The 119,172-nt window shown below is 42.9% G+C and overlaps 3 protein-coding genes and 3 non-coding genes across 11 annotated transcripts in view; all 6 read right to left on the reverse strand.

Annotated features, from left to right (window-relative positions):
* Window positions 1-340, reverse strand: part of nipal4 (NIPA like domain containing 4) — a 6,789-nt gene extending 6,449 nt beyond the window's left edge. Inside the window, exon 1 of the mRNA XM_018751611.2 lies at window positions 83-340. Within this exon, the coding sequence (XP_018607127.1) occupies window positions 83-122 (40 nt within the window). The 5' untranslated portion in view covers window positions 123-340. The remainder of the gene's footprint in view (window positions 1-82) is intronic.
* Window positions 341-3,949: 3,609 nt separating this feature from the next.
* Window positions 3,950-28,720, reverse strand: LOC108934408 (cytoplasmic FMR1-interacting protein 2). Of its 5 annotated transcripts, none has more exons than XM_029251207.1 (30): window positions 28,440-28,720; window positions 26,165-26,315; window positions 24,672-24,761; window positions 23,792-23,869; window positions 23,216-23,317; window positions 22,919-23,100; window positions 22,596-22,692; window positions 22,162-22,290; window positions 21,927-22,031; window positions 21,152-21,240; window positions 20,790-21,027; window positions 19,209-19,334; window positions 18,461-18,627; window positions 17,818-17,965; window positions 17,576-17,729; window positions 17,255-17,411; window positions 17,058-17,154; window positions 16,464-16,540; window positions 16,186-16,294; window positions 15,666-15,785; window positions 15,268-15,467; window positions 15,082-15,169; window positions 14,730-14,873; window positions 14,211-14,301; window positions 13,582-13,712; window positions 10,090-10,162; window positions 9,520-9,614; window positions 7,068-7,306; window positions 6,774-6,921; window positions 3,950-5,955 (listed from the first exon to the last, which is right to left on the reverse strand). In XM_029251207.1, the coding sequence occupies exons 2-30, from the start codon at window positions 26,279-26,281 to the stop codon at window positions 5,788-5,790; spliced, it is 3,759 nt and encodes a 1,252-aa protein (XP_029107040.1). In that variant the 5' UTR covers window positions 26,282-26,315; window positions 28,440-28,720; the 3' UTR covers window positions 3,950-5,787. The 5 variants fall into 5 exon arrangements, with proteins under 5 accessions (XP_029107040.1, XP_029107038.1, XP_029107041.1 ...); XM_029251205.1 differs by having other exon boundaries at window positions 21,152-21,243; XM_029251208.1 differs by lacking the exons at window positions 3,950-5,955; window positions 6,774-6,921 and having other exon boundaries at window positions 6,978-7,306; window positions 10,090-10,163; window positions 13,580-13,712; window positions 21,152-21,243.
* A 3,405-nt stretch (window positions 28,721-32,125) lies between these two features.
* trnav-cac (transfer RNA valine (anticodon CAC)) lies at window positions 32,126-32,198 on the reverse strand. The gene has a single exon. It is a non-coding gene; the product is annotated as a tRNA-Val (tRNA).
* Window positions 32,199-32,807: 609 nt separating this feature from the next.
* trnas-uga (transfer RNA serine (anticodon UGA)) lies at window positions 32,808-32,889 on the reverse strand. Its single transcript has one exon. It is a non-coding gene; the product is annotated as a tRNA-Ser (tRNA).
* Window positions 32,890-33,534: 645 nt separating this feature from the next.
* On the reverse strand, window positions 33,535-33,607 carry trnaa-agc (transfer RNA alanine (anticodon AGC)). Its single transcript has one exon. It is a non-coding gene; the product is annotated as a tRNA-Ala (tRNA).
* A 21,852-nt stretch (window positions 33,608-55,459) lies between these two features.
* On the reverse strand, window positions 55,460-118,611 carry gria1b (glutamate receptor, ionotropic, AMPA 1b). Of its 2 annotated transcripts, none has more exons than XM_029251239.1 (16): window positions 118,355-118,611; window positions 117,953-118,087; window positions 105,463-105,702; window positions 99,755-99,939; window positions 97,740-97,793; window positions 92,152-92,310; window positions 91,437-91,604; window positions 90,862-90,966; window positions 90,041-90,151; window positions 87,531-87,737; window positions 83,184-83,659; window positions 66,987-67,185; window positions 65,635-65,882; window positions 63,044-63,158; window positions 60,063-60,197; window positions 55,460-57,835 (listed from the first exon to the last, which is right to left on the reverse strand). In XM_029251239.1, the coding sequence occupies exons 1-16, from the start codon at window positions 118,437-118,439 to the stop codon at window positions 57,668-57,670; spliced, it is 2,790 nt and encodes a 929-aa protein (XP_029107072.1). In that variant the 5' UTR covers window positions 118,440-118,611; the 3' UTR covers window positions 55,460-57,667. The 2 variants fall into 2 exon arrangements, with proteins under 2 accessions (XP_029107072.1, XP_018607752.1); XM_018752236.2 differs by lacking the exon at window positions 63,044-63,158 and adding an exon at window positions 63,720-63,834.
* Window positions 118,612-119,172: the final 561 nt, after the last annotated feature.

Consider the following 119,172-nt stretch of genomic DNA (forward strand, 5'->3'; position numbering starts at 1 on the left):
GAAAGACCGCGGAAAGACCGCGAACGCCCGCTGAACGATCCGTGGGGCCGGTCCACGTGTGGATGTTAGTTCGATAACTCACCGTTGGTGCAAGAACCATCCGCCAAATGGACATCCTGCATGATCTTCCAACCTTTACTACTGCTGCCTATCCACAGAAACAGGATAAAACGAAAAGAATCCGGGAGGGAATTTAGAACAAAACAAGAAAAAACAACTGACGCGGTGACTTTTCCCTCAAATGCTCTTATTTCCCCGCGAAGGGCAAAAAGAGGGCCGAGGTGTCGGGAAGTGCGCCAGTTACTCGAACGGGCTCCATTCCGCGCTGAAACCCGCTCGACTGGTGCCGACGGAGAAACTGAGCAGGTGAGGCGCCACCTGTTGGCCCCGCCCCCCGAGCGCCGCCATTGGCTGCCTGCGCTCATGGGCGGTCCTGTGCGCTTTGGCTTTAATGAGGAGGGACAACGTGAAACACCAGTTGGTGTGTGACCCCCCTGAGCCTTTCAGTGCTCGGAGTACATGGTGTACAGCGGCGAGCCTTTCTACGTGTTCATTCCTGGATTCTGGAATAACAAACAAAATAATTCAAGGGAAAAAAGAGGGGAACAAAAAACAACTGAAAAATACTACTGAGCACAAGAGAAGAATCATAGGAGGATTCCCCCACCCCTTAGGACAACACAACTTTAAGGATTGGAGCCAGCAGCCTTAAGGTTACAGTTTGTTACGGACCAATAGTCCCCTTCGACTGACAACCTATTTCATTCACAGGCAGGATAAGCGCTCTGACAAGAAAAATAGAAAAAAAACTGTTTAATAGAGAAGTTAATGACAGTTTAAATGTTTTTTTTAATTAAGAATGTATACACAGATTAGGCAAAGCATTAAAACCATCTGTCTAATATTGTGTGGGTCCCCTTCGTGCCGCCAAAATAGCTCTGACCCGTCGAGGCATGGACTCCACAAGACGGGTCACCACAAGAAGGTGTCCTGTGGTATCTGGCACCAAGACAGCAGCAGCAGATCCCTTAAGTCCTGGAAGTTGCGAGGTGGGGCTTCCATGGATCGGACTTGTTTTTCCAGCACGTACCACAGATGTTCAATCGAATTGAGATGTGGGGAATTTGGAGGCCAAGTCAACACCTTGAACTCTTTGTCATGTTCCTCAAACCATTCCTGAACAATTTTTGCAGTGTAGCAGGGCACATTATTCTGCTGCCTCCTGAAATAAATACCACTGCAATAAAGGGGTGTACGTGGTCTGCAACAATCTTAGGTAGGTGGTACGTGTCAAAGTAACATCCACATGAATGCCAGGACCCAAGGTCTCCCAGCACAATGTTGGCCAGAGCATCACACTGCCTCCGCTGGCTTGCCTTCTTCCCATAGTGCATCCTGCTGTCATCTCTTCCCCAGGTAAATGACGCACATGCACCCAGCCGTCCACATGATCTAAAAGAAAACGTGATTCATCAGACCAGGCCACCTTCCTCCGTTGCTCCACGGTCCAGTTCTGATGGTCACGTGTCCATTGTAGGCGCTTTCGGCGGTGGACAGGGGTCAGCATGGGCACTCTGACCGGTCTACGGCTACGCAGCCCCAAATGCAGCAAGCTGCAAAAACGTGTTCTGACACCTTTCTATCATGGCCAGCATTAAGGTTTTCAGCAATTTGCGCTACAGTAGCTCTTCCGTGGGACCAGACTAGACGGGCTAGCCTTCGCTCCCCATGCGCATCAGTGAGCCTTGGGCGCCCATGACCCTGTCGCCGGTTCATCGGTCGTACTTCCTTGGACCACTATTGGTAGGTACTAACCACTGCATAGCGGGAACACCCCACAGGACCTGCCGTTTTGGAGATGCTCGGACCGAGACGTCTAGCCATCGCAATTTGGCCCTCGTCAAAGTCGCTCAGATCCTTACACTTGTCCATTTTTCCTGCTTCCAACACATCAAATTCAAGAACTGACTACTGCCTAATACTGTATATCCCACCCCTTGACAGGTGCCGTTGCAACAAGGTAATCAATGTTATTCACTTCAGCTGTCAGTGGTTTTAATGTTGTGGCTGATCGGTGTAAGTTACCAGTGAGCAGTCTAATTCTACTTGGAAAGTTAAAAAATTGGGCAACTGCACTCATAATGGAAAGGAATGAATGTGCGCCGAGATCATACGAGTTTAGGTAGATCGTATGATGAGACATCGAATGGCTGCCAACCTGTTCATTCTTGCCTGGTTCCACCCTGTTCTCAGAACCCCGGGAAATTTGCCTTGTACTTTTAAAGCTCTTGTGTAAGTGTCACAAAGGAATGCGGAAAAAAAACCTGAAAAACCAGGAGATGAGGGACTAGAGCAGTGACCTGCCAGCAGGTTCACCTTTTACACTTAGCTCCGTTAACTTTAACGGTACAGCTTTATTTACTGGGGAAAAAAAAAAAGGTTTTGCATAAATATAAACAATTCTTTGTGATCTGATTTTACTTTGTTTTGGAGGAACAAAGGTGGTTCTCGCAATAAATCACCCTGCTCTATGTTTTTTCGCAAACGTTGCTTATCTGTGACCACATTTCACTGTCAAAACTATATTCTCACAGACAGGTCACTAGACCCAAAGAGGCATGTACTTTAACTCAGGATCAAAAGTTTTAAAAGTATCAATGTTGGTGCCTGATATTACCGTTTCTGTACATATACCTAGAATAAAACACATTAAATAAGACCACAGGGTTTTACACGCATAAAATGAACACCTGGAACAAAAGCTTTCAACAAAACAGTAAACATCACATTTATTGAGATTTGTGGAGTAATTCCGAAGGACGTCTATATATATTTAGATTTGCGGTGCTCTTGAACAGCCTATTTCTGTACACTGTTTGTTGTAAAATTCACCCCCCCATGCATCCCACTGATGTTATATGCTTGAGCATGGTAGACTTACATTTATTTACTTAGCAGATGTTGAACCTGCACAGCATGTCTTTGGACTGTGAGAGGAAACCAGAGCACCCAGAGAGAACATGCAAACTTCACACTGAGCAGGGATTGAACCCACGTCCTCTCGCACCACCCAGATGCTGTGAGGCAGCAGGGCTACTTGCTGTGCCGCCACACTGCCCATCAGATGTACCCCAAAATATACCGTACTGGGTAGTTACTTTGGATAGTGACTAAGCAACACAGTACGCAACCATGAATAAATAAGACAAACCTGAGGACACAATCTTAACTCTGAAGTCGCAGGAGCAGTTTTTTGGTCTTCATTCCAGCACAGTTTATGTCATGTGTGGTTTTGGTTGAGCGCTCGCAGTCCGGAATATTTATTCGCCAGCTACGCTACTGAGCACAGGTGGATTCCACGTCGACTCTTATTCCGACTCGACCTCGTTTCGCTTTACTGATATTTTTAGAGAATGAAACACACCTGGTCTGATTTACGATAATAAAAAGAGGATGAATACTTCTCATTTTCAGCTTTCTATTTCAGCATTATTTTTAAAAACCTAAACGCCTGATATGAGTTTCAAATTGTAGAGCTACTCCTATACATGAAGACAAATAATGCTGTTTATATTAGACTTTGACCTTAAAATATGAAAATATGAGAATTGATGAGTGGGGGAATTACTTCCTTGAAGGGATCATAAATAACCAAAGAGGCAAACTGTAGCCATAGTTAATTTTATTATTTTATTTTATTTTTTTTTGTACCTGCACACTGCTGTCTGCCTCATGTACGACAATATTTGGGAGATACTTGGACCATTTTAGGCATTTTATTCATCTTAGGCTGTATTGTTCTTTTTTCGGCATCTGTTCCCGCTTCTAAACATTTTCACGGAATCGTATCGTTTCAGGTCATGAATCCATGGATTTTCACATCGCGGCGCTTCAGCCACGTGTCACAACCTTCACGTCACACATCGAAACCACGTTGCCAGGCAGGCATTTCACGGTAACTCTTGATTTCCTTATTTAAATAACATGTTAATCATTTTTGTTGCTATAAATTATTTATTAACCAATACACTTCAGAGAACATCAAAAACAACTTTAGTCAAAAATAAAGAAGAGAAGCATTTTGTGCTCTTACAAAGCTAAACATCTAAAACAAAGCAGAGTGGATACACATTCTATAGACCAGATTTTCACAGCGGCATGCATTTTTAGACTACTTATAAAAAAGCATTTTGTTACTTCAAATAAAGCCTTGAAATAATTTACATGACCTTTTGAAACACTGTTGGAATAGAGATGTTTATGGTATATTATTTTTTACTAGAACCTGCAAGAAATAAATGAATTAATAAAATACACCTGCTGGACAGTAAAAACACATGATGTAAATAATGAATTTCAGTGATAAATTCTTTCCCAGGGCTTTTGGCACTAATTTTTTTTAAAATGATCAGAACATAACTTTTGGAAGAATGCTATATAAAAAAGTGAATTGTGTGTGTTTATGTATTTATATTTTATCTGTCACCATTAACACATTAAATGGTATAATTAATTTGAATGTGATTCAGTCACATTTCTATAGTAAAAACTAGAGATTTCATTTTAAGAAGCACAATTCCCAAATGTTGTAAGCATATGGGTCAGCCAAATTTAAAAGAAATCTACAAGCAAGGAGTAATTAATTGCTGTTGAAAAGGAGATGTGACCAAATGCCCTTTAATTATATTACTAATTGATGTTTAAATATGAATTATAACCCTTTCATTATCTCAATACATTTTGTAAGAGGCCATATCAGTTTATGACAGCTGTCATCATCCGTTAGAAAGCAAACGTAACGTACCAAATTCTCATGAAAGTTTAGATTTATGTTATGATGGTGTTAAAAAGGGCGGCGTTTAACACACGCATGAGGCTGTAATTTGTTGCACTGCGTGTGTAGTTTGATGCACATTACATGTAACTGGTTGAGTAGATAGTGGTTGGGTTCAATAAATATTTATAAATAAAATGGAACCATTACAAGACTGTAAACACCTTGAAAGAGGGGAAACCTGCTTTCTCACATTGTCACACCACTTTGTCGAACATCGAGTGCATTTATACATAATACACAAAACAAAAATACTACATGTAACTAATTTTGCATTGACAAAAGGTTGTTTTTTTTTCTTCTTTTTTTGGATTATCTTCCAGTTCCAGTTTGTACTTAACTGGTCTTTTGATCCACAAATCCGCAAATGAGTATATTTACAGGATGGAAACACTCACTACTCAATGGCACACATTTTACATCAGTACCGTATTAATTCCCAATGCTGTGGTCATGTAAATTTTGAAACAGACAGATGAGGAACTTCCGCGTTTCCTCCCAGCGCCTCCCACCTCCCCCCCGGCACCCAGGGCAGCGCAGATGCTGTAGAGGGGAACCGAGAGCCTCAGCGCACAGAGGACGGCTGTTGTTCTAAGGTACGAACATCCTTTCACACGAATCTGTCAGTCCAAAGGAATCTGGGCACGGCTTCAACGCAGGCTGCCACTTGGAAGCTGCTGAGAATTATTTTTAACGCCTGGATGGTCGAGGGATAATCGTTTGAGACTTGAAGAGGATTGCACAGCAGCGAAACGTTAAACTGGATCCCTGAAAGACCCCGGTTGCACAGCACAAAAAAAAAAAAAAAATTATTCAGAAGCATGAGATCATTCCAATTACACTGGATGCGGTGCATACTTAACCTCACACCCTGTTTTTACTATGCTGGGTTCATGAGCTGCACCTGTGGGAGGGAAGATTGACAGGGCGTTGGGTATCACACGAGGCTTTTCTCAACAGGTCGTGGCCAGGGACTGGTGGATGGGCGGCTGGAAACAGCGAATGTGTTCTACGGTGGAGCTGTCCGTTTCAACCGCCTTCATGTACTTGTTGAGTATGGCGAAAATCTCATTGTTCAGGATTTGATACTTTCTGATCCGGTCTGCCATTTTCTTCAAGGGCTGTGCGGGGGGGTGGAGGGGTGAAAAAAAAAAAATCTCACTTATTACCATATTTAATTAGTTTATTTTTTTCCCCCGCCTGTATGGCATACTTTTTTACATGTTTGCTTACTGCACAATACAGTATGTGAACAGCGGGGGGGGGGGGGGGGGAGTTCAAAAAAAGGTTATAGATTTTGATTGAAATCCTAGTTCTGGAAAACTGTCATGCTCTTTGAATTTGAGCAATTCTTGCTGGTCAAGTTGTTTCTCCACATGTGCATACACTTAAATGGAGCACAAAAACAGGTTTTGAACAAAGAAACTGCATATCAGAGATCCAGTGGCCCTCCCTACACAATATGTCACACATGGACTCACTCTTGTTCTCTGAGATGTACGTCACACTGGAGAAAAGCATCTTCTACGTGTACATGTCCTCATGAACTGAGATAATTACTCTATGAGATGATTCACATTTAGTGATTTACGGGACAGCTGGTGCTGCCTTTGGATCCCAATGTTGCAGGTTCGATTCCCACTTCTGGCTGTAATACCCTTGAGCAAGGTACTTACCCTAAATTGCTCCAGTAAAATTACCCAGCTGTATAAATGAGTAAACAACTTTAACCTTAACACTGTAAGTTACTTTGGAGAAAAGAGTCTGCTATGTGAATAAATTTAATATAAATGTAGTGTTCGTGGGGGGGGTTAAGGGTGAAAAATACTGAGCCCTAAAAAATGTTTGTTGACAAACACAGCATGTCAAGTAAAGCTCTAGAGAGAAAGGTGTTTGGATTCTATCGCAAGAACGATGAGCCAGCAAAGGTCATACTTACCACATTCTTAATGATCTCATCCTTGCCATCCTGTCTTTGCACTTTCAGCAGATGGTAGCAAAAGTCAAAGAGGTCAAAGCGGCGTTGCTGACCGAGCAGAATGACGATGGCGCAGCCGGCCCAGTTCAGCCCGTCTCCGAAGCACTGCCTGCCAGCGCACAGAGGTGGTGCGCACAAACAGCAACGTTACACTATAAACACGCACGCACACGGAGCGGGGGAGTGTGACCGCAATGCTTCACGCGTCCTGCCGTCACAGGTGACGTGCGGTGCGGCGGCACAGCAGGTACTCACTCTGCGGTGAACTCATTGGTGCCCACCGGAATGCAGTAGACAAACTGCATGGCGCTCCACAGCCGGTGGAACTCCATGCACTCGTCCACGTGCATGACGCCGTTGGTGGGCGGCGGCCCGCGCCACACCGGGTCCTGCAGGTAGCTGCGGATGCGCGTCAGGATCACCTCGAACATGGACAGGCCGCAGCAGAGGCGCTCCTTGGTCAGCAGGTCCCCCTCGCGGGCGATGGAGATTTGCTGGAGCGCAGACACGGCGACACGTTCAAGCTCCGCACTCTAGAGCTGCTGTAGCAGCCTTTAGCAGGGTACTTGCGCTCGTTTTGTCCATTAAGCATCGCCAGATACACTAGACCGGGATTTATACCCATAGCCAGTGATATAAGAGGTAGCGTAGGTACACGACTGGTGGCGTAGTGGCTAATGCTGCTGCCTTTGGACCCAAAGGTTGTGGGTTTGAATCCCTCTCCTGCTATAATACCCTTGAGAAAGGTACCTACCCTGAATTACCCTGCGGTTAAAAAATGGGTAAACAATTTAAAAGTACCTTAACATTATAAGTGGCATCAGATAAATGGCAGAAATATTGTAAGTCTCCAGATAAATGTTTGAAGAAATCTATTACTGGAGTAAATATGTGTGTAAAACTGTTTCTAACACAGCCATGACACATTATTGCCCGTTCAGAGCAAAGCTGTCAGAAGAGAACAGAGCTAATTTACCACTGCGGACCATCGCTATGGTAAAGCCAGGTAAAAGGGTAAAAGGGCAAAAGGAAACGGGTAAATGTGGGAAAGAGGCACAAACCAGAAGTGTCCCACAGAAAAACACATCGTCGGTGCTTTTATAGGATGGAACACTAGTAAGACATATTCGTTTGCCCGATTCAACAGCTGAGTGTTTAGATTTAAGGCAGAAAATGTGTAAAGAATAATGATGTTAAATGCATTAGAAAAATTAATTTAATCAAGTTTATATAGTTATCTAGTTTGTTTTATTTGGTAAAAGTAATAATTAACATTATTAGTGCAGCTAAATCAATTGATGTACTTTGCACCAAAATATAGATTTTCGCAACTATGCAACATTTAGTAACCAAAGCATAAGACGGTAGCTTTACAGTAAGGCTACGTTTATGAGCTGAAAATAAACCAGAGGTGTCTCGTTACAGTAGGGCACAGTGGCGCACTGGGTTTGGCGGGTCCTGCTCTCTGTGGGGTCTGGGGTTCGAGTCCTGCGACAGACCGGCGTCCCGTCCCGGGTGCGTCCCCTCCTCGTCCAGCCTTACGCCCCGTGTTGCCAGGTTAGGCTCCGGATCGCCGCGACCCCATTTGGGATGTGCGGTTTCGGCCAGTGTACGTGTCATTACATTTTTGCTGCCACAATGCGCTATTATGAGGGAGAAAGCATTCCTTTCTTCTACTGCCACAAGTGCTGCACCTGCAGTCCATTGAAACTATATCTATATGTATCCTAATGTGTGCGTTTTTTGTATCAGGAACATATCTCTTTACAATATAAATACACAAATGAAGGCTCATCATGTGTCTTTTTTTTTTTTCTTTTTCGCCAACTGTCTGGAATTTATGGCTGAAAAAGCAGAATGTCTATGTTTTCATTAATCGGTCCAATGCAACCCTTAGTGACGATTACACATGGGTTAAACTACAGTAAAGATACCGCATTCAAAATCTGACGACTCTCCAGATGTGTAAATTATGAACTCAAATCTGAATGTGTCTTGACATGCGAAAGAGTCCTGGCTCAGCTGTCGGTTCCAACGTGGACCAAACAATCAAAGTTTCCTCCTCTAATTATTATTATTTTTTTTTTTTCATAGTTGCATCAAAAAAAGTTTATCATAAATGAGGAATACTCACTCTGGCTAGTTGTTAACACGTGTAACTTTCCGTGATATTAAAAATGTCTATTTTTAATAGACCTTATAAAAATCTATTTATTTATAAGGCTGCATAATTAAGCTGCAGGCAGAATAGTGTTTAAAAACCATAACCTTACAGCCATGGAGGGACACGATTGTCTTGTTCTTCAGAAATGTAACATGCAGCCCGGCTAAGCAGAGCAAGAAATAACTGCAGAGCTCTTCCCTGAACATTACCCAGCAATAATTTAACAAGAACATTAGATCCTTAACTGTTATATCTAGTCAAGCCAGTTCTTCCTCTGTGTAAATATATATTCTTTTGCAGTAGCCAAATGTAAGCAGTGGCTCTGTGTACTCTGGTTTCGCTATGTTCGGAGGAACAGGTTTTTCCACTGTACCGCGCGCGGGGGGTGTTCCGGCTGTTTCCGACCCGGAGGACTCAAAGTGTGTTCGTCACACACACTAATTGCAGCGCAGTTTTCTCAGGAGCTGGGCTTACAGCAGGAAAAAGATACTCAGCCCTGAGAAGGAAGCAGGAATAAAGAGCAAAGAAAGAGGTTCGTCTCACCTGCGGCGTCCCTAACCTTTCTATCAGAGGAACCAGGTGAAGTGGGGCATATTTTGCCTCGAGCCTTTTCATCCTTACATCGAGACGTTCCCCCTCTATACAAGAGAAATCAAAATGAACATATGCAGCACTTCATTTTAATACTTACATATAGGTATAGTAGGCAGCTGGTAGCATAGTGGTAAGTGCTCTCGTCTTGGGATCCCCCCAAGGTCGCAGGTTCGAATCCTATTTCTAGCTGTAGTACCCTTGAGTAAGAGACTTACCCAAAATTGCTCCAGTAAAACTACCCAGCTGCATAAATGAGTAAATAATTTTAAGTCGCTTTGGAGAAAAGCATCAGCTAAATGAATGAATGCAATACTCACAGTTATTCAATTAGTAAGTAAAATAATAAAAATTAATACAGAGAAAATATGATTATAAAGAAAACAAATCCTCAGTGGAATTAGCCTTTAAATAAACCCAGCAGTATAAATGAATAAATTATTTCAAGTTGCTTTGGATAAGAGTGTCAGCTAAGTGAATAAATGTACATATATAGCAAATACACCGAAAGGGAACAGCTACCTTTAATGTAAACTCTCGGGAGAATGTTTTGGAAAGGAGCCGCGTGAAGCAAATCACACACTTCTTCCTGCGACTGGGTTAAAGAAAAGTCTTAGACAATATGAACTTATCGCTGTACGCAGCATATCATGGAAAGACAATAGACTATGGAAGAGAAAAATTTTAAAAGAAAAAGAAAAAAACATACACACATTCTATGAAACATTCTTCAAGATGCAGCTGTGAAATGGCAAAACAACGTATGACAAAGGAGAAGGTGAAGAGCAGTGAACTGGTGCACCGACATCAAGTTGGTCCTTGTGTAGAGCCAGAACACACACGTATGACACGGATGCCGTAAGTCCCAACTACGCTGGCCTGTTGCCACAGAGGTCACACCCCAACACTGATCTGTCCTTTATTTCAGCCCGTGTTTGCAGAGCATGCCTAGATACAGTGACACACAACACACAGAGACACACACACACACACACACACACAAAAAACAAACAAAAAAAATCTTCCGTCGACAAAATAAAAGGCACGATTTTCCAACAAGGCACACAAAAGCAGACACGGGAGGGATGCAGAAGCCGAGCCTTAACGCAAGCTAAAGGCAGTCGACACACAATAAAAAAAAAAAAAATTTTTACTTCAAGTTAGAAAGACAGTTTTACTGCATTCAAGCTCTTTATGGATTTATAGAATTCAGTTTTTTTTTTTTTAACATTTATTCATTTTAGGCTTTTATCCAAAGCCAGTTACCATGTTAAACTACTTACAATTATTTACGTAGTTAAAGAGCTGGGTAGTTTTTACTGGAATAAGTAGGTGAGATTCAAACCCGCAACTTCTGGATCCAAAAGTAGCTGCTCTAACCATTATGATACCAGCTGCCTTGGGGTTCATATTTAGCCCTCTTCTGTCAGTCAGACTTCCTTTTTGTGATTATTTCTTTCTTACGAGTATAGGTGGTCCCCGATTTACGATGGGGTTACGTTCAGCGAAACCAATGGTAAGTCGAAAATGCATTCAATACACCTAATACACACCTCTGCTTGACAGACTGGGAGATGCGGATCGATGCTGCTGCCCAGCATCTCGCGAGAGTATCGTACCGCACATCGCTTGCCCGGGAAAGAAAACGGGGTTTTAAAAAAAAAAATAAAAAAATAAAAATTCGAAATACGGTTTGTACTGAATGTCTATTTCCAGCTCACCATTGTAAAGTCGAAAAATTGTGAGTCGAACCATCATAAATAGGGGACCACCTCGATCTTGGTGATTAACAAATTAAACGTAGCCAATTAACGAAAACTGCGACTAGCTACTGTCCTTAATCTACTCGCTAATTGAACGTGCTGTAGAATGCTTTGGTCCCTTTTTTACGAGTCCATCGAATATTTATGAATATTATTAATAAATACAAAATAGATCATACATTGCTATAGTCAGCATACCATGTTATTCACGAATTTTAGATTTTCATATACAACATTTTCAGTTAGAGCGTATTTCCAAAGCCACTGGGTTGTGACTTTTGCAGTCATCTTTTCAATTAGTAATTCCAAACAAGATGCTTGCAAATTTTAATGCTGATTATTATGGATAAAACATTAAAGTCCTCGAATTTCTAAAACATATGGACTAACTTATCTAACGGCAATAAATAATACGTCCCGAATGCAAAGAAATCTGGAAGGCGCTGCGTTACATCACGTTGCAACAAGGTTACGAGCTGTTCCACGTAACAGTGTTTAATGCTTTACGACAAAATGTTTTAGCTACGCAGTTTGACGGCGCATTTGAGATACACCTATAAATGTGTTTATCATATCAATAATGGTAAAATCTTGCTACTGTACTTGGGGATTTCTTTGACACACGTTGTCCAGCGCACATACAGACAGAAAAGGAAACATGCATATGGTCAGCCAGTCCACAAAACACACAGAAGTTACAAAAAGAGAGAAGTAAATGAAGAACCACAGAGAACTACGTATAAATGCAAAAGATAAAAAGAAATGTTTCAGCACAACACAGAATAAGACAAGACAGATATACCGCTGCTTGCCATGGAAGCCAAGGATTAGTTTCATCAAGGAACAGAAAGAAGAAAAAAACCAACACATTCAAAAAGCTGTTCATCATTCTGGTTTTGAAGCTTTTTTTTTTTTTTTTTTTTTTTATTTATTTCATGCCGATATTCAAGGATGGTTCTGAAAAGATACCGATTGGGTTTCAAGTCCAATTATTAAAAAATGGGAAGTTCTGCCTGGTTTCCTGCAGCAGAACTACAAAAATGACAATTTGGTCTCCTTTATGAACACTTTGCTTCCATGGCAGTTAAAAATGCAACGAAAGCAGGTGCTCCAACAAGAACTGAACCCCGTGTGCTCGGATAGTCGTCTTTTTTCTCTTTATCATCATGGAAATGACTAATCTCTTACCACCTGTAGTAGTTGCCAGCATGTAATGAGAAAGAGGTTGTGTTTCAGGAAGAATTCATGTCTTTATTGCCAGCCTATCACACACAGCCACAGATCCAGTGTAGGGCGTGCGCGCACGCACACACACACACACACACACACACACACCCCACCACAACTGGATTAAACTTGCCTTTTCAAGAGAAGCCTTGTGCGTTAAAGATATTTTAAAAACTTGGATCCATTATCTCAGAGCAAAATATTCAACCCTTCTCATTTTCCCCAAATAATTATTCCTTTATTTGCATTAAGATGGAACAGTTTTACCGTCACATTTGCATTGCAAGAAATCTGCATTTATGGTTCAAGCTGTCATAACTTCTGTAGGAGCGATGGAATAATTTGTAAATATTTCAACCTTTCCCTTTATGAATAAGCAGCTAGAATTAATATCAGCTAGAATTATTATTAATTAATAACTGCACCCAATTACCTAGACAAAGTTTAACTTCGTCACGAGAAAGGCTGATTTCATCAGCTTGCATTGAGAACGTAGTTTTCAGTTTGCTTTCGGATGACAGCCGCTGTTGCAGGACAAACCGCTACTCTTTACATTTGACGGCTGATATAATGTTGACCGAGAAATGTCCCGGACTCTGACGGACGCGACAGCCTACCGGACAGCTCCTTATACCGACTTCCGACGGTGTCGCCAAACACCGAAAATGCGCGTAGACGCTCGCGCGACGAAACGGACACGCTGGCTCCGAGTTCAGCACATGACGTCGAGCAGAGGTCCCCTATGTCCCCCAGGTCATAGTCACAGCTGGTCCACGTGCAGGTTTCCGTTCTACCAAAGCACCTACGCATGCAATCGGACGGGTCTACCGAGTCAAACCTACGCAGATCAAGTTGAGAGCGAAGCGGCGGAAGCAGCACACAGAGCCAGGGTTAGTTGCGGACCCACAGACACAACGCGCGGCCCGGACGCGGGAAGGCTGAAGGACGAGACCCTGCACGGGACCGGGGGACTAGGCGCAAGGTCTCGCGGGGGGGTTTCGAGGGTCCCGGCGCTCTTTCTTACCAGGGCTTGCTCAATGAGCAGGCAGAAGAGGATGGCGTTGCCGACCTCCCTCAGGCTCTGAAAGACATCCGTCTTCAACTCGGCGTATTCGATGATGTCCTTCAGCTGGTGGTGGAAGAACTCCAGGATGCCTGTGAAGTCACGTATTCGTACATTCTTCATTTGAAGGATAATTCCACTGGGGATTCGTTGTTTTGTTTATAATCATATGTTAAATTCTCTATTCATTTTTCTTACTCTGTAATAGAATAACTGAGTATTGCATTTATGAATTTAGCTGATGCTTTTCTCGAATGCGACTTGGAATTCGTTACCCATTTATACAGCTGGGGAATTTTACTGGAGCAATTTTTAGAGTAAATACCTTGCTCAAGGGTACTAGAGCCAGGGTGGGATTCAAATCTGCAGCCTTTTGGTCTAAAGGCAGCAGTTGTAACCACTACGCTCCCAGCTGTCCTTACTGCCTTACATGCCATATTGCAGAATAGTACTCATGGCTGTATTCTCCAAAAAAAAGGCACAAAATTAAACAGAAGGGTTCTCTCACCCGGACCGATTTACGCAGCATAGCTCAACCGTCCTGCACAAGATGGGAAGCTCAGCAGAGGACACCGTGACTCACATCTTACCTGGAGATCCGTACTCGTGCCTTGGCAGCCGACAGATCTTCGGCATGACCTCAATCAGGGTCTTCACATACTGCAGAATGGTGCCCTGAAGCTGGAGACGTTACAAGAGGACAAGTTACAGAACGATAACTTGTAACATAAACCGGCCCCCGACGCAGCAATTTTTCAGCGCTGGTTTCGAGGGCAATAAGGAAACCAAAGTAAATCATACTGGAATACAACCACGTGTAATCATTTCAAGAGCTCGGCACCCGCTTTCGTGCGGACTCCACCTTTTGGATACACGTATTTAAGGCATTGAAAGACAACATGTAACAAGAAAAATATCACCTTAAAAATGCTCAAACCTGATGTTCAAAGTATGCAGAGTGGACAACATGATATTTAATGTTCTGTTCACTTTTTGTCTGGATCGGACAAGGCGAAAGACACAGTGGTGTTTGTGCTGAAAGAAGGACAGAAACCAAATTTTTTTTGAAAAAAAAGTCCCCCCCACAAAGATACATAAGCATAACATACCAAGCTTTTAACAATCTTGAGCAGCTCCTCCATTACTACGGCAATACCCTGGTAGCCTAGGAGACGACAAATGGTCTTGAAGTGGGGCGGCCCCACAAAGTTCCGGTAGGAGCTGTAGATGTGGGAGTAGGCGATGTTCAGCGGCTGTGAAAGTAGATGACACATAATTCGCAAACGCGATGCCAAGTTGCCCGAGATAACAAATATATAGGAATCGTGACGGACCGCTGGGAAGAAAAAGACGTGGGGTGAAAGAAAAGGTCAGTTTTCGACTAAAAAAAAAAAAAAAAAGTACAGACATGTTCAAACTGAAAACACGGAAGCGGGAACCTTGTGATGTCACCGTACTCACCTTGGATCCATACAAGTAGTACGGCTGGACGTTGGCTGGTTTGTCCCTCTGGGGCTCCTGGGTGAAGGGAATCGCCGTGCGCACGAATCTGAAAGAGCAGCTTCATCAGTGCTCATCCTACATACCTTAGGGGCATCTCTACACCGAGACCCCGCGCACAGACATACCCCGCGAGAGCCCACTGACCGATTGGTGGATCCGTTGTAGCAGTAGTTTGGCAAAAAGTCAAAGTTCAGCTCCCAAAAAACGTGCAGGGTGATGCGGCCGTAGGGAGCCGAGACGTTGTGGTTGGCCTCCCGGAACATGGCGTCAAAGCTGTCCAGGGTCATGTGCTTTGACAGCAACCGGTGCGTCAGCCGATTCACTTCTATCAGCCATTCCAACTCCTGCAGAAGACGGACGGAGGACGGGAGCGAGAGAGACAGAGAGAGAGGGGATTTAGATGGAAGGATTTCCCAATTTCAAATGAGCTGTGCTCTAACAGTTTGGTAAACATCTCGACCAATCTTTTCTTTTTTTAAGGTTTCTGAGAAACCTGGGACATTATGTCTTTCTCCCATCGCTCTTCTCATAGTGTTCCTCACCACAATGGACGTGAGGTCCTCGCTCTCAAAACGACTAATGGCCTGGTCCAGGGACTTGTACATGGCAGCCGAGATTCTCTGAGTGATGAGGCGGTTCAGGTCAATGGAACGTCCCAGGAGCTGCATGCGAACAGAGGCACGTGGCTGGGTTTCCTCCAGGTGCTCTGGTTTCCCCCCACAGTAGAAAGACATGCTGTCCAGCTGCGTGAACGTATGTGTGTGACAGACAAAGTGTGTTTCACTGCTATATGGATGAGTGACCCATTGTAAGTAGTGTATCTAGTGTAAGTCACTGCGGTGAATAAGGTGTGTGGGCTGATGACACTAAATAGAGTTCATTGGAAGTCGCTCTGGAGAAAAGTGTCCGCTAAATGAATCGATGTAAAAGTTGGGAGTGGCTGGCAGCTGGCGCAGAGTCACACACACTGGTCCAAGCACAGAGTTCGCAAAAGATCAGCTCCCGGTACACGGAGGAAACACTAACGGAGAGGCCACTGGGAAGAAAAGAAAAAGCACGTACCTGGACATGCCTCTGCTTCAGCAGTGTCTCGTAGCGGTTGGAGGGTGGATACGGGATGATCACGCCATCGTTTTTGCACTCGGCCCTAAAACGTTTGTCCAGTAGGACACTGGTGGAGAAAGGCACACTGCTAGTAAGTCCCCAGTCGCCTGTCACAACAAACGTTTTAACGCGAAGAATAATTACCAGTAACGCATTTACAAATTCTATTGGAGCTTAACAGCATTAAAGTCAAAATAGTCTGGAAAGACCCGAATCTAGGAATGATCACCGCTTACCTTCCAGCCATTGCTTTGTAATAAGCAAATATTTGATCTGATAACTTGTAGACAAATTGGTCGAAACAGAGATTAACCTGAAATGAAACCAGCGAACAGCACGAGAGTGAAAGTTCACGTAAGACCGAGGGGGGGCTGAATGCAGCGTGTGTGAGCTTCATTACACGGTGTCAGCAAATTTTTCAAAGTTGTTAGTTATGTCAACTGTTGCATGCTGTGATTAGTTAAAGTTTACTGGTTACAAAAATAGCACTAGTTCTTCTAGAGTGTCACTTTCAGTTTGGTACTTTGCAGCCATTGGAAGATTGTAGAAGGCACCAGAACATTCTAGAAAGTACCAAAACATTGTAGAAAGCATGAGATCATAAAAGTTACCGGAATATTCGGTGCCAAAATTCGACTCATTTCAAGAATGCGGGATATTTTTATAAAAACTGACATATAGTACAAACTAATGCCACAAGCGTGTTTAATCTATCAAAACGGAATGGAAAATTTAATAAAAAAAAAAAAATCATTTATAACACAATGCAACAATCAGAACAAGAACAATTCTCCGCAATAAATAAAAAATGAAAAGGAGAAAGATCTTACCTCTGCCTCAATTTCATCATACAGGAATTGCTTCTTGAACTTCGTTAAAGCGTAGTAGCCGCTGTCGTTATACAGGTCCAGCGGATACAAAACGTACCTGGGACAAAAGTGACAGGCGCTCGTTGCACGAGTTCTGTTGAGAAGAAGCGCGTCCGCATCGGGAACGCGCTCAACGTTCAGAAGGCGCGCGTTCTTACTCCATCATGGAGGGTTCCTTGGTCTCCAGGATGTGGTCGGTGAGGATCCACGGCATGGACATCTCGATGGGGAACTGGATCCGGCGTCCCATGGTGAGCTCCAGGAAAAACTCGCGGAACCACAGCTGGGACAGGTCGCAGCACTGCTGCAGCGTCTCTGCACCAACGCAGACGAGGGCACGTGCGCCCGTGCGATGAATTCTCTCTCACTCGCGCACACAATCTCCGCACCGATCTGGACTAACACGCATATTTCTTAAATATACCCCCGGATGAGAGAGAAGCGCAACCGATCGCAGGGCTCCTTCACGCCCCTCTTACCGCTGAAGTTGAGAAGGTGTGTGAAGAAGAAGGACTGCTTGTGGAAGTCCTCGATGGCCATGACGATGGGGCCGTCCAAGCAGCTGCGCAGCGTCTTCTTGGAGCCGCTCTTGTCGGCGATCAGAGACTCCAGCATGGTGCGCACCATGTACAGCTGATGGGGGTACGAGACCGGGGCGGTTAGGGGCCCAAGAGCCGCACGTTCACCGCGGGACGAACCGCGGGAGTCTCTACGCACTGACCTGCGTGCTGGAGGGTCCCACGGAGCGACGAGGTACTTTTATGTCAAAGCCACCCTTGGGGTCCTTCTCGCCTCGTAGACAGGGGTCGTTGGGTGGCTCCCTGCCCCCTTCCCAATCGCAAATTGTTTTCCGGATGGCCTGAAGAACACTGGGGGTGGGGGTTGACACTCCCAGTCACGCGAAATACAACACGTGGTGATACCAAAACAGCAGCAGTTATGCGATCACTTATTACTGACATCAGCAATCCCGTTTAAGAGATCATTACAGTATCGACACTGTGCGTGTGAACCATTTTAGTTCTTTTTCTTTATTTCTTCTTCTTTATTGAGGGGCAGCTGGTAGTGTAGTAGTTAGAGCCGCTTGCTGCTTTTGGATCCAAAGGTCACAGGTTTGAATCCCAGCTGTAGTACCCTCGAACACGGTACCTATCCTAAATTGCTCCCGTGAAATTACCCAGCTGTATAAACGGGGCAAATAATTGCAAGCATCTTGACATTGTAAATCACTTTGGAGAAAAGTGTCAGCTAAATGAATAAATGTCACTTTTTATGTCGTACCACCCGTACACACGCAAACAAGCTGCGCTTCCTCAGACTTAAAGCAAGCAGGTTCAGCCCAGCGTGCTGCTCGACAGCAGTACCTGATGAGGACGTTCTTCTTCTTGCGCACAGCCTGCCGCAGCGGTTCCCTCAGGGTTACCTGCGCAAAGTCCTGCAGCGCGGCGTAGATGGTGTTCCGGACCGCCTGGTTGAAAACGCTCTCCATGCGGCCCATGAGAACCTGCAGGCCCTTGATCATGGCGATGACCTGTAACGGAGAGCACGTGGGAATCGGGACTGGTTCGTTCAAAATCCTACACTTTACTCTGAATCGTGGTCTCAAAAAGCAAAATACATGCTCATGCAGGAAACAAAGAGGCTCACAGCACTGCGCTCTATGCACATCTTTCAAGGGTATATGGGCACATACATCAGTGGAACACACTCTGTCACTCGCACACTATGGGTGAACCTGAACAGCATGTCTTTGGAGTGTGGGAGGAAACCAGAGCACCCAGAGGAAACCCACGCAGACACGGGGAGAAAATGCAAACTCCACACAGACTGAACGGGGATCGAACCTACGTCCTCTCACACCACCCAGGTGCTGTAAGACAGCAGCGCTACTCGCTGTGCCACCCTTTAAGAGCATTAATAATAATTAGTATTATTATTATTATTATTAATAATACTATAACAAAAACAACAACAAGACTTTGCAGCTTCAGAATCAGATTAAATACACTAGAGCAGCATTCCTCCAGGTTGGACCAAATCTAAAACCAGTATCGAAACACCTCCAGAGAACCCACTAAGGCCAGCTGCCCCACCCAGGGTCCCAGCTCTCACCTCCACCAGGGCAAACTTCTCCTCGCTGGTGTAGTTGTAGCGAGTGGCTCGCTCGTACTCCTCGGCGGTGCCGGGACAGTCCTTGTTACAGAACTTGTCTGTCGGGTGGACCAGCTTCCAAGAGTACTGAGTCGCACAGGGTGACAGAAGGGGAAGACGACGTGAGGGAAGAGGAAGGCATCGCACTGGCCCAATTAAAACTTTTATCATTCACGCCGACTGGTTTATAATATCTGCAGTACAGATCTTTCATACGACCCGTTTTACTAGGGTTGTACACCTTTCCCGGCGGACAGCGTCGGACCGTGAGAACACTGTCAAAACATCCCTCTCCCACTCCCCACTCGCACAGGTGTTCCGTTTCCTCCGCGTTTCCTCTATTTAGGTCACCGAGAACATCCCCAAACACACTCGGCATGTCTCATACATACCGCATGGTGCTAGATAAGAAACGGATGGAGAGCTTCGGGTAACTTTTCCTGCTGGGTCTTAAAGATGCGCCACGGAAACATTTATACGGAATATTTGCAGGAGCGCTTAACTCGAACAGTGCGGCATATTTATATACGGTAACACCCCAACTTACCGCGAATTCAGATATAACGCGGTCGGTCACCGGACCCTTTTTTGCTCTTTCCATCATCCGCCACCAATTCACTGTGGGCATTCTAGATTTCGCTCGCGGCCGGCATCATGCTACGTTCAAGCAAGGAACACTCGATCGCTTTTTTAACAAATGAACTGTAAATGATGCTTGCTCGTACGCCACCGTAGTTAGCAGCGTTTACACATACAGGACAATTACTCTTGAATGTTTCCGTTATGAGGGGGTGCGGTGGCGCAGTGGGTTGGACCGCAGTCCTGCTCTCCGGTGGGTCTGGGGTTCGAGTCCCGTTGGGGGTGCCTTGCGGCGGACTGGCATCCCGTCCTGGGTGTGCCCCCTTCCCCCTCCGGCCTTACACCCTGTGTTACCGGGTAGGCTCCGGCTCCCCGTGACCCCGTATGGGATGAGCGGTTCTGAAAATGTGTGTGTGTTTCCGTTATCGAACTAACTGAGTAGAACGAGAGCGAAACGGATTTTTCTAACTTGCACGAACGTAAACGTGGTTTTCAGCCCAAAGTACTTTTTGTTGTTCCATTAAAAAGTTAATAAAGACTAACTTGTGTTTTAATTTCTACTGTAACAACAACAACCATTAATTTGAGGAATTCTTTAATGCAAAGGTAATATACTTGCCAGAAAGTAAACGTGCAAAAAATGGGTCAAATAGGGTGAAAATAGGGGTGTTTTGGGACGTTCGCTCAACATTAGGTCAGTTTGAACGCCGACTTCGTTGAACCCCGATTCGGCGCGACCCCCTTTTTTTCGCGATGACATTTTATGGACCCTAACGATCACATTATAAAGGGGTTTCGCCGCATTTAGTCTTGTGGCGCGTTCGTGAAAAGATTTTATGCCGCGGCCAAACGGCAGCCACAAGCGCGCCGACCGTCGGCGTTTCGCCGGGCGGCGCCCTCCGGATTTGCTCCTCCCTCCGAGGCGGAGGCGGGCCGCTCGCTCCGGAGCCCTCGGCTACGCACCACCTCCATGACGTGAGTGCTCCACTTGGACAGCAGCTGCAGGCCTCTGAGCGCCAAGTCGAAGAGCTCGCGGTACTCCTCGTCCGACTTCTGGCTGTCCAGGCCGGAGCCGGTGACCACCTCGCTGTTGCTGTAGCGGGCCAACTCCGAGATGAAGCGGATATGGTCGTCCCGGATCTGCACCATCTGCTCGCACAGGTTGTACTGGGGGCTGACGCTGCTCTGAGTGCAGGTCCACCTGGGAGCGGGTGACACGGACAGAGTGAGAAGAGAGACGTTGAGGAACGCCCCTCAAAGTCCTCCTTTTCCACGTATACAAAATGTAAAAGGAATAAAAAATAAAAAAAATCCCATGTATTTACTTGGACTTGTTCTCCTCGTAGTGGGCGCTGGTCTCGATGTAACGCGACAGTTCGATCTGCATGTCCCCAAACAGGGGTACGACCTGCAGCTGCTGGAAGATGCCAGAAAAAGCCGACGAGATTGAAACGGCAAAGACGAAAATACCGGTCGACTGACCGACTTTCGTGAACTTTTGCCTTGTCTTGAACAACAAAATTTTTCAAAAAAATATTAAAAAAAAGTCCCGTATTGGTTAAAAATTTAAATAATCGATAACACAATGTAACACATTTTATTATGTTCATTTCTTTTTGCATTTTCCATTCAGTTTTGTTAGATTAGTACAAACTAATGCCAAAAGAATGTTTATACATCAATTTTTAGAAAAATATTCCACATTCTTGAAATTAGTGAATTCTGGCAAATTTTGCCAGGTTCCAAGCACAAAATATTTCAGTAACTTTTAGGATATGATGTTTCTAAAATGTTTTGGTACTTTCTAGAGTTTTCTGGTGCCTTCAAGAACATTCCAGTGGCTGCAAGATGGATAAAACTGACACTCTTGAAGAACTAGTTTTATTGTAATCGGTAAACTTTAACTCATCATAACCAACATAAAAATAAACATAACTAAGAACTTTGACATATTTTGTTACATTGTACTATATAATTATGCATCATTAAGTACTATATAATATTAACTGTAATATACTATTAATTTAACCAGTATGATCATTAATGTCCCTGAAGACATTAACAAAGTATCATCGTATCCTAATTAAAGGCGAATCTAACCTTGAAGAACTTATCGATCTTGCTGAGGTTTATCCGCTTCTTGGCATCCAGTTTATATATGTTGCTGACATTCCCGTCCATCAGATAGAGGCCGAAGCCCATCACCTGAGACACACACACACACACACACACACACACACACACATATATATCATTGAGGGCTTCTCACATGTCATCCAGCCATCAGCAGCAGATGAGGTGATCACAAGATGAGGTGACTGGTTGGGTCGCTAACCTTCAGCAGCATGTGTTTCTCGCTGGGGGTGAGGTACATCTTATTCTCATAGTAGTCCACGCTGATGTTGATGATGTCCGCCAAAAGCTCCTCGTACCCTGGGATCACCTCCAGCTGCTGATGAAGACACTGGGGGAAGCAAGTAAAAAGGTTTGTTTGACACATGGAAGCGTAGTGGTTAAGGATGGCGATGATGGCCACCGTCCCAAGTCCGGGTCCTACTGCGTCACCAGAGAACCGCTTCTCTAGAAGTGCTCCGTTAAATTGTGACACATATGGATCCTAGATCAATGAGCTCCTTTCCCCACTTCTTGGCACCGGTCTCCAAGACACCGTAGACCCACCCTCAGGAGAAAGCGCTCTTAGCAACCACGAATTTGGTCAAATGCCGGACAGCCGAGCGCTCGCTAATGCGCTGTAAAGAGGTGACGCACCTGCGTGATCCTGTTGTGATTCGCCAGGAACATGGAGAGGTTCTGAGATTCCTGGATCGACTGCGGATCAGCCATCTTCCTCAGAAACTGAGCCGCCCTGCACGCGGAAAACAGTACGGGTCACGTAGGAAGTACAGATGCGGATTAATAATCGTTTTATCAAAGTGGTCCATAACTATCAAAGCAGCTACCAAAGAACCAATTCCATGACTACCAAATTCACAACTTATCTTTATCGTTTGATTGGACAGTATACTGAGGTTTCTCCTAACGCGGACGTTTGCTAAAACGTGTTTGGGATCGCATGTCGCGATGGCGTGTACCTCTTGTACGTGGAGTGGTCGTTCTTAACGCTGCACTTCATGTTCTTCAGCTCGTCCAGGACCGCGAACATATTGATGAACTTGCCGAGGGTGAGCAGATATGCCTCCGAAACGAAGTCCTTCCTGCGCTCAGCGTGGCACAAGCGCTTGACCTCGCTGCAGAAACGCTCAATGGCCTTCCGCTGTCAGGGAGCGTGCGATAAGGGTTCCGCAGCGTACGACAATACAACGGTAGCTCCCGATCACTAAGGTGTGGCTTCCTACCAAGTTCCGACTAAGAAAAGCTGCTGGCGTTACCTGAAAGTACATGAACTTCATGAGCTTGGTGACCTCAGGCTCCAACACCTCCACTGTCTTCTCGTATATCTCCACTCTGTTGGGCTGCTCGTTGCATTTTACCTACAAAGCGCAAGGGAGAGCCATAAATAAGAAGAAAATTAACAATATGTCTCATATTCATATACCTTACAATCATATCCATCTCAAATGTTTCTTTAATGAAGCCTGCTTTTCCTAAAACTATATTTTAATCAATGAAAAGATGTGTCGACCAAACTGTTCACTCATGCTTTACAAGTGTGTGCCTCTAGTTTTCCTTCTCCCAGTTATTACGGTTATGAACATCTAATACAAATGTTACTTCATTTATCTAATATAATGTTGGTTACTTTAAGTGCCAGGAACTACCCCTGAGCAAAGATCTGCTCAGGAAAATGTTCAGCTATTTAACTTTTTTAAAAAATTTCATTTTAATCTCTCGCAGATGAGAGTGTCACAAAATAGTACTTATAACGTGATGGAGGTGTGTGTGTGTGTGTGTGTGTGTGTGTGTGTGAGAGAGAGAGAGAGAAAGAAAAAAAAGAGGATGATTGCCTGAGGGATGGCTCTGGAACAGCTCCTCCAGGTGTACAGCATGACAGCATATTCATGTCCCTCTTCAAGCATCTCATTCTAGGAGGAAGGAGTAATAATCAGGGACTCTGAGATGATTGTAATCTGAGCCTCGGAGGGTGGGGGGGCTGCGCATTGTAATTTGTAGTGTACTTTTTAGAGCTGCTGCCTTTGTATCCAAAGGTTGCCGGTTCGACTCTCAACTGCTGCTACAATACTCTTGATCAAGGTTACTTACCCTAAATTGCTCCAGGAAAAATTACCCAGCTGTATAAATGGGAAATAACTGTAGGGACCTTAACACTAAGTCACTTTGGAGAAAAGCATCAGCTAAATGAATTAATGTAAACGCTGTTTCCCTTTGTACACTGGTACAATCTGTAAAGTTTGTCAGGCTCTGCCAAGTGAGAAAAAATAGAATTTTTTTTTTTTTTTTTAAAACAAGCGAGATTTAATCTATGAAGAAAAGAAGCTGTCTTCCACCTACAATATTAAAAAAAAAAAAAAAAAAAAAAAAAAAAAAAAAAAGAAAAACAAAATTAAATTTTGGATAAGTCAGGATCATCCTACAGTGTTTTCAAACGTCATGGACAAAATTAACTACACGGCCTTAATGCCCAATAAACTAAATTCCTGTGCTTGTGACCCTGCTCTCCGTGCATTAGCATTAACACATGAAAGCGGGAATCTGGAAAAGGACCAGAACCGAAAAAGTGTCGTTCTTTAACGGTCGACATCGACTCGCGCGGTAGCCTGACTTTTAGAGACCGGCGCCGCAAGCCGTTTGCCGCATGTTCTTTACTGCATCAGACGTCCGCCTTAGTCTTCCCCGCTGCCTCAACCGCAGCCTCGGTACACTCACCATGCTGGAGTGGACGGTGGCCTGCTCGATGTAGCGCGCGATGCCCGTAACGAACGCATTCCTGTCCTCGAAGTTGGTGTCAAAGTTGGCCTGCAAAGAGACACCCTCATTTGTGGCACTGCTAAAACAAAATAAATAAAGGACAACATTCTGGACTGCGGTCAGTGTCTGTCAGCGAATCGCTGGAATTATTTTCGATCCCAACGTAATAAAATTAGCTACTGAAGTCAGTCGTAAATAACCGATTTCGCTAAATTCTAAGCTAGTTGGCCTGGTTTTTTTAAGTTTTTCTTTTACAACAATCACTATGATGGACTGGCGTCCCACCCAGCGTGTACGTTGAGTAGCTGAGAGTCATATGTTGAAGGGACAGGCTCTGACTTGGACAAGGGATGAAAGGAAGTGGGAGAGCGGCTTTTAACAACCATAAGTATCACCAGCCTTCCTCACATCCACCGCCACTCAACTTTTATACATATTACAGGAGATGAACTTAGTGAACCACACACACAAACACACACACACTGACTGAAACTACTTGTCCCGAGAGGGGACGCGGCGAGCCAGAACCCAACCCGGCAACGCAGGGCGCACGGCTGGAGAGGGAGGGGATACACCAGCATGGGCTTAGTGAACCTCTTTAGAAAAATTTTTTTTTTTTTCCAATACAAATATGTGAATTATTACAGCATAGGTGTTAAAGATATGCCAGCTTAGACTAGCTGACTGGGTGGTTGCAATCGGGGTACTTGGCAGCGTATTGGTTTGAGCTGCTGCTCTTGGATCAGGAAGTCACACGAGTTTGAATCCCACCTACTGTCATAGTTCAAGTTTATGTTTATTGTCATATGTACAAGTACCACGTACAAGTATCTGTGAAATTCTCCCTGAATGCTTCTCCACGGACTACGGACAAAGACAGACAACAGAAATACTGCACAAACAAAACAATGACAATGACAGTGAGTAGTGCAACAGCAATAGCAATAAATAGTGGTAACCGTAATAACGGTAATGCCAGTTGACAGTCGGAGAACTCAAAACGTGAGAATGAGAATGCTTAAAGTGGAAGTGTAATTTACCAATGTGCTTGGGTGGAGCAGTCCAACTCTACTTACTAAAGGTGGCACACTGGTTAGTGTTGTATACTCTCAGCTGTTCCTGTACCTAGCTGTGTGGGTTCGAATAGACCTGAGCCACTTTGCAGAAGGCAGAGAAGAGAAAAGTGCCAGTGCGGGGTGACTATGTTATATTATAGTGCCCCTGAGCAACGTACTTACCTTAAAATTCCCCAGCAAAAGTTATCCAGCTACACAAACAGGTCGCTTAATATTGTGTGTTGGAGAAAAGTGGCAGCTAAACCAGTGAATATGGCAACGTGGTTATGAACTATAGACCTCTCAAGTTTATGGAAATACTGGGCAAATCAAAGATGGGAACAATTAGTTTGTTTTTAGTTCTGAGCCTTTGTCTTTGTCAGTTCTGGTCAGTACCTGGTACATGATGGAGGAGGGTGGGGGTTCGATGCATGGTTGCTGGTCTGGGAGCGGCAGCTCCTCCAGCAGGTCCACGTTGGACAGGGCATCTTCTAGTGTCACTTGGGTCGTCATGGCAGCGCGACTTCATACACAATACAACTTGCAACTGAAAACACAGAGAGCATGTGTCATTCCATCCAGCCTAACACATTCAAAAGCCAATTAAGCCATCGTTTCTGCTTTTGAGAAACACGCAAAGCACCAATATGCACGTCAAGACAAAACCATCTCCTGAGCCCCGGCGAACGGGTGAAGGTGGCAGCAATGGAACAGCCAGACCAATACTGAGAGGTCTTCAAACCCTGCGATGCACATGGTTTTTGCGAATCCCACCAAGAACAGCGTATAAGACACTGCAGATGACATGCTGTTGTCAATTTTCCTTCGAAAACCTTAAGCGGAGTAAAAATACTCTGTTCTGTATGGCATCTACATCTGTGTGACAGGTGAAAAGACAGAAAAGGCCACTTGACTTCTCAACAGCAGTACTTTACAGTAGATAGCGAAGGACACTTGAGAAAGGGTAAGAACACACTGAAAATAGAGGAAGAGAGAAGAGAACGGACACATTAGGACTGAACGCAGTTAATAAGGGTACCGTAGAGGAGCAATGAAACACCATTCTGTGAGTGAAATGGACACATCCTGACACTTTGTCCTCTTGATGTCCAATGTTAACAGATACTAAGACAGTCAGATAGTGCTTTGATGGAAGACACACACACTGTCTGAAACCGCTTGTCCCAAGCAGGGTTACAGCAACCAGAGTCTAACCCTGAAACACAGGACGCAAGAGTGGAGAGGACACACCCAAGACGGGACGCCAGTCCGTTGCAAAGCACCCCAAGCGGGACTCAAACCCCAGACCTGCCAGAGAGAAGGACCCGGTCAAACCCGCTGCGCCACTGCACCCCCCTCCCGATGTATTTATAAAAATGTTTATGTTCAAGTTGCAAAGAGAAATAAATGAGCCCATCATACTGAAACATGGTAAAAGGTTTGAGGACCCAGGACTGCTGGTTGTTGAGCTTTTTCCCATATTGCTGGGTAACCCTGCAAAAAAAAAAAAAAAAAACTGCTGTTTGCTGTTTCTTATCAAACTAAGGGTTCTTTGGAGAGGAATGGAGAGGAATGGAGAGACGCGCTATCTAGTCACACTTTTTTATGCCTAAGGAGAATTCGTAGATGCAAATGTTAAAAATCCAAATTATGCATTCTTCAGATAATCTCACAAAAAAAAAAACATTACATAACATTTGAAATGATGGAAAATATTCAAATTCCTCCTTTGTTCTTTTTTTTCCTGCAGACTAATATTATTATTAGTTTCTTAAAGCTCGGAGGAGATAAAAAAGGAAAACTGGAACACACTTGACTTCAGTAAGAACATGTAGCCTTCAGACACTCGATATCCAGCATATTATTCGCGTTCTGTATTTTTGGAAACACGTCGGGATTCAAGCAGGACGGGAATAAACGCAAAGAATCGGCGTCGTTTCTAACGAGATACGGAGTTTTGGAAAAACGGTCCGAAACCCAAAGTGCTCGTGTCGCGCGTGCAGTGACGAGGTGAGATTCGGGCAAAATTTGGGGCACGTGATTTCGGCAGTTCCCTCTTTAGGCGTAAATAAGGCTTTCATTCAAATAAAATGAAGATGCGACAAATTAAACAGGGATAGATAGATAGATTTACGGTATGAAATCGGTTAATTAAAATAATTTACAGAGATATGTGCAGTATGAATTATTAGAAAAAAAAACACGTTCTCTTGCAGTAATTTTTAAATCGCCACCGATCACACACACATCAATGCACCACACACACACACACACACACACACACACACACACACACACACCCCACCCCTAACACAACCAAGGAAGGCAGCTCTAGTAATAATGATATCATATCCCGACCAAATATGACAAAATCTGTCTCGCCAAAAATCGTTTCTCGTAAATTGTTATCAAGCAGCACCCGCATTGCAATCCGTCATTTTTTAAAAAAATTATTTATTTATTATTTATCGTAGCTGCCACAGACAAGACTGACTGAACGGAGATGATGATGCGGAGCAGAGCATCACATCAGCAAGACAGCATCCTCCTCCTCCAGCGCAGCGACCGACGACGGACGGAGCCGCACGCGCAGCATCATCATCATCATGTATAGTTATAATATAAATCATTATTTATTCGTGGCAGACGAGCGGCTCTTCTTTCTTAATACCTGCTGGTCCGCCCGGCTCCTAGTCCTACCGCAGCATCACCGACTCACACAGTCTGAGTCTCCGCGCCGCCACCGCCGGGCAGCGCGCCGAGAGAGGATGCTCTTCCTTCGGTCTTCCGCGTCCCGCCGAGCGTCCGAACGAGCGCCGCGCTCACCTACCGCGCAGAACGCAGCCAAAATGGCCACATAATTCCGTGTGAACGACCTCGACAGGCGCTACATGCATAATTTAGGGCTCCGCTGTGTCGCTGAAACGATGCTTCTCCCTCGACCGCAGCGCCCTGGTCTGATACGGAAAAGAACAAAAAAAAAAGAAAAAAAAAAAAAATGGCTGCAAGTGCGTCTCTTAAAGTGACCGCGACCCACAGCGAAGCGAAGCGGCGGTTCGTCCATCGCCGCCGGGACGCTGGAGCTGCTGAGCCACAGGCCTCTTCGGGCTGAGCAGCAGCTTTCGGCGCCTGACTCAACACTTGCCGGGTTTTTGCGCTGCAGAATTTACGCAGGGATGATCCACGATTCCATAGCCTAACGTCCCTATGTACCTTTGTCATTTCACAATAAAGCAGTTGCTCAAATTATGAAGAGTAATTTTGGGCTATAGTTTTATGGCATAACAAACAAAGGCTTTTCCTAAATTATGGATGGAGGAGTTGCTATTGATCCACTGCTCTTGTACACAAATGGATTTTATATCTGCATAATTCTTACCAGTGCTGCAACTCTATTGGCGATAGCATGATTCCATAATGGATACGTTTGCTTGTATAAAGCCTTAAGTTTTTTCTGACCTTCAATAATTTCATGTCACACACCTTTTTGACTGTTAATCCTTTCGCACGCCGTGTTCTAATTGTAATGACAGGCATCCCTTGATTTACCAAAAATCAATCAGTTCCTGGAAATGGTGCAGATATCAAAATTTCACATACCAAAAGCCCTTTTATTGTTGTATTAAATGGGAAAAATAGTCATGTGTTTCCAGCCCATTTGATAACCCCAAACACCACTATAAAACACCTATGCAGTAACTATCAACCCATGATTTGCGTATGAAATACACAAACACATTCACGTTTGTATTTAGCAGATGCTTTTCTTCAAAGCGATGTAAATCTCAGGAAAAAAATACAAAAGTGCATTTCACCTGTTACCTTTGCTGTCCTCCTCCCAGACAGAGGTCTGAAAACCCAGGAAAGTTTTCTGTATCCATTACTGCTCCAGGATAATTCCCACTTTTCTTTTTAATTGATCAGTCCTCCAAAAAACGACGAGCCGCCCAGCAGGGATCTGCTGAGCATCTTGCATTTATTGTGAACAACTATCTAAAACTGGGCACTGTTGCCAAAATGTAGGTACACACCTGAATGGATATTCAGATAAAGTTTTATAGCTACTCGTGTGATGAACATGGGTTCATAGAGTAGAAAGAAACAGTTTCTAACTACACTTAAGAAACACATCTGCAACTATGTCTCTCCTTCTCTGAATGTAATGCACAAACTGTGTTTTCTGACATGTGCATCGCTTTGAAGAAAAGTATCTGCTAAATGAATCCACGTAAAGGTAAAAAAAATTCACCAGCTGAACTTTTCCTGCTAATTGCTCTGCTGTCTCTGCAGTCATTCAATTAAACACACCCAGTATGGCTGACAATTGCATACACTTCCCATAATGCCTCATTCTCTTAAAGCACCAGTCTCACATTCTCAACACCAACCAACAGACAGATCTGAATGCACATACCTCAGCTACAGGACAGCTTGTGTTATCAACATTTGAGCCATGAATTTTCAAAGATACAAACATTTTTCATTTGATCTGTTTTTAATTGCATTTTCTTCTATTTATTTTTAAAAATTCATCGTGGAGGAGGGGGGATGCAGTGGAACAGTGGATTGGACTGGGTCCTGCTCGAGTCCCGCTTGGGGTGCCTTGCACCAGACTGGTGTCCTGTCCTGGGTGTGTCCTCTCCCCCTCTAGCCTCAAGCCCTATGTTGCCAGGTTGGGATCTGGCTCCCCCTGACCCTAAATGGGACAAGTGGTTGAGAGAGAGAGAGAGAGAGAGAGAGAGAGAGAGAGAGAGAGAGAGAGAGAGAGAGAGAGAGAGAGAGAGAGCGGTGGGTTGGACCGCAGTCCTGCTCTCCGGTGGGTCTGGGGTTCAAGTCCCGCTTGGGGTGCCTTGCGGCGGACTGGCGTCCCGTCCTGGGTGTGTCCCCTTCCCCCTCCGGCCTTACGCCCTGTGTTGCTGGGTAGGCTCTGGTTCCCCGTGACCCCGTAAGGGACAAGCGGTTCTGAAAATGTGTGTGTGTGTTGTGGAGCAAATTTCACCAAACCCCTGGCAGCAACATGCACCCAAAGAGAAAAGGAGTGTAAGAGGGAATAAATTCACCTGGTATTTTACAGCAGGTCATCAGGATACTCAGTGACCAGTAACAACATCAGGAACACTGAACATCTTCATGGGCAACAATAGGTATTCGACAACAGTGTGTGGAAAGGATATACAGCCGTACCCTGAGATACACCCATTTGATTTACAAGAATTTGACTTAATGAGTTTCATACCACAATATCTAATAGCCCTACTTCAATTTGCAAGGCATTTATTTCCATGTTTATTACAAGTACTGTATCAAATTTCTGTTTTTTTTTTTTCGCCTTCCGACATCTAAGCAGTGACAGAGCAGAGCCACCATGCAGACATTCCACAATGCATACTGAGATAACCTTGGAATATACACCAGTAAGAACTTATCAGAACATTACCGGTGAACTCATTGAAGTACGTACCACAGCATAGGTGTAGTACAAGGCATCACAAGGGAACCAACTTACAGTTTTCTCCTTCAGCACGGTCACAATATGTCTATATGTGTCGGAAAGCAGTTAGAGGCTGGAATTGTGGCCCCAGGTGCAGGGAAAGTGAAGGATGCCAGCGATGAAATGTGAGATGGGGTGATGTGAAGAACAGGAAGATATAGAAGTTGAAGCTGCAGATGAGGAATACGGGTTTGGATCAGGACTGAAGCTCAGAATACGAGCCCGCTCTCAACACGGGGCCTGGCATGTTGTATCTCCCAAGATTCCACGCCGGCTGCTTGGGCTGCGACTCCTTTTGTTCTGGTTCCAATGAATGGGATCAGGATCAGGTGCAGATGATTGGGTGCATGTATGAGGGGCAGGGCTCATAGACCTGCTGGACGTGCCTCCAGGGGACACCCAAACACGTTTCGTTTGGGAATGTTTGTTAAGCGTGCGGTATCATACAAATCACATAAATCATATCAGGTTATTCGGTGAGTGGTTTAGTGTGAATTCAGCGGGTTTGTTTTTAGTGATTTCTTTCGAGACTTTTACAGAAACTAACTAGAGAATAAATCGATTTAGGGGTCTATTATTATATAGACTCAGTTGAGAAGATGGAATGTTGTTTATTTTCAGACATTGTTGTGAAGCAGAATTGGAATATTATTTCAGGGTAATAAGTCAAGAGTCTTATAGAGATAATAACAGTCCTATGACTAACTTAATTGGTGCCCCGCAGAATCTACGAGAATATTTTTCCCGTACCGGCCCAAAAATGTAAATAAACGTAAAAAAATTTAAGTAGTCCTTGAGTGTCCTAATAACATAAGCTATTTTAATACAGTTTGTGCAAAATTTTCTGTTTGTGAAAAAGGTGCAGTTGTTTCCGCCCGGTTTCGAACCGGGGACCTTTCGCGTGTGAGGCGAACGTGATAACCACTACACTACGGAAACCGTAACCGTACGCATACTGGTTCTGTATATAACAATGGCAACGATATCTATCTATGTAACGTTACAATTTTACATTTTACTGTTTTACTTACTACTTTCGCAGTAAAAATACTTTTTCGCGGTATCCTTCACTGTGTTTTACGACGCGGTTCTGTGAGGCCTGTCCGCAACAACTACGGCTTATGGGTTTCCTCACACCTCCAACACACGACTTAAGAAAAAACCCCTAAACTCTTTTAAGCATAATCATTTTACGACTTGCTATTGAAAAATACCGTGAAACCGACGTGACTACGGTATACGTTCCAGGAAGCGGCCTATGATGCAATGATGATACTATGACTCGCACAATTTAGACAGACGGGGAAACCCGTTGATGAATACATTCACACATGATGATTCTGCTGTCCTTGTGAAACTGCTGCGAATGTTAAAAAATGATCGAATCAATTAAAAGCTAGCGAGTGTGAGATCGCGATACACTGCAATAACACTGAAGAAAGAGCAGAGAGTAAATAAATCCAATTTTCTGCTGCCCCGTTGGGTATCAGAGAAGACTGACTGATAAATACAATGTTTCTCGCGGTGAAGGAGGACAAAAAGTAACTTCGCTGCGAGCAGGGTTCGAACCTGCGCGGGGAGACCCCATTGGATTTCAAGTCCAACGCCTTAACCACTCGGCCATCACAGCGCACATACAAAAGTTCCCCAAGTGCCACATAAAATCGCAATCGTTTAAAAAGTGTCTAAATTTAAATCTAAATCTAAATAAGACTATTTCAATTTAAACTTATCATTTTTTAGCCGATGATTTCCTGTCAATGACACACTTTAAAGGATGAGAACAAAAGCGCTCCACACATACAGTACAGCTTCATACTCATATGATAGTTCGCTTGTTTGACACATCACACGAAAGAAGCGATATAAAAAAATACTAAATAGAAAATATAAATAATATCTTTTCATAAATCGCAAATTGGCTGCTCGACAGTCGCCTGTAAACTTATACATAAATATTACTTATATTCGCTATTTCAATATCGCTTTAAAATCGCCGGAATATTTACTAACTCATCTGAGATTCATTCTTTTTTTTAGTACACGCAGTTTTTTCGAGAGCGAAGTAAAACTAAGAATAAACAAAAGTGCGTTTCATAATTATCGCATACTGAATGCTCGGTCATGTGGAAAACAGGGTCTGCTAAGCGAATACATGTAAACGTAGTGATATTAAGGAAAATCCTCAAGCCTTTGTTGGACACTTCGAGGATTCAGCAGCCCTGAGGGATAAAGGGCTGGGGCACCGGAACGACACTGCTGAACTCAAAACATTTGGAGGATGCGGGCATCGATCCCGCTACCTCTCGCATGCTAAGCGAGCGCTCTACCATTTGAGCTAATCCCCCGAACTTATGGGAAGGTGCGTGGCGCCCCACAAAAATATACGACAGTAAAGTACGTTTTCAAAATAATTGCGTTTAGATATTAATATTTCGGTAATTTGATCAGTTCAAGATAGATAGATAGATTTAACTCATTGCGCAAGCTCAGCTCATTGTTATCATGTGACTACAGTTATGCTTTTACTCGTAATAATTATTAAAATTGACTAAACCTTATCATTGTACAAACAATTGTTGACTTACAAATTTTCGAAGATACAGACTTTTTATATCGCCCTTTTTTAAAGAAATTCGTGGGGGATGGCGCCAACTGGACGTGTGTTTCCCACCCGAACCGACAGGTGGCAGTAAAGTGCACAGAATAGGACAACAGCGGGGAACGTCGCGCTTCTCATGGTTTAAATTACACGGTTTTTACCACTTGTCTGAAGATCAGCTTTTTCTAGTGCCAGTAAAAATAGGTTTACTGTAATTATTACAGTGGAGAGGCAATAACGAGCAAACCCAGGTACCTCTGTTAATAAGGTAATTTTTTAAAAAAATAATTTTATTGGTTGTCAGTTTGGAGTTGTGAAGGAAACCCCATCATTTAGAGTCCGCACAATTCCTGCTGTATTCTTACCCGGAGCAGCTTGGTTACTAAACTAGGGGGAAAAAAAAAAAAAAAACTACAAAATAATTTTAAAAGTTACTAAACTGCTCTGCACTCTCAGGTATGCAGAACTTCCACTAGATGGAACTGTGTCCCTATTTTGGTCTCCTATATGATCCCTCTACTGTCAACTTGATGAAATATTTAAAAAAAAAAAAAAAAAATCCACATGGCTCCAGGTAACTGAAATGTTTCTTTTGCTCTACTTAACCACTAAATTTATAACACCTCACATATGAGTCACACAATTGGTTTTTCCATAAAGCCTGAAGCTTTATTACATGTGCAGTATACATTATATGTCAGAGCTGGTGCATTCGATGAACAGTTATTACATTTCCCAACAGATAAAATTTAATAATTTTCCATTAAAGGAAAAAAAAGCACAGTGTCATCAAACACACTAACTAACTAGGCAATGGTGCAGAAATATCCAGCGATGGAACATGAAGACACAGCTCTCTTCCAAGTAATGAGAATATGAGATTCTTGAAATCAGGTCAGAGGTGTGTGAAATGATGGCAGTGTGACCCTTTCTCAAATACCTCCCTGTCTGTTTTGGAACAGTGAAATGGAGTCATTTACCTTCCTTTCACCAGGCTTGTATATAAAGGTAAGCTGGCTTACAGCAGCTACAACAACAGCTTGAAGTTAAAAAAAAAAAAAATCACAGCGGTAGATATAATTTTTCATAATGAATACAGGGTGTATGGATAGTAGTTTTGTCGCTGCTGGATTTCTGAACGACTGGGTCAAGTGCACTTCTCATCATGTGTCGTTCTAGAACTGTTCAACAAAACCCAGGTGTTTTAAAAGGAACAAAAAAACCGCAATTCTGTGGTTCCGATCATCACAATGAACTCCTTGGCAATAAATAATAAGCTGCATAAAATCTGGGAAACTGAGCCTATAGGGGACACAATACTAGTAAAAAAAGTTTCTTTTGTTACCTGTCTTGTTTATTTGTTTGTTTCTTAGTAAGAGTACATTTCTCTTTGTTTACTGAAGTGTCAAGAAACATTAGTGAAGAGGACACAGGGCCCATACTGTTCATTATTTTTGTTTCCTGCCATTTTCAATTTTCTCCAAAAACATTTAAAATACATTTTCTATTTGGCTGTTTTATTGTTCGTGACGGAATTCGGTTCATAGATACATTAGGCCGAGCTCTTTGAAGTTTTCTGTAAAGTTCATACATTGTGGAGTCATATGATCGATGACTATCGGACTGTTTTATTCCTCTGGCTGTTTCTCAAAAAACACCGCACAAGTCCTGAGCACTGTGTGTGCTACTGTCCATCTCCTGTCACATGCCATGATGGGTCATTTCAGTATGATTATCTATTAAAAAAAAAATCTGAATATTCGCGTTGCTTCGTAAATGATCCTTTTTAACTTGTCTCTATTTAAACACTTTTCCATTTAAAAACAGAATAATTTCAATAGTGTTTATAGAGGTGTACCAGGGTGAAAGTGGATGTCGGCGTAAGAGAGGCAAAGGGAGGTTATTTGTGTGCATCTGCAATGTTTTCTCTGCCTTTCTAATTTTGTAGAACCTTTCAAAGAAGCTGCAGAAAGCTTTAGGAACAGAAAACGGGTGTGTAAAATGGAGGTTTTCTCTCCGAATTCATGGCTGAGAGGTCAAACGTGTGCTGCTTTGCTCCTGGATTTTTCCAGCCCTGTTACAGGGATGAAACAACGGCTCCTGACATTTGCTGTGTATCGCTGTGCCAGAGGTAGGAGGAGAGCAGGCTGCCCAACGGGGACCGCGAAGAGGTGGCTGCGGTGGCAGCTGGCTGACCGCGAGCACGGAGCTGGACGGGGGACATGGCATAGATGAGCCTCGTACCTGGAGCTAAACGAGAATAAATACCCTTTCCTCATGGGGAATCTTATGGCTCACTAGTCTGAAGTCCCATCCCATCCTATCCCGTCTCATCTCATCTCCTACACAGGTTGTGTTATCTACACCCTGACACACACAGCGCTATATATTAATTCCCCTCCCTCCGGGTACCGGTTCATGTTCACCACATCCGACAGGGACTAATGGAAGCAGCTCTTGTGGACGCTGTCTAATCCTGTTTCGTGTTCTTGCATTTCTCATTTGATTTTATCATCGTGTTTCTTTAGCCCTAAACACACGTTGTAGCACAGAATGAGTGATAACCTTCGCTAACAACCGGTAGTATTACATGAGCTAAGGTACAATATCAGCTATCTGTCTGAGAACACATGATTAGCTGATACCTTTCTCCAAAGCAACATACAATTATTTATCCATTTATACAATTGGGTAACTTACCAGAGCAATTTAGGATAAGTATACTGCTTAAAGGGTACTGCAGCTGGGATTCACACCTGCAACCTTTAGGTCTAAAGGCAGCAGCTCTAAACACTACCAGCCATCCTCTGGAAAGGCTGGTTTTATGACCGGAGATACCTCCCCAACATTGCACATGGTTCCGACACTGAATTTATTAGCGATATTTTGCATCCATCCGTCTGATATCAATAATTTCTTCTTCAGTGGTCCAGAACCTGTCCTGCAAGCCTAGGGTATGAGACAGGGTAAACGCTGGACAGGATGTGAGCCCACACACACACACATTGGCTAAAGCCTCTTGCCCCAAGCAGGGTTGCGGCAAGTCAGAGCCCAACCCGGCAACGCAGGGCGAACGGCTGGAGGGACACACCCAGGGCGGGATGCCAGTCCATTGCAAGGCACCCCAAGTGGAACTCGAACCCCAGACCCACCAGAGAGCGGGACCCAGCCCAGCCCCCAGCTGCTGTGGGACGTGTGGCGATGTGGAAACGGGGCGTAGGCCGCAGCACAGCCTTCTGTTTAGTGAAGGGACCAGTGAAGTTTGGTGTGACAATTTAGGTTTAACATCTCCGGTCATGAGTGCAAGATCAGAATTTATATTTATTTATTTATTTATTTAATGCAATTATTTTTTATTTTATTTATGTATTTTATACATTTATTTATTTCTTTAATAGATTCTAACCAGAAAAATACTGCCTTTAGAAGCGTCCAAAATCGACTCTGAGTTTATTCCCTAAATTGTTTAGAATAACTAATTCTTTTCTCAAAGTCTACAATAATAAAAAAAGGAAAAAAAAATAGTTGAATTTACAATGAAATTGATATTGCAGCACAAATTTGTGGTTCCGCACAAGGAACTCAAATTAATGCAACAGTTCCTCTACCGGCAGAGACCATTTGACCAAATCCAATATTCTGGGCAGATCACTTGTGTTAATATATTCTTTCCATTTAATTTAAAAGTACTGACAAAGTGTGTCTTCTGCAGTATCTGTAGATAGCTGAGATTCTTTTAATGTCATGGCATTTATGAGGCATAGCGGGATGGTCCAGGAATTAGTTTTTACTTCCAAAATGCACTCTGTTTTTACGATACGGTTACTATTATATATCCATCCATCCGATTTCAATCACCGCTTGTCCTGAGCAGGGTCACGGTGAACCGGAGCCTATCCCGGAAGCACTGGGCGCAAGGCTTGGAGTGAGAGGGGTAAACCCTAGATGGGACACCAATCCATTGCAGTGAGCTGTATATATGTTTTTTAAATAATTTAATATAATTTATAATGTCTCTTTTGATTCCAGTAGTTCACTGGTGCTACTCTTTAATCCTAAAATTACTTTCTTTATTTTTCTCCACCATGAGGCCACAGGAAAATAGTAGGGAGTTTTTTTTTTTCGTTACAAGCCTTCTTGGATAAGCTGCTTCTAATAAGCACCGGTATTAAAGGCAGACTATCAGAATTCATTTTCTTTTTGACCCCTCATTCAAAGTGAGAAAAGATTTTTAATTATTTATTTATTTATTTTTTTAAAGCAAAAAGCTACAGTCAACTATTGTGGAAAATCGATAAAACATAATAAGTCACAGAAATGGAGGACAGTTAAAAACGATGCAGTTCAGTGCAGTCAGTTGTTCTAAAACCCAAGAGGAAATCGGAAAGAATAACTGAGAGATCGGTATTTTGAAGCACCAGAAAAAAAGGAGCAGCAGGTCTGTTTTGGACAAGTGATGAACTGTCCTTACAGGCACTCATGGCTTGTCATTGCACTCTAATCTTGTGAAGTTACACAATGAAAACGAAATATATTCTGCATAATTTATATTGCGTACATATTGAATATGAAGATTGTGCTTGTTTGCTGTCAGTCTGTCCTGGTGTTGTAACTGTCTCGTTAGTGTCAAAATCGTGCATAAAATGCACACACACGTGCATTCTGTAACTAAAAAATAATAATTAATTTATTGGTGTTACTACTTAGTGCCTGATTCCTTCACATTTCACACCTTAATGAATTGGGAATCTGTGTAAAAACTGTGGCAAAAATTTGCCGCTGGTACATTTTTCTTATAGTTAATATAATATAAATAAAATGCTGTCTTCAGCTTGGACTCTTTGGGTCTCTTGTCACTCTACATTTCTAATTCCCAAATGCAAATTAATTACTATAACTTGCTATAACAGTCGGGAATATTATACATTTAAGGTTTTCATCCGTCCAAGTGTGTTTACATCTTGAAACAAAACGGGTTCCTAATTTTCTGTATCACATGGTGTTGCAGGGTTTTTCATGGCTGGAATGAATATCCATATGAAAATTTCTGCCATCTGTAGATTTTCAGATGGATTTGCTTGATGAAATAGTCAAAGGTCAACATTTGTTGAACTATGCATCAGGCGCCAGTTAACTGTTCATGCATCTAACTGTCCGTTCAACTTGCTGCCTTGATCCCGCCGTTGTTTGCTCCCTGGAAATGGTTTTATTCTAGGAAGCCAATCTACCGCAATTCTTTGTAGCTCTTTGCTTACAAAATCAAACAAAAGATGATAAAATGTGCATTTAAAATGTTCTCTGTAAGTCTTACAAAAAAGGACAAACAAGCTATTGAATTTAAGCAGACTACCAGATTCAAGGTTTAGAGACAAATGATGGTTTTGAAAGGTTGCCATGGCAACGCTGCCACAAATTTGACAAAGGGGATTCTTGTGACTGTCTTGAGCAGTAGTCTACGGTAAAAGTGCTCCAAACTCAGTAGGAGAGAACACGGTTTCAGATCTTCTAGAAACTGGTGCAAATGTTTGTCTTTCTGTATGTTTTCAGGAGCATAAGCGTCTCCCTCTGGGCGCTGCTGTAATGTTCACCATAAAGGAGCAGTGTGTCATTGTTATATACAGTAGAGTGATATATAGGGAGAGCTGGTAGTTTAGCGGTTAGACCTGCTGCCTTTGGCTCCGAAGGTCACAGGTTAGATCCTCCTGTCTAGCTGTTGCACCCTTGAGCAAGGTACTTACCCTAAATTGCTCTAGTAAAAAATATTCAGCTGTATAAATGGATGAATAATTGTAAGCTTGTAATTGTAACAATTTTAATCTCAACATTCTACCCGGCTTTGGAGAAAAGCATCAACTAAATGAATGCATTTATTTATTTAGCAGACACTTTTCTCCAAAGCGACTTCCAGTAAACTCTATGTAGTGTTATCAGCCCACACACCTTATTCACCGCGGTGACTTACACTGCTAGATACACTACTTACAATGGGTCACTCATCCAGACATCAGTGGAACACACTCTCTCTCTCTGTCACTCACACACTATGGGTGAACCTGAACAGTATGTCTTTGGACTGTGGGAGGAAACCAGAGCACCCAGAGGGAACCCGCACAGATACGGGAAAAACATGCAAACTCCACACAGACTCGGCAGGAATCGAACCCATGTCTTCTACACCAGCGAGGTGCTGTGAGACAGCAGTGCTACTCGCTGTGCCACCCATAAAATAAACATATAAGGATAATAAGAAGAATAAATAAAACATATCTATTGCTCAGCAGATGCTTTTGAACCAAAGGAATGCACACTGCACAGTTTTTACCCATTTGCTCCACTGGACGGTGAAGTGGTTCAATACCATGACAAAGGGTAGTGGTCTATATGAACTAGTCACAAGGTCCAAAACTTTTTTTTGAAGTGATTATCAAGAACAGAAACAATTGAACAATCCCTCAGCTTGTTTATGTATCAGAGAAAAAAATGAAAGGGCAACAATAATAATGTTATGCTCACCAAATATTAAATAAAAAAAGAAAATGTGCAGTAAAAGTTTCATAAAGCAGCGCTATGATGCCCTGTATGCACACATACAAAGGAAATATGGAGACAAGACGAAAGGAGGCCAAGCCCAACTCTTACTGAAAGCAAACATAAGAAACCAGTTTCATTAAGAAAACAGTATTTAGGTTTTTTTTTGAGCGTTTGACAAATATTCCTGATGGGAATCATGTATTTCAGCCTGTGGAATCTGTGAGATCTAGGAGGATCAGTGTGCTAATACTGCTGGCGTCTTGAAAAAAATCACATATTGCACTCTGATGTGAGCTTCGAGTAGCGCAGAGGCAAAGGTGTTAAAAGCAACACGGAATAATATCATCGCGAAGCTCACTTGCTGTTAAAACGTCTTCTGTGAATTTCCCAATTTTAATTCACCTTGTATTCCGGGCGTTCTCCGAAGCCATCGGGCCTTTGCTAGAAATTCCCTGAGATCTGCGCCTTTATCGGACTCCACAGAGCCGTGGGAAGCGGTGTTGGTGTTCAAAATGAAATATCCAGTTTTTTTTTTTTTTTTTTTTATTAATATATGTGAATACAAGTCTGCAGTTCCTGTTCAGGAACAGCGCTGTGTTTTTCCCAGCACGTATTGGAAACTGTGTGTGAACATCTTCTTTGTCCATAACTGCTCCTGGTCCATAATCTTAAAACCATAAAACCCTCAAAAATGTTCTGCAAGGGAGAGATGAATAGATATTCGAACAGTAATTCAAATGGTTTTCTTGATCTTTTCTTATATTCTTCTTAAATATTTAAATGTTTGACCGATCAGTTTAATACTGCAGTGCGTTTGAAATCCTAATATGACCTTGCGCAGCCATGTCACACTGGTGCCAGCCAGTGATGTCTCTGCGTACTGCCTATCACATATAACAATAGAATAGCAGAAATAAAGCTGGGATGTGAGAAGGAAGATATGTTTTTGCTTTCTGTCACCTGGATCCCTCTATAAAAATAAAGCCACACGTTGTCTGAAACCGCTTGTCTCAAGCGGGGGTCACAGCGAGCCGGAGCCTAACCCGGCAACACAGGGCACGGGGCTGGAGGGGAGACACCCAGGACAGGACACCAGTCCATTGCAAGGCACCCCAAGCGGGACTCAAACCCCAAACCCTCTGGTGAGCAGGACCCAGTCAAACCTGCGGCGCCACCATGTCCCCCAAAAACAAAATTATAGATCAAATTCTGAGATGAACAAATAAACGCAAAATTTATATACATATTGTGTGCATATCTATGTGGAAACTGCATGTGTTTGTGAATTTATACATCAGTAGTATTATTATATATAACATCATTAATATATTTATATAGAAAGTTCCCATAAGAGGGAGGGTACTACTGATGTGCTGTCACAGGACTGACATTCTCACTGTCTGAAATGTGCAAATTAAAGAGGGAATACGAATTAAGCAGCTCCTGATTTTCATTAAATAATTTGACTAATGTAAAATGAAAATGTCTTTTTATTACAAGAACACAATGGCATAGCGCTAATGACGCCATTAATTGAGGAGTGAAATGAGCACGCAAACGATCGCAGTCCAAAAAGGCCAGTAAGACGAAAAAAAGAAAAATCCAGCCACTGAGAAGTTTCATTCAAGGCCTGAAGTGGCATAATATAAAATATATTAAATGACACTGGACAGGTTGGCTGGTTGTATCCGTGATGTCAGTAACAATGATCAGATACATAAAGAACTATATTGAACAGGACAGATGTATAAAGGTATGTGCACATATAGGGCTAACAAGCTTTGCCCTATAAAATTATCCCGCTAAATACTTTGCTCTATTCTTCCAACAAGCCGACACCATAAAAAAAAACAATAAATGCAAATGCCTTTGTGGGAAGTCGATACGCCTGAAGAACCTGTGACCCGAGTCACTGGTGCGCTCTGATTTCTCACCAAAATAACTCATTACAAAAAATAAGAATAAATAAGCACAAATAGTATTTAGTATATTATATCATCAATAGTACTTACTTTATTATGTTATACTCGATATTAATACTACGAACTTGCTACAATACAATTATCCTTAAATTTCATGGTATACTACACTACTAGAAGGCATATTTCTATTATAGTACAATTTCATAACACTTAAATGCTAGAATTCTTCTTTAATTAGTTCTTCTCTCGTGTTTGTGTTCTCTGTAAATATGTTATTTATTAATTATTTCGTTATTTACTTCTGTAATTCTTTCTAAGTTGTTTGTCTGCTTGTTTGTTTCTCTGATTGTTTGTCTGTAAATACTGGACATTATACCATAATACCAATAATTAATAAGCAATAAAAATGAATTAATGAATTAATCATTCTGAACAGAATATTGTATTATATTCATTATATTTGAATTATAAAACTGATAATTCGAATCTTAATGAATTAATCAGAGATTCAGTTTAAAACAATTAACTATCCCCCCCACCCCCAGGAATTTGTCTGTGCTGGACTCCTGGCAACGCTGAGGCACAGATATTTGTCTATGTGCATTTCATAGGTATATTTTCAAAGTATTTGAGACATATATAAGTAGATTTTCTTGCATTATCTCATTGCACATTTTAAAATGGTAGCAATAAAATGAGAAAACAAAACAAGACCATAAGTTTTGTAGTTGTATATGTTGCCAAGATTCAACCACTTGCTCTGAAAATGCTCTTATAGGCTGTGGAAAAGGATGTATACATATATTTCTGAAACACATCACTCATATTCCTTTTACCGTGGTAGAAATGTGCGATCATTTTTCACACTTGAACTCAGAGGAAGATGTGTGTTTTATCCATATGCAAGTGAGATCGCAGGGCACATTTTAGCATGGAAAACCAGGACATATGTATGATAATGCAGCTGATCAAGTACTTAACTTGAATTCTTTCTGCATGTTCCAGAGCTTTTGCCAGCTCTAGTGCCTGCTTTCCCCACGAGAAGTACAGTACTTAGGATGACTTTTCGGGGACGGGTGTGAAAACGTAGCGATGCCATTCACGGCCACGCAAAAAGCCTCCTTATAATTTGAGAGCAACAGGCTGCATGAATAATCGAGGGGAAACGTCAAGGCCTGTTCGAATTCTCTGTAAAAGTCCGACGGTCGCGTTGCCTCTGTTTTTTTCCCTCGGTCGAGATTCCGTGTGGAGTCTGGATGCCCAGAAGGTCGCCAGGAATTTCCAAGAGGCAGGGAGCAGTTGGCGCGGCCCGTTCTGAGTCACATGCCCACCAACTCGCTTTATATTTCGCACCGTGAATCATGCGGCGTAATGGATGCTTGTGAAGAGCAAATGAGTGGGGGGGTGGGGGGTGCCCTGCGGCCTTCCTCTTTACAATGCCGGCTGTCGCTACGCGTTGTCGCTGACAACACAGAGCAGATGTAAAAGATGGCGAGGTCCTCATTACGACTCATTAGTAATCGGCTCATCGACGCTACCTGCGCCGACGGAAAATGTGCAACGAAGGGCGACGGGCAAAGATGTCTCCGGTTAAAATGGTTTCGCAAAACAGCAGCGCTCAATAAATGGGAACAGGCTTCACTGGTGGCTGCTCATGGTAGCTGGGTTCAGAACGCGGTACGAACACTGCAGCTGCAAGCGTTCAGCCAGGGAATGACTTGTGCTGTAGGCAGACTAGTGAATGAAGAAATATAACGGTAGGGTTAGGGACCTTGGGGGCACCTGCTGGTGTAGTGGTTAGCATGGTTGCCTTGAATAAGGTACTTACCCCAAATTGCTCCAGTAAAATGACCCCGCTGTATAAATGGGTCAATAATTCTAAGTCACTTTGGAGAAATTTGATCATATTATATGAAGAAGAGCTGCAGTTTTCACAACCCTTTCCCTCTGTTTCCAAGGCAGCACTACTCTGCTCTAAATAGTCAAAGTTGACTTTACTGTCATTCCCACACATTTAGAACATACATAGCGGTAAAATAGTGCTTCTCCTCCACCACGGTGTGAACAGACAGGACAATATTTATTTTTACTGCTACAATAATTTACAAGAACTTTCTACCATACTAGAAATGGTCTCTACCATAGCACAAATGATGACGTACGCAATGATTACCCCATCGCATTATTGGTGTTTTAAGCTTATGACAGAGTAGGGTGGGAGTGAACACTGTAACGCCCTTTCATGAAACACAGTGAGCCCCCCCACTCCCACATTTCGACCAAGTGAATAAAAGACCCATACATCATATAGACCCATACATGTATACTTGCTAGTTTGAATCTTCAAACCTACTGCTATGGTACCCTTAAGTAAGGTACTTACCCCAAATTGCTGTGGTAAAATGCCTCTACTGTATAAATGGGTAAATAATTGTTGGTAGGTTAACATGGTAAGTTCCTTTAGAGAAAAGTGTCAGATAACTGTGGATATGTGGGTATAAGGTAGAGGGCTGCTGTGATTGTGCTGTCCAACTGCTTGTGGATCTCTCTCTTTATTTTAGTTTAGTGGTGCTGACTCTCATCCTTAAGTGCTGTAGTTTGGCAGCTTTTAGGGGCTTTTTCTTAAGCAGTGGATTATTTACACCTCAAACACCACAGTGGGTGACTTTTTGTCCAAATAATCATTTGAGAAACGCAATAAAGCTTTGAGGTAAAGCAAAAAACCAGCACCCTAGCTTTGCTCCAAACCCAATTTAATTTCCCATCAAAAAGAAGCATCTTGTTTCTCTACTGTGCAAAAGGAGCAGACAAATTAAACTTTTTGTTTGCAGTTGTTCTTCCTAGGGAGGTTATTTTTTGTGAGTCTGAACAGTGTGGTGGTGTCTTAGTTAAAAAGGTGAAAATTCAGTTTTTTCTCATTGCTCCAGCCCAGTAATGCATTTGAAACTATAATAATAATAATAATAATAATAATAATAATAATAATAATAAAAATAAGAAACTTGATGTGGTTCAAATATTAAAGACAACACTGCCATGTTTTGTATTTTTTCTCAAGAAACCCTGAATTCTGCTCTGGGAAACATTGTTTGCACTTGCGTTCTCCCTTGGAACATAGGACACAATAAGAGGCGACGTCACAAATATGTGTGGCACTTACATTTATTTATCTGACAGACACTTAGACACCGAGCTGACACTTTTCTCCAAAGTGACTAACATTGTTTAGCTATTTACAGTAATTTAGATATTTAAACAGATTGATAATTAGAATGGAGCAAATCAGGGTAAGTACTTTGTTTGAGGGTACTACAGCTGGAGGTGGGATCTTAACCTGCACCCTTTGGACCCAAAGACAGCCGCTCTAACCAGTACGTTACCGGCATTCGAAAAATCTCAGTAGCCACACACACAAATTCACACACTAAGGGCAATTCAGTCACAAATTCACCTGAACTGCATATATTTGGACTGTGGGAGGAAACCAGAGCGCCCAGAGGAAACCCACACAGACACAGGCAGAACATGTGAACGCCACACAGACTGAGCAGGGATTGAGATCGATTGTTGATGGAGAGCTACTTGCTGCACCACCGTGCCACCTAGCCGTTCATGTAATTTATTTTAATATTCCAATTACACGAACAAACAAGAAAGCGCAGTTAAATTTAAAAGGCAGGCATCCTGAGAAAGAAATCATGTAGGGAGCAGAATGATTTCCTTCGCATAGAATTACTGATGAATTAGTGTAAAAAATTCTAATTCCCTAATTTCACAACCTACTTTTGTTTAAAAGCTCTCATTAGTATTTTAATAGTGCTGCAGTGTTATGTCAAAGCAGCTATTGGCTTTATTGGCCATTAAAGGCTTGAAAGGCGACGAAATGCTTTGAAATAGAGAAGCGTTAAATATTAAAGAATTTTAAATTCAACTTAATTAGCTGAAATGCCCCACCTGGAGTTTAGACTTACAGAGATATTTTTTCTAAAAAAAAAACAAAGCCTTGGAAATGTTTTCACCAATAGATGAGTGAAGATGAAGGAGATGCTGGAGCTGCTGTTTGACCTTAAGCCACTTTATCCTGGGCCATAATAAAAAGACATGATTGTGGTGCTCTGCTACTCTATGTCTTGCATGTTATTTACCAAATTTAGCAGCTGCTAAAGTTACACCCCCCCCCCCCCCCCCGCACAATGTTAATCTTGTACTACCCCCCCCCGTCACATCCATAGAATAATCCTCTAGTATTTCATTGCAAACCCAACTTCTAATGTTCTTCCCTCTGCGGCAGGAATCCTACTGCATTAATGTCAGGCTCTATTTTTAACGCTGCACATCCTGCAAGTTTTTGATAAGAAACCAGTTTTGTGATTTCAGCCCCAGTGAGTGACAACATACTGTCAAAGATTTCAGTTGACAGTATTTTGGTTCAGTTGCTTTTCGGGGAAGAAAAAAAAAAATTACTCGTACTTCCATTTATTCGTTTAGCTGATGCTTTTCTCCGATGTGATTTAGAGTGTTGGACTCATTTGCCTATTTACAAAGCTGAGCCCGAAACCTCTGAGTCTCAAGGAAGAGAATCGGATCGTTACACTTCCTGCGACCTTGCTTGCATGTGTTCCAAAAACGGACTAATTGGGTTTGCGCCCCAAAGACCTGACAAACAATCACTGCGGGACATTTAAAAGATCCAATATGGCATCATGTTACGCATCGTTGAGCTTTGTGTATTTCTCCCCTGACGATGGACGGGAACAGAGCAAAAATAAATTATAACAGATACAGCAAAACATGGGAATTCCAGAGTAACTGGGCTTCACCTTGGAAGGTATTTTGGAATTTGTTGGTATTAGTAAAAGACATTCTTCACCAGCCCAGAATTATGGATGCATTTCAAGGGGATCGTTTCATGCGTGTTAGTGAGGAAAAAAGACGTCGCCATGGAAGACCACCAGCAGACATGCTTTGCCAGAACACACAACGCGGGCAAGTGTCCAGTCAGCAAGAGGCTGCGTTACTGGGCCAAAAACAGCGTTTGTCTGTTCCCTGAAATACCTTCGGCTGCCAATTAACTGAACTCAGAAGCCCAAATACCAGTGCTGTAACGTCTCATTTAACAGCTCCTAGCAAAGTGCATTTATTGTTGCTGCATCGACTGGAAAGTGTAGGATGAGGTTGTATACCCTCAATTTCCCACATCCGATTAACAAAAAAAAAAAAAAAATGCCGCGGCGACAACGCAAGCTCCAGTGACAGCAAAAGAACTTGAACGGCGCACTTAATCTGCAGCGTATATTTACGGTCGAACGCTAAAACCCATCTTTGGATCGTCTGGGTTACACTTTCAGTGCTTCATGAAGAGGGGATTACGCTTCTGTGCTGTCAGATGTTGCGGCAGTGACAGTGCTATCAAACTTTAATAGACTGAGGGGAAGAGTTCAGCTGAAACTGTTATTCAAGGCTATTAAATATTTGCAGGAATTAAGGAGTATTGTACAAGGTAAACTCTACACACAATTCAGTGGCAGCTAAAAGCATGAATGTTCAGTGGTTAAAGGTGTTCAGTATCATTTGTAAAAAAAAGTATGATACAGTTTAATTATTATTATTATTATTATTATTATTATTATTATTATTATGGGGGGTGCGGTGGCGCAGTGGCTTGGACCAGGTCCTGCTCTCCAGTGGGTCTGGGGTTCGAGTCCCACTTGGGGTGCCTTGCGACAGACTGGTGTCCTGTCCTGGGTGTGTCCCCTCCCCTTCCAGCCTTACGCCCTGTGTTGCCAGGTTAGGCTCTGGCTCCCCGCGACCCTGAATGGGACAAGCGGTTCAGAAAATGTGTGTGTGTGAATTATTATTATCCTTTTTCAGGACACACAGCCTGGTGAGGGTTGTGGTGGCAAAAGGCCAAGCAGAAGAGACCATATACTCTCTTTGCCCAGCATCGGTTTCCATCTCCCCCTGGAGGATCACCAAACACGTCCATACCAGACAGGATATATAATGTCTCAAAAACTCTGCGAAAAGCGATACAAACAGCAAACTCCCACGGAAGCTCAAAATAATAATGTTAGTTCCCTGCCCGGATTGTGGTTTCGGGGTCCCACCCGCGGAGCCAGGCCTGGAGGTTCTGTTTTCTGGTTTTGGGATGGGATGGGGTTCAATATTTCTCAAGAATCACATACATCATTATGTAAATAGCGCTTTATGTGAATGTGTTAAGCGTTAATTCAGTTTAAACCTCAGCCTTGTCAGGTTGCTTGCCTGTTTTTTTTTTTTTTATTTATTTATGTATTTATTTGTTTTATTCAGTTCCACAAGCCTATGAAGTTGATTTTTGAATTAAAATAGAAGCAGCAAGAACACTGTGGACCTAACAATCAACGGTGACAGAACACAAGCCTGTTTTGTGCGGTTCTTTGACAGCTAAATCGCAGAAGACAGATACATGGGAAAATTATTAGTATGGAAAAAGACAATGCCCACAGCATCCAATAAATATGACATGCCTTGGCTTTTGGTTAATAGTGTTCTGGGTAATCATATTGTCATCCATGACAAGCACCTTGTCTCTGTCTCCGTCTGGCTTAGTCACATGGAGAAATATTAAAAAAGCAATATATGCTTTTGCATTTACGTGACCAGGACCCACGTCCATAGTGCTGAAAATAATTGTAATTATTTTTGATATGTGCAATTACCTTGACATTTTCAATACATACCTGTAACAATGAAGTGTGTTGTGGAAGCCGCTGCTCCCAATGCCATGTAACTGGGTAAATGAGATAATATTCAGGGGAAGAAATGGCTTGTCGCTTGTCTTCTGACTTTAACAGCATGAAACATAGTGTGTAACATTTCTCCAGTTTGTGCTGTAAAGTCCTGCAGATGCTGAAGATGTTATCTCATTGCTTAGTTACTGCTCTTCTTTGTACTGGTGGCACAGCGAGTAGCGCTGCTGTCTCACAGCGTCTGGGTGGTGTGAGAGGACATGGGTTTGATCCCCGCTCAGTCGGTGTGGAGTTTGCACATGTCTGCGTGGGTTTCCTCTGGGTGCTCTGGTTTCCTCCCACAGTCCAAAGACATGCTGTTCAGTTTCACCCATAGTGTGTGAGTGACAGAGAGAGTGTGTGTGTGTTCCACTGATGTATGGATGAGTGACCCAGTGTAAGTAGTGTATCTAGCAGTGTAAGTCACCGCAGTGAATAAGGTGTGTGGGCTCATAACACTACATAGAGTTGATTAGAAGTTGCTTTGGACAAAAGTGTCTGCTAAATAAATAAATGTACTGGATAGTGGTTTATGCAGTTGGGGATTTCACTAAAGTAGTTCATGTTGGATACTGAACCTTGCTCAAAGGTACTAGAGCAGGGTCCCACCTGGAATACTTAAGCGGCTCTTCAGCCTGCCTGCTCTTCCCTGACTGCTGTCAGTGTCACTGTTTACATCATCACTGAAGTACAGTACTACCAAACGGTGTATGTTAAACTCCCAATCCCAGTCGCACAGTGTCGCAACTTCAGGTGTCACACACCTCCCAGTGTCTCTCCTAGCACGTTCCACTTTTCTGCCCATCTGTCAGTGGTACACTGTGTGTGTGTGTGTGTGTGTGTGTGTGTGTGTGTGTGTGTGTGTGTGTGTGTGTGTGTGTGTGTGTGCAGGAATAGAGAGTCTGCTGCTTGACTGGAGCACAGAAAGATCCTTTCAGCATTCTGACATGTTCCATCAGTGTCACAAGAGAGAACGTCTGCTGGTGCCTGAGACGTCACCGATTCAAGAACATCTGTTGTGTCAATCTACAGAGCAGCGCTGCGTGAGTCGCATCAAAATCTGCAGACAAAATATGCAAACCCTTAATATTCATACTGTACTTCTTGATTTAATTGTGGAGGGACATATATTGTAGGTGTAGCATTAGTGTGACATGGTGTTCAAAGACCTCACTGTAAAATGCAGTATAAAAATTCCAATAAAGTAATTGGAAATTTATCGGTCTGTGTATCACAATAAATGGGCAATGAGCCCGTTAGAAAGTGTTTATCGCTTGAGAGCCCTTGAAACTGGTCTCTCAACGAATGAAAATGGCAAAAGAATTAACTGCATGTCGTAAGAAAGTAAAAATCACTGCAAGTGCCACTGCATGCACCGCCATGGGTTGGGATGGGACAAAGAAGAACACGCAGAGTGTTCATCTCAAATGCTTACTTGAACACCTGCACACAGAAAAATAACGCTCTCAGACCAAGGACCCTAGTTTCTCCAGGACCTGCACTTCTAGCAAACCTTCCCAGCCTGCTTAGCATCTCCAGGATCATCCCGAACAGACTGGCAAACACGGTACCCCATCATTTCCCCCAGAAGTGCCCCCAGTGGTTGCACACTTATATTCCAAATTTTCCCATAATGCAACTATTTACAATAAACGCATTCCCCGCTCAGATACCAGTAACGGGGATCGTTACAGTATTTTTTGACTGAACAAATTAAAATTTTACAGAGAGAACAGTATGAAAGTACCTTGAGCAGGGCTGTGTTTCCTCTTGTATGAGCTACGGTGTTAAAGACACCGGTTTCCTAGCTTCCCTGGATGCACCACGAAATGTTTTTGTCACCTGGTCACGTTTCGCTGCGAAACACAGTGAAGTGACTTTAGTTTGTGAACATTCATGTGATGCATTAAAGATTTTATGTCAGTAGTATATATGAATGTATATATATATATATATATACACCGATCAGCCTTGGGTCCTGGCATTCATGTGGATCTTACTTTGACGCGTCCCACCTACCTGCAGATTGCTCTGCAGACCGCTGTGAATGAAATTCTTCCCCTTCCCGTTTCACCCGTAGGAGATCCTGAAAGAAAGGCACTCAGACACACAACAACATCAGCTGATGGGAGGGCCCCGGAAATCAGGTGTCTCCCCGATCAGTCTTTATTGCCTGCTTTTATTTGCCAAGCTCATACATAATTCATTACAGGACATTACGGCAGGTGTGTTCAATGTTTTCCCACCTTTTTGCCCAGTAACTTTCCGCTCCTTTGTCCTTAAAACTCCTCCCTCAAAAGCTGCACCATCCAACCCCCATCATTCAGCTGACCTTAAACTGACCTCACTCCAGGCAAGGCAGGACCACCAGCCTTTCATGACAGGCTCTTGGTGTCCGCATCCTGCCTTTATCAGATAACCTCTGACCTGGTGCCTGGTACAGCCTGCTCCACACAATGGGTCTTCCACAACAGTTACAGAACACATGCATAGAATCACTCACTCACATTCACACACTTTCAGAACTGCTGGTCCCATACAGAGTCTGGGGGAACCAGAGCCTAACCCGGCAACTCAGGGCATAAGGCCGGAAGGGGAGGGGACACACCCAGGACAGGACACCAGTCCATCACAAGGCACCCCAAGTGGGACTCGAACCCCAGACCCACCGGACAGCAGGACTGTGGGCCAACCCACTGCGCCACTGCGCCACCGCACCCCCCGTTCGCATAGAATCAGTTGTACATTTAATGCATAGCATCATTTCTGCTCAGTTTTCTTATTTTCTCTCACACCGTATACACCCCTTCATGGCCACGATATTCCCTGATCAGCAGGATAATGCATCCTGCCACACTGCAAAAATTCTTCAAAAGCTCAAGGTGTTGACTTGGCCTCTAAATTCCCCAGATCTCATTCCGATCGAGCGTCTGTGGGAAGTGCTGGAAAAACAAGCCCTGCCTCACAACTTCTAGGACTTTAAAGGATCTAGAAATGGTAGAGAAGATTGGTAGTGTTCGTAGGTCAGGTTGTTGATTCAGATGTTCAGGTGTTCGCCAAGCTTGGCATTCAGTTTGCAAATGAAATTTGGCAAACACCTGAAGATCTCCGCGGAGTGGCTGGGCGCACCCTTAGGGATAGGGTGAGGAGCTAAGTCACCCAGGAGGAGCTCGGAGTAGAGCCGCTGCTCCTCCGCATCGAGAGGAGCCAGTTGAGGTGGCTCGGGCATCTGTTCCGGATGCCTCCTGGACGCCTCCCTGGGGAGGTGTTTCGGGCATGTCCCACTGGGAGGAGGCCTTAGGGCAGACCCAGGACACGTTGGAAAGACTATGTCTCCCGGCTGGCCTGGGAACGCCTTGGGGTTCCCCCAGAGGAGCTGGAGGAGGTGTGCGGGGAGAGGGAAGTCTGGGGGGCTCTGCTTGGACTACTGCCCCCGTGACCCCGTCCCGGATAAGCGGAGGAAGATGGATGGATGGATCGACCTTAAGATCTGACTTAAAGGATCTGCTCCTAAACGTCTTGGTGCCAGATACCACAGGACAGGAGGTCTTATGGAGGCATGCCTCGGCGGGTCGGAGCTGGTTTGGCAGCACGAGGGGGACCTACACAATATTAGGCAGGTGGTTTTAATGTTGTGGCTGATCGGTGTATAGATACATAAAGCTGGTACATATCAAGTTCTGTAGAAATATTTTCCCTTCGGTGATCATGTGGCAGGACAGTGTGCATGACAATGATTTTGTTTTCAGGGATAAACTAATGATTTTGCTTGGTTTGGTGTTTCTCTTCAGAGGGACTTACATTGTTCAGATATCCCAGTGAATCTATGGTTATTTGTGGGCACGAAATTCCTTTAGTGTAATTGAATTAGTGACATCAGTCTGTTGACTGTGACGCCCCATTTAGCACTGGGTGCTGCATTCGCATCGTAACGGCGTTACTGCGGTGTTGTGCTATGAAAGAAGATGCCAAACAGCACACATCAGCAGGGGCACTTGGAAGGGTAATGGTTAGAGCAGCTGTCTTTGGACCCCCCAAGGTTGCAGGTTTGAATCTCACCTCTAGCTGGAGTAGAGGGTGGCACGGTAGCATGGTGGCACAGTGGCACAGTGAGTAGCGCTGCTGTCTCACAGTGCCTGGGTGGTGCAGGAGAATGTAGGTTTGATCCCTGCTCAGTCTGTGTGGAGTTTGCATGTTCTCCCTGTGTCTGTATGGGTTTCCTCCCACAGTCCAAAGACATGCTGTTTAGTTTCCCTCATAGTGTGTGTGTGTGTGTGTGTGTGTGTGTGTGTGTGTGTGTGTGTGTGTGTGTGTGTGTGTGTGTGTGTTCTACTGATGTATGGATGAGCGACCCATTGCAAGTAGTGTATCTAGCAGTGTAAGTCACCACGGTGAATAAGGTATGTGAGCTGATAACACTACATAGAGTTCATTGGAAGGTGCTTGGACAAAAGTGTCTGCTCAGTGAATAAACATAAATGAACTCTGGAACAAGGTACTCACCTCAAATTGCTCAAGTAAAATTGCCCAGCTGTATAAATGGGTAAATAGTTGTTAATACCTTAACAGTGTATTTTGGAGAAAAGCATTGGATAAATGACTAAGGGAACATTTACAGTTATTGAGAGTAAATGTCATTCAGGACTTTGGACCAGTGGGCTACAATGATACATAACATTATAAATATTACATGATATATGATATTATATGATTATTCCGTCTCACCTGTCATTTTTGTGCACGATTACCTAGTCAGCACTGCTGTGGTGTCATGCTGTCCAGGGTGTACCCAGATATCCTATGGTTCCAGGACTGCATCCGGACCAGTGGTACACTGCGGTGGACAAGTGAGCAAGTATGGGGAAAGTTGTGTTAGTTGTGTTTGACTTGCTCAAGCGTTCCCATCTATCTCCTCTACCCGTTTCTCTGCACTGGCTTCCTATAGCTGCCCGGATCAAATTTAAGACCCTGCTTATGGTCTACAAATGTATCAGTGGAACTGCTCCCAGATATCTACAAGACTTGATCATCCGCTACACTCCAACCAGACTGTTATGTTCTTCCACATCTCCCCACTTGGTGGTCCCACGTATGAAAGGTAAAGCACGGAGGTTCTCGGTTCTGGCTCCGTTGTGGTGGAACGACCTTCTCCTCTCACTCAGAACTGCTGAATCTCTGCCCTACATTTAAAAAGGGTCTTAAAACTCACCTCTTCCAGACTTACTTTGCCCATCATCTCTTCAGTTCATGTAAGGTGTAAATGTCCATGCTCTATAACTTTAAGATGATGCTGGATAAACCTTTACAACTACTCCTGGGACGTAATGGAAATGTTTATAATAAAAAAAATAGTAGGAAGGTGATCAGGAATTGTCAATATTTGGAAGAAGTTTTATGCAGCTACTCGTGTGATGAACGTTGGTTCATATGGTGGAAAGGAACAAACTGACTTAAGAGTCACACGTCTGCATCTAAATGTCTCTTCCTGCTAATGTAATGAACACATTGTATTTTCTATGAGATGTACGTTGTTCTGGAGAAAAGCATCTGAGAAATTAATAAATGTAAATGTAAGGTGTCTACAGCAAATCATTGAACTGATATATTTTTTATCTACAGAGTTCTCATGTGAGGTGTTCATATTAGCTTGCAGAACATTACTGCTCATGGCTTGTTTTCATCGTCACATTCCATTACTTACCTTCTTCTCTCAGACACTCCGACTTTTAACTCCTGAATGGAAGTGCAGTTGTTTTTCTATTGAACAACAATGCACTGTCGTCACATCTGAGAGGTTAAGAGTTCTCAGTAAAGGTCAGGGACAGATGGAGAACCCGTGGGGACAAGAAGTGTGACATTTAAAATGATCAATACCGCACTATGAGGCAGGAGCTCCCGCTGTTTTTCTGCAGCAAAGTGGAAGAAAGAGCTTTAGAATTCTAATACCACGGAGGTCATCCAATCATGTGTTCCCAAAAAAGACACACAACAATAAAGCATTTTAAAAACATTTCAAAGCTGGAAAAATCACATAATTCCTAAATGTGAGCCATTAGCCAACGTGGAAGACGTCTATGCCCCCAGCAGGAGGAAATGAACTTTTGGGAAGAGTCATCAATCTACAGAATGTTCCAGATCTTTGCTGGTGTGTAACTGATTCAGCAATCAGGAGGCATCCCTTAAGCAGCTAGCATTTGTTTTCAATGTCTATGTATCATACAGCAGCATACAGTGAAATGAAAACACGCAAATGCCCCTTAAATTTGCTTAGAAAAATTTATTTATGAACACTTTTATTAATAATTTTCCCACTGTTAATAACTGAAGTCACATATTAATATTATGGTCTAAAAACAACAATATTGTGGAGCTGAACATATAATTAAACACATAAGATTAGCTTTTCATTGTAGTAATGAAACAAAGTATCAGACTTAAAAATATCTAACTTTTTAAATGGACCATACCCAGTAAATTTCCCTGCAAATGTCACAAAATCAACAAGACTGAATAAAACTCAAACCAAACTGATAAAAAGACTCATGTCTACTAATTGAACACCATTTTTAATAAACCCCCATGTGTAAATGTTGCTCGCACAATACAAATGCTCAATACCTTATTACCTGTTAGGGTAAAAAAATGTTCTTCAAAAAAGTAGAATATACTGTCTTATTTGCAAGGGCCATTTATGTTTTTGTGCTGTGCCATACGAGGAAGAAAACAGAGGAAAAACGCCCTTGGTGAACCGACAAATTCATTGTGATGGAGAAAGGATCTCTGCACAGTGCACTGTAGGACTCGATTTCTTAGCTAATAATACCAATCTGCGCTTTTATTACTATAAAGCAGAGTGGAGAAAGAGCCGAGGTCTCGTTGGACCTTGAGGGTTCGGCACCACGGAACAGTAACGTAGTAACTTTCATGTTCATATGCACACCTTGGGAGAAACAGCGTTTGCAGGAAAGTAAAATAAAGCTCGCACCAGAAAGGTCCTCCGGGTCGATGCCATCAATTAATAACTGATGTAGCCCTATTTTCATTATTATTGAAATATGTATATTTGCAAACCCTTCGGTTCTACTCCTATGTTGCTATTATGCTGTTTATTACTATATGTCATTGACACAGTGTTACATGTGTGGAAAATGTCCACAAAAAGCAAACTTGATCTGAACTGCTCCTCATGATTTTAAAAAAAAAATTCTAATCTTTATCTTTTTGACTGCGGGCTATCTTTTTTTAAAAACACAGTCTATTGTTAATTTATTTTGCCATAAAGTACACAGAAAGAACATTTGGTTTTTAAACATGCAGAAGAAATTGGATGAAATGCATAAACGCACCGGACATCCATGAGTACAACGATCTCCCGTGTTGACATGCAATAAACACAGGTTCATATGTACACCTTACACACCTTTGTTGTAACTGGTCAATTTCCTGCTGAGAACATTCACAAATTTTCATCGTTTGTCTCCTATTAATGTAACATTGCTGTAAACTTATATATGACCCTCTCCTGTGACCGGTCAGCTTGTTTTACACGCAAGAACCCACGAGGTTTTGGACTTCTGTAAAAATGTATAAAAGTGCTCTTGACTCCACATCATTTCAGTTAAGATTTCAGCTTGGAAATGGTTGGGAAGACCCATTAAGTAAAGTAGCCAGAAATAACTTCTTGAATAAAATAGTTTGCGGCGTTTCTTTTACAAATAGCCTATAGTCAAATAGCCCCGTCATTCCTGGACTATGGGTGACCACCAAGTGAAATTATTAAATAAAACACCTATAAATATCTGACACTTGATTTATGCAATAATTTAAAATAGTGCAAATATCAGTGTGGACTGAGGTAGTATAATATTTCCAGTTAATTTTCTCTTTTTCTTAGATGGTTGGTGTATATAAGCTTGTGACAATTAAAATTCATTAACCGGAATCCGTTCAAACCGCTTTTTTTTATGGAATATACATAATTTTGAAAGAAAACACAATTTCTCGGACAACGCAAGTTGCCTGGGCTCTGCCGCTCTGCCGGATGCAGTTCCGCTACAGTGCATAGTGCCAATCCACAAGAACATTTCCCCTATTATTTTAATGGAAAAAAGACGTTATCCCTCATTTAAAGAATATGTTGCTTAAACTGGCAGTGTGTGACACGGGGGGGGTGTTCATTCCTCAACTTTTTGATTGTAAAAAAAAAAATACACGTGTCGCTGACATCACTGTTGGCAATTGATATTAATCAACATATTGCACATGGTAACAGAAGTAAGCAGGACTATAGAAATGGCACAGCACAGGAGTTATTTCGGGGACAGTTTTTCCTATTTTGTCACAAACAAGAACAACTCTTTGCAAAGTCCCAATGGCTTCTTTATTGCAGTGGATGAAAACAACTTCTGAAAAGGAAAGAAAGGAAAAAAAAAACAAAAAAAAAAAAAATCCTTCCCACAGTTCGCAGCAAATTGTCTGCCCATAGTGACAAGTCCACTTGACAGCATGTCTGTGGCAGGTGATGGGATTGTGGCGCGCTCCACCAGCTGTCCATCCGGTTTGGTTCCATCCAGCGCAGCGCAGTCACATGCCCGAGACGCCAAGGCCCATACCAGCCGCGTGGCTCATGCACGGCAGAGTCTGTGCCTCTTTGGGAAAGTCGTGCGTCACTATCCGCCCATTCTCACCCCCGCTCTCGTTCCTGTTCATTCTGCTCAGGGTGGAGCTCAGCATGGCGTCACTGATGATTTGCTGAACAGGGATGGGGGACGTGAGGTCACAGTTAGTCAACGAGATAGAGCCTTTTGGTATGTCTCAACATACGAGTCGCATAAAGAAATCAAAACTTTGAATTATTAAGTGCACAAAATATGTATCTACATTACGTTACAATATTTCATTTAGCAGACGCTTCAAATCAACTTCCAATGAACTCTATGTAGTGTTACGAGCCCACACACCTTATTCAACACGGTGACTTACACTGGCTAGATACACTACTTACAATGGGTCATTCATCCATACATCACATACAGACACCCCTCTACTTACGTAAATCCGGCTTCATGTAAAAAATTCCCAGCGTACTCATTATTTACGAATAGCACTTCTGTTTTACGCAAAACATTTGAAATACGTTATGCACATATCGGTGTAACCAGAGAAGGCAGGAAGCTGCATCTTCCCAGTTCCCGCCAGTTTTGAGCCGTGAACACATCTCCTCTCGCTAGTGTAGTGCTTTCTTCGCATATTTTTTTTTTTTTTTACCTATTTCATTATTCACAGAGCCTGGTGGCAAACGTCCACTTGAAGGAAAACGAGAAGCGTCTCGCAAGCGTACAGCAATCAATTTGGAGATGAAATTGAAAATAATAAGGAAGTATGAAGGTGGACAAAGATTATGGTCTATAGACGGGAACCAGGTTTGGCCGTATCGACTGTGAATACGATAGTGACGGATGCCGAACGTATAAAGGAGCAGTGAAAGGAACAGCTAGCATGAAAACAACAATAATAATGAAGAAACGTCAAGGTGCAAGAACTGAGATGGAAAAATTATTAATGTTATATTGAAGGTGGAGGAGGATGGGGAATCTGACTTACGTAACTTTTGACTTACGTAAGGGGTTGAAGAACGGTCTATTTGCATAAGTCGAGGGGTGTCTTTACCTGCCAAAGAATTACGTCATCATTTATATAAGCAATCCTGGTTCCAGAAGAAATGGATATACTGGTCTCATGGTGGTGCCAGTGAACCCTGGGTGACCTTCATAACCATGCTGTGTATCCAGATTTACCGAATTTACCAAATAGCAACGTGACAAAAACAATGCAGCAATTTAACAGTTACGATACGGTCTACTGTATGCACCACCTTTTCCCCCAACATGAAACGCCGTACGCTTAAAACTAGCTAAAATGATCAGTAGTGCTTCTGAATGTACAGATTATTTAATTCCAACAAACTTCAACAGATTTGGAAGATTGTGTTCCGCAGATGGTGCAGACTAATTAGTTCAATCATAACAAGTAACGGACAGCGATGTCGTACTGATGAGCGGGGTAAATAGCTACTAAATGCAATCAGAGATGGAGCAAAACACATTTTTCCCGGACAATTGTGTAAATGTCACATTTCCATGAAAATGAAACATCCAGACATCAGAACACCGAAGACGTGCGTAGAGATCTTGACTTAAAGGCGCTTCATGGTATAATGAAAAAAGAAAATATATTTGTCTTGTTTTCAGTCAGAGCAAAGCTTTTGCTGATGGTCGCGACAAATATGCCATAAAAAAGCAGAATTAATACAAAATTAATTCTCCTACTTATAGCAAAGTCACTAAGTAACGTGTCTCATTTTCTCTCCGAGTATATTATAACCATATAAGCGGATAATATAACCATACAAAACCTGTTCCACGTAACGCCTAGTTAATATTTATTTGTGTTTCGTTTATAGCGCATTTTGTTTCAGTTGTTTCATTTATTTCATTTGTTTCATTGGGAGACATGGAAATCATGCAGCTGAGGTTGTCAGTTTTGAAGTGTAACACACCCACTTGACAAACATATGAACATGGAGACCGATGTAATAATTTTTTGTGGCAGATTACATTTACATTTATTCAAGCAGCAGACACTTTTCTCCAAAACAACGTTCAAAGAACACTGTCAGCCCACACCTTATTCACCCAAGGCAACTTACACTGCTAGATACTCCAGTTATATTGAGTCATTTATCCATATGCCAGTGAAACACACTTTCTGTCGATCACTCACACCCACACACACACACAATGGGTGATTTTAGAGTCACCAACCACATGAACAGCATGTCTTTGGAGTGTGGGAGGAAACCAGAGCACCCACACAGACACAGGGAGAACATGCAAACTCCATTTAAAGATTAATGGAACAGACTGAGAAAGAACCTCGAAGACACTTATTACAGGTAGAGGGAAGAGCGAAAGGTCACCTTCATTCGCCTCGACTCCGTCCTGGACTTGTAGCAGAACTCCACGAGTGCTACGAGCATGGCTAGCCCCAGCCCTCCAATCAGGATGTAGAACACTCCAGCCACATTACTGAGGCTCAGAGCACTTGTCTTGTCCTACAGGCACAAAGAAATGGGGTCAGGAAAGAAAATAAAATCCTCACATAAATGTTGTCAGACAGCAATCTATAACTATAAGCTATAACACTTCTATTGTTGAGAAAGATAATTAAACGTATTTCTCAAATTGCTCGCATGCAATAAAATACCATCCAAAGGTAAAAAGGTGCTTAAAAAGGCTAGAGTGAAATAATAGCCTATACGGTAACATAATGTAAAATTTAACAGATGATCATTTTTAATTACTCTATTATAAATGAATTCACACTACACATTTCGCCTTATACACCTTATGTGTCCGTATAGCACAATTATTTAGTCATAATTCTGAACTTCAATAATTTACAATGCTAAAATTGCTTTAGTACCAAAAAAATATAAATACAGTCTTCCCCCGCATAACAAGAACTCGTATTATGAAAACTCACACTTAGGAGCGAATATAATTGGTAGCCTAATATTCTTATAATGCGCTATCAGCTCTAACTTACAAGGAACGCCTTGCGAGAGCTGAAATTTAAGTTCGAAATTTGAGCCTTGGTGATGCTGAGTGCCACACAAAGCCTTTTCTCAAGCACACGGTGTGGCTTTTCCCATGTCTCTCAGTTGCAAGGATCTCTCAGAAATATTATGACTTATTTTTATTATAGTATAAAACTACCATCTTTCATAATAATGAGCTCTAAACCTCAAAAGTTCTAAAGTGAAAAAGGACAAAGAAAGCCTTACCTATCAGTTTAAGACTTGATAAAATTTTACTGAAAGACAGTAATAATAGAGCGGCCTTGTTTGTGTGGTTTGATTTTCATTTGTTGTAAATGATGCTGTATGAATAACTCAACACAGATGCACTGCGAACAATAATAATAAAAATATAATTTTATTTTGTATAGTGCATTTGAAAGCTGTTTCTCAAAGCACTTTGTAATAAAGACATATGGGATACAACTCTAAAGCAAATCATTTTATGATAAATTATGCATTTTAGGATTATGCATTGAAAAATTAAACAGGAAAAAAACAAAATAAAGAGAAAATAATAGCAAGATAAACGCTGAGAGAAAAAAGATAGAATAAAGGGAGCATGCAAATATAAGCAAATTTTAACATGTGAATCTTTAGTCCGTATAAATATGTCCAGAGCAATTCCACAATTCTGGACTTAGTTCTGAATTAGATTTTTTTCTATTAAATTTATTAATTTGTTAATTCGGATTAAATTTCTGCTTAAAAGATAAGGTTGGAATTTTACATTCTTGCGGAATAAATGGAATAACTTCTGTAGCTCGGAAACACTGTTTGTTTTTCTTAACTGAATGGATAATTAAGATGTTTTACAAGCCTTCACTTTACAAGCGGATCTTCGGGAACAAATTGTGCTCATTATGCAAGGGAAGCCTGTACTGACAGAAACATGCAGTCATGCACATGTGACAAGCTCAGGATCAATAAGTTAAAGGCTCTCTAGCTGACTATCACCTATGGATCAAAGCTCTCCAAGTCATAAACCACCAATCCACTAAAGCAATTTATGATCCAAAACATCAACATTAATAACTGTATGGTTACATATGAGAATCTCAATTTTTCAATCTCAAGAATTTGGGGTTGTGGGTTTAGGACATTCAGATTTATAACGGTTGACACCATGCAGGAACAAACATGAAATATCTTCTCGTTATTAACGGTTGTTTGGGGACCTTGATTAGGAATCAAGCAGAATGTCCCAATTCATTTTCAACAGGGGAGAACAAGGTTCGAGGGCACTTATTTACAGTATGCATGGCATCACAGAAGAGGGGGTTGTGAACACGAGTGACATGCATTTGGGTCTGGTGACTACCATTAGTTTCAACTTAAGATTTCATCCAAAAGCATGCACACTGCATATTCCAACAGAGGGGGGATCCATTCGGGGCAGAATTACATTTTAAATGGCTCTCAGATCATTGCATTTCTCTCCATGCTCACATTTACCCATTAGCTGCTGGACTGTGCGAAATTGCTGCAGCCACTTCAAGCAATAACCGTGAGCGCTGCATTATGGATTGACCTTTTCAAAGAGACTCAGGATTACCGAAACAGGTCTCACTTCTGATTTGAAGAAAAGTATTATGTATTATTTCTTGAAAAACAGAGCACTGTATTTGTTGATATACTCACTGATATACTGGAATATCCTACCAGGCAGAATGGAAAACGCATTTCTTTTCATTAAGTTTTACATAGGAATTTTCACGGTGCGTTGGGCAAACTGCATGAGTGAGGCCTGTTTCGGACTCCAAAGTTTCAATCTAATTCTCATTCATTCATTCATTCATTCATTCATTCATTTTGAGTCCTTTCTGCGGCTGTTCTTCTGAAGGTTGCCGCACAAAATTTCATTGTATTGCATACAATGACAAAAAAGTATCTTATCTTATCTTATTTCATCTTATCTTAACTTATCCCAAGAGATGTCCTACTGGGTTTTGTTTTAGGTGCTACATATCACTAAGATGTAGCTGTTTCTGCAGTGGAGGAAGAGTTAAAATATATCCGGTGGGTTGCAAATTACGTTGGCCATCGGTCACAGCCTTCAGTCGGCTGCGGGATAAACACGGTAAATCTCAGGTCGGTACTTTCAGGAGTATCCTCAAGCCACAGCTGCTCAAACCATAATGCCGTACCCAGCTTGGATTAAAGAAAGAAAGAAAGAAAGAAAAAAAAAACAGTGCTAATTCGGGTAAATGACAGCTTGAAGATGAAATGGAAGAAAAGTGGCCAGGGGGGTAAGGGAAGGAGAACCCTCTAAGGGCACAATGACTTTTTTGATATTAGGAAAGACCAACTTATGGACTGACCTTTCTTGCGGAGTCCTTGTTTCCACACTCCCCCTTATCGTACCACCATTTGTTTTTCAGTTTGTCTAAGACGGCTTGTTCATTGAGTTTCAACACCGCTAGGTTTACTGGGATTCTTCAACCAGGGAAATAACATAAATAACATTATCCATGTTATTTTATGTTATTCAGGACACAGCAAATAGACACCCATGAAGGTATTCAGGTTTTCTTACATGAAAATAAATGTAATAATAACATCATACTTCTGTGTCAAAGTGATATGCATTAATACTCCATCTAGCTTTGTTTCCTTTCTCCCTACTGCAAGATGTGTATTACTATATCACTTTGGGTAACCGGCACACTGCAAACACACGGTTATGCAAAAAATGCGACCAATTCGGTCCTTTTTTAGTCCCCATATCAAAGCCATTAGAAATGGCTGTTACAGACTTCACAGAAAGCAGATCTTTGGACACGAACAGAATTTCGAAACCGGAAGATTGCAGGCAGTCCAACATCCATTTATTTATGACAGGAACCACAACATAATAATCTCAAAGTGCCTGCAGATGTAATTTAGGTGCTCTTTTAAGATGTGGGGATTGCGGCCGATGTGTTTGCGTAAGTGCAGCTGCCGATTACCCCCCGACGTCGTCGTGGTTACCGCTGGATTGCTCATACTCGGGCTGACCTTGGAGTCACCTCCCCCGCTGCCGCACTCTCCCTTGTCGTACCACCATTTGTTTTTCAATTTGTCCAAGAGGCCCTGCTCGTTCAGTTTTAACACTGCCAGGTTTACTGGATTTCTTGAAATAATAAAATAATACTGGTCAGAAATAAGCGAGAACTTAATGGCGAAATACAAGCTTAATATGAAAACAGGGTAAATTTTTTTTAAGTATTAATCTTTTGTACAACAGTGGTTACAAATCAAAGGTGACAGAAAAAAAATTACATTATTATTATGTTGATAGAAAATAATGGTCAGTAACATGCTTTAAGCTATCAAGGCATGTGACAACAATTCTCAACATGAAAGTGCAAATATTGGGAACGCATTGGATTTGGGAGTATGATTTAAATGCTTCTAGTTCCGTTGTCGCCACGTGAAGAAAGTTCACTGGGTAAAAAGCAGGGACCTCCATAGGCAGTCATTATGACTTTTTGATCAATTCCCAAGGAGACAGGGAGTATGATATTAAACAACATGGTGATGACCATATACACAGACACTTGAAATTATTCTTATTGCATGTCAAGTGATGTAGCAGATTTTTGCGTGCTGTCAGGGGGATAACAGCACTAAATAAGGAGAAAAAATTTCCGATTGCCGTTGCCTACGCTCTCTTTACAAGAGAGGAATTGAGCAGTAGTGCAAGCAATACTGGAAATGGTAACGTCTCTCTCTAGGATTTCCTATCAATTCTGAGAGAAAGGAATGCTCACATACTGTTGGCTGAATGAGTGTGTGTATTGTCAACATCGCAGGAACATTCAGTAAGTGTGGAGACTGACAGAGAAGAACCAGCCATATTTAATGACTGTAGGAAGTACAGTTTGCAGCGTATTTTGGCTCAGTTTGCTGGCTACGTATCAGCAGGTAACAGTCATTAGATGTATTCTCCAGCGCTGCGGAGTTGGAGTCGGGAGCAATTATTGGGTTAGTGGAGTCGGTAAAAATGTGCCGTAAATGTCGGCGTATGAGACGATCCGGCATACAAGTCGACCCCCAAAAATTAGAGGTGTCATATAGGTTTAGGCCTAGATTCGCCGGATAAGTCGACCCCCAAAATAACGTGTAACTTTCGGACAGTGCTGTGGAGTCAGAAGCAATTATTGGGTTACTGGAGCCAAAATCGAAGGTTTGTGCACCGACTGCACAGCCCTGTTATTCTCAATGAGCTGAAGGTACCAACGTCAGCTTGATCTTACTGACACGCTGAATCTTCCCTGGCAATACCCCGTTTTACTGAATGCCCCTCATTCTGAATATTGTCAAACAACCAAGGTGTCATTGTCAGTATTATCACCGGAAACACAGAAATTAGAAATTACAACAGCGCAAAAACATCAGTCATCCCAGCCCCAAGGTGCACAAATCCAACCCACATACAAATTAATTTTGCATTAAAGTTTTGTTTGTCGTCGCTGCCTTTCAGGTCTAATGACTGATGCAGAGGCAGCGATGTAATACTAAGTTGAATATAAAACCTGTCTTGGGCGGCATGTTCAGCTTCAACAGCTGGTTAGTGAGTTGCATCAAAAAAGTAGCTCATTTGAAGCCGTCACCCATATTAAAAGGTAATTACTCATCTTGGCGAGTAATTTTTAAACACATTTTCAATGGTATATGAATATCCAAGTTAAATAAAAACACAGATTTATTAGTCTGATATACTGATAATGATTTAATGCTTAAAAGGAAATTATTAAAAATAGACCAATGAGGCCATTGGTATAACCCAAAAAATGACCCCCTTTCATTTGTAGTGAAATCATTACAATGTTTTAAATGAAAACAGTAAATGTTTCTACGCGCTAGGAAAAAAAAAAATCAGTTCATAAATAGAACAAAGGAGTTGGATGGTAAACAAAGCAATATATACCTTAAAGGTGAACCCTTAGGAGTGGCCACACCATATCCTTTAGAGTCCAGGTTGCCGCCCACCTTCATGGTGTCACACGGCTTCCGCTGCTCGATGTACTCATTCATGGTGGACTCCAGCAGGTAGGCGTACTTCCCTTTGGACTTTCTCACCCTGAGCACACCCTCCTCGGTCGTCTTCACAAACACGGAGGACTCCGCAGACTTCATATAGGACCACATCTTCTCAAACACAGCAATCTTTGACCTCTGAGAGGGAAGTTACAGGGAGTGACGAGTTTGTCGAATGTTTCATCTTGATGAGTTTAACCTTTTCTGCGTTCAAAGACATCTCTGTAACAGGTGTGTCTCACACACACACATAGATGCTGCATAAGCAACGCATGCCTGAATTTACCACGTACATGTGAGGATTTGCTATCTTACGTGCCTGGCAACCTGTCTTGGTTACAACTAACAAACACCATTACTGTGACTGATGCCGTAAGCTGAGCTTGACCGTAAACAACTCCTTTGCGGAGGCACCATTCCACATCCAGAGTGAGATGGGCGATCGCGCAAGAGGTAATGTTTACAGCTGATACAGAACGCTGCAGCCCGAGTTGTGTTTGACTTGCCGAAGTGTTCGCATGTATCTCCTCTACTCGTGTCTCTGCATTAACTTCCTATAGCTGCCCGGATCAAATTTAAGACCCTGGTTAGGGCCTACAAATGCATCAATGGAACTGCTCCCAGATATTTATAAGACTTGATCAACCGCTACACCCCAATCAGACTGCTACGCTCTTCCACATCTCCCCGCTTGGTGGTCTCATGTACGAAAGGTAAAGCACGGAGGTTCTCGGTTCTGGCTCCGTTTCGGTGGAACAGCCTCCCCCTCTCTCTCAGAACTGCTGAATCTTTGTCCACATTTTAAAAGGGTCTTAAAACTCATCTCTTCTGGACTCACTTTGCCCATCATCTCTTAAGCTCATGTAAGGTATAAATGTTCTTGATGATGGTTGGATCAATCCTTTACACAGCTGCTCCTGTAACGTAAATGTTTATGTCTATCTCAAAAAAAAAAAAAAAACTACTAGAAAGGTGATTGGGAATCGTCGATATTCTGGTAAAGTTTTATGCAGCTACTTGCGTGATGAACGTTGGTGCATATGGTATATGGTAAAGGAAACTAACTACTTAAAAATCACACATCTGCAGCTCTGTCTTTTCTCCTAGTGTAATGGACAAATTGTATTTTCTACGAGAGGTACGTCGCTTCGGAGAAAAGCGTCTGCTAAATGAATAAATGTAAATGTAACTGTACTACGCTCACAGCGAATACAGACATTCAAAGTCTCTCAACAGACTCACCCTAAAGAACTCTTTGGTGGAACCACCGTCCAGGGTGCCGTAGGCGATCTCTGTCTGCTTGGCCAGGTCCTCGGCACTCTCAATGGGAGACACCATCCTCTCCACTGTGAGGAAGGCGGCAAGGTTGGCCGTGTAGGAGGAGATGATGATGAGGGTGAAGAACCACCAGACACCCCCCACTATGCGGCCAGAGAGAGATCTACACATATACCAAAGGAGGTCAGATGAGGTCAAGGTTAGCTCAAAACAATTTTTTTTACCAAACAGAATCTTCTACCAAAAGATGGTTCATACTGTGAAAGCACTTGGAATATTTTTAAATGATGTTTTTTATCATTTGAAACTATTTGGTGCAAAATTTGCTGTAAATTCTCAAGCGCAAACAAAACATCATTATACTGTATGTTTTATAATGTTTGTTGTAAACTTGTGGATCTTGTATCACAAAGAAGCTTTTTCCGCTGAAAATATTCACACACGTCTCACATTCCTATGGAATGAAAACGTATATTCTTAACAAGAACACAAAATTGAAAGTAAAAACAAAATGTAAATGCAGTATTTCTACTTTCTGGATCATGCAGTTATTCTGAATAAATTCTCTTTGAAATGCATTAAATGTGTAATAGTTTTCTGAAGGGACTACCACAGCAATGAATTATATGCAGTTTTTAAAAGTAACCACTGGTTTTCTAATGAACGTATGAATATTAAGTAGCTTGCTTTTAATACCGAGGAGAGCAGTTAGCAGTTACTGTTCCAAAGCTTTGAAAAACAAATGCCTGATATGTACTATAATCCTCCGAAGACCTTCTCACTTCTCCCTCAAGAGTGTGTTAAAGAACAGCAACAAAGAGAGCCACCGCTTCACATTCCATCCTGTCCAAGGCAACAAGTGTGAGTTCACGAAACGGAGACAACGCAAAGAGGGATCCACGATTCCGTGTTTGGGTTCGTTCAATCGGCCTGACAGAACAAACAAAAAAAGGTCAAACAAACGTGAAGACCGAAAGGTGAGACGAACAAATGCAGTGGCACCGACAAAGTGACGGATCCCTTCGAAACGATAATCGACCAGCATTATTACATGTGATAGCAGAAATAACAGCTGCACAAAGAACAATGAAAAATAATAAACAATGGTCTATAACGCAAATCCATGGCATTCTTATGAATGACATACACAGTCCATAAAATGTACAGCATGTAGCATTTTGTCACTTTCAGTACTGAATCAATGGGGCTCAAATGCTGAACAGAAAAAAGCAACAAGTAATGCTGATGGAAGACAGCGTGAAAGGCATCATCATAAAGCAAGTAAAAGGGAGTAAAAATAATGTTTCCCCTCATTGCTTGGCAGTCAAGCGAAATCCACGGCCAGCTGGATCCTTTCCTCAAGATGGGGTAAGAGCATGTTGAAATAGACTTGTTTGAAGCTGTTCCATGGCCAACCCAACCAGAATTAAGGCTTAAAGCTGTTATGAGCTGAGCCGAAATTAACTTTAGTTATGGCAAACAATGTTGCCTTGAAACTAGTGTGTAAAGGATTTTCTCTTCAAACACCCAAATTATTGGAACTCATTGCATGACACCTTATCCAGATTTGGTGGAAATATTCAGTAGAAGTGTGTTTAGGAAGAAGCCCAAAATGTTTACACACAATATTCACTTTTCATTTACAGCATAGCTTTCTTCTAAAAAAAAAAATCATGGAATCCATCAAAAATGCAACAAAGCAGTAAACGCAACATTTTATGATACTTGCCCTATTCCCTACACTGTTCACCAGTCCCTCAGAGCCAAATCCTGAATTCTGAATGATCAAAATGAATAGATCACAGGGCTCTTCACACACTGAAACTCTATAGTATCTGGCATATTTCAGTCTGGCCCATCAGAACATAACGGCACGTCCGCAGTACTTTTCGCTGTCTGGTCAATAACGTTCCCTACCACCACAATGTCACTCCAGTACATATGTCCTTCTGCTGGTACCCAGTTTTACCCTCCAGTTATTTTCTGCTGGTGCTCTAGACTCAGGATACTGATGCGTCAATCGTTACTCAACGCTCCACTTGTGCCGGACACTTCCCCTTAGTCACGACCATCTCGCTATTCCTCCGCTGATGTCACACATCTCAGCCACAACTTCTCTCCTCATCTCTAGAAAAAAAAAAAAACTCTGCCACCGGTAAAACACATTCGTCACATTCTTTCTACTGTATATTCTGTATTCTCAGGTTACATTCCATGCTGCGTAACAATATTCACCTGTATAAACACTCAGTATTAACAATTTAAATTGCAACAAACAAAACTATGTCAAGTTACTGCTTTTTAGCAGCAAATGAAAACAATTATTTTCAGAAAATAATTATCAGGTCGGATCATATTTTAAATTTAGAAGAATTCATATGATATTTCCCTAAACTAAATTACCAGTGCTTCACCGCAGCAGACAGACCTCTAAACTCCAGCTTTTGGCATTCTTCCCTATTACTGTGAAATAATATAATATGGTGTTGTGGAAATGTTTTTGGTCTTTGATGAGAACTTATAATAGTTTATATAATGGTGAAATGAGCATAGTTAAAATTTTGTTGCAGGTACTGCGGGGTCAGCTTATGCTTTATGCAGTAAAACGTAAATAAATAAAAAAATGCTGGTTTATAGCTTTGATTTGAAATGCTACTGTATCCTGCAGGTCTTAACATGGAAATTAATTAGTCAGAGAGAAAAAGACCCCCAGCGCTGAAGAACATGTGGGGGAGACAACTGCACTGACCTGGAATACAGCTAAGAGTTGCAGCCCTGTCTTCAGTTAAAACCTACTGCAGCTCCAGTTTATTCACATTTCACATTTGTGATCATAGAAATATACAGAATATATAAAAATACACGTGCCCTGTTATCATCATAGGAGGATCAGGTGAGTGTCTAACAATATATTCAAAATAATTCCATAATAATGCTGTGAAAGTACAGTAGTGATTTATATAGTATGTTTTAACATGGTTGGAAATAACTGTAATAATTTTTTATTGCTTTAAAGATTGTAAGGTATACATATCTGACAAGCCAAATGAAAGCTGTCACCGGCTGGAAATTAATCGTTTCATGTGCAGTAGCTGCGCTGCAGACTTGTCAGAATGCATGAAAATATTGAAAGTGCAGGGATGAGCTACAATTTGTTTGTCCCATTTTGCATAATGATTTGCTGCATCCATCTCGCGGTTAAAGTCCTTTCAGTACAATTTTGGCAACGTGGAGGATGAATGATTTAGAGCATTTTCGTTGGTAACACAGCCCTTCGCCGTCTCATCTGCGGAGAAAACGGCATCTATACTCCTTACACTTAAGCACTTGATATACTTCATAATAATTTATGAATGACTCCACATTTTTCAACTGCACTGCAGTCATTTCCAGAAATGCTCCCGCTGGTTCCGTCGTACTGGACTGTACTTCACGTCAGTAAAAGATGGAGATCTGTCAGAGGGTATTACATTACATCACTCTCGCTGTCTCTGCTCAGCATGCGCCATCTGACACGGAACTTGACAAAGGAAGCCACGTTGAAATATCCAGCTGGTTCCACGGTTGCTATGACAATGTTCCCCATTAACAGCGATCAGCTACAGTGAAGTGCATTCATTTATGAGCCTGTGATTGTTTATTCAACAATATGAATATCACACATGGCATGCCAATGTTCAAAGGAGCATAAAGCCTAGAAGTTTGTGTTTTAAGTGCTGGTCAGCAGATTTTACTACATATGGTTTCTTAATGTTCAGTTTTCAATGGTTCTGTTCAAACTCCATAGACATTGCTGCACAAAGTCCAGAATCGTGATATAACTCCCTGAAACTGAGACTTAAAAAAACCCTACAAGTAGCAGCTAAATTTGTAATAATGTCATTCAAAAAGGAAAAGTTATTTGTCAGAAAACCCTTTTAAACGTCACCAACAGTATCCAAATTCTCGACATCTGAAAGTTGTTCATTTTTCATTCTTTCAACCATATCAGCTGAAATTCCTGTAACAACGTCACGGATTCTTTTACCAGTTAATCAAGAAAAGAAAAATACTGGACAGCATTACATATTAAATAATATAATACAGAGAACTGTATTGCGACTTAATATTGCTTAACATCTCTTTTTTTTCTAACAGACCATTAAAGCCATCCTACATGCGTTAGTTGAATGAGCATCACTCCAATAAGCTTCTGTCTTGTCACGTTCCTAGAATAAATGGATCAAAGTGCCTGGAGAGGAGACACTTAAAACACCGCTGAGATGTCCTCAGAAATATCCTGTAAAGACGTACTAGTGTAAAGTGAGTTTTATGAATGAACTTTCTCATTGTCAGTCCCGATGTGGCAACAATATATTCTTCATGAGTCACACACAGTGTGTATCCGTCTAACAGGGCTAACGATTTATCACTCCAATGTCAACATTTGATTTGCAAGAAAGACAGCAAAAATAGATATTATAATCACCAATCGTGCAGCTTTTGAGCTTAAAAACAGCCTTTATCATTATTTGCCAGTTCATTTGAGTAGGTTTGATGTATGCTGAAGGGGGTGCGGTGGCACAGTGGGTTGGACCGGGTCTTGCTCTCCACTGGGTCTGGGGTTCGAGTCCCACTTGGGGTGCCTTGTGACGGACTGGCGTCCCGTCCTGGGTGTGTCCCCTCCCCCTCTGGCCTTATGCCCTGTGTTACCGGGTAGGCTCCGGTTCCCTGCGACTCTGTATGGGATGGGTGGTTCAGAAAGTGTGTGTGTGTGTGTGAGAGAGAGAGATGTATGCTGATGGAAACACACACACACACACAGTCTGAAACCACTTGTCCCATATGAGGTTGTGGCAAACTGGAACCTAACCTGGCAACACAGTGCAAAGGGCTGGAGGGGGAGGGGACACAGCCAGGATGGGACACCAGTCTGTTGCAAGGCACCCCAAGGGGGACTTGAACCCCAGACCCACCAGAAAGCAGGACCTGGTCCAACTGACTGCACCACCACACCACCTAATGGAAAGAGAGGGGGAAGGAAAAAAAAAAAAAAAACTCTGAAAGGTTAAACACAATCTTTACATATACAGCTTCCACTAGTGACTACTGTAACACAACATTTATCCATCTAGATAGTCTACAGAGTTACTTGGGACCGGACAGTTGGGAGTGTAGTGGTTACAGCTGTTCCCTTTGGCCCCAAAGGTTGCAGGTTCAAATCTCATCTTCAGCTGTAACATCCTTGAGCAAGGTATTTACCCAGCCATATAAATGGGTAAATAATTGTAGGCTGATAAATGCTGTAAGATGTGTTAGAAAAAAGTGTCAACTAAATGAGTTCAGTTCTAAATGTAGAGTAGCATCAGGTAATTTCTCCAGTGATGAAGAAGGAATTTCATACTTCATATCCAACTCTGTACCTTTCCTGTGAAACAATGTGGATGGGCACATTAACACCTGCTGATACACTGTCTTATTTGTCAAAAGGTCCAGTTAAAATGTGCTCAAGAAGTTCTGTCTTCATCGTGCGGACAACAGGGATAGTGCCGACATCACAGTCACGTTCCCTGAGACGGAAATAACTTTTGATCTGCTGAGCACGTTGGCATGGTAGCAGGGTGACCTCTGTAGTACCAGAGTTCCATGCCCCCCAGGTGTGTGTTTGTGTGTGTCTGTGGACGTGCGCACAAGCCTCAGTGTGTCTCAGTGACAGAGTGCTACAGCAGAACTGAAGTGACAAGGCTGGCCTAGGGGATGGCGGTGCCCGGATGCTGAAATAAAGCTGTCGTATCCACCCAAGGCTTGACATCTCCAATGTCACACTCCCGACAGACACGACGAAGCAACACCCCGGGCCACGATCGCTGTATCCTTCGCTCTCTTTCCCGCGGCCAACCTTTTCATCTTGCATTGGCTTTGTCACGTTATCTCCATGTCATATCAAAACAGTAGTATTTCAACAACAATATATATCTCGTGTGTGTGTACAAGCTCTATTAGACAGCACACTTAGGCTTACTGACTTTTTTTCATGTATTTGTAATGCGGTATTTCTCATACAGAGATTTTTTAGCCTGTGAGACTTCAGCCATTAATGACAAGAAAATCTGAATTCTAAACTTCACTGCTGAATTTCTCAAAGCGATAATTCCCGAAATGTGGATTCAGATAAATGGAACTTGTTATGATGTTTGTCAAGGGAAATAAATGAAAATTAATGTGAATTTACTACATATCATGACTACAGACAGTTCTCAGGTTACGAACGTCCGACTTAAGTACAAACTGTAGTTACAAACCACCCCCTGTAAAGCCTATTATATTAAAAATTCAAGTTACATACAATGATTTGTAATAACAAACGGGCGCTACTTTGCGACAAGCATCAAAACATTGCACATCTACAGCGGTTCGTCGGCTCGTGGGTGCGTGAGCCCGAGGTAGGGCACTTTGTTCATTTCAGTTGGACCACACTGTTGTGAACAGTGTTTCTTGTGGTACTGTATTTTACCCTCCTACCCACGGCACCAAAGCATATATGTGAGTACATTTCCATGAGAGGTACAACACCTTAGAGAAAAGCATCTGCTAAAGAAATAAATGTAAATATAAAAAGAAAACAATCACAATTGAAACTAAAGCGGAAATAATAAAGTGATCGGAAAAAGGTGAAACGCCAACGAACACTGGAAAAGCGCTGGGCTACAATCGGTCAACGATCGGGACAATTTTAAAGGACAAAGTGAAAATAATGGAGCATTTAAAAGGCTCCGTCCCGATATCTCTCTCTCTGTATTATAAATACTGTATGTAGTTCCATTTATTATTGCTATTATTATTACTATTATATGGGGGTGCAGTGGCGCAGTGGGTTGGACCACAGTCCTCCTCTCCGGTGGGTCTGGGGTTCGAGTCCCGCTTGGGGTGCCTTGCGACGGACTGGCGTTCCGTCCTGGGTGTGTCCCCTCCCCCTCTGGCCTTGCGCCCTGTGTTGCCGGGTAGGCTCCGGTTCCCCGCGACCCCGTATGGGACAAGTGGTTCTGAAAATGTCTGTCTGTCTGTCTATTGCTGTTATTACTATTAAAGATGTATCTGGAAGTGTTTCTTTAATGTTGTTTATGCCTAGAAAGGTACACGATATATGATATACTAAGACAAACATTTGACTAACTGACATTAGACACGAACCGTACCGAACTGTTCCGACTTACGTACAAATCCGACTTGAAGACGGAACTCGTTCGTAATCCGGGGACTGCCGTACCTTTGCAATTTATAGCTTGTGCTCCGCTAAGGAATCAAATGCTCATTGCAGCTCTGAGAGTCTCATTACATTCAGTAACAATCACATTGCGGGAACATCGAAAGCGCTGATTGGGACGAAAAACTGTGATCTTCCTCACGCTGAGATGCCTGTCTTCTCAGTGGGTTGTTAAAGCCTTTGTTTGTCAGGCGGTGGAGAATAAATCAAAACCCAAGGCTTTGCTGTGTGTCTGAAAAAACTCGCACCTCTTCTTGACAGCAGAATGCGCTTGTAGAGAATTTAACCTTCTGGCTGCGCATTACTTTCCATGCTTCGTGCTCCGGACTCTTCGTCAGCTGAAAAGGAACCCTGTGCCGGACGCATGTGAGGGTTGCTATGTTAATAAGCACCGGGGCTTCCGGAATCAATTTGGCTGTTGTGGAACTATTCGGCGCAGAAGGTCAGAGGCGTAGATTATGCCTGCGTGCGGCTGGTCATAAATGTTGGGAAACGCGCTCGGCTTGCGGCGAGCAAGAGCCTCCTGGGACCAGCTGGGGGAACGCGATGCTGTTACTGGCAGGCCATCTGCAAATGCACACGAGGCCGCGCGTTACTTTACACCTGCTTCCTGATTTAGCAGCTCAGCTAGATATATATGCTTCTTTTCTCTCTCGTCTCTCCAATCACAAGCCATTGTCTCATTTAAAAATGCTCAGAATTCATCACGTAAAAAGTTTTCAGTAACATAGAAAACTATGTACACCATCAAGAGCTGCTTCACCCGAGCAGGGTTACGACAAACTGGAGGCTAACCCGGCAACACAGGGCCCGAGGCCGAAAGGACACACCCTGGACGGGATGCCAGTCCGTCGCAAGGCACCCCAAGCAGGACTCGAACCCCAGACCCACCGCGCAGCAGGCACCGGCTGAACCTGCTGCAGCACCCCCCCCCCCCCCCCCCCCCCCCCTCGTACGCCATTGTTTTCAGCATAAAACATTTTTCGGCATTTCGTCAAAAGAGAAAAATGCTTCTGTCGGAGCTTGTATTTCGTTCGCAGCTCAGATCAAGGTTCTATGATCTTTCCATCTTGTTACATTTAGAAGTGTAGAAATAATTTGGGTCGTAATAATAGCAATTAAGGAGAAATTGATCGCGCAGCAGTGTGCATCCATCTAACAAAACCAGCAAAACAAAGCTACAAATCATATGTTGTGTGGTTTGCTGCTGGTCTGCTGTGCCTCCGTACGACCATATAAACGTCTCCACCGAAATGTGTGCAGAGATGAAAGAGTTGGGCGACTCAAAATGAATTGATGTGTCGTACATACATAATAAAAGGGCAATTTCTGGATGTGCTTGCGGTCTCCTCCCAAGTTTGATATTTATAAATAAAAAATATCAGAGCAACACAATGCTATTCCAACATTGGATGAAATGACAGCTGAAAAGTGCTCACCTTCCAAGAATTATGACGACAAATAGAAACACAGTGTGAAAACATCCCCGAAGCACAAGTACTGCATGTAAAAGGTGTGCCCTGCGCCAATTTGATTAAATTCCTTTGTGAAAACAAGAACGTGTCCGGCCGAGACTTGAACGGGATTACGAACAACACGATGACTTTGCGGTTTACGGAGTACGACGCTCTGATGGCTGCACCCTCTGGAGGAGTCACATAATCTTTCCCTTGTCTCCTATTATAATGAACTCCAATCTGAACTGGATCAAAAATTGATGTTAATGTTCTTTCATTATGCAGAAATCTGCTCTAAATTCTAAGCTAAATTTGTCTCGAAGCCTGTATTAATACTGTGATATGATATCAGCGTAATCAGCCTGAGAGTGATACGGAATTAAAAACATTGGAGATATACTTCTATTCTGACAAATAATAAAGTAAATAATGAGTAGAGAAGGGTTTATTCGATTAAACTGTTAGCAAAATATAAAACGTTACATTTAAAAGGTAGCATATTGAGTTGTTGATGGACGGTAACTCTCTGAAAGGCTGGAAAAGCTTGAATTTACTCAGTCAGGGTTATTTCAAGTCCGTCTGCCCTAGAGCAGGTTTAAAATATTGCCAAGAGTAATATGCAATTTTAAACTCCGAACTTTCCTCATTCCATAACTTTTGCAAAACTTATCTCGCTAACTCAACAGTCCTTCCTCATAAAACCGGCTCCAGGGATTGTCGAGAGAATCCTATTAAGCAAGAAAGTCAAATTACCTTAAATATTATCGCCACTATTTTAAGATACCTTGTCAGCACTTAACTTAAAGGCGCTCAATACATTTAAATAGAAACGTCAGTCATAGTTATGTATCTCAGGTTAACCGAGTTCTCGTTTGTATATAGTGAGGATGCAGTGAGAAGGAGGACAGCTTCTCGAAGGTTCCTGAAAGTGCACGTATGTCATGAGAAATCTCTAATGAATTATAAACACAAGCTGAAATCCAGACTCCGACACGAGTGGTTTTAAGTTGCATTTTTGCACAAAAATCCAGCTTCCTCTCCTCTAAGCCCATACAGATTTGGGGTGTTTATGTTCCGGCGTTAGACTGAAGTACTCTGGCAGGTGCTTTGCTGGAGTGACACTGCAAATGATTATGGAAGGTGTGCAGATACAGAGCGAGCTGTAAGACACATTTATTTAAAAAAAAAAAAAAAAATGATTCTAGAAAATAGTGATAACTTGTAACAAGTTCACTGTGGCTTATTCAGGCCACTATAATTTAAATGCATGGACACTGCATTTTGCTTTTGTCACAGTCTATACTTATACACATGTAGTTAAGAAAGATTGTTAAATCCGATTATTTAACATTTTAATTTCACCATACGTATCGTATATAGTCGGTGGTTTATTAAAACAAAGAATTTTTCAGCTTTCTGCTGTATTTTGCTGTTATGCCTAGTTACATTAACATTGAATATAGTCAATAAACAGAAGTTTTATTTCTATTAATCATCATCAGGGGAGCTGGAATTTAGGTAAGTTATATTACTTAACAGTAGAAAAAATAACAAAAAACTAGGTGACCTTAGTTAGGAAATTATTCTAGCTTGAGAAACAAAAAAGAAGAAGAAAAATTAAGCAATGAGGACAAATGACAAAATATTATTAATATTAATATTGATATTAATATTAAGAAATTCACAAACCTATACTTGAAGTAAAAAAGATGTTGTCTGCAGCATTCTGTTGGAATGAGTATTACAAATAAAGCTAAAATTCAATGAAAAATACAGCACACATCAATTCATTCACTGATATTTTTAAAATGAAAACACAGCTCCTCTGAGTTCACTTTGATTTTAGAAAGTTTTAATAAAAAGAGCTACTATTCACTTGTGTCTTTTTGAAGTTTTGAATATTGTATCCTTAATAAAACTGAGATATGTGGCGTACTGTTTGATCCTTGGAAATCTGAAACCTTAATATTGCGCGAGATCTGACACTGACATTCAAGCGTTGCCTTTTTAATAAGAGAATGATTTATTTTACAATGAATGTTGTTTGAAGGTCTTTTGAATACATTAACACACAGTACTTGATTCGAAAATAATTTTTATTCTGTTGCACTTCTCCGCCAGATCGCAATAATCAGGGCCATTGAAAAATATGACTGCAGCCTTCGTACTACTATGGTACACGAAAGCCTTCTAAATAAGTACGGTATAAATAATGACGTAACTTAAGAGATCTGCGTGAATTCCCTCTAGAAATTGTCTATAGAGTACATATCCGGTGAAGACTTTTTTTAGAAATTTGGAGATGCCTGGATAACTGTTTAAAAACCAAAAGCGACTCCTTTATGAAACGTCTTGTTAGTACAGTACCCTAAATGTAAACTGCCGTCGCAGCCATAGATATAACCGACAGATCCAAATTAGAAATCGGCTGAAAAAACTACCTATAAATACACGTAGAAATCTGTATGAAGCCCCTATGCGAGTCATTTCCCAATGGCTTTATGTTCACGTTTTCGATTGTGGGGCTGGGAAGTCCGGGGACTGACTCGGTAAAGGGCCTAAACGACAAGGCCTGTTTATTTCCAGATAAAAACGCAGAGCCGCTGGAGGGCAGAAAGCAGCACCTGGCACACAGAGAAAGAGGTCTCTTCGCAAGTGAACAAAGGCAGCCAGTGTCAGGCTCTCCTGCAGGCCCACTCTTTATGTTCCTGGCTCAGCCTTCTGGGATGAGAATGAGCTCAAAACTTGGTCCATAATTCAAGTTTTCCCGTGGAGTGCGAGACGGATCGGTTAAAGTGCCTGTTGAGGTGTACTTTGGGGGGGTGGGGAGGCTGAAACACAGAAGGCTTCAGGCTTTAGTACGGTGTTTGAACCTCAACACTTGTTTTTTGCACATTTTTGGTCTATCCATATTTTTGGTGTATTTGGTGGGGTGGCACTGCGAGTAGCGCTGCTGTCTCACAGCGCCTGGGTGGTGCGAGAGGACATGGGTTCGATCACCCCTCAGTCTGTGTAGAGTATGCATGTCCTCTCCGTGTCTGTGCGGGTTTCTGCCGGGTGCTCTGGTTTCCTTCCACACTCCAAAGACATGCTGTTCTGGTTCACCCACAGTGTGTGAGTGACAGAGAGAGTGTGTGTGTGTTCCACTGATGTATGGATGAGTGACCCAGTGTAAGTACTGTATCTAGCAGTGAAAGTCACCGTGGTGAATAAGAGCTGGTGTGTGAGCTGGTAACACTACATAGAGTTCATTGGAAGTTGCTTTGGAGAAAAGCATCTGCTGAATAAGTAAATGTATCCTTTGAACACCCAGCTACTCACTACATACTGATCCTCTGCGCGGATCTGTTTTCAGAATATGTATTATGTACAGTAGCACCAGTGTTAATTGTGAATACTCCTCGGGACCCTTCGCAAACCTACAATACTTCTATGGGACGAACTGGACACAAAGGTGAAAGCAAAGCAACCCACAAGAGTAATACACCTCTAGGAATTTTTTCAAATAAAAACTAGTTCAACGCAAATGTGCTCAGACATGTTTTTGGCGCCGTTTTTAACCCGCGAGTAGGTTTGGATTAAAAGTTTCCTTTAAATGAACGAACACATAGCAAACAGGCACCGTGAAAGCAAAGTCAAAGTCTACGCACCAAATGGAACGCGTAGCCCTAACAAGCATTTCTTGACTTGCCTAATGAGACAGTCGTGTCCATGAGCTGTGTTGCCCATTGCAATTATTTCAGGAGGTTAAATGGGCTTAATTCATCACTGCATCATCACCTCCCAAAGCTAAAGAATCTTCCAGATGCTCATTGCCAGCAATACGAGAGGCTGCTCTACTCCAACTGGTGCTACTTCTTCTCCGCCATACGACCCTCAGTGTGTAAAGAGAGCGATCATTTTGGCAGGCCTGCGTACCGGAGGAGTTCACCTTCCGCATTCGGGGCACAGTCTGATATAATAACGGAAACAACAAAACTGGGACGAACGTGAAGGGGCCGGGCAACTAAAGCACGGGTGCCTGCGTGAGGCACGCAAGCTGTCAGCGAAAAAGCCTGAATCTTTGTGGCTGTATTTAATTTCCATGTGGCGGGGAAGCTTTGAGTGGCAGTCCTGACATTAAGAGAGAAACTGGAGTAAACAGGAATTCATAATGAATAATTATTGCACAGCTCACAAGCCAAATCTAAAGCATTGTTAATTCATGCTAATGACTGGCACCTTGTTTGTTCCTGACTGGGTGGATGAAGAAAGGATGCATTTCAGACTGGAACTCCATAGCCATACATCTAATTCAACTCGGTCGGAAAGGCATTTATTAATGGAACACGAATTTATAAAAAGCAAATACCCAGTAGGTGCTAAAAAACAGGCAGCATGGTGGCACAGTGACTAGTGCCGGTGTCTCACAATGCCTGGGTGGTGCAAGAGGACATGGGTTCAATCCCTGCTCAGGCTGTGTGGAGTCTGAATGTTCTCTGGGTGCTCTGGTTTCCTCCCACAGTCCAAAGACTTGCTGTTCAAGTTCACCCATAGTGTGTGTTCCACTGATGTATGGATGAGTGACCCAGTATAAGTAGTGCATCTAGCAGCGTAAGTCACCGCGGTGAATAAGGTGCGTGGGCTTGTAACACTACATAGAGTTCATTGGAAGTTGCTTTGGAGAAAAAAGCATCTGCCAAGTGAATAAATGTAATATTTTCTGAAGAATAAGAACCATTTAATCAGCGTAGGAGAAAGTTCTTCTGACTTTTTTTAACTATGAAGATTCTAAAAAAAACAAGCTAATTATCATATTGCACTAACAGACAATCAGCGATTAGTCAGCGATGATTGAATGATATCAGTGTTTTGTTGCTGGAAAGCATTTTGCCTGAAACTTAACGAAAAAGAAGCACTAATCGATCCAATCGAGTCATTGTTTGTTACTTTTTCCTTAGCTAATGCTTCCATACACAGCGGATTCCTGCTGGTTACCAACATATACAGCGGGATACTAAAGGAACGACCGCGTTCTTAACTGCCTTGCTCAAGGAGGTATGATAGAGGTCCCCTACTGGGCTGTGAACTTACAACCTACATGACCTTTCCCTGTCCTTAAGAGTTACGCAACCTGATCCCACTTATTAATCAATAGAGAATATTCTGTGTAGGAACAGGACACAGAGAGTGGAGAAATGCCAGGAACAGGTCGCTCGCAAGGGCTGCTTTGCCCCTCCCCGTGGTGCCGCCAGCGGATGGAGAAGCAGCTCTGATGCAGGTTATTCAGCACCGTGAGCGCATTGCAGGCAGCTGCCCCGGCCCGGCACCTTTCAGCGCCACGGAGAGCTCAGCGAGCGCCTGCGGAATGCAGGAGCATTTGAGCACCATGGAGAGCCCTTCAAGTGGCTCCAGGGGCCACAGTTGTTTCAGCGGCATGGAATGTACCCCCAACCTTGTACCGAGAAGCAGGAGTGTCAGGAGTCAACGAGCTGCGGCGCAATGTCATCGGGCCTTGTTACCCCCATGTATACGCCAGCCGAGTCTGGTTCTCAGCAGGGAGTTCTGCGGAAGCTTGTTTTTCAGCGGCGTGACAACTATGCAAGGTTTCCGTGCTTGGCGGCACGCAAGTAGCCCAAAGCACAATGCGCCGCGTCACCTCGTGGGATCACAAGAAAGCAGCGTGTCCCCAACGAGTTTCTCTCCTCCTGTCTGACCCCTTGGATAATGAGGCCCAGCTGTCTGCTCTTTGGCACGCTGCCGGAGATGGACCAGAGAAGGACTCGCCCCTGAGAGGCTTGTTTACGCTCACCTGTAAACATTTCTGAATACAGTGGGGATTAGGGTCAGGAGGTGCCGAGAGTGTGATGCACAAAACAGTAAAACCGAAGTCACCATGGATAAAAGCATTTCGTAAAAAGCCTAATAATTATATGACAACTACTGCCACTACTGCGTCTTACTGTCCGTAACTGTGCGGCTTACATACATGCCGAACATCATTTTAACCATAATTCTTTTCACGTCCAACACTGTAAATAGGCACAAGCTTCGACATCTGTCACAGCTGCATCGGTGACAATCAATTCTAAATTGGGGTTCATTAATTCCCCCACAGGAGACTGGCGTTCATGCCCCATCTAAATGTCAACCTCTAAATTTATGAATCCGTGAATAGTACATGTAACTGGCGGCAAGGGTTTGCTAATGGTGGTGGCGGTGGGGAGGGTGGGGCGAGTGCCGCGCATCGCAGTGAAGCCGACCTCTTTCAAAGTGCAAGTAATGAGTGCCGACAAAAAAAGACAAGTGTCAAATCAGGCAAGGACGGAACACGGTCGCTTCAGAGCAGCAGCGCGCTGGCTTTGGAAGGGCTCAGAGGGTCGGGCTTATTTGACAGCAGAGGAGATCGTGGAAAGAAAGTGACGATAAAACGGATGCATGTTTCTGGTATGGAGCGACAGCACTGTGTACCTCACCCTCCATCCCCTGAAGGGATTTCAATCACAGCAGTCAATATATGGATGATACAACTATAAAGGAAGAGGTCACTTATAAATTGTTCTTTAAACAGCAGCAAATATGACATACGATTGACACGGGATGGAGTATTGGCCAAATGGACTGTACTCTGGAATCACGTGTCTGCACCCAAATATCTCCTTCTGTTGGTGTGACGCACTCTTTGTACTGTTCTCTAAGATGTACATCGCTTTGGAGAAAAGCGTCTGCTGCGTGAACAAATGTAAATGTAAAAGGAGTCTGTGAAAACATTAGTTTGTATACTATACGGGTGGTCCCCGATTTACGATGGGGTTACGTTCCCCGAAACACATCATAAGTCGAAAATATCGAAAGTCGAAAATGCATTTAACACACCTAACACGCACCTCTGCGTGACAGACTGGGAGATGCTGATGGCTGATGCTGTCCAGCATCGCGAGAGAGTATCGAATCGCATATCGCTTGCCTGGGAAAAAAATCAAAATTCGAAGTACGGTTTCTACTGAATGTCTATCTCCAGCTCACCATCGTAAAGTCGAGAAAAGCGTAAGTCGAACCATCGTAAATCGGGACCACCTGCACACACACGTCATTATCAGTATTAACAAGCCTTGGTGATTTCCCATTGAAATCTTTGATTTCACATTCAAAATGCCTATTATTTTTATAAACGTTATGATTTTAGTGAAATGACACGAAAGGAGAAATTCACCTTTCTGAACTACTGTGACCAGTTCACACGATCTTCATAATCTTCTAGATCGAGGTTCTTTAGGATGATAAACAGCACCACACCCTATATTCACTAAAAATGCCTGTACCCTGAAAACATAGTTTGGACAATACTGTTGAACATTATTTTACTGAAATGTTGTTCAATGCCCTTTGTGACATTTCGCCTGAAAAAATGATGAAATGAAATTTGGTGTGATGAAGCTGATGGCGATGGCGTCTATACGGAATGAGCAGCAGGTAACTTACCTGGGCGAGATGTCACAGCCTTGCTGCATGAAGGCTCCAAGGGAGAACCAAAGACTGTTGAAGATCCCAAACTCATTTGTGTGTTCCTGGCTTTGCTGTTGTACTTGGTTCTGCTGGGCCTGGGACTGGCTCTCCCGGTTTGGCGACTGTGGGCTCTGTGGTGGCTGCGACTGCCCCTGGGACTGCGTCTGCGATTCCTGCTGCTCCTCACCCTCCTCCGGCTCGTCGCCGTGCCACTCGTACGGGCTGAAGCGGCTCACCAGGAAGAGAACCACGCTCACGCCTATGTAGGCAAACACAATGCACATCCAGATCTCATAGGCCAGAGGGTCCAGGAATGAGAACACTCCGGGCTTGGACTTGGTGGGCTTCTTGATCATGATGGAGATCCCCAAGCTCATGAAGGGCTTAGAGAAATCGATGACCTCCTCCCGCACAAGTGTGATGGTCAGCGGGGCCACAGCCACATCCGCTTTCTGTAAGGCAGTACAAAAATTCATCATCACCCAATGCTAAGAGCACAGAAGAGGCAACATCAATATCTTTAACCTCAACATCTTTACTTAAAACTGGAAACAAGCAAAATATTTCAAGAGTGAATTGCAAACAGCCAATGTCAAAGTTACAAAACAGAAGCTATAATTTATCCTGCATTACATTTATTTATCTTGCTGACACTTTTTTCCCCCCACAGTGACTTACAATGATTTACCCATTTATACAGTATGGGAATTCTTATTGGAGTAATTCAGGGTAAGCACCTTGACCAAGAGAACTACAGCATTTACATTTATTCACTTAGCAGACACTTTCCTCCAAAGCGACTTGCAACAGATACTACATAGTGTTAGCAGCAAACACACCTTATTCACCACGGTAACTTGCACTGCTAGATACACTACTTAGACTGGGTCACTTATCCATACATCAGTGGAACAGACACACTCTCTCTGTCTCTCACACACTATGGGTGAACCTGAACAGCATGTCTTTGGAGTGTGGGAGGAAACCAGCACCAGAGGAAACCCACACAGACACAAGGAGAACATGCAAACTCCACACGGACTGAGCAGGGATCAAACCCATATCCTCTTGCACCACCCAGGCGGTGTGAGACAGCAGCACTACTTGCTGTGCCACCCACCAAAATGAGGTTCGAACCTGGCCACTCCCACAGACTAGATGGGAGCTTCAGGAGGATGTGTTTCCCAAAATAGTGGAGCATATTGTGAATATAGTTCTATTAAGTAGTTGTATTTCTGTCGCTGATGTACCCTCTGTGTTTTTTGTCCCAATAATGGATTTACCATTTACCCTTTTCAAATGTCCAAGTGTAATTCCTCCATTTGACTCCAATCCAACAACTTAATGCACCCAGACCTCCTTCAGTTACCTCTCAGCACAGCAACATAGTAATAAATTTGCATTGTCTGGGGACGACCTAGAGCACAGTTACATAAATCCTTACTGTGCACAATTGCCATAAAATAAAGTGGATTTCAGCACATTAGTATTCAACGCATTAATGCGCTGAATAAAGTATCTATACTATAAAAAGTCTGTACCATTAAGATGAAAGACTACACACGGTTTCTCCAGGGACATTTTGCTTACATAAACATTAATTCTTTTTCTTTTTCTTATCAGACCTGTTTTTCTCAGTATGGGAAATACTAAAAAGCAAAGTAAGCTTTAATTTAGACACATTCCACTCAGCATTTCTATAAGAGGAAAATAGAAGAACACAAATTTAAACAGGAGTTTATGATGAACTTACACTGCTTCCATGTCAGTGAGAAATAAACTAAAATGAGAGCAGTAAAAACGCAATACAATCGCTTATGTCACATATTTAATGCATTTTAATCGTTCGATGACACACTTCTGGCTCTTGTCTGCTCTCCTTATAAATGCAGTGCCTTTAAACCAGAGCAAAGATGTACTGCAATGAAACAGTCTGGCAGCACAGAAACAAGACATGCAAAAAAGCCTTTGTCAAAGTGAGAGCCTTAAGGCTGAGCCAACCACGCTGTACCGCGACTACGGTAAGCCTCTGACACACTTCCCCGACACTTTGCTATTCTTTTCACAGTAGATTTGTGTCAACGGGCCACAATATCTGGAGAAAACGATTTCCATTTTTACATAAAGCACGTGAGCATGCCTGTCAATGTCCAAATTCAAACACAATTCTGACTCCCAAAAATTTTCCATTCATATTTCAGATTTACTTTTGTACAGATGAGTATACAGTTATTACACATAATCTGTAATCATGTTGTACTGTAAGTATTAATTTGTCACTTTCTTGGGTCTGTTGACAGAACAAACAACGAAAGTTATTCTCTCAGCTTCACCGGACATGAAGTTGAAAAATATTTTTTATTTAATTTCTGCAAAATTTCCTTGACCTAACATTGATAGCTTCTGCAGAGACAGGAATCTGTTCTCGCTGTGTGGTCCAGGACCATTTAAAACAGGCGCTTCTGCGAATCACGTCCTTGGCGTTTTAATATCAGTTTCGTGTGAGGTCTTCTTCTTCTCTTGAGTACAAAATTAAAAGATTCACATGGGCGGTACAGCAAGTAGCGCTGCTGTCTCGCAGCTCCTGAGTGGTGTGAGAGGATGTGGGCTCGATCCCCACTCAGTCTGTGTAGGGTTTGCATGCTCTCCCCGTGTCTGCGTATGTTTCCTCTGGGTGCTCTGGTTTCCCCCCACAGTCCAAAGACATGCTGTTGAGGTTCCCCCACAGTGTGTGAGTGACAGAGAGGGTGTGTGTGTTCCACTGCTGTATGGATGAGTGACCCAGTGTAAGTAGTGTATCTAGCAGTGTAAGTTACCGTGGTGAATAAGGTGTGTGGGCTGGTAACACTACATGGAGTTCATTGGAAGTCGCTTTGGAGAAAAGCTTCTGCTCAATAAATAAATGTAGTGCTAAAAAACGGTCAAAACACATGAACAAAGCTGAGGGTTTTTGGCTTTTAAACCCGTTCTGAAAAATTAAATTGACATTCTCCTGTTACTTCATTAGCAGAGAATAAAACTTGTAGCAGTTCAAAATAATAAATGAATAACATGTTCCTGAACATTTTAGTTGGACATCTAAAGAGGTCATCAGCACAGCTTAGTAGTACGCTGTGTTGGTCCAACGGCTAGTGCTGGTATCTCGCAGCGCCTGGGCTGTGGGATTGGATGCGGGATTGGATGCGGGTTCAATGCCCACTCAGTCTGTGTGGTGTCTGCATGTTCTCCGTGTTCCCCTGGGTGCTCCAGTTTCCGCCCACAGTCCAAAGCTGTGAGTTGGTGACTCTGAATTGCCTATAGTCTCTTTCTGTATCTATGTGTATATATAAATTAATGAATATGTACCACACATACAATATGTGTGTGATTGCTCAGATACTTTAATGAGTGATTATTGGAGGTAGTGTACCGTAGTATATCCAGCACTGTAAGTCACCTTGGATGAAAAGGTGTCAGCTAAATACTACGTTTTGCTCCATGTACTACATCGCTTTGGGGAAAGCATCTGTTAAATGGATAAATGTAAAGATACAAAAGCTTTATCTGCAGATTACATTTAGCAGACACTTTCCCCCAAAGCGACCTACAATGATTATTAAATAATATTGAGTTAACTTTGTCAGCTAGATGCAGTGCACTACACTCCCAACTATCATTCACACCTACTTATGCAGCAGCGCAATGTAACACACTCATCCAGTCTTACACACATGCCCTAAGGGTCCAGGTTCACCTGCAACGCATCTTTGGTTCATGGGAGGGGAGTGGAGCACCTAGAGGGAACCCATGTGAATATGAGGAGAACATGCAGGCTCCACACAAAATCATGGGAGATCAAACCCATGTCCCAGCGCAAAGGCCGGGTGGTGTCATGCACCAGGGTTACCTGCTGAGCCACTGTGCCACCCCACAGTTACATAACATTTACAGGATCACCCTTTGAATCGAAATCACTTACATAAATCTATATAACAAAGTGTTCTCAGCACAACACATGTGCACTGGTGTTGAGTGCGTGGGATTCGGTTGCTGTGCAGTGCTGCCCGGCATTGGGCTCGTTGGCCGGTGCACTTTCATAAACTACCCAACAGCTCTGCGATTTTATCTCTCTGCCTTTGGTGTCTGATCGGTCTGAACTGTTGTTCATAGCCATGTGGCATCGTGAGCCGTGAAAACAACGTCGGACACAGAACCCTGAGAGCTGCTGCTAGGCCTACAGATGCGTTCAGACTCAATGTTCCGCGAATGAGCAGTCCAGTACACCAGATTTCTCCGAAATGTGCACTGTATATCATGCTCCTACTAGCTGTCATGACTACTTACGCCATACACCAGCTCCCCCACCATGCCGTTCCACATCTTGGTTTCAGAATCTCTGGCTCCGTACTTCCCATCCGGAACAATTTCCAGTTTATAAGTGTAGCCGACGTGCTTGGCAATCTCCGCCGCCAGCTCCACGCAGTAGCCCTCGTACTTATCGTTTCCCACCAGCTGATCGTGGTTCTTTTTCAGCATCACATACGGAGATTCCTAAACAGGGGAGAACGGGTTGCATCGCCATTAGCGCTCATTTGTTCTATTACGTATCACTTGCACTATTCGGTGAAAACCAGCCCGGGCCACAACATTCACACATGATACATGCCAGGAGATTTTTCCCAACGGGAGGCTGCGTGATTTGGCATCTCCACGACACGGCAGAAAGTGGTACCAGCGCAAGGCTCTGCATTGCTGGCAGGCAGACAGAATACTGACCACTGTCCTGCTCGCATCAACGCAATAATTAACGAGCAAGTCCAATAAAAGGAACATGGCGAGTCTAATGAACTCGCTTTAATTTTATATGATTGCAGTAAGTGCATACTGAAATAGAAATATCCATCCAGTACGATGCTATAGGGCTTTACTCTGGCCAGCTGCCCTCTCTGTGCTTTGATGGGAAATGAATGACCCCCATAACTGATCGCGTTTTTGCATAGCGAGGAGCAAAGCACTTTCCAACAAAGGAAATATGCTGCCAAAAAAGTGCTAATAAGTTAATGTGATTCCGTTCCACTAGTTAGATGTTTAAATAATAACCAGAAATCTTTCTATCTAATCTGCATGTTTTATTTGATCATGTTTCTTGTGATATTAAAACCTCAAGCTATTTTTTTTTTTCACGAGACAATCAAAAGAAATGCCAAAAAACTAGGGTAGCTTAGAAAAAATAAAACCGTAATAAAAAATGTCTTTTACCAGAGGTAATGATTTTAAATTGAATTAAAATTGCATGGAATTACACAGGGAATTGCTCCGAAAGCACGAAAATGGAGCAGGAGCGTTATAAACACAATGCGGTCCGAGTTGAGTTACGCAGAAGCGGCAATCCACATATTTTTAAGCGCCTTGAAAGTCATGGCGTGTCTAGTTTGCTATTTTCCACCCAAATCACGGAACTGTAAACCATCAGGGCAGTGTGGCGCTTCTATTTCCGTAAGCGGACTTCGACTCGAGTCGGACATCGCACGGCGATATCGTGGCGAAATTGTACTGTGCATCCCGAGGACGTTGCAGCAGAGGAAGCACCTGGGGCTCCTGTCCACTAAGCAGTTTTAATAACATATTTCTGTGCATTAAAACTGAGAACGAACGGATAAACAGGCAGAAAATTCCAAAAAAAAATAAATCCACCCCGTGTCAAGTTTGAACTATATACTCCTTTGCTTATACCTTCTGAAATGTCTCTCTTTGTGGCAAGAGCCAGAACTGTACGACTGGTCTCCACCTTTACTTTTTAATCCCGATTATGTCGAAGCTTAATTCTCACAATGGTCCAGGTGTCTGTTTTCGATAGTGCAGGCCCCTCCCTTCCAGTAATCCCCAAAGGGGTGGCGGGGTGCGGCAGATGGGTCCCGGAGATCCAGGGCTGAAAAAGTTGCGCGCAGTTGCCTGGACTGCTGGCGGACGACAAACATATGCACTCACCCATCGGAGAAAGGGCAAAATGTGCACTTGCCATTTCGATGCATTCATTACTCGAAAGAAGCGGAGCTTTTTTGGGGAAGGCCTTTAAAAGCTGTGACAACCCCACGGCTCCAGGAGCCACAGGAGTTTCTGTCATGTCAAAACAAAATTTTGTTTTTCTTGTTTTTTCAGAGCTGATCCCGCACCCCCCCGGCTTCGCCACCCATCTGTTTGCTGAGCAACAGCAACTGTTGTGCCGAAGGAAACGGCGCTACCGGGAGCCACCGCGGGTGCCGGCGCTACGGCCCTGCAGATTGACGCCGTCTTCTTTTATTGCGGGAGAAATAACCTCTTGTTTTGACAGCAGCGTTTCTCCAAATGGATGATCACTGCGGTGACACATCACTGTGATGACAGAGATGTCCCCGGAAAAAGTACTCGTGAAGACCACCTTAACTGTACCTTCTATTCCCACCATTACCAGGTTTATCTATAATAGATATAATACACATGATAATCATGAACTCTGAGAAATGTACGAATATGCACCACGTTTCAGAAAATGGATTTTAAGTAATAAATTATTTACTGAACTACTACATTTCTTATACAATGGAAGTTTCTGTGTACTGACTGAACTCTGAGGATTTGATTGGTTGAATGATTTTATGATTTTTTTAAGTGACGCCTATCCACTGATAGGAGGATCAATACCACAGCGCAGATACTGCTCACGCAGGTTTAATTATACTCTTAAAAATCATTTTGTTCATAAAATGTTTCGGGAAGTTATTCCAGTTAATGTTGTTTTATCTCAATGTAACAGAACAGTTAAGAAAAAGTCTCTTTACCGTGTTCTTCAACCACAGCCCACGAGGGAAACTTACCAATATAGTAGTAACAATGTAAGTCCTGTTTTGCAATCCGAATGTTTCGTTGCTGCCGTGAGAGTAAGTTGCAGTGCTCACATATTTTTCTTCTTCGTTCCAGTATCCAACCTGTGAAAAAGGTAAGGAATATTAATATAACAGGCATTGCAGAAAACTGCTGTAATGATGACACTACAGCGGTGGTGAGTTCAAGTTCGGAAGTCAGATGGTGTCAAGACTGACGACTCGGTCCTGCAACCTGAAGGCTGTCTGTTCAAATACAAGGACACTTACTGCTGTAGTACGGTACCCTTCACTTTTCATGAATGCTCCCAGAAAACAACCAGCCTTATAATAGAATAAATAATTCTAAGTACCTGGTTTTCCAATGCAGTGTCACGGTGGTTTGGAGCCTATCCCAGAAGCATAGAGCATGAAGCAGTGTACACCCTAGACAGCGGGTGCCATTCCATCACTGGGCAATCACACACACTCATTCACTCATGACACATAAAGGGCAATTATGAGTCACCAGTTCACCTGAAACACATGTCTTTGGACTGTGGGAGGCAATAGGAGCACCAGGAGGACACCCACACAAACAGGTGGAGAACATTCAAACTCCACAACGACTAAGCTGGATTTAGAGCCACATCTAAACCCTAGGAGCTGTGAGACACCAGCGCTACCTGTTCCACCAGCTGAATTGTAAGCAGCTTCAGAGAAATATATTGGTTACGGAAAAAAGCAGATCAGCAAACAAACCAGTAAATACACAGATAAATAAATGAAATACAGAAGGCTGGAATAATACCTTCATGTTTGCAAAGGACATTTACCTTCTTGGGTCCATCTGGACTCAGCTCCATTACACTGACGGTGTAGTTGGTGCGTCGTCCTTTCTCATTGAACTGTATGTGTCCTGTCAAGCCTTCTATCTGAACCTGCGAGACGATGACCCAGGGACATGCACTTTGTTTTCACTCACATTCACATCAATAGCCAACTGTCCAGTGCAATCCAAATGTCTTTTTTTTTCATTTTAAATCAACCAGTCAATCACACTGCATTAAATATTGTATATATTTTTTACAAGCACATGACTCCCAGCACAGAAAACGAAGCTTTCCCTTGCGAGGAAAAACTGAAAACTGCTTGCTAGTCCCTCACACAATGACAGTGAAATAAAAAATGCATGAAAATGTTCGCGCAAAAAAATGAATACATTTATACAGGTATGGACAATATCACCTGTAGCACAAATAGCGGAGGATGATGACAGCTACTCGTTCCAGGTTGTTGGATGAATGTCAATTATTTAATCTGTATCTATATCTGTGACCTGTAATCTCACGCTGTCTGCCACTTATGTTACTGTCAAGGAGCCCAGAATCAGACTGTCGGTCTTACGTACCTGTTGTAGAGCTCTCTGGATGTCGATACCCTGCCCCCATGGTGCTGGGGGGTTGGCCAGACAGTCGCCGGCGTTGCCTCGGCGAGAAATGTCAATGCGCTGCTTCCGGAGGTTCTGGAAGGCGGCAGCCATCACACTCACACCATCATAGGTGAGGGCCCCAGTATACTGGAGAAACGAGGAATGAAAACAGACAAACATCCCACTTCAGTCTCAGCCAAATGGGGCTTTGAACTTCTCATGGAGCGATGCACATTTTACTGACATTCAAAAGAAAGTGAGCATTTGGATTTATGAAAAAGCAACAACATATTGCAACTCCTATATGAGTCACTGGTTTTCACACATTAGAATTCCCAGGTTGCAAGAAATTCGTACAAAGCCAGTAAGTCTTTTGTTTTTAAAATCACTGCAAGCAACAAGCCAAAAACAATGTTCAAAAACACGTTACATGTACGTTCTCAATTGGCCACACATATCTGAGATCATTCCTAGACACGCCGCAGTTACACTGTAGCATCCATTGACAGACCACAAGCTTGCAGGGCTAAGTGCTCTAATGTACACCTAGGCTAGTTCATTCCTTACATGTAAAATTGTAACTCGCAATAATCAGATTATAATGAGTTTAACCTTTCTGTGGTTGCACTGCTGTCTTTTTCGGAGCAGATTTATCCGCTCTTTCTGGCATTTCGCGCGACGCGAACATTTTTACCTTGAGCCGTTTCTTAGGAGCTTTGAGGTCCTTGCTGTCAAACTCGAGCCACTCCTGTATCGTTCGGCTGATGCTGGGGTCAGTGTAGTTCATCAGCTGGAAGCCCGTCACGTTGGCGCCGGCCTTCCTAAACTCCGTCAGGTCAATGTCCGTGAAGCCCTGAGACAAGACGTCAGGGATCACACGGGTGACAATGAGTATGGGCTCTAAAGAGAGTCCATGTAAAACCAGCTCATACGGTTCGACGAAAGCTCACCGACTCTTTTTTTCCCCAAGCTCATCGATACTTGATTTATTGATTGACTCCGGAGTAACGGAGGAACCGCTGTCTGAGATTTCCCCCTGTCTGTTCTTCAAGGTCACGCTAATAACTGTCTGCCTTGCTTCCCGTGTTCTTCATCTGTACACTTATAATGAACAAAATGCAATCGACACAAATGTCCAGCAGCTCACATACAACGGAATTCTTGTGGCTAAAAGGGCTGCAAAGAATCAGGTCTGAGGAAATGCTTTGCAATAGAAGCCTTTAATAAAAGTATCCAGGTGTGCAAATGAATACAATGTCAAACAGGAAGCTATGTAAGTAACCCTGGATACAAAAAAATATGTTATGCGACGAAAATATTGAATATCTAAAACCTTACTCACGACGTATGAACATGAGGCACACTGCAATACATATTCGGTATTTGAAACTGTCCCCATGGAAACGTCTGTCAAACATTGACTGCCATTAGCATTGCATCCCTATAATCTGGAGGTGACAGGGTCTTTGCTTTGAAAGCCGCAGAGCTTTTTCAGTCTTTTCCAGCGTCCCCCACCCACCCCCCGCAGGTTAATTAACATAGCGCATATCGCTCTAACTCCTGAGGAACACGTCCTTTTTGTTCTGCCTCTTTTCGCATTCGACAAGTAACCAGGGAGCGGAGCGTCACAGACCCCCTCCACTCGACATGACTGAAAATCAGAAGGTTTCCAAAAGCTATCGTGTATCTTAAAATTCAAAAACTGCAGCACAGAGCTCCATCACATAGTGATAAACTGGAATGTAACAAGAGATGCTTTAAGATTTAAAAGATATACATTAAGAAGAAATGGAGAAGCAAACTGAAACAGAATTTACTCGGCTCATTATATGTACATACAGCAAACAGAGAATTAGTCAAGACCCTCTCAAGGAATCGAGGTTAAGCGTTCAGCTGTGTTCCAATCCGTGCCTTCAGTACCTACATTTTAGGGGCAATAATTTCTTTTCTGCACTTTAACCATGCAGTATTGAGAAATCAGTGCTGCTATATGCTGCTATATGGGGCCGAGACCGGGAGACACACAAAGAGCCTGGACCATAAGCTGCACGTTTTTCTAAACAATTGCCTCCGCCAGATCCTGCACATCGAGTGACCAGAACGAATTTCTAACCACGAGCTCTGGCAAAGGACAAAGCAACAGCCCATTGTTAATACAGACACTCCTCTAGTTACATAAATTTGAATTACATAAATCCGAATTTACGTAAAAATTCCTGACATGCACATTATTTATGGATAGCATTTTTATTTTACGCAAAACATCTGAAATATGTTAAGCGCAAGTTGGCGTAGCCAGACAAGGCAGGAACCTGCATCTTCCCAGTTCCTGCCAATTTTGAGCCTTGAACACATCTCCTCTCTTTAGTGTAGTGCTTTTTCCCATATTTTTTACCCTTTTCATTATTCACAAAGCCTGGTGGTAAACTTGCAATTGAACGAAAACGAGAACCGTCTCGCAAGCGAACAGCAATAGATTTGGAGATAAAATTGAAAATAATAAGGAAATATGACGGCGGACAAAGATTACGGTCTACAGACGGGAACCAGATTTAGCCGTATCGACTATAAATACGACAGCGAAGGATGCTGAACGTACGAAGGAGCACGTGATGATGTTGAATGGTGGGGGAGGAGGGGGAATCCGACATAAGCAACTTTTGGTTACGTAAGGGCTTGAAGAACAGTCTATTTGCGTAAGTCGAGGGCCGTCTGTACAATCTGGAGAAGGACATGGAAATGGGTCGGGGACACCTTGCGCAGAAAAGAGACCAGCATTCCAAGGCAAGTCTTGAATCGGAACCCACAGGGTAAACGGAGAAGAGGAAGGCCGCTCCTCACATGGAGACGAATCTTACAGACATAGCTACAGAAGATGAAGATGTCCTGGGGAGAGGCAAAGCGGGCAGCCCAGGACAGAGACCGCTGGAGACATGCAGCGAAGGCCCGATGCTCCAGCTGGAGCCAAGAGGATTAAAGAAGGGAAGAAGAACCACGCAGACTATGCCAAATGTGAAGAATTCCCGATTGAGCATTACTTCCGTTATCCGATGTTTACTCTCGATTCTGCAGTAATTGTTATCACGGCAATGTTGTTTGTGCTCTTTCGCAGTGTCTGCTGTCTGAACAGAGTGGAATAGCTCAGATGTCTGTATGAGTCAGAGCAACACGTTTGGTCTCTTTTCAACGGGAAATCCACAATGGCGAAAATAAATGGCATTGTTCTGCTACGAAGGCATGGCGACCACTTCTTACAGGCCAAGACAAGAGAAAGGCTACACCTCCACTCAGTGTAGGATCTCAACACGCGACGTTTAGGGAAGCAACAAATGATCCGCTTGGAGGAGCGAGCGCAGCCCGTGCCTTTATGGCAACTGGGCGGGCGCGTGGGTGCAGAGAACAGCAGCCTCTGACAAAGAATCTCAAAATGACAAAATTGAGCAGAACGTCAGGGGGAAATGATGCACTTTGCTGCAGCGAGAACAATCATTTCCTGGCGAAAATTAGAGCATTTTCAAAATCTTTTCTTGTATTTTTTTCTTTTTTTTTTATATTTTTTAAGTAGGCTCATGTTTGCCTACTGCTCTTAAGGGCAACTACCACTGATGGAAAATTCTAGTTGTGAAATAAGAGTAAAATACTGATTAAGAGTCAACAAAATGAAATAGTTCCTGTCCAGTGAAGATGGGGAGTTGAACAGTTATTAATCACTAAAAAAGCCAGTCATCCTTGGCTAAGAATTGACCATCAAACACGAAGTGAATGTTTAAGGGATTAGCCGTGTCCAAAAGACAGGGCTGTTCAGCTACAGTGCCAGAGGGTTTCTCTCTTCTTCTTACAGCACTGAAATCTCAAAAAGGGAATTAAATGGGTTCAATCTGTAAATTGATTCAGGAGATTTCTTCCTGACTGGAACAGGAACCACCAGAACTTAGACTTTCAGAACAGCAGCTAAGCAGCTCTGCCATAATTTATCCCAATTTTTAGCCAAAGCTGTCGTGATCTTTGCACAGTACTCACAAATCCAGACCCATTACTGAAATCGTGTGTGTGTGTGTGTGTGTGTGTGTGTGTGTGTGTGTGTGTGTGTGTGTTAACTGAGCCACGATAGGGCTGATTCATCACTGTGAGATTGTCCCTTTCTCCAGCTGATCCCACGTCACCCGTTCTCAAGCACAGAGACACACTTTCTCACACAGTGACAGCACTTGCGCAAATGGCTCGTTGAAATCAAAGCTCCCTTTCTCGGTACACCCTCCACAATCTGAACAATTTTACTACAGGACAACTCGGAGTTGCAGAAAAAAGTGCAATCTTCCGCAAAGCAAACCGATTCTGATCTTCTCGGGGGTCCTATGTTACGGGGCCTTGGCCTTATACAGTATGGCCTAGAGTCTGCATTGCTGCCATAATTTCTCTTTGGGAGTAATAACCAGTGCTGTGGAGTCAGAGTCATGAAGCCTGAGTCGGAAGCAATTATTGGGTCACTGCAGTTGGAATCGGAGTCAAATCCGGAAAACGGTCCCGACTCCGATTAAATGTACCGTATATACCGGCGTATAAGTCGACCCCCAAAAATTAGAGGTGTAATATAGGTTTGGGCTAAATCGACCCCCAAAATAATGTGCAACTTTTGGGCAGTGCTGTGGAGACGGAGCTGGAAGCAATCATCGGGTTACTGGAGTCCGAGTCGAACGTTTTGTGTACCGACTCCACAGCCCTGGTAAAAACCAAAACGTGGAAAGGTGGATTAGTATTGAAATAATGAGGCTGGTTTCCTGCTTTATGCAGAAACACTAAATACCTTGGCTGTTATGCTGAGATGTCTCCAGCATACACACACAATCAGCAGGGCAGCTAGTTATGGGAATGTGTGAACGGGAGCAATAAAAAAAACAGTAGGGAGAAAAAAGAAACGATGCAATGCAGATTTCCCACATCGGCGGGAATGATATCTGCTGACAAAGCTGTGGACGGAACACGCTCGTCTCTGGAGGAGTCAACGCGACATAACGGATTTCGTACGAAGCGCAGCGCTGTTTACACACATCAGACCTCAGCCGAGCTCGAGGGGAATGTAAAGGCAGCGTCACAACTTAAAAAGTTTCAATCTGCCACCTTTCACGCTGTTCCTCATGTGCCTGTCCTTCTTCTTTGTGTTCCTTATTTGTCCCTGGTGTACCTGTTAAAGCTCAGCGCCCATGTTTTCTCGCCGAACAGGCCGTATTTCTGTCGTTTTCTTGTCTGTTTGCCAGTAAACGGGCTGCAGCGAGCTGAGGACGTTACTATAGAAACTAACCTTTACAAAAGGGACAGACGGAACGGACCGTATACATCAGGCACACGTATACAGCAGAACATGTTACATAAGACCGAACAAGAAAGGGTGTTAATATTGTGCAGAATTCATTTCCTACGTTGTTCGCTCTTGAGCACGTAAATAACAACAACAAAAAAAATCCTTCCCCAGCAGATTTTAATGTTACACAACAGAGGACTGCAGAACATTACACATTCGTTTTATGCATAAAAAAGTGAGAATGCTTCTGATTTCTGGTAAGCTGTGCAAGTCTCAAATACCAGCGTTCTCCAGTCTCTCTTACATTCCTGCGGCCGGCACTGGCTAGTGGTTACTAGCTGCCTTTTGACCCGCAGGTTCGAATCTCACCTCCAGCGATGGTACCCTTGAGCAAGGTACTTACCCTGAACCGTTCTAGTCGAATCACCCATCTGTATAAATGGGTAAATAACTGTAACTAGATTAACGTTGTAAGTCACTTTGGAGAAAAGCATCAACTAAATGAATAAGTGGAAATTGCAGGTGTGGTGTAGCTATTGATGAGATACAGTAGAGGTTTTTCGTTAAAAAGCAAGAGTAAGTACCGCCCTCCCCTATCTGTACCACATTATCACTTATAATTAGTAATTTCCATAACTTTAGCATAACACCATACGTACCTGTAGCTACAGTATTGTAAACCTTACAAAAATGCCGATTTTAGAACGTCTTCATGATATTCCTAACAGACGTCCAAGGATCCTTACAAAGTCGATGGGTTCTTTGTAAGCTTCATGCAGTTCCTTCTTAGCGGAAGACAACTTCCTACGCAAAATGTGTCACAACTGCTCAAGAATCATGAGTGCCGCAACATCGCTTGGATAGTTAGCGTTCGTGTTGAGTACCGAGTCTTCCGTCAGCTCCCGTCAACCCCGGGTTTCGTGCAAACCCTTTTTGGTCTACATGCCGTAACGCAAATAAATAACGTGCAGCTATTTTCTTACCAGGTTTGCCAGTATGTAATGGTAGCTTTTCAGGTTCCTCCCCTGAGCTGCAATCTGAAAAAGAATAAAAAAACAAACACTGTTAACAAACGTACTTAATGCCTTTCAAGTTCTGTCCCATAATTTACTTTATCCTAAATTAGGAAAAGATTTTACGGAAGCACAGAGACACACGGTGTTCTTAACACTTTAGTTGGATTCCGTTGGTTTCCATCCAGATTTAGGGATAAATTATTTACAGTTCTTTCGGATGTGGGACAAATGCACCTGCGTTGCTGTGCGCTAGGAATGACTCGTCTGGTGAAGGGTTTTTTCTGCCACTTCACCCTTCCGTCTTTCAAAGCCTGTCACTCTCTGTCCCTGAGTTCGCCTCATTTCCTGGGATGTGTGTTATCTACTGGATGCGAGGGCAGCGAGAACGTGTGAAGAGGGCGGGAGACACGCCAACATCTGCACCCACGGGAGGCTAGTTTGCTGGCTTAATGGCCACATGTACATACCGCATCTCAGTCAGAAACAAACCTGCAATTGCAAACGCTTTTGCATTTCACTGATGCTTGTCGGCCCTGTAATTATGGGTAATTGTGTCAGACAGTAATTTCTTCATGTTCTGTTTTTTTTTCCTTCCTCTACTATTCTGTACAGTGTATAAATAGAGGTAATTATTATCCATAATAGATGATGTGTCCAGACCCTTTCTCGGTGGGTCACTGCCTTCAAAGGTCCTTTCTAGTTACTTCCGACTGAATATTAATTTTTTCTTGCCAACAAACACAATGAAAACTAATAAGAAATGCAAATAAATATGAAATCGTGATCACGCATACAATCCTTCTGACCACTGAAGAATTTTGCATATCTAATGTTTTGACAAAGACACACATTTGCTAAGGAGGACATGTTTTCCTCTCACGAAGGTTGCCCTGAATTGGCTGTCTCGGAGCAGCAAGAGGCGACATTAGTTATTAACAGTGACCCCATCTAGTGGTGTTTCCTGGGGCAAACCCCGGGGCACGGGAATAAATTAAAAAGCTCCAAAGCAATGTTCTCGCAATCACACCAGGCCATTACTGTTACAACTTGCATTTTCTTAACCTAAAAGAATGTGATTTACCTTAAAGAGTGTGACTTTCAACAGATTTCATCATCATAATAATCTCCATCATTGTCATTATCATCATCATCATGTCTTTGCAGCAGGTATCAGATTGACATTTGATCCATAAGAGAGCCAAAGCTAAGCACTAGGAGCTTATTTCTGCTTTAGTAACAAGTATGGCAGAAAACATCTAAAGAAGATCAATGGTCATGAGAACCGCAAGTGAACTGATCCTGTCGTGAGACAAACTGGCTACTATAACATTATGAATTGTGGCTCCTGGCACACGATCAATTTCAGAATTGATCTTTAGTAATTTGTTCCATTAGAACACTATGCAAAATTTTATGGTACATGAGAATAATGAGACATCAGCACTACAGAGAAACCCCCACCCACGGATTCCAATTGGGGCATCAATCAGCACAGAGAGAACAGTGCGAACACTGGATGTGCGAGACCAATTTTATTCCTCTCTCCCTGTAGCCCTGCACGCTCCTGGAGACCATGACAATTTCTCCAAGAGTCAAGCTTGTCCTCATATTAATTACCAAACCCAGAGAGGGTCCTGCTAAAGCTGGGCATACGGGAGCGGAGACGTGTGCAGTGGAGCGCGTGTTCCCACAGTCGTCTCCAAACGTGTGACCACATAATGCCCTCCTGCTTCTTAATTGCATCTCAGGTAGAAACCCAGAAAATGCTGCTTCTAGGGAGTGCGTTGAAGTGTCCGTCTAAAGAATCGGTGCGCTGCCCCAGAGAAACGTGGTCAGCTTCATCAACGTGCTCAGAAAAATTGCATTACTTCTACTCCAGGTAACTTTTTCACGCCTTCCCTCTTTGTCTCGCTTCATTCTTTCTACTCGTCCCATGACTCTTGCTGAGTAGAGGCAGAAAGGCGGAAATGCAAAAAACTTACCAGATTCAGGATTGAAGAAAGCCTGTCCAGCTCACAGTCCATAATGATTTGTCCCTCCTTCTTCTTATCGAGGTCCTGGAGCACCTTTAGAAAGGCTGCCTCCGTCATTGTCAAGAGATTTATGGAGGTCACCATCCAGTTCTTCTCAGCAGCTGTGTCCAGAACTTTCTGCAAAGCTGTCATTCCTACAGCAGGGAGGGTGAGGGAACAGAGACAGAACAGAGCAAGGCTGGGGGAAGGAAGCATGACGAGACTCTGTTGAAAGTGTCGAAAATATTCTGATTAATAAGTTAGCAGTCTTGACTACAAACCTGATTTACTGTGATTTTACCAGGTCTTTTTTTCTCATGTGTGGAACTCACTTCTTTCACATACAGACAGCGACCAAAAGACATTTAGACTTTTTAAGATTCAAAAGAGTGTTTTGTGAAGTCTGGAGTATTTTTGAGGGCTACAGAAGGCTATTAGCCTTATCTTGGAGACACAGGCATGAAAGAAAGCAAAAGGAGAAAATACCTGAACATGACAGGAAAGCTCTCCAAAGAACTGGAATCCCTCAGTCTGCTTTTTAATTCCAGCTTATATCTCTGCACCCTTCAACAGCTCTGGAGTGGTTAACAGGGCCTTGCGGTGTCGCCGAATGATGAATTCATGGAGACCTTATTCTCTTTGTAAGTGTTTATTCCACTTGAATGAACAATCTACCGTTCTGCTTTGAGGAGGGAATTACTTTGTCATCTTGCAAGGGGACTGTGGTATATGTCGGGTGGCACAGAGAGTAATGCTGCTGTCTCACAGTGCCTGGGTGGTGCGAGAGGATGTGGGTTCAATCCTTACTCAGTCTGTGTGGAGTTTGCATGTTCTCCCTGTGACTGGGTGGGTTTCCCCTGGGTGCTCTGGTTTCCTCCCACAGTTCAAAGACTTGCTGTTCAGGTTCCCCATAGTGTGAGTGACAGAGAGAGAGTGTGTGTGTGTTCCACTGATGTATGGATGAGTGACCCAGTGTAAGTAGTGTATCTAGCAGTGTAAGTCACTGGGGTGAGTAAGGTGTATGGGCTCATAACACTGTGTAGAGTTCACTGGAAGTCGCTTTGAAGAAAAGCATCTGATTAAATAAATATATTAATGTGAATGTGTTTATTGCGGACCAGGTCATGTGACAAAATACCTGTTACCCAACTACATGCTACTGGTCCTTGTCTAGATTTTACTATAAAATATCACATTTCTCTAATTCATAGGAAATGATAAAAAAAAAAATTGAAAAAAAAAATAAACTGAACAGCTCATATGTCCTTATGCAGTCATTATTGGTGTGTTTTCTTAAAATGTCTGTTTTCTGTGTAATTTTTCTGTTTGGCATTTTTACAGACCTTCCTTATTACCTGCTGGATTCCTCTGTGAAAAATCACTTACTCAGAGTTACTGAAGTTGGTCTTATCTTGAGCCTTGCTATCAAAATGCATATATAACATCAGTTATGAAGAATATTACGTTTAATTTATTCCCCATTTGCACCTCGCTGGGTGTTTGCATCCTGAGACTCCACCTATTTCTGTTAAGTAGTCACAGCCAACCCCCGCGACACTTATTCTGAGCCAGGACGAGATGATATAAGTGTGAGTCATCCATAATCATCATCTAAATAAATACAGGTTGTCTCTTCCATAAATAAAATAGATTCATTTCAATTGGATTTGTGGGCCTGTTTCGAATTTTAACCATTAAACCCTTTTTGCTCTAAAAACATTAAAAGCTTACATCCTAAAGTCCACTATCAATTTTATTCCAGGGAAAGACGTCGCTTTCTAATTGTTCACGTTCTAATTCAACTGTTCAGAGAAACATCATAATTTATATAGTGGCGATTTATTAAGATGTTCTTCTGTTAAATGGCAGGAGTTTAAAGTGCTATTTCCCCTTTGCAGAAACGGTCTCAGGTTTGCACAACAATGGCAGAAATGAAGTGAGAAATACAGAAAAAAATTTTAACGTTATTGTGCAATTGTGCCATCGTTCAGAAACGAGAGCCAGGATTGCGTTATGTCTTAGTCCCACTTGCTACATTGACGGAAATTCGACTAACATCTTTATCCTCGGAACAAAATACAGCAATTTCTTTCCTTACAAAAAACATAAACACAAATACAAATCTCAAAGTGCTGGAGAAATATGTCTGCTTAAAGGCATGTTTTAAAGTTTCATGTGTAAGGAAAAAGAGACTGCCTGACAGATGATGAGGTTTGATGTTGGTGTGAGGACAAACATCTGACTTATTTATAACCTCTGGATAATGAGGTTATAATATTACGTAATGTAATGTTTTATTCCGTCTCAGTCGCATGCACCATTCATAAAGACATCTTCCCAGTGCAACTCGGGCAGTCTCCGAAACCACGATCACAGCTAACGGAATGTGATTTGTTTATAGTCACTTCATTATCACCTTTTCAGAGAAAAGGCTGCAGCCAACATGAACAAATGAGTGAGGATTAAACTGACCTATAAAAAAAACCCAATTCCCAACTCCCTCTATGGGAAATACAGTTCTGAGCATTTTGTGGGTACGGGATGACTTTCTTAAACCGAGAATGCACATTTTATTCTTTGTATTACTTGTTCTATTGTTTATGACATTATTTTTGTTACATTTATTTAATTAGCAGAGGCTTTTTTCCAAAGTGACTTCCAATGAACTCTATGTAGTGTTACCACCAGCCCACACACCTCATTCACCGCAGTGACTTACACTGCTAGATACACTACTTACAATGGGTCACTCATCCATACACCAGTGGAACACACACACTATGGGTGAATCTGAACAGCGTGTCTTTGGACTGTGGGAGGAAACCAGAGCACCCAGAGGAAACCCACACAGACACGGGGAGAACATGTAAACTCTACATGGACTGAGGTGAGATCGAACCCACGTCCTCTTAACCACCCAGGCGCTGTGAGACAGCAGCGCTACTCGCTGTCCCACCCACTATTACTACTATTATTATTACTGCTGTTATTATTATTAATAGTAGTACAACTGCTACCAGTAGCTAATACTGAAGTACTCATACTAGACAGCTGTAAATTACAATATTATACTGTATATAGAATTCAATACTTTAACCTTTATCTTGAATACACAAATAACTGTCACTAAATTTATAACCCCACCCCCCCAAAAACCCTACCAGCACCGCTCAGTTTTATGCTTTTATTCACTGCCACAGCTGATGCAGTAGCTAAACATACAAGCTATGCTGCCATTTAAGAGACACATCCTGCCAGACATACAGAGGTAGGGAAACATTGGGAGCTGACATGACTTTGCTGCTGTGGCAATTTTTGGCGGTAAGTGTGTTCGCTGGGAAAAGACGTACAAACATCCATAGTCTGGCAAACGGTTCTCTGTGAACTCTTCTCATACGTCCTCTTTCGCAGCACCAGCGCTGTCTTTTCTCCTTCCAGCAGTGGCCTTTCACACCACTTACTGTTCATAATGATTTCTATTTATTGAACCCGATACTGTACATAGTAAATATGGATGAGTGACCCAGTGTAAATAGTGTATCTAGCAGTGTAAGTCACCGCGGTTAACAAGGTGTGTGGGCTGGTAACACTAGATAGAATTCACTGGAAGTCGCTTTGGAAAAAAAGCATCTGATAAATAAATAAATGTAAATGTAAATGATTAAATCTTATTGATTCACTTGTACACTACAATATAAGGTAATTGCCAATGTTTTCGAGAAACACTACAGCTGCACTACATGTTGTGTGTAAGAAGAGTAACACTCCAGCCATTCTGAACCTGGAAAGAACCTCTATACCTCCATCGATCTCCATAAGCCTCGGAATAGTGTGAGAACACTTAGAATGTGTGAGACCATGTTCCCCTACCCTCTACCTGGCTCTCCATGAATGCAGCACTTCTCTGCAGCGTGTGAAAAAACACCACAGGAGTATTTCATTGTGAGAGCAATGCACCAAGGGGCCCAGACAATAGAACAGACAAGTAAAAACTCCATTTGTTTTGGTGTGTGGAGTTCGTACGTTCTCCCCGTGTCTGTGTGGGCTCCTTCTCACGGTCCAAAGACGTTTACCCTTAGTCTGCGACTGTGCGCATCAGTACGTGCAGGTGTGGCAACCCTGCAAAAAGACCAGGATCCCGTCCAGGGTGTTTCCTACATAGCCTTGCATCCTATGCTTCCTGGATAGGCTCCAGACCAGCGGGACCCTGATTCGGAAAAGCAGTTATGAAAGTGATTGAGTGCAGATCACAATGTGCTTTGCGACAGAAAGCAATGCATGTGCAAGGTGCAGCGTGCAGACGATGAAACATCATAGTACCTACGAACACATGCTTGTGACCTGAAGGATGTTAAACCACAGCTAGTAGCCCTGCTGTCTCACAGCTCCTTGGTGGTGCGAGAGGATGTGGGTTCCATCCCCGCTCAGTCTGTGTGGACTTTGCATATTCTCCGCATGTCTGCGTGGGTTTCCTCTGGGTGCTCTGGTTTCCTCCCACACTCCAAAGACATGCTGTTCAGGTGCCCCCATAGTGTGTGAGTGACAGAGAGAGTGTGTGTGTTCCACTGATGTACGGATGAGTGACCCAGTGTAAGCAGTGTATCTAGCAGTGTAAGTCACCGCAGTGAATAAGGTGTGTGGGCTCAAAACGCTACATAGAGTTCAATGGAAGTCGCTTTGGAAAAAAGTGTCTGCTAAATAAATAAATGTAATGTAAATGTGTTACCCCTGAGTCCAGAGGCAGCAACCCAAAACACTTGGTGCCCCATTACTGTCACGAATACTTCCTGTGAATACCTGCAGTATCAAGGTCTCGGTGGCTCAGCAGACAACAGGGTTCTCAGGAAGGAACAAGTGGGTTTGACAGACAGAAGACACAAGTCAGGGAAAAAGGGGCAGTGAGACATTTCAGGCGGTGGAGTGTTTCGGTGTGTGACCTGGCTTATTTTTTAACGGCGACTGTGTTAGTACCAACAGGTGTCCTACTGCATCCTAAACATGAACCCTGAAAGGAAAGAAATCCATTGCAACATCACTTAGCGAGATCCGAGTGTGTGACTTTATGTTACCGAGACATTCTAAGTCTACACGAGGAAACAGCCTGGAGTTCACTGGGAAGCCACTTTACTTTTTATTCCGCTTTATTTTAAAATGTGCCTTCTTTAGCAAAGTATAAAGACCCTGCTTTAAACAGAAGACATGTATATTCACAAAGAAAATGACTAGAAAGACTCTTTTCTAAACCGGATGCAAAGGATGGCAATATGTTTTTCAGAGCCACGTCTGACAATAATTTATCTTCCCGCTTTTCTTCTGATGTGTCATTATTTCACACAAATGATTGTACTCAATGAGTCCAAACAGAGCAAATTTCATGTGAGAAAGGTTCACACAACGGTTGAAAATTTCAGTGATTTCTGGCAATGCCCCCACAAATAATTGTATTATTGTAATAATAATAATATTAATAATAATAATAATAATTTGAGTGATTAGCCTGCTATCTGTCACAAGGATAACGCTGATCTTTATCAACAATTTTATGGTAATCTCACTTTTAGAAATTCTTCCCTCTCCACCTGACAAACAGAAATATCTTGCAATCTTCAAGTCATGAAACATACAACTCTTAATACTTAACTTTGAAAGAGGAAATCTGGGTGAATCGCGTCCCATACCTGAGTGAGAGCTGTACATGTAGACGAACTTGGTCCACCTGTAGTGTTCAATGACTGCAACCAGGGCGTCCTGTATCTCCGGACGCAGCTGGATCACGAACTGGTTGGATGTCTCAATGGGGAAGCTGGGAGTGATGAAGCAGACGTGCAGAGCCCCGCAGAAGGACATGAGCATGTTCACCGTCTGCCTATCGTAGAGTCCAATGATGGCGTATACACCTTTGGAGAACTGCGAACAAACTGTAGACAAAACCAGAAGCAAACAAAAATAATGAATAACAATAATATTGCTTTGTCCCGCAATGATATTTTTTTTCAAATTTCATTTGTTTGTTGTTATAAAGGGGCGCGGTGGCGTGGTGGGTTGGACCACAGTCCTGCTCTCCAGTGGGTCTGGGGTTCGAGTCCCGCTTGGGGTGCCTTGCGGCAGACTGGCGTCCTGTCCTGGGTGTGTCCCCTTCCCCCCCGGCCTTACGCCCTGTGTTGCCGGGTAGGCTCCGGTTCCCCGTGACCCCGTATGGGACAAGCGGTTCTGAAAATGTGTATGTGTGTGTTGTTATAAAGACAACATTCATGAATCATTAGTGCTAACATCAAAGCATTAGTTTTACTGTCGGTTAGGCTGGGATTGCACAATTGATCACAATTTATTTCAATTTATTTATTTTTCTTCTTGGCAGAGTGATGCAGAGTGTCTAAACGATAAATCAAGCAGGACAGTTACAGCAGCGTGACAATGCATGGCTCAGTTGGTCAAATATTCCATCTGTCAGCTGAGGAGAGGAAAACAAAAACCTCCCATCCACGATGATGGGGAGAAAAATAAACCTCTGTGGGTCCAGGGGTCAGAGGCTGCCCACTCCTCCTCAATGCAGTTACAGTGGACCTGTGCAGGTATCCATTGATCCATTTCCATTAACAGCCTTTCCTGTGTACATACATCTATGGATAAAAGAGCGGTACAAGCAATATGGAGCTACAATTCATGGTCCAGTCCCAGGTGGCTAGAGGTAATGTTATTTCTATTGCATTTTTAATTTTTTTTTTCAAATTTACATTAAATACAGGTGATCATGAGGTTATACAAGCAATGACCTTTTGTAAGTTCACCTTTTCAGGAACAAATTCCATCCACTGGTGAGTAGACGAGCGTATTAGTGAAACACGTTCAAAACCTGAACTTCAAATGAGCTCCTGTACATCAAACTGCACAGTTACTGCACAAGAGTAAGACCTTGGGAGGACATCCCGACAAGGTTAATGGATGTGTCCGCTCAACTCCTTTGATACAGCACGCCGAGCACTGAGACTCCCCCCCCCCACTGCATCCCATGGCTTTATGGCATTGCCTTGGTATCGTATATTTGGGCAATTGGCGTTTCAACTCACTATTAGCTGAACCAAAAATTCTTTACATTTTCTTATCGTTTTTAAATGCACAGGCATATTCACTACATTTCCCAAGGCAAAAAACAAAAAAAATTGAGTTTCAGTGTTTTATACCAGATGTACTGTATCTGTGCATAAGGTTAATTGTCTTTCCACAATGTGTCCAATTTCTATCAATGATGTGCTGCAAATTCTTCATATTAAGACAACCCATCCAGGCAGAACGACCAGTGAAACTGAAATATAAAGCATTCATACAGAGGATTAAACTACCAAAAAAAGTCTACCCTTGGGATTTTTAAGGGTATTTACATTTTCTAATACTCCGATTGCATTACAGGGCTATGTGTCTCCATTTCGTTTCCATTAATGCTTTCCGAGTCAGGTATGCAAATAGGTGTCAGTGGGCTAATTCCTGTTCTAAGGAATTTAGAACACGCCCGCGTGTTGTCAGACATTGTGTGTTCGGTGGTGACAGAGGCAGTTCGCTCGCCTGCCGGGCTTCCCGCTCCACTGCGCTGCTGGTAAGTGAGGACTGGGGTTCGAGCAAGCCGACCTCTCGCTGTGGAGCGCCCTACTGCTGCTCTGCAAAGCCCTGTTAGTGAGTCTGTTCCAGCTTGATACTCCATCGTCCCCCCTGCTGGGGCGGCTGGGGACACGAGAGGGGTCTTTCCGAAAGGCTGTCGGTTTGGCCGTAGCTGTTCACGGTGTCTCCTCTATGGCTTTGCGAGCACATGACTTCACCGCATGACCCTAAACTTCATGAAACTAAATCGCAGGCTTTTAAGATTAATGTCAAAACATGTATGAGTTGAGGTGCTTCGGATAAAATGATAAAAAGGCAATGCATTTACGTGAGAGGTGTTATAGGCTGTTTCATACAAAGATCCAATTCATTTATTTAGCCAATGCTTTTCTCACGATGTCAGTCTACCTACAATTATTTACCCATTTTTACAGCTGGGGTATTTTAGTGGAGCAATTTAGAGTGAGGAGATTGCTCAAAGGTACTAGAGCCATAGGTGGGGATCACGCCTACAACCTTCGGGTCCAAGGCAGTAGCCCTAACCACTACGGTACCAGCTGTGCCAAGCTGATACCCGTGGGATTGTTCTCAGCCAAGGAGATATATAATTATGTATTGGGCTATGCTCTACATTTAAAATAAATGGTTTACTGAAGCTAATGAGGCTGTGCTACATATCTATGTAGGAGGTCTTTCACTCCGTCAGACTTAAATCCCCACATGTGAAATTAAAGATAACAGCAGCAACAAACATATCCATATGTAAAAGTAGCAGAAAATATTTTAACAAATGCTAAATATGTAAAACGGCGTAAAATTATATATGCATCTCAAAAATGCACAAAAAGCATAAAATGTAAGTTTGAACCTGCATTCTAAAATACATGGGAGGAAAACCTTTTCCCCTGTCAACTACTTTTGTGAATCCTCCTGACACTGTGAAATCAGTGTTTAACGAGTAAATGTAGACTGCAGTTGCTCGTACCACATTATTATTCCTTGTCTGCTTTGTCTTCCTCACCTCATCCCAAAATATTTTTCTTTAACGTGTGTGTCCCCAAAAGAGGCCACGCGGTCCATGGTCTCGCCAAATGACTTGAAACGACAGCCTGGGCCGGAGATCGCTGACCCTTCCGGAGCCTGAGAGGGTGAGATAACAACGTCTTGCTCTCAGCCATCGCCGGCCTTCCGCCCCCCTCCCTCCCTCCCGCTCGCGTTCACGAGCCGCTCCCTTCGATATGCCGTCCCCCCGGCCCCGGTTCGCCTTCTTGGTGGCAAATAATTGGAAGATAATGAGATACTTGTCACACGCAATCAGCGCTGAAGCCACCAAAGCAGGCTGGAGCCCTCCTGACTGCAGGGAGTCTGCTTGTGACACGAGCCATGTTTGACAGCACCTGATTCTCTAAGAGCTGGATGTCATTGCTCAGGGGGCCGCAGCTGGTCCACACATCCCCCGGTGACACTCTTTGACCTGTATAGGGTAGCACGGCGTGTCCCTCTAAGTGTACGGCGACACGGTTCAGAAAGCGGCTCCGAGTCTTCCGGCGGATTTCTCTGCAGCGAGAGGCCTGTCCGTTTCCTATTTATTTACTTTAGAGTGCTGCACTTTACACACGGCTCTTTGGATACTCTGTGTAAATGGAGAACTCTGTCAGATTCACACAAGCCTTTGGGAAGACAAATAAAACAATGTTTGTTGCCTGCAGAACAGGTGGAATGATACACCGCAGCCTGGACACTTGCTGCTGCTGCTGCCGTCAAAAACATGGTGCTAACATCAGTTATAGGGTATGTGCAATAAAACAGGCACAGAGGACAGACTGAAGACATACATTGAGGACAATAAAACTTGATCCTTAGTGAACACTCGGTAAATATATATAAACTGTATATATATACTGGCAGTCCCGGGGTTACAAACGTCCGACTTACGCACAACCCGTAGTTATGAACCGCCCCCGTAAAGCCTATTATATTAAAAATTCATGTTACATACAATGATTCATAATAACAAACGCGCATCAAAACATTGCGCATCTACAGCGGTTCGTCAGCTCGGGGACAAAGATTACCTTCTTTTCAGTCGGACCACGTTGCTCTCAACAGTGTCTCGTGTGTTACTGTATTTGACTTTAATGTTTTTTATTTTTAACCTCATAAGCATGGCATCAAAGAGTAAATATGATGCAAGTGATAGTGATGCATCCAAGAAATGGAAAACGATCACAATTGAAACTAAAGTAGAAATAATAAAGCGATCAGAAAAAGGTGAAATGCCAACGAACACTGGAAAAGCATTGGGTTACAGTCGATCAACGATCGGGACAAATTTAAAGGACAAAGTGAAAATAATGGAGCATGTAAAAGGCTGTCTGTTTCTCTCTCTCTCTATTATACATACTGTAGTAACATTTATTATTATTATTGTTGTTGTTGTTATTACTATTATGTTAAAGATGTTTTAGTGTATCTGGAAGTGTTTCATTAATGTCGTTTATGCATAGAAAGGTGTAGAATATACTATATACTAAGACAAACATTTGAATAACTGATGTTAGACACAAATCGTACCGAACTGTTCCAACTTACGTACAAATCCGAGTTAAAGACAGACTTAGGAACAGAACTCGTTCGTAATTCGGGGACTGCCTGGGTGTATATATGTATATATTTATATTTTTTTCCATCTGCAGTAGGGTAGACTTAGGTGGAAATAACCAACTAGCTCACTCACTCACCAACCCCCCACAGCATAAATGAATAAGTTCAAAAACAAGGAATCACTATGCGGCAAATAAGGCCACAGTCTGTCTCTTCTGGTATGACTAACGGATGGAATAAAGGCAGGCATGCTGGCTGGAGGGGGGGAAAAGAAAATTAAAAGTCTGGAAGTTTCCTCTCACAGCACAACAAGCAGTCTGAGAGCCATAGCACTATTGCTTCCAAGGACCGAGGCACGATTACCGGTGTTCCAAAAAAGTCCTCCATTTACAAAGATGTATGGAGGGTGAAGAATATATTTCCTGTTTGTAAGAAAGCTTTCATGCTCTTTTCAAGACTACGGAAGTAAGAAAATGTCTAGAAACTGAGTTTGAGTTAAGATTCCACCCAGTGACGCCAAGCTGTGAGGGTTTCGTGACACTCCTCTCCACATTGCTTGCAACTTTAAACTTTGTTCACAAACCGAGGGTATTAACTAGGTGCACGTGGGTGGCATGGCTCACAGCGCCTGGGTGGTGCATGAGAACGTGGGTTCGATCCCTGTTCAGTCTGTGTGGAGTTTGCACGTTCGCCCTGTGTGTATGTGGGTTTCCAGTGGATGCTCTGGTTTCCTCCTGCAGTCCAAAGACATCCTGTTCAGGTAGGTTGATGATTCCTAAAAAGAAAAAATCTCCCATAGTGTTTGAAGAAAGTGTGTTTCACTGATGTATGGATGAGTGACTCATTGTAACTAGTGTATCTAGCAGTGTACGTCACCGTGGTGAATAAGGTGTGTGGGCTGATAACACTACATAGAGTTCAGTGGAAGTTGCTTTGGAGAAAAGAATCTGCAAAATGAATCAATGTAAGTCAGAATGTTTTCATACTACAGGAAAATAGGGAGAAGCTTCAAGTGCCTGGGTTTCCAACGCTTTCAATGAAACAGGCAGCCGGTGAAAAGATTGCCTTTGCCGCTTCACATTTACCGCACGATGGCCTCTGTTTACAGCTGATTTAAATAAGGAAGGCTAACTAACCAATTACTCACCTGGAGCAGCCTCCCTCCTGCTGTGTTTGCTACTAAGAGACAGAAACCCGCAACAACATCTTGATTCCGTCCAAATAAGACTTCAATGAGACAGAAAATACAGACATGAACCCTGAATAGGCTTCGTCATGGTGGGCTTGTGAAGATCACAGGGAACCGCACAAATGCATTATCGTGAGCTGTCAAGACAATTACATCAGAATCTTAACATTTCAACCAATGGTTGCATGCTGACAATAAGCCAGTTATCTCCAGATACCGCGGTTATTCCGAAAAGACAATCAGCGTGATCTCGGTATTGAGTGATTCTGTACTGAACAGAAAGCAAAGTGCTTGGCACAAAATGTGGCATGCAGCGTATACTTCTACATGTTCACTTACATATTTCACATTTGCCCTTTTTTTGAATAAGTTGGGTAGGTCAACTCATTCATGTTTTTGGTAATCGTTTGTCCAAATCTGACAAAGGTATTATTATCCTTAGCAACCTGTCCCTGAACAAAATACATTTAACTACAGGACACTCACACTGGGTCGAAGCTGTTTAAAGTCAGGTCCCGAGAGGCACATTGCTACACGGGAATGTACCGGAAAGTGAGCAGACTCCCAATTCCCCTGCCATTATAACATACGAGCGATCCTCATCAACACGAGAAGCATGAGTCCGAAAATATGAAAATCCCATTCTCCCCATAATTCTCGTCTCACACAATGCTCAGTTAAAGCCCAATGAAGCCCATTATCAGCCGAACGCCTTTCTCTTTGCCGATACTGTAATGTAAAACATAATTTCCCCGGAGGAAACTTGTCTGGCTTGAGCTAAACGCTGTCAATCCCCAAGTACTTGAATGGATTCCAACACAAACTGCCTTTGCTTTTTTGTTTGAATGAATAATAGAAATTTCAAACTTCAAAGTAAAAGAACACACCGCACTGGTTATCAGGTGGTAAATAAAAGATTAAATATGTGTGATGAAGCCATGCCACCATGGTTATGCTAATGCACACCAGCTCCACAGGTCTCTAATAAAAGACTCGCGGTGCCGCTGTTGAATAATGCAAACACAAAGGCTATGACACATTTATTACATGACGTGCATCAGTTATTTATGCAGGATATCATAAATTGCTGTGACGATTTTGTAACGTTTTGCTTTCCAGCTGCATCGGGACAGAATGAAAGGCTTCCCCGCAGTCCTTGTGAAATCATCAAGGGAATCGCTCATTTTGGAAATGTTAATTTGGATCCTTTTTCTGAACCCACACTGCATACATATATATGTGTGAAAATCTTGTTTTTCATAACTGCAGCCTCTGATTTGCAGGCCGCGGAGATGGTGTTAGAGGCAGAATTCATTAAACACCTTGATAATGGCCCGTTATGATTGTTTTGCAGACTTATTGTTGCGTTCAGGTTGGCGAGCTTGTGCCCATTCAGTGTATGCCAGACTGCGAAACTTCACCGGTGGTATATAAGGGCAGCCAATAACAAAAATAGCACCGTTTTCTGTGCCAGATGGTTTCTTTCATCCGATCAACACAATGCAAATGAAAATATCAAGTCCTATGGTCATTATTTTTTTCTTAAGCTGAAGTGACTTTCGACTGATTTATAGATCATCTTAACCTGCTCAATCTTTCTTCGGCTGGACCCCTCTTGGGACTTGAATCAGCAACCCTCAGGTGAAAAGACTGTGACCTGCTGTCTTCTGGATGGATGATCATCATTTAAAGCCTCCAGTCATTGAAATGGTCTGGTGAATAATTAAATGTTAAACATCTGAACCCCACTCAGCAAGACGCAACCACACAAAATTATGGTTCACATGATGCTTTCATTAGACCCGCTAATGGCCCAGTTTGGTCCAGTTAGCACACTTCAGAGAGCATTCATTTCCTTTATTAAAACTACTTGTTGCATGTGTACTTTTGCATTTGGTCTTAAGTGCTCTGAGACCACCTTACTGAGAAGGATACGGTGTAAAAATATCCTGAAATTAATCGAACCAGATTAAATTCATTATTCTGTCATGTAGTTGCATTTATTTATCCTCTGATTTATATGCTCCTCTGGAGAAAAACAGCATCTAAATGAATAAATACAGCATGAGTGCAAATGTACCAAACCTAAAAATCACATGAAAGTGTGATCTGGAAGCTTCATCTTTATAGCACATAAGCTTGTCGTGGATCACAGGGAAACAAGTACACACAGGCCTGGGAAGTACTACTGTCCACTGTCCGTTTGTGTCCCAAAAGCCATCGGTGTCTCAATGTCATTGGTAAAATATAACATATACACAAGACAATAAATATTGTCGGTAAACAGCCAGTGGATTTACTTCTGCATCAGAGAAATCGGTTATTTATAGATACTGTGCAGCAGAGTGCAAGAACAGTGGAGAAATCCCACCCATCCACTTTCTCTAATTGCTTCATCCAGGCAGCCTGGTACTGCTCCGGATGCATACCGTGGGAAACACAGGGGGTAACGCAGGTGCATCCTGGACTGAAAAGCATGCCAGCCCATCACAGTGCACCTCCACATATTCACACACAAAGCCCAGTTCAGTCATCGGTTGCCCAGAACAGCATGCCTTTGGAAAGTGCGAAGAAACATGAGCGCCCAGAGAAAATGCAACTGAACACAGGAAACAGCCAGAGCGAAGGCTGGATCCGACCCCTTAGTTTTCGAACCGAGAGGGAACAATGCGACCACATGAGCAACAGTGCAGCCCACACAGAATTTCCATGGTTGGAAGACAAAATGTATCAAGCGAAACTGTGCCGGAATATGCTGTATGGAGCCCAGCAAATTGTAAGGGACTGAATTTGTTGCTTTTATATTAATTATCCTCATTGGTAGATTATGGTAATGTAATTTTTCTTCACTGGAGGGCATTGTGACTAATATCTCCATTTGCATAAGGGCTCTAATGCGCCCCTCTTTAGCAGTTAATAATGCCAGGAAATCAAGTTCAGGAAGGACACCCTCTGATACAAAAACACACTGCAAGAGCACATACAAGCTGACCTCCATTAGAGCCCTGTCACTGTTTTTTCCCCCTCTCAAATCACCACACTCCATGGTTCCCTTTTCACTGAAGAGTGACAGAAAGTTCCACCACTGTACACTCTGTCAAACAAAATTACTTTCCCAGATTAAATCAAATTTTTACAAAAATGTGGGAAAACATCCACAGCATACCCAGCCCTGTCTCTAATGAAGTACTACTAAAGGATACAATTATAATTTTTTACCCCCTTTTCAGTATTTTTACATTTTATTTATTTAGTAGGAACTTTTCTCCAAAAGCAACATGCAATGATTATTGACTGGTATGAAGACACCTTGGTCAAAAGAGACTTACCATGGTAGATACGCTACACCGAACTCTCTACAAATATGTTTCTGGAGTGGAGAAATGAAAAACACATCCACATACAGTGTACACATACTGGGCAAATTGCAGCCACCAGTTCACCTGAAACACATGTCTTTGGGGTAGGAAACCAGAGCACCGAGTCAGTGGACTCGATCTTTTACATTTGTGCACTGCGGTAATATTCGTCAACAGATGGAGTTTGTCTAGCTGTTCTCTAGTTACTGTGCAGCACTTCAACCTTCATATTCGTGTTTCGTTTACGTTACATTCTACTGTTCGATCGAGTCACTTCTTTGTTATTTTACCTGGTTGTAAACTGTTGCGTAAATGAGTTTTGGTTGTCACTGCTTAATGTATTTTAAATTCCGGCTATCCTTAGTGTCCTTTTGTCTTTCTGAAATCCATACGTTAAACTGAATGTGTAGTCATTAATGCTACTGCTTTTGGACTCAAAGATTGCAGGTTCAAATCCCAGCTGTAGTACCGCTGAGTAAGGTATTTACGCTAAATTGCTCTGGTACTAATGACCCAGCTGTATAAATGGATAAATAACATTGTGAGTAAGTTGCTTTGGGGGGAGTGCGGTGGCATGGCGGGTTTGGCCGGCTCCTGCTCTCCGGCAGGTCTGGGGTTCGAGTCCAACTGGGGGTGCCTTGTGACGGACTGGTGTCCCGTCCTCGGTGTGTTCCCTCCAGCCTTACGCCCCTATGTTGTCGGGTTAGGCTCTGGTTCACTGCAACCCTCCATGGGACAAGTGGTTTCAGCCAATGTGTGTGTGTGTGAGTTGCTTTGGAAAAAGCATCTGCTAAATGAGAAATGTAAGTCAATTTAAAGGTACATGTAGCCATTTGCATTCTTTTCTGTTTATGTTTTGCACTTCAGGACCACTGCATTTATACAGAACTCTAGATGTATATGTACTGAAACTGTTTAAAGTTAAGCTCTGCAGTGCAGTTACTTACCCTCCCAATGTGAACCTTTGGGGTACTGCACAAACAAGACAGTACTTGCTATGTTAACCATGCTGGTTTATGCAAATGTTTTTTTTTCTGTGTTTCTGATGCCAAACTATTAGTGCTTCTGCAATTGGAAGAAGTTTACTTGGTAACGGATGCAACTGAAGCAGATAAGTGAGAATCTGGAATGAGCAGCATTGCTTCCCACGTAGGTGGCTGGGCAGGCCGCTCACGTGCCCCGTGTTTTTCAAAAACAAACTCGGGAAAAATGACCAACGGTATTTCGAACTTTAAAGGAAGAAAACGGACACAAAGCAATGAATGCTGCGAATATTAAACAGTACCTTGTTAGCCAGAAGCGGACAGATTGGGTGAACTGTATTTCTTGCAATAACATGGTTACAGATACATTCATTGTGGCTGTGATAGATGTTTTTTCTTCATGCGTATGGATATGTAGGTTTGCAGCTTTCCCCTGGCAATCATTTTAATTTCATATAGTTATTTTCAGCAGCCTGCCACCGAATTGGCAGTGCGCACAAGGCCAATGTCCTGCCCACTGGTGCCTTCATGCCTCGAGTCCCTACAATGCATTTCAGCCTGAGTTGCCCTCCTACGGACCAGTCTGGGGTCACACCAGGGCATTTCTGTCCAACACCTGGGTGCAACAGAGAGACAAATGAATTTGAAGAACAACAGAGGGTATAAAGTCTTACGATGGGTCAAGACAGAGGATGTTTGCACATATTCTTGCAACAGTGATACGATTTGCAGGAATAACGCGGTGTCCTTGCTGCGCGGCGCATACAGTAGCCACATAAAATCACTGCAAAGCATCTGCTACCAAAGGGATCCTATCTCACTTAACGGTATCACACTGTAAGATATCACCACTCTACTGTATCATCTCTAGTCTGAATTATCTACACATCATGTGTCCACAAATTATTCCCATTACACAGTAATGGGCCAAAAGCAATGTTTTACCACCTTAACGTGTAACAGTCTAAAAAAATTCCGCATTTTACCACATAACTACCATCCATTCTGCTTCATCTCAGGTTCAACACAGGTTTACTGCATTGCAGAAAAAACCCACAAAAACCAAGGCAATGCAAATTAAAAGAGTCCCCTTTTGGCACTCATACCCCCTGTTGTCGTGATTACGATTCTATGACACATCTGTCCCTTTTGCATCTGCTTATTCAAACTGGTGCAGAAATGAACTTAATTGAGTTTGTGCTTTCAGTAATTTCATATGACCATCTTGGGGGGAAAACCACCAGTGCACCACTGGCACAGCACAGAGAAACACACACCTCCTTGCTGCAGATCACAGACATAAGCTCCATTTGTTAATGCCTTCCCAGTAGGGGGCCAAGCTTCATGGAATCTCTGTAAGTGTTTTAATTGTACTAATGAGCGATCTAAATAGTCCTTCGCACAATCATTTAGCCCATAACTGCAACAAACATTTTTTTATTTCTATCAATTTATGAAATTATATTGTGTAGGAGGAAAACTCAACACCATAGTCAAACTCATCCATCCATCAAAGCATGGAGAGTGTAGCAAAGCACAGCCGATCCCATACATAGTGTGTCTATGTGCATGCAGGTTCTCACCTCCAAAGCCCTGAAACGACTGAAATTTAATGTGAAAGATGTGTTCATTTTTTTTCAGCTCTATTCACAGTATTTGATCAGCATGTAAGAAGTTTCTTACCAGCATGTTATGTGTGTATATATATATATATATATATATATATATATATATATGTATATATAATATACCCCACGCACAGATGACCGCTTCACCGTGTTTCACCCTGATCACGGACCTTGATCCTATGGACCATTCAGTGCAACATTGTCACGCCGGCGCTTCAGTTAAGAATCGCCAACAATTTCATGGGCTACAGCGACATGGATCAAATAAAGGGCAAAAAAGTGTGTTTCGATCGGATGCATAATGCAAACCAAAAAAAAAAAAAAAAAGATGTTTGAAAAGCAAATCCTTGTGTTTTCTCCACACAGCGCTGCTCCGGATGCTGCATCGAGAAGCAAGTCGCGCTCCGGCACCGAGAGAAAAAGATTCATATGTTGGAAAAACGAAATTAAATCGTGCGGCAGGAGTCGACTTGCGAGCTTCTTTTAGACAAAGAGCCGCGCGCAGCCGCCCGACAACACGCACACCCTGTCAGTGTGTCACTGCGATCTAGCACCCGCCGCGTCCAGCACACCGACACACACACAGGTGAGTCCAAGCAGGCGCTGCCTTCTCCACACTTCAGTTGTCATGTGTGGACAAAGCAACAGATGATGCCTGACATTCGCACACTGTACACATTGTTCCTGCACCTTGGGGACTTGGGGGGGGGGGGGGGGAGACAGGGGTGCACGGGGGTGGGGGAAAAAAAAAAAAAAAACACACAACGTTTTCTTTCAGGCAAAAGCGTGCGCGAGACAGCACGTGTACTTACATGCGTATGTCATTTCAAAGCTATCCGAGATGTTGACCATGTCCACCTGAGGTACCAGTTTAGGGACGTCCTGGTGCTGCAGGAGCGCAAAGCGAAACACCTCATATTCGTGGGAGCCGCTGGGGAAGAACCCCCCTGTGTGCGGGACAAAACCCATCGTTACACACACACACACACACACACACACACGTCTGCACACCTGCACGAGCTGCGCTTCGCGTTCGTCCGTTTTCACGGCGTGATTCCGCAGCGCTTCGCACTGAAACAAAGTGGCCAAAACTAAGTACTTCTGAACATGACAGGCGATGCACACACACACACACACACACACACACACACACACACACACACACACACAACACAAGTGATCGCACTGATGCTGTACGAACTGCTTTGACTCACCTATGTTTATATTACTTGGGAAACTCGTAGCGGAACAAAGCCCAAGAAAGCTGATGGTGCAGAGCAAGGGGAACATTCGCCGCATCTTTCCTTTCGCATGAGCGGAGAGAAGAGGAACAGATAGATTCCCAACATAGATCTTTTTAGAGCTGCATTTTCTATCTTCTTTCTGTCTCTCGGCTTTCCCCCCCACCCCGATCTCTTGCGTCTCTCCACTGACAAAGCCCCCGAAAGAGGGAAATACAAGCTGGGGGTCTTGGCTCGTCGTTCTCTCTCTCTCTCTCTCTCTCTCTCTCTCTCTCTCTCTCTCTGCTCTGGCGCGCGCTCTCTCTCGCTCTCTCTCGATGCTCGAGAAAGGGTGACTGCGAGCCCCGTCGTCCCTACATCACCCCCCGCGGAGATGTGAGCGGAGAGCCCTCATCAGCCCCCAGCGGGAGATGTAATGCCGCCTCCCCGTGTTCCAGCCAGGTCTCCCTGGGAGATGCCGGCGAAGATGCTGGTCCTCGCGCCGCGACGCACGGGAGGAGTGTGACTCGTCACTGACAGCGCAGCGAGTCGAGTGTGACAAAGAAAGAAGTCAAGGAGGAAACGCACACAAACGCACAGCAGCCCTGATGGCGGGGGGGGGGGAGAGTTTGAAGTTATTCCGCGAACTGCGGCGGATGTTAAGATTATGTAAACTTTGTGAGTTTACATTATATATAATTTGGTCGGTTGTTTACAGCCCATTCATTTTTTACCACGACCAGTGTTACTGTGATTCGTTGATATTTGCGAATCCGCCCGCAAAGCGACGGTCGTACTTTGAGGTTAATGAA

This window comes from Scleropages formosus, chromosome 4 (genome assembly GCF_900964775.1).
Source record: "Scleropages formosus chromosome 4, fSclFor1.1, whole genome shotgun sequence".
In the NCBI taxonomy this organism is placed as follows: Eukaryota; Metazoa; Chordata; class Actinopteri; order Osteoglossiformes; family Osteoglossidae; genus Scleropages; species Scleropages formosus.

Excerpts from the sequence above, each read along its gene's own strand:
- gria1b (XM_029251239.1), bottom strand. The coding sequence starts at position 118,439 with ATGCGGCGAATGTTCCCCTTGCTCTGCACCATCAGCTTTCTTGGGCTT. Across the intron at positions 91,605-92,151 it reads CTCCTAAGAAACGGCTCAAG|TATACTGGGGCCCTCACCTA; the intron begins GTAAAAATGTTC and ends TCGTTTCTCCAG. Across the intron at positions 90,967-91,436 it reads TCCAGAGAGCTCTACAACAG|GTTCAGATAGAAGGCTTGAC; the intron begins GTACGTAAGACC and ends ATCGTCTCGCAG.
- LOC108934408 (XM_029251205.1), bottom strand. The coding sequence starts at position 26,281 with ATGACGACCCAAGTGACACTAGAAGATGCCCTGTCCAACGTGGACCTG. Across the intron at positions 22,032-22,161 it reads AGAAACACATGCTGCTGAAG|GTGATGGGCTTCGGCCTCTA; the intron begins GTTAGCGACCCA and ends TGTGTGTCTCAG. Across the intron at positions 13,713-14,210 it reads GCACGAGTACGGATCTCCAG|GCATCCTGGAGTTCTTCCAC; the intron begins GTAAGATGTGAG and ends GTGACTTCACAG.